Source organism: Argentina anserina, chromosome 1, assembly GCF_933775445.1.
Source record: "Argentina anserina chromosome 1, drPotAnse1.1, whole genome shotgun sequence".
Classification (NCBI taxonomy): domain Eukaryota; kingdom Viridiplantae; phylum Streptophyta; class Magnoliopsida; order Rosales; family Rosaceae; genus Argentina; species Argentina anserina.
Genome location: NC_065872.1, coordinates 8,053,771 through 8,168,494, shown reverse-complemented (window position 1 = coordinate 8,168,494; position 114,724 = coordinate 8,053,771). Strand labels below are relative to the sequence as shown.

General features: G+C 37.6%; 9 protein-coding genes across 13 annotated transcripts; 4 read left to right on the top strand and 5 right to left on the bottom strand.

Annotated features, from left to right (window-relative positions):
* Window positions 1–24,479: 24,479 nt before the first annotated feature.
* On the top strand, window positions 24,480–25,697 carry LOC126801059 (uncharacterized). The gene is made up of 3 exons (XM_050528516.1): window positions 24,480–24,965; window positions 25,063–25,248; window positions 25,416–25,697. Exons 1-3 carry the CDS (start codon window positions 24,480–24,482, stop codon window positions 25,695–25,697), a joined length of 954 nt encoding a protein of 317 aa, XP_050384473.1.
* Window positions 25,698–47,103: 21,406 nt separating this feature from the next.
* LOC126787763 (mitogen-activated protein kinase kinase kinase 20-like) lies at window positions 47,104–48,777 on the bottom strand. 2 transcript variants are annotated; one of them, XR_007671272.1, is made up of 2 exons: window positions 47,522–48,777; window positions 47,104–47,412 (listed from the first exon to the last, which is right to left on the bottom strand). XR_007671272.1 is itself a non-coding variant. In XM_050513666.1 (1 exon), the coding sequence occupies exon 1, from the start codon at window positions 48,720–48,722 to the stop codon at window positions 47,670–47,672; it is 1,053 nt and encodes a 350-aa protein (XP_050369623.1). In that variant the 5' UTR covers window positions 48,723–48,777; the 3' UTR covers window positions 47,447–47,669. The 2 variants fall into 2 exon arrangements, 1 of the variants encoding a protein (XP_050369623.1); XM_050513666.1 differs by lacking the exon at window positions 47,104–47,412 and having other exon boundaries at window positions 47,447–48,777.
* Window positions 48,778–55,945: 7,168 nt separating this feature from the next.
* On the bottom strand, window positions 55,946–56,706 carry LOC126791484 (protein RALF-like 34). Its single transcript, XM_050517945.1, has one exon. The coding sequence runs from the start codon at window positions 56,598–56,600 to the stop codon at window positions 56,199–56,201; it is 402 nt and encodes a 133-aa protein (XP_050373902.1). The 5' UTR covers window positions 56,601–56,706; the 3' UTR covers window positions 55,946–56,198.
* A 4,886-nt stretch (window positions 56,707–61,592) lies between these two features.
* Window positions 61,593–62,318, top strand: LOC126801048 (transcription factor HEC2). Its single transcript, XM_050528505.1, has one exon. It carries the CDS (start codon window positions 61,593–61,595, stop codon window positions 62,316–62,318), a length of 726 nt encoding a protein of 241 aa, XP_050384462.1.
* Window positions 62,319–81,608: 19,290 nt separating this feature from the next.
* Window positions 81,609–83,547, bottom strand: LOC126801039 (triacylglycerol lipase OBL1; the record flags this gene model as incomplete). The annotated part of the gene is given in 4 exon segments (XM_050528494.1): window positions 81,609–81,995; window positions 82,101–82,406; window positions 82,409–82,748; window positions 83,372–83,547. Coding segments are annotated over 4 exon segments (1,209 nt in total), but the record flags the coding sequence as incomplete, so codon positions are not given.
* Window positions 83,548–92,160: 8,613 nt separating this feature from the next.
* On the top strand, window positions 92,161–95,951 carry LOC126785544 (uncharacterized). 3 transcript variants are annotated; one of them, XM_050511246.1, is made up of 14 exons: window positions 92,161–92,242; window positions 92,402–92,519; window positions 92,623–92,712; window positions 92,948–93,013; window positions 93,096–93,161; window positions 93,267–93,352; window positions 93,446–93,491; window positions 93,727–93,781; window positions 94,066–94,142; window positions 94,263–94,416; window positions 94,528–94,655; window positions 94,730–94,834; window positions 95,129–95,269; window positions 95,595–95,951. In XM_050511246.1, the coding sequence occupies exons 2-14, from the start codon at window positions 92,502–92,504 to the stop codon at window positions 95,667–95,669; spliced, it is 1,107 nt and encodes a 368-aa protein (XP_050367203.1). In that variant the 5' UTR covers window positions 92,161–92,242; window positions 92,402–92,501; the 3' UTR covers window positions 95,670–95,951. The 3 variants fall into 3 exon arrangements, with proteins under 3 accessions (XP_050367203.1, XP_050367204.1, XP_050367202.1); XM_050511247.1 differs by having other exon boundaries at window positions 92,169–92,254; XM_050511245.1 differs by having other exon boundaries at window positions 92,175–92,519.
* A 290-nt stretch (window positions 95,952–96,241) lies between these two features.
* Window positions 96,242–97,917, bottom strand: LOC126797417 (uncharacterized). Its single transcript, XM_050524054.1, has 4 exons — window positions 97,364–97,917; window positions 96,845–97,217; window positions 96,661–96,742; window positions 96,242–96,484 (listed from the first exon to the last, which is right to left on the bottom strand). The coding sequence occupies exons 1-4, from the start codon at window positions 97,788–97,790 to the stop codon at window positions 96,278–96,280; spliced, it is 1,089 nt and encodes a 362-aa protein (XP_050380011.1). The 5' UTR covers window positions 97,791–97,917; the 3' UTR covers window positions 96,242–96,277.
* A 2,704-nt stretch (window positions 97,918–100,621) lies between these two features.
* LOC126790244 (zeaxanthin epoxidase, chloroplastic) lies at window positions 100,622–105,872 on the top strand. Of its 2 annotated transcripts, none has more exons than XM_050516526.1 (16): window positions 100,622–101,350; window positions 101,684–101,846; window positions 102,022–102,096; window positions 102,306–102,406; window positions 102,507–102,622; window positions 103,022–103,233; window positions 103,461–103,552; window positions 103,826–103,940; window positions 104,062–104,165; window positions 104,432–104,477; window positions 104,597–104,661; window positions 104,764–104,850; window positions 105,037–105,079; window positions 105,205–105,293; window positions 105,412–105,499; window positions 105,580–105,872. In XM_050516526.1, exons 1-16 carry the CDS (start codon window positions 100,845–100,847, stop codon window positions 105,652–105,654), a joined length of 1,977 nt encoding a protein of 658 aa, XP_050372483.1. In that variant the 5' UTR covers window positions 100,622–100,844; the 3' UTR covers window positions 105,655–105,872. The 2 variants fall into 2 exon arrangements, with proteins under 2 accessions (XP_050372483.1, XP_050372405.1); XM_050516448.1 differs by having other exon boundaries at window positions 100,625–101,350; window positions 105,031–105,079; window positions 105,580–105,870.
* A 4,551-nt stretch (window positions 105,873–110,423) lies between these two features.
* LOC126794046 (uncharacterized) lies at window positions 110,424–111,842 on the bottom strand. Its single transcript, XM_050520693.1, has one exon. The coding sequence runs from the start codon at window positions 111,796–111,798 to the stop codon at window positions 110,581–110,583; it is 1,218 nt and encodes a 405-aa protein (XP_050376650.1). The 5' UTR covers window positions 111,799–111,842; the 3' UTR covers window positions 110,424–110,580.
* Between the last annotated feature and the right edge of the window lie 2,882 nt (window positions 111,843–114,724).

Below are 114,724 nucleotides of genomic sequence, written 5' to 3'. Positions count from 1 at the left end.
TTCTAATAAAGATCAGACTTTAATTACATATTTTCTTCCTCTTTTAATTCTGATTTATTTTCCATGAATTTTCTCATTTATCTTCTCATTTTATCTCATGGTAATTCAATTGCATTAATCCCTCCATATTATCCTCTCCTTCTTTTCAATTTAATAGTCTCCACCTTTATCAACCTTCTTCCTCCTTTCTTTCTCACTTCATTTTTGTCATGTTGTGCTTATCTCCTCCTCTTTTTTATCTTGAATTATCTTTTTATTAATTTTGTTGAAAAGAAAAGAATAGATAAACATTTGTGATAAGAAAATAAAAGAATAAAGTTAAGATAATCAACAAAATAAACTTGTCATAATCTAGAAAAATGTTGTCTTAAAAAGACACATATGTAAATAGATAAACATTTAGATTATGAAAGTTTCCATTTCACAACAATGAACTTGTTAGAATTAGTAAGTTACTAGAACATGAAAGTTTAATTAGGAAAGTTACATAATAAGAGTTTTAGTTCAAGTATAACATTTCCTAATTAGTACGTTTCCTAGTAAAAAATGACTCTTAATGCAAATAAGATTCTCAACTTATCACAAATGTTACAGAAAGTCGAATAATGAAGACTCATAATCCAACTAGATTTCCTAGCTCAACAAGAAATCCTACTATAAACAGGACTCTCGATAATTTCTACTTTTTAAGCATGTTTTAACACTAAAATGCAACCAACGCTACTATAAACTCCTAACTCGACTCAATACTATAATAATAAGGGCTAAGTAAAGTATAAATGAAGGTAAACACATGTTAAAAACGTCGCACAAAGTGCTCCTATCATAAACTTTAAATCACATGTTTAGATATGAACTTAATGAAAAACCATATCATACATAGATCGGGTTCTAAAAGATTTGTATCATCCACTTTCAGATGGTCTAAACAAGTTGCTTAAGTTGTCTATTATTATTCTATCAGCCAATTCATCTGGTATGTGCAACACATTTACTAATCAATTCTTAAACGAATTGTTTACGTATTATATACCTCTTGGCTTTGTCATAAGAAACTACAATAGAAAATTTCAACGCATGATGAACTCTAACAGAAAAATTCTAATCAAATACTTAGATTGGTTCTAGAAGATTAGATTAGTAGATCGCATCCCTGTGAATGGTCTAAGGCATTGTTTGAACGACAAAATATGTTCAAGTGTATCAAATATAGCCGTCCATTAATCTTCATCAATATTCGATTTGTGTTCAATTTTCCTTGTAGACTTCTGACTAGTTACGCTGCACATTTAATATTTAGGCTGCAGTCGGCAGGCTAGGGCATATCGAAATTGCTATGTGGTGGAATTGTTACAATCGATATCATCTTTTTTTATTTGGTCTGAAGATAACATTCATTAAGCCGAAAAAGAATGGCAGCAACTTACAACAAGGAATTGTCATTAAAAATGTAACGACCCTAAAATTTCGAGCCTAAAAACTCAAAATTCCAAAGTCGCTATACACTAAACAATTTCAATGAAATCGAAATCATTTAGAATGCCACAGCGGATCATCTCTAAGTTTAAAATATAATTCAGACAAGCCGATTATTACAAACCCAATGATAATTCAACATGTAACAAATGGAATTGTATAATCCTCACAACAATCTCACAAATAAATTCACTCAAATTCCCACACACAAATCCACGCAAGAACCTCACCACAAACTGGATAAGATCGACTTCGAGTCTTCGGAGTCGTCACTCAATCACCACTACTCAGCACCTGCAGAAGTATCCCCTACACCATTGAATTGGTGCACCGGGATTGTAAACACAAACCCGGTAAGCTTTACAGCTCGTATGAGTAAAATGTTAATATAACTCATGTATCAACATATACAAAAATCCACGTCACCACAACATAAATGTAATCACGAGAAATCGAGCACCCCATCTGGTTACTCTAACACATTCACAATATGGTTACTAATGAGCGTTGGTACACATCTGTTACCCCTCACTTAGTATACCGCTGATGTTGGGTAACCACCCGCCACCCAACATCCAAAAACAACTGAGTACTCATGAGCAGATAACCACCCGTTACCTCTCATGTGGTACTATGGCAGACAGACTAGAGCTCTAACTGTATCGTAACTTTCGTCCGGCCAAAGGCTAGGTTCCGACTTGCCAAACATGTACAATAATCTCACATCATATTGTACCAAACATCACGTCCGAAGACAAATCACATATTTCAACAATCTCCGTGTTAAAATCATGTACAATAATCACACATCATATTGTACGTTTCAAAATCATGCTCGATATAATTCACAATAAAAATCATAACAGTATATTATATAGCAAACTATATATATTCGTACTTATTTACCATTTATACAATATATATATATAGTCCACTATATCCTATACATGTCATATTTCACAAACACATGCTCAATACACAATTTCTCGTCATTGAAATGACCATTTCTAATGAATTAATAACAGTACGTAACATAATGAACTATATATATATATATACTTATTACCATTTATACAGTATATATGTAGTCCACTATATTGTATACATGTTTGTAATTCATTATTAAATACTCTTGCAAAATATTGAATCACCGCGAGGGTAGATTCGTAATTATGTGAGATTTTACTCACCTTATTGACTTCAGCGTAATTCCACAATTTCCGAAGATAATTCCTTTCCTCGATTTAACGATCACCTTGAAAAGATGAGAAAAGAATTTAGAATCGTTTCCTAAACCTTTAAATGCTGAAACAGTAATAATCGGTTACTGCTCAGCAATTTTCGGTTTTACGAAGTTACTGTTCAGTGTTACTGTTCATTGTTACTGTACAAATACACAATTAATACGTATTTCTGTACGTATAAATATTATATACGTATTTCTGTACGTATAACTATTATATACGTATTTCTGTACGTATAAATATTATATACGTATTTATGTACGTATAAAAATTATATACGTATTTCTGTATGTATACGTACTGTTTAAATGTAAATACAATTTCAGTAAATAAAATTCACCAAATTACCCTTTTACAAATTACTTTTTACATTTACTGAAAGTAATTTATATTTACATTTATCGTAGGTAAAATTTAATTACATTTACCGTAAGTAAATAAAATTTACATTTACATTTAAGTAAATTACCAAAATACCCTTTTCGGAAACACTGTTCACGCCGCCGCACGTGGTGGCGCGTGTGGTATACGCGCCACCCGCCGGCAGGCCGCGCGTGGGGCACACGCGCCGAGCCCAGGGACGGCGCGTTGCATGCCACCGCCGCCCCATTTCTCTCCCTTTTTCCCCCCTCTTCTCCGCCACGGCCTCACGCCGCGCCTAGCCCCCTCCACACGCCCACACGCGCCGCCTAAGGCGGCGGCATCTTTCCCCCAAAACCTCATCCTCCAATCTCCCTCTATACGAATCAAACAACCACAAAAATCTCAACAAGGCATCACAACAATCATCCTAGGCTAACCCCACCTCAATCAAGCTCTTGGATCGTCGCCGGAGAGCTCGCGAAGGCTTCGGTGGAAATCGCAGAACCTTGACGTCGTTGGTGGAGCTCCGACCTCTGGGTCGGCTAAGGAGGGCCCGCGGTGCTCTCTGGGTCAGCGGTGCACGACACCCCATGCTGGAGGCGGAGGTCGCAGGTGGGAAGGAAGATCGGGGAGGGAGAGAGAGAACCGAGAGAGAGAGAGGGAAAGAGGGAGGCGGAGAGAGTGAGGGTTTCCAAATGTGGAAAACCCTAATCACAAAACACTCTATTTATACTCGTTCCCAAATCGGAAACTAACTTCTGACATTAATAACTTCTACATACATCGTCCGATTAGGACGCGTCACATATTCACGAACTCGTATCGACGAGCTCTACAACTTTCGTGAAGGAAGTTTTCGCAACCGAGCGACGGAATAAAAGTCGATAATATCGTTCGGAAACGTAACGTTTTTCTTATTAAACGTTCCGAAAACGTTTCCGTTTTTCGTTTCAAAGTATCGCAAACAACCAATTTCATTTTAATTGAATTTCATAACTTTATAGAATTCAATTCAATTCAATTCAAATATTGTTTTAAAAAAAATCTAGGGTTATTACAATCTACCCCCCTTAAAGGAATTTCGCCCCGAAATTCAAGCTCAATCAACAAATAACTGTGGATATCTTGTCATCATGTCTGACTCTAGCTCCCAAGATGCGTCACCCTCATCATGGTGACTCCACAGCACCTTGACTAGCTCAACTTCTCTCCTCCGAAGCTTCTTTGTGGATCTATCCAGGATACGAACCGGCTCGACCACAAATGTGGCATTTCCTTTCACTTCAATGGTACTATGATCGATCACATGAGACTCATCTGGTACATACTTCCTCAGCATGGAAATGTGGAAGACGTTGTGTACGCCCGACATGCTAGTAGGCAAGGCTAGTCGATAAGCTAGTTCGCCCACCTTCTCAAGTATCTCAAAGGGGCCAACGTACCTCGGAGCCAACTTTCCCTTCTTGCCAAATCTCACTACACCCCTCATAGGCGAAACTTTCAAGAACACATGGTCACCGATCTCAAACTCCACATGTCTCCTCTTCAGGTCTGCATAGCTCTTCTGTCTACTCTGAGCGGTCCGGATTCTATCCCGGATAATCGAGATCTTTTCCGTGGTTTCCTTAACCACCTCTGGACCCATCAGTGCCTCATCACCAACCTCGGCCCAACAGATCGGAGATCGACATGGTCTGCCATAAAGTGCCTCATAAGGTGCCATGCCGATGCTAGAATGGTAACTGTTGTTGTAGGCAAACTCAATCAATCTCAAATGATCTTCCCAGCTACCCTTGAAATCCAGTACACACGCTCTCAACATGTCTTCCATCACCTGATTCACCCTCTCCGTCTGTCCATCCGTCTGAGGGTGAAAAGCTGTACTCATATCTAAGGTAGTACCCATCGCCTTCTGCAAACCACCCCAGAACTTCAAAGTGAAACGCACATCTCTATCAGAAACAATAGAAATTGGAGCACCATGAAGTCTCACTACCTCATCCACATATAGCTTCCCAAGCACGTCCACTGAGTACTTCATCGACACTGGGAGAAAATGAGCCGACTTCGTCAACCGATCGACAATCACCCATATGGCATCGTGACCCTTCTTCGATCTAGGCAATCCGGTCACAAAATCCATAGATATATGCTCCCACTTCCAAAGAGGAATAGTCAGTGGTTTCAACATGCCAGCTGGTCGTTGATGTTCTGCTTTAACTTGCTGACACGTAAGGCACTTCGATACGAACTCTGCCACATCTTTCTTCATACCGTTCCACCAGAATTGCCTGCATAGGTCCTTGTATATCTTGGTGTTCCCTGGATGAATGGTATAACGTGATCGATGTGCCGTACGAAGGACCTCCTCCCGAAGATCATCACAATCTGGAACACACAATCTTGCCCCAAACCTCAACCCTCCATCGGGTCCCACTCTCCACTCGGAAGGGCACTCATCAAGCGTATCCACTACTAGATCTGCCAACTTAGCTTGTGTGAATTTATCTCGTGCCTGCCCCTGTATGATCCTCGTGATCAATGTGGGTTGTATCGTGACACTACCAAGGAAGACCCTTGGTTCTCCTCCTGATGGTACCAAGTCAAACTCTGATGCAGTTTCGAGCATGAACCATTCCTGGACCATAAGTGAAGCCACCACGCCTCTCGGTTTCCTGCTCAAGGCATCGGCCACCACATTTGCCTTCCCCGGGTGGTACTCTAATGTGAAGTCATAGTCCTTGAGGAGTTCCATCCATCTCCTCTGCCTCATATTCAGCTCCTTCTGAGAGAACAAGTACTTCAAACTCTTATGATCTGAAAAGAGTTGAAACTTCTCTCCATATAAGTAATGTCTCCAAATCTTCAGGGCAAACACAACTGCCGTAAGCTCTAGGTCGTGTGTCGGGTAATTCTTCTCATGAATCTTCAACTGTCTCGAGCCATAAGCAACTACTCCTCCATGCTGCATCAACACACAACCCAATCCTTGGAGCGAAGCATCACTGTAAATGACATAGCCACCACCACTTGATGGAATCGTCAACACTGGGGCTGTGGTCAATCTGGTCTTTAGTTTGCTGAATGCTTCCTCACATGCATCCGTCCACACGAACGGAGTATCTTTATTGGTCAACTTGGTTAATGAAGATGCGTTACTAGAGAACCCTTCGATAAACCTCCTGTAGTAACCTGCCAAACCGAGGAAACTACGAATCTCTGTAGGGTTCTTTGGACGACTCCAATTCTTTACTGCCTCTACTTTTGACGGGTCCACTAGTACTCCATCTTTTGAGACAACATGACCAAGGAATTTGACCTCTTCTTTCCAGAATTCACACTTCTCTAGCTTGGCATACAGTCTCGCCTCCTTCAAGGTCTGCAACACTGTCCTCAGATGCATCACATGTTCTTCTTGTGTCTTGGAGTATATCAGAATGTCATCCACAAACACCACGACAAACTCATCCAAGTAAGGGCTAAATACTTGGTTCATCAAGCTCATAAAGACAGCTGGTGCATTTGTTAGACCAAATGGCATGACAACAAACTCATAATGTCCATACCTGGTCCTGAAAGCCGTCTTCGATATATCTTCATCCTTCACTCTGAGCTGATGATAACCGGATCTCAAATCAATCTTAGAGAACACCGTACCACCTTTGAGCTGATCGAACAAGTCATCAATCCTAGGTAAGGGGTACCTATTCTTGATGGTCACCTTGTTCAGTTCTCTGTAGTCTACACATAACCGTATAGAACCATCTTTCTTCTTCACGAATAACACAGGTGCTCCCCAAGGTGAAACACTAGGTCTAATGAACCCTTGGTCTAATAGCTCATCGATCTGCACCTTCAGCTCCTTAAGTTCATTCTGTCCCATTCTATAAGGCGCCTTTGACACAGGTGCTGAACCAGGTACTACATCAATGCAGAAATCTACCACTCTTCGAGGTGGTAGCCCCGGTATCTCTTGGAACACTTTACCAAACTCAGATACTACCACAATGTCTGCGATAGTTACTTTCTGTTCCACCGACTCCACGTGTGCTAAAACTCCTGATCTCATGGCGTTATCCGACTTGAGCCAACGATAACGAAACACTGGCTCCCCAGGTCTATGAAATGACACCACCATGTCAAAACAATCAATCACAGCATGTTGTGGCCTCAACCAATCAATACCCAAGATCACATCATAAGTGTGATCCGGAATCACAATCAACGAAGCAGAGAACTCTCTACTTCCAATCAAGATTGGACAAGCTTTGCAGATTGTCTCTAACTCAAGTGACACTCCGAGGGGCGAAGTGACACATAAAGCGTTCCCAAGAGATGTAGGAATCAATCCTAGCATCTCCACTACCGAACTAGCAATAAATGAATGTGATGCTCCCGTATCGAACAGTACTCTAGCAAGGTAGTCATAAAGTAATAATGTACCTTCCACCCCTGTGTCCCGCTGACCCACTGCGAACACTCTAGCTTGGCCCGCTGGTAGCTGTCTTTGCGGCCGTTCCTGTCTACCCGGAAGTGGTCGGGTACAATCTCGAGCTATGTGTCCCACCTACCCGCACCGGTGGCAGCCTGCTCTCTTCGGTTTCGGACATGCTGAGGCGTAATGTCCCATCTCATTGCAGCCATAACACCTCACTGCTGCTAATGGTCTGACTGGTGCTTCCCTGATAGCTAGGGGTGGTGCCCTTGTCGGGGCCTGATAGTGGGGTCTTGGCCTCTTCCATGACCTATCCTTCGGCTCTGAGTGCTCGCTGCCTGTATAGACTGCCTTGCCTTTTCCCTTTGCATCTCTGTTCCCCACATCACCTGCTTGAGTCTTCTCTGCTTGCTCCAAGCTCATAGCACTCTCAAATATCTGCTCCCTTGAAGTCAGGCAAAGGACTGATATCATGGTCTTGTATTCTTGCTTCAGCCCACGTAGATACTTCTGAGCCAAAGAGGTCGCACTCATAGGCCTGACATACCGGTACAGCTGCGAAAATCGAGCATCATACTCTCTAACGGTCATGTCTCCCTGTACCAGTGCCAGAAACTCAAGCTCCATGTTCTCCTGTACGGAGACTGGAAAGTACTTCTCTCGGAAAAGGGCAGTGAAACCCTCCCATGTGAATGTAGTCACATCAACTGTCTGTCTCATGCTCTTCCACCAGTCTAGAACATCATCTCTTAAAAAGAAAGTAGCTATCTTTCTCTTCTCAATCGATGTGCACTCTATCATCTCAAAATATGTCTCCATGCCCTCGATCCAATGGTCAGCTACCATATGATCTAGTCCACCATGAAAAGTAGGCGCTGACAGTGCACTGATATCCTTGATCAGCTTCAACACTCGTCCATCATCTCTAACCGCAGCAGCAGGCTCAACCTGCTCTTCCTGTGGAGCAGCCTCCTCATAAAGGTTCTCCACGTTGCGGACTCGACCTGTGGTCCTACCTCGACCTCGGCCTACCTGCTCTTCCTGTGGAGCAGCCTCCTCATAAAGGTTCTCCACATTGCGGACTCAGCCTGTGGTCCTACCTCGACCTCGGCCTCTCGCCCATCCTCGGCCCTTATCAGAGTTCATCACCTTCAAAAACGATACACTCAGTCAATACTCAAGAAATCTCGAACTCAGCCAAAACAGATCCAAAGATATTAACATGACATTCTAACATCAGATGAATCATCGAAGTATCATCACAATACTCCCTAGAGGACCAAACCGTGAGGTATGGCTCCTAAAACACTCTCGCGTACCCGACGACATATCAATAACGAGGAGCATGTGATGGGTGCCCGCCTGCAGTCGGATCATCGCTCCCGGATGATATTGATAATCGCCAAATACGCACTTAGGCTCTGATACCAACTGTAACGACCCCAAAATTTCGAGCCTAAAAACTCAAAATTCCAAAGTCGCTATACACTAAACAATTTCAATGAAATCGAAATCATTTAGAATGCCACAGCGGATCATCTCTAAGTTTAAAATATAATTCAGACAAGCCGATTATTACAAACCCAATGATAATTCAACATGTAACAAATGAAATTGTATAATCCTCACAACAATCTCACAAATAAATTCACTCAAATTCCCACACACAAATCCACGCAAGAACCTCACCACAAACTGGATAAGATCGACTTCGAGTCTTCGGAGTCGTCACTCAATCACCACTACTCAGCACCTGCAGAAGTATCCCCTACACCATTGAATTGGTGCACCGGGATTGTAAACACAAACCCGGTAAGCTTTACAGCTCGTATGAGTAAAATGTTAATATAACTCATGTATCAACATATACAAAAATCCACGTCACCACAACATAAATGTAATCACGAGAAATCGAGCACCCCATCTGGTTACTCTAACACATTTACAATATGGTTACTAATGAGCGTTGGTACACATCTGTTACCCCTCACTTAGTATACCGCTGATGTTGGGTAACCACCCGCCACCCAACATCCAAAAAAAACTGAGTACTCATGAGCAGATAACCACCCGTTACCTCTCATGTGGTACTATGGCAGACAGACTAGAGCTCTAACTGAATAGTAACTTTCGCCCGGTCAAAGGCTAGGTTCCGACTTGCCAAACATGTACAATAATCTCACATCATATTGTACCAAACATCACGTCCAAAGACAAATCACATATTTCAACAATCTCCGTGTTAAAATCATGTACAATAATCACACATCATATTGTACGTTTCAAAATCATGCTCGATATAATTCACAATAAAAATCATAACAGTATATTATATAGCAAACTATATATATTCGTACTTATTTACCATTTATACAATATATATATATATATAGTCCACTATATCCTATACATGTCATATTTCACAAACACATGCTCAATACACAATTTCTCGTCATTGAAATGACCATTTCTAATGAATTAATAACAGTACGTAACATAATGAACTATATATATATATATACTTATTACCATTTATACAGTATATATGTAGTCCACTATATTGTATACATGTTTGTAATTCATTATTAAATACTCTTGCAAAATATTGAATCACCGCGAGGGTAGATTCGTAATTATGTGAGATTTTACTCACCTTATTGACTTCAGCGTAATTCCACAATTTCCGAAGATAATTCCTTTCCTCGATTTAACGATCACCTTGAAAAGATGAGAAAAGAATTTAGAATCGTTTCGTAAACCTTTAAATGCTGAAACAGTAATAATCGGTTACTGTTCAGCAATTTTCGGTTTTACGAAGTTACTGTTCAGTGTTACTGTTCATTGTTACTGTACAAATACACAATTAATACGTATTTCTGTACGTATAAATATTATATACGTATTTCTGTACGTATAAATATTATATACGTATTTCTGTACGTATAAATATTATATACGTATTTCTGTACGTATAAAAATTATATACGTATTTCTGTACGTATACGTACTGTTTAAATGTAAATACAATTTCAGTAAATAAAATTCACCAAATTACCCTTTTACAAATTACTTTTTACATTTACTGAAAGTAATTTATATTTACATTTATCGTAGGTAAAATTTAATTACATTTACCGTAAGTAAATAAAATTTACATTTACATTTAAGTAAATTACCAAAATACCCTTCTCGGAAACACTGTTCACGCCGCCACACGTGGTGGCGCGTGGGGTACACGCGTCACCCGCCGGCAGGCCGCGCGTGGGGCACACGCGCCGAACCCAGGGACGGCGCGTTGCATGCCACCGCCACCCCATTTCTCTCCCTTTTTCCCCCCTCTTCTCCGCCACGGCCTCACGCCGCGCCTAGCCCCCTCCACACGCCCACACGCACCGCCTAAGGCGGCGGCATCTTCCCCCCAAAACCTCATCCTCCAATCTCCCTCTATACGAATCAAACAACCACAAAAATCTCAACAAGGCATCACAACAATCATCCTAGGCTAACCCTCACCTCAATCAAGCTCTTGGATCGTCGGATCGTCGCCGGAGATCTCGCGAAGGCTTCGGTGGAAATCGCAGAACCTTGACGTCGTTGGTGGAGCTCCGACGCTGCGTGCGTGAGTGCGTCGACCTCTGGGTCGGCTAAGGAGGGCCGCGCGGTGCTCTCTGGGTCGGCGGTGCACGACACGCCATGCTGGAGGCGGAGGTCGCAGGTGGGAAGGAAGATCGGGGAGGGAGAGAGAGAACCGAGAGAGAGAGAGGGAAAGAGGGAGGCGGAGAGAGTGAGGGTTTCCAAATGTGGAAAACCCTAATCACAAAACACTCTATTTATACTCGTTCCCAAATCGGAAACTAACTTCCGACGTTAATAACTTCTACATACATCGTCCGATTAGGACGCGTCACATATTCACGAACTCGTATCGACGAGCTCTACAACTTTCGTGAAGGAAGTTTTCACAACCGAGCGACGGAATAAAAGTCGATAATATCGTTCGGAAACGTAACGTTTTTCTTATTAAACATTCCGAAAACGTTTCCGTTTTTCGTTTCAAAGTATCGCAAACAACCAATTTCATTTTAATTGAATTTCATAACTTTATAGAATTCAATTCAATTCAAATATTGTTTGAAAAAAAAATCTAGGGTTATTACAAAAAAAATAAAAATAAAACTTACAACAGGGAAATAAAGCAAACAGGGAACAAGAAGCAGCAGACTACACACAAAGAACTACAGAAGAAGAATCAAAAGAGAAAATCCTAGCCAGGAGGACACGGACGGCCATCGTTCCTCAAAATGTCAACAATGGAGGAAGAGGGTCTGCCGGTCCAATCAAAAGAGCACTTCCTCATTGTTGCTCTAAATCAATATCATCATTCATTCATTCTATTGAAATTGGATACTAGGGTTTCTCATTAGGCAATGCTTGGTACATGATGCTTCAGGACATTGCCATGCTGATCCTCATAAATCCGTAGTCGGTTGCAACAATAGTCGCCTATCGTCCCCGTACCAAATTCTATAATCTCTGCAGTAACAAATGGATTGTCCTTCTCCATAGTTAATTTGTCAAGCTGCACAGGTTTTCCAACTAATTCAGGTCATATTTGCTTGTATTGTTCTCCTGGAAAATCAACATTAATTTAACAATATTATGAGACCTTTTGGAGAGAGCGCCAACCTAGACTGGGGCAAGGCTTTCGCAATCCATTATCACAAGGAGGGTAAGGATCAATCTAATCAGCGCAGTGGCGGACCTGTTTGAAAGACCACTTAGCCTCAAGCCCAGAATATTTTAGGCTGTAAAAACCCTAGTGTGTGTGTGTAAAAAAAATTCTTTTTAGAACTGGAATGAGGCTGAAGGTTTGCTTATTTGACTTTTCTCCATGCGAAAATCGTTCTTCTCTCTAATCTCTAGTTCTCACTTCTCAATCTTTGTCTAGCTGAATTTATCTCCTAGTGTCTTTTATTACACTAATATCTTGTTCTAATTAATTTGAAATTATTTGGTATGCTCCAATTAGAGTTACAAGGTTTTCTCTTCATCTATGTTTGAAGTACAAATTGAAGTGATAATTTATTGTTCCCGCTTAGATTTTTTTATTGTTGCTAATGTTTTCCTTTGTTGTTTGTCTTGCCCCTTCATTGAGAGGTCAGAGATCTATTATATCTTTATTGCTCTTGTAATTTTCTTGTTTCTACTGGTTGGATTTGATATATCTCTATATTTTCCACTGGGGTTCCAAACCTCAACAACAACAAAAAATTGTGTTCTAAAACTAGCCTAAACAACATTTCAATCTTGGATCCACATACAGTTTTTATTGTTAGTTATGGAAATCGAACAACCACATATTGATAAAACAACAATTTCTGTAACTACCACTTTAGTGTGGACTAGGCAGCGTGTACATGTGGTGCCGCAGATTTCTTGTTCTTCCTGCATTGTATACATATAAAACACATCATAGAACTGCATTGACATTTTGGAAATAGTTGTACGTAAGAACATGGATCCTGTTATGTAATAGCGTCAAAATTGTAATGGTATCCCGATTGTGTTTAAAGTTAAACTTAGTTTCACTGCATACTGCATATGTAGAGAAACAAAAGGCATAATTTCTACTTCAAGGAAAAGAAAAATGATAGAATCAATGATATAACCTTTCAGCACCTTCTTTTCAAATCAATACAATCCAAGTCGGTGTGATTGAACTAAAATCCTTTACTGTATTGGTCCTTGGCTTTAAGTCGATCGACTGTATCAATTGGTCTGGGAATTCAATGCATTTATGAGGATCAGCTAGAAGACTTCCCTTTAGAAGAATATACCAATTACAATGATCTTCCTTGCACAATTGCACCCGCACCCAAATTCGTAGTTCCAGTATCTCGTAACAAATCTATATTGTATATGTCTTTTAAAGGGAATCGTTGGACTGGGAGTGTAAAATTGAAATGGTCACATTTTGGGCCGTTTATATTCAATCGGTCTTTTTTTTTTTCTATTTTCAGATTACTTACTTCGTCTAATTAAAATACTTAAATTACCTATTTTTCAATAATATTTTGTTCACTCAACAAAAGTTTTCAATTTTAAGTTGCTTAATTTGTTCACCTTACATTCTCTTCTTACATTACACAATTTTTTTCAATTTTAAACTTACTTTGTTCAGATTAATTTTGACAAATCTCTATTTAGAAAATGCTTGCAATTACTACTACATGTAACTAGATTTTGTAAATCTAAAATTGGGTCATGTATTATAGTTTTCTCCTTTGTACGTATATCAATGATATAATTTAATTTAAGTTAAAAATCACGGCTAAGAAAACAAATTTGATCACATTGTAGTCCAAAATCCAAAAAAAAAAACAGGTTCTTCAATTAGTTTCAATCTTTTCATTAGTTTCAATTTTCACACGTGCACTTATTTGTTTTTTAGGATGTACGTTAAACATACATAGTCGTTCCTCTCTTACTATGTTTTAAATGTCTCTCAAGATTGTGTTTTCATAAAGATCTTTTAAATTGTTTTTGTAACTTTAATGATAATCTAGCAGGAAACGCATGATGTTTGGCATGGATGTTTTCAGTCCAACGATCGCAACTGGACAACCAACCCTTCTAATTCTACTCCAAAACACTATTTCTCATGACATTAATTAAAAGAGAAAGGATATAATTGTTCCATGGTGATTGAGAAACACCACTTATCACTGCAATGCTTTTGGATCAATGATTACCTTGTGTGAGGAAACCCAATTTTTGATTGTAGACGGAGCATCAACGACCTTGCACATGTAACATTTAATTGAATCAAAGAGAAATCAGATAAGAATCTAACCAAAAGAAGAGAGAACATGTTTATGTATCTAACATTTCATCAATCCCTTCTCCCTCTGTAATATAATTTCTTTCAAATTCATGAAGAGGTAACTAAACGAAGACTTAGAGGAAAAGTTGTATTAAACCCTCATCAAAATGCGAAAACTTGATCGATGTACTTTTGCTTAAGGATATAAACTTTGCCTTACCAATAAGCAGATTATGCAGGGTTTATAAGAGTTTTTTTTCTTGCAAATCTTCAACATTCTACCACCACCTTGGATCATTATGGTCGAATATTATCTTGTAATGTTGCGTAAGATGGATCATGGATGCCTGAAATATTGAAGAACACAAAAACATTAATCCAACCTTTCTTCGAATCCAGAAGTAAAAACCCAATCAAATAGTGGTACAGGAAAACGGGTGTAAAGAGACTAAACAAGAGAAAGGGAGTATTCACATAAACCTATCCTCCTCCAATTAGTTACATCGTGTGAAGTATCAGCGTCAATTGAAAACTTAAAATCGCACTGCGGGCGTGACTTTTCCCCTAACATCCCATATGCTCTGTACAAAGAAGAAAGTATGAGTAAGAATCGAAATTGAAGAACATACTCAGATTGAATCCGCGGTTTACGATTTATTCCAATGTTAACCCGATCATCTCCCACCTCCAGTCTTGTGCTCGACAGTTGTTGATCAGTATCAATGGGAAGAAACTGCACACAACTTTTTTTTCTTCATGCTCACGGTTATTTTACTTCATTCAAATTCCATAACCAATTCATTTTTCTTTTATTTTTTCTTGGTGTTTTACCGTAATGTCCATGGAACATGATTTCTCCCGTTAGAACAATTTAATCAAAGAAGGGCAATTATGGAAATAAGGGTTTAATAGTTTTATCTTTAATATCTAATACTATAAAACGAGCACTTAAAATCTCTCACAAATAGACAAAAGAAAAATTATGTAAAAATATAAATGTTTCACCAATGTGTTTTACTAAAATATTATTTATAGGAAACACAATTACATAAAATGATTGTCTTTTAATAATACACTTCAAATAAAATTCTACAAACACGTATAATTAAAACATGTGTATCGCACGGGTACGAGATTAGTATGAGGAATTGTCTTAATTAATAGAGATATATATTAATAATACATGTGTGTTGTATGAAATAAACAAAAAAAATTATAAATTTAAATAACTTATTATCTATTACAATAATTTTACATTAGGATATTATAATATTTTAATAAAATAATAGATTTTAAGATAAACAAAATAGATTGTGGGTGACAATAACAGCACTCTTCAAATATTCAACCCAAAAACAAAATAAGAGAGAGAACCTAGGCTAGGGCACCCAGATGCTTCGTTCTCACAAGGAGGGCACGCGTTGAGACAATTTTTTATCCTTTTAAGGAATTATGGTGATTGGTGAAAATGAACGAGGAAAGTGATGGTATATATACAGTGTTTGGTTTTGGCATGATTATACCGAATTTAATGAAAAAATACGTTGATTTCCGTTGTGGCATTTATGTTATGAAATAATTTTGGAAATTAATAGGGGATTGAATTCCAATGTTTTACTTTGAGAAATAATTTGTCATGGCATTTACTTTTCAATTATGCCAAAATTATATAGAAATCTCTGTAAAATATTTACTTAGACTTACCAATATAGACTTACCTTTCTCGGTCTTTTGACTAAGAAGTGTAATATAGACCATCGAATTTGTTTCCTTCATTACTCTTAATTAGAAGGTTGAATCGTAGTTGGATTGCTTTTAGGTTCTATTTTTGCTTTTATTTAATTTTATTTCCTATTTTTTATTTGTATATATAAGAATTCACTGCAAATTGATTGTGATAATTGCATAGTATCTTCAGTGTAGAGAATACATCTTCACATACAGTGTGAATAGTCTAGATTAGATGATATTATGTAAATACACAGTTGTTACTAAATATACAATCCTTTTCAATAGGAATATACTTTCTTTTTTGAAGTGGGATAAATATTTTACATGACTAAAGTTGTGTCGTACACACCCCACTCTAAGCATACAAGATTTTCCCTGATAATTGGAAAGACGCATTCGTTATATCTATTTCTCTGAATCTAATGTGGTCAACCATTTACTAGAATCAGACCTTAAATGTTGCATAGTTAAGCTGCGGCTAGAAGAAACGAAGGTGCAATAAAAAAAAATGTACATTCCTGCTTTATATATAGAACGAGGGATACAAATTTGTCGTCCACTCTTAATATACTCACTTTGTGCTCATCTCCTATCTTGATGCCACATGCTCCTATTTACTAACTATGGCTAACTTTTTTATATCTTACCTTTGCAATTTTCTATTTTTTTTTTCAGATTAAACAATTAACTCAATAAAAAATATCAAATCATAGTATATATGATTCCTTTAAGTTTCGTTATGTAATTTTTTTTGATTACATGGTCTAAATTCTAATTGTGTATGTTGGATTCGATAATATTTTAGTTGCATATATTGATATATATATATATATAATTAATTCTTACATATGAATAATCATTGTCATCTATTGTTTATTGTTTAAGCTTCATGGTATCTCGTCAATATGCAACTTTTGGTTTGGAAACAACATTCATCTCAATCTTCAAAAGAATTATTCAATCGGAAATAAAAAATTTCCAAGGAAAATTTAAAAACAACTGACCATAGTTAGTGAATAGATAAAAAAATGGACATGTGTTATCAAAATAGGAGATAGGCACAATGTGGATATACCAATAGTGGACGACAAAATTATTTTCTAGAACGAGCGTGCGCCTCATGTGCCACCATATTAATTACCACTTCTCCCATGACATCTCACTCCATCTTACCAGTTTGTTTCGTATATATTGTAGAAACAAAACTTATGTAACCTCAAAACATCACTAGCCTCACACTTCATTTGATTTAGGACCAGTCGATGTTCTTGAGCAGTTGGGTCGTAATATGTTCCACGACAAATTATGTCGGGTTATGATTGCTTAGACAGTTGGTAATTACTGAAATAAGATTGACATCCTTTTGAGCAGTTTATGAATGAGGAAATATGTTTGATAGGAAGTGTTTGTTGGTACCAAAATTGCGTGTAAGTTAATGAGGAGTTGGAAGATGATTTTCACTTAGAAGACACGACGTGGGTTTTTTTAAAAAAAAATTAAGTTCAATCCTCAGTTAATTTATCAGAGACTTGTAAGGAGTTTGCTTTATTTAGAATAGCTTACCATTGACAATTCGTCAACTAAATCGAGCTACTGCAATGAACTTTTATTTAAAAAAAAATGTCACACATATTATAGATATGTTGCGAATTTTATTTGATATAGTCACAACAAATCAGAAGCTTCTTTTTTGTTGTCGAATAACATATCAGAAAGTAGACAACATTATTCTAATATTTGAAAGATCACGAGATTCCTCCTTAACCTACTATTGGCACATCGCGAACATTGCCATGGTCATCCACCCTGATCCATACACGGTTGCAGCAAACATCAAGGATTCTTCCTTCGTCTGGTGTTATGATTATGGCGGTAACAAGAGGGTTGTCTTTCTCAATTTTTTCTTTGGCTACTTGCCCAGATTTTCCAAGTAGGTCAGGCCATGATAACCTGTAACCTGTGAAAAAAGAAAGAAAAATTATAACTTGTAAGGAGAGAGAGAGAGAGAGAGAGAGAGAGAGAGAGAGAGAGAGAGAGAGAGAGAGAGAGAGATATATATATATATATATATATATATATATATAGAGAGAGAGAGATAGAGAGATAGAACCTAGGTTAGGGCATTCATCTGAGCTCTGACAAGGAGGGTAAGGAACTTTGATAAATTTGAAGTTGTCCATGGTTATGTTGAAAATGGCAACCAAGAGGTTGTGTATATATATGTCTTTGATCATGCCAAAATTATAAAGAAATCTCTGAAAATTTAAAATTGAAATTTGTTTCCTTCATAGTCAAGATGATACTTTGATTGTAGTTGGATTACATACCTATATCTATAAGGTTTCTATTTTTGCCTTGATATACTTAGACGTACCAATATAGACCATCAAATTTTGGCCTTTACTATTAGGTTCTATTTTTTAATTTTTTTTCTTTCCCAACCATTTACATGATTTAAAAGAACTAAATGCAAATTGATTGTGATAAAGTGATAATGACATGATATCTTCGGGTGGGTGCACGGTGTGCGTCTTCACATACAGTATTAATGATCTAGATCATATGACATACAATATATAATATAAATACAAGGAAGTTCATTAATATAAATGAAATTGGCGTCCTTTTGAGTAGTTTATGAATGAGGATGTGCTCCTATATGTTTGATAAGAAGTGTTTGTTAGTACCATATTGCGTGTAAGCAGTGGTGAATTCTTTAGAGGCCAGAGGAGGCTACGGCCTCCACGAATTTTCAAAAATTGCTTTTAATTATTGTGTAATTTTGTGGGATTATAGCCAAATTGCTACAATTATGTTATAGTCGTTATAATTATGACATAATTGTGAATAGTTATAGTAAAATTGTCTTTCATATATGATATAATCGTGCACCAATCAACATTTAATTCAAATTTGGTATATATTGACTCCATAGAAAATTTTAGTCTATCTGGATATTCGTTTTAAGATCCGCCATTGAAGCTAATGAGGAGTTAGAAGATGAATTTCTAGAAGACACATATGGCATGTTTACTAACGTGGAATGAAATTGAGAATAAAGTAATTAATTACATTATAAAAGAATTTTGTAGTTTACTAATACATATGATAATTGGAATGCCTCACCTCCTCATCGAGAATTGATTCTCACTAAACCCCCTAACTTGATAACTAAAAGGGGAGGTGAGTATCAAAATCAATTCAGGTATCAATTTTTGTTACCTAAACTACCATAATTTAATTAAAAATATTTTTAAATTATACAACCCAAATTGAGAATATATATATATATATAGTATTGTTAAACTCACAAATAAACAACCACATCTATTTTACGGGAATACTTAAAGTCAGTTATTCTCTTTCTCTAATAATATTCTCTAATTTTTTATATTTCATTTACATAATTTATGATCGATAAGTGAAATTTAGTTGGAATTTGATTTGTCTTATTGAGTGTTAAAGGAAAACAAAATTGGTGTAGTGACATTTGTATGTCGTTTTGATGGTAAAAATTGATATAGCACAGTAGCACTATTGATAAATAGATGAAATAAGTGACTTCATAGGTATATAGGGATATTTCCGTAATTAAATTAATTTTAATTATGATTCTGATAGTAAGTAAACAACATCAATCGTAATTAGTATTGTTTATGTTTTAATTTCACGTTGTAAGTAAACATTTTAATAGAATTGAAATCTCCATATCTAAATCCATTGTATCTCAAATTTCTAATGAATTTCATTTCTGATGAGTTTCATTACAAATTAGTAAACGTGTCAAGTGTTGTTTTTTTAGTTCGATGCTCAGCTAACTTATCAAAGACTTGGAAGGAGTATGCTTTATTTAGAATAGCTTATCATTGGCAGTTCGTCAACTAATCGATCTATTGCAATGAACCTCTTTTTTTTTAAATAAAAATATGTCACACGTATTACGGATCTGTTGAGAATTTTATTTTAGTAACAACAAATCATAAGGTAGACAACATTATTCTTTCAAAGATTAGATCATGAGTCCTTAACCTACTATTGGCACTTCACGAACATTGCCATGGTCATCCACCCTGATCCATACACAGTTGCAGCAATGATCAAGGGTTATTCCTTTGTCTGGTGTTAGGATAATGGCGGTAACAAGGGGCTTGTCTTTCTCAATTTTCTCTTTGGCTACTTGTTTAGATTTTCTAAGTAAAGAAATTACTCTAAGGAGGGGGGAAGAGAGAGAGAGGATAGCCACGTGGTCCTCCCCACTAATTAAATAACGACACATGTATACTCTAAACACATCACACATCACACACCAAACATAGATCCGCCGTTTAACAAAGTGATGAGTTGTGCCGTGCCGTTAGCAAGCGAACCAGAACATATGAAGAATGAAGGATTGAGGTAAACCAGTTGTTACTTATTAGAGATCTGATTGATCTTTCCTTCTTCTCAATCAAATAGCAAACTCCATGTGTGATAAGATAATAACCAATAGGTTTAGTTCGGGTAGATTTTCAAGGAGATGATTGATATTGATAATCTGGGTATGATTAATTTACATGGGATTAAGGGCTCAGGGATGTTAGGTTGATTACTATTCTCATCGCATAAATATCTTTCAGCTTTGATGATTTTCTGAGAGAATCGAAGAAGTTTAAGACAATTAGAGACCGAATAAAAAAGCTCCAGATCTTGAATGAATGCTAAGATGAGTTAAAAGGCTGGAAGAAAGGTATATAAACTTCTAGTGTTTTCCTGTTCACAAAAAGTATATATAGAATTCAAGAAGTGATTTAGATCTGGGATTCTGGGTTTGTTCATGATCGACTTTTGTGCTTTTGACGGTAGAATGTAGAAATAAAACGGTGGGTTTCTGATGTATTTAGATTGTACACATGTCATTATGTAATTGGTGCGGAGTACCATTGGGCTATGTCTAGTGGTCTTCCGGAGTACTGAAAATTTTCTTCATATATCTAGGCTGTGACAAGGAGGGTAAGGAAACTTGATCATTTTGAAGTTGTCTATGGTTATGGTGAAAATGAGCAACCAAGGGGATCAGACCCAAAAAAAAAAAACCAAGGGGTTGTATATATATGTCTTTCATCATGCCAAAATTATAAAGAAATCTATGAAAATTAAAATATTGAAATTTGTTTCCTTCATAGTCAAGATGACACTTTAATTGGAGTTGGATTACATACATGCATATAGCTATTAATACGTTTCTATTTTTCTTTCCCAATGAACGATTAAAAAGTCGGCTTTTTCTTTGTATAAAGGCATGATTCCTACTAAGACTAGGATAGATCAACACCTGGGAGATATAAATCAATCAATATAATCATCTCCATAAACTTAATAGAACCATGATCAATGTGTATCAGGCATCCAAGAGGACCAAGAGATTTAGATCTCTTATCCAAAGTAATGGGGAACAGATTCTATTCACCACGGTGTGCAACCACCATTAAATACTTTACTCATATCAAGATAATCTCAGCCTTTAATTATGGAGACAAATATCATTAGTCATCAGATTCTTTTATTTCTACCAGCCTTTAACGGTCAACAAATTGTTTACTAAAAAAACCTAACATGTAAAAATAGATGCCGACAATTATTTGTGTCGAACATATCAGTGGAATAAACCCAGTCGGAATATACGAGGTGTGGTGATGGCTCTGCCAACCCAACTTCATGGTGGCTTTGTTGGGATTGTTTTAGGGTTCAATTATTTTGATCTCATCAATTCATTCACTGATGCCTTGATTCTCTTGTTTGGTTTTATTTCCTACATCGAGCCCGCTCAACCACTGTCTCCATCTCCCCTCTTATCTCCTAAGGCGATAGTAATTCCAATCAAATAGAAATCTACACTGTGGTCATGGAGACGATAGATACATGAGAGTAGAGCATGATCTACCTCCACTTCACAAGACCCAGGCCGAATTAAACCCCAGCCAAGCAAAACGCTTCACCACATAAAACCCATAGGGTCATGGATAAGCACCGAAGTTGGGTTGGCAAGCATGGAAAGATGGAGGCGCGACCCGGGTGCGGTGATCTACAATTACATATTGTCGGAATTGGGCGGCGGTGCTAGGTTTGCATTTCTGTTCCGGGTTCGGGTTAGGGGCTGTTCGGGTTTGGATTTCGGATTTGTGAATAGACGAAGACAAACAAAGGATTTTTAAGGAGGTCACGTGTTGAGGCACATGCTATTGGTGCCCGCACACCGCTGAAGCACCGAATACACTCTCAAAGTAATGTTTATGGAAGGCACAAACGTAATGTTTCAAATATGTGAACAAATCTACTTGAAGTAGTTAGGTTTCCAGATTCCAAATTTTTAGAAGATCAGTGATATGGGCCTCAAATATTTAGACCCCAAATGTCTTAATCTTATGTGTCATGTCTTATCATTTGGACACATCATATTTCTAAGCAAAATTATATCATATCATAATCTAGTAAAAAACAATCATATCCTTCATCAATTTAGTTTAGTGATAAGTTCTTACCTATTTAATCTATAAAAAAATTAAGATTTCACTTTGAACTTTCTAAAACAATTATTATAGAAATACCTTATTTTTTTTTCGAGATATATGGTAGTTACCATATTTTCATGCGATTTGTTTCTAATTTTGACGAGACTAATATATTTTTTGAAAAATATTTTTTCTTTTACTTTTATGACTAGATTTAATCATATAAAAAAACTATATTACCACCATATGAAAATAAATACTCTTATCGAATTTCTTTATGAAGAGAATATATATATATATATATATATATGAGTTTCTATTCATATCTCATAAAATATTACTTAGACTTCTTATTTTTTTAAAGTTGGTGTTGACTTTATCAACATATACGAAATTAACAATATAGATAAGTATAAAAATAAACATTAAAACAAATAATTAATACAATACATCTGATTTCTCAATTTTTTTTCTTACAATAATAATTTCAAACGAAAGAATATCTAGCTAAACTATGATATTATCGTTTTCAATAATTCACATATTTTATCTCACTTTGTAGACGTTTATTTTCTAAATTTTTAGTTTTTTATTCTTCTAGATTATTATGATATGTCTGTTTGTTGTTATGAATCGTATATAAATTTATTATATTGATTCTATTCAAGTTTCAGTGACTCAATATATTATAATAAGTTTGAATGAAATGTTAAAGTAAAAAACCAGACTTTTATTGATTTTATTGGACTATGGGCATTTTGGGAAAACTGGGGAGGTCTAAATATCATTTTAATTATATGTCAAAGTAAATCGAAAATCTAATTACTAGGGAGGTCTAAATACCAATTTTGGAAGTATGAATAGAAGATCCCTATATATATATATATAAACTATTTTTGAACGAGTTACATATGTGTTTATGTATATATATGTATATGTACATATGAATTCACATTTTTAAAATCATTTTGGTGATTAAATTTTGGAATGATTATAAAAAATGAATAAAATAAATGTGTTTTATACAATAGAACGAAAACATTATTTTTATATAAAAAAGAATAATTTATGGTCATTAAATTCGTGAAAGGTATGATTGTTATTTATTCAAAAATGACATAACATGATGTATATAAAAAAGTGACAGGTCTATGTGACAAGATATGCCACATACATTTAAAAAACAAAATACGCCACATAAGATTGAAGTCTTTAAGACCTAAATTTTTAATGAAAATTATAGTGTATTGTTATACATTCCACATCTGACGGTTAATATTTTTTTGTGAGTATGGTAAAAAAAATTCGTTGTCAACCGTTATATGTGTGATGTATAATATACATTAATGTATAATAAATTATCCAAATTTTTTAAGCCAACAATTTTTTATTTTTTATTACAATTACAGCGTCCAATTCGTACAAAGTAAATTTCACTATCAGTCTAGTGTCATTTTCAATTTTATGCAGGGCCAGAAAAAAATAGAAATAAGAACATATTAAGGAAAGTAAAACAGACAGGATCGTTTGGTTCGATTATCATTATTCGTTTTTGGTAAACCTTGATCAGGATTTGAATATTATGGCTCTCAGATTCATATCAATAAAAACTCGTCTGCAATTAATTCTCTCTGCACCATCGACCCATCATGGTAGACAAAGTTCATTGAAAAATCATTTAGTTATTATTTAAAACTAGAAAATTAGCAAATGGCAGAGAGCTCTCTGTTGAGTCTCCCTCCCTATTAATCTTACCTCCAGAATAAAGAACTCCAAACCTCAACGTGCACTACCTTACAGCTTACGTTGATTCAACGATTCTTATAACTCGTCAGTTTCATGAACTCCCTTCCCCTTCTCATCTCTCAACTCTCCCCAAAAGGAATTAATTGAAGCACTCTGGCCTCATATCATCAACGATGTCGGTGCTGGCCAAGACTGACTCGGAGGTCAGCAGCCTCAGTCACTCCTCCCCCGGGCGCTCGCCACGCAGAAGCAGCGAGCGTGGCGCAGTTTACTACGTGCAGAGCCCCTCCCGGGACTCCCATGATGGCGAGAAGACCACCAACTCCTTCCACTCCAGCCCGATGGGATCGCCGCCGCACTCCCACTCCAACTCATCCCTCGGCCCCCACTCGCGCGAGTCCGCCTCCACCCGGTTCTCCGGCTCGCGGAGCAGCAAGCAACACAACAGTGGACCCCAAAGCAAGGGGTGGAGGCCGTGGAAGGATCAGTTCGACTCTATTGAAGAAGAGGGCCTTCTCGATGATGACAACGAAAACGATGGTCTCTCCCGCCGGTGTTACTTTCTCGCTTTCATCTTCGGCTTCTTTGCACTTTTTACTGTGTTCTCCTTGATACTATGGGGTGCGAGTAGGGCACAGAAGCCTGTTATCACTATGAAGGTAACTCATTGTATACCATAATCTTCGCGAGAAAATGTTACTTGTTTGGCTAGATTTGATGATAGTATTGTGGCTATTATCGTATCTTTGGTTGCAGAGCATTAGATTTGATCAATTTCTGGTTCAAGCCGGGGAGGATTTCTCAGGAGTGGCTACCAACATGGTGTCCATGAATTCCACCGTAAAGTTCACATTCCGCAACACTGCTACATTTTTCGGCGTCCATGTCAAATCAACTTCTCTTGATCTCTCATTTTTCGAGCTCACCGTAGCCAGCGGAATGGTATGGAAATGTTCATAATAAGCATTAGTTTAAATGTTCACGTTTTACGTTGCCAGACGCCCAGACTACTTCAAAATTGCGGTACACTGTACACCATCATATGATTTACAATTTTATACAATGCTCGTACGAACTATATTGAGAGCTTTGGTTATCGGGTTTTGCAGACAAATTTTTTTTACCAATCGAGAAAGAGTCAGAGGCCGATTACAGTTAATTTGATAGGGAACAAAATTCCACTTTACGGTGGGGGAGCAACTCTGGGAAGCTTGAACGGTGCACCTATTCAACCACTGACATTGGCACTGAAGTTCGAGGTGAGATCGAGGGCTAATGTTTTGGGAAGATTGGTGAGGCCTAAGTTCAACAGGAGAGTCGAGTGCACTGTAGTTATGGATCCTAAGAAGATGAACATGGCCGTTGCCTTGAAGAACAAGTGCACTTACTAGTGAAACTGAGATGGATTTGTTTAGTCATTGCCTGGTAAAACGAAGTTGTATACTTACTGGTTGTTTATGTCAGTTTTGATTAAATATTGGAATAGTTTTTGGAGTTACCAGCGGAGCCTCAGGATTTGACTGCGGGGATCCGGATCCTGTTGGCTGAGTCAGCAAGATTCCGCAGCAAAGAATTGCGGCCATTAGGCAGCAATTAGCAAAACCAATTTTTAGTAATATCAAGGATTGAATTTCTCATAACTGTTAGTTTTTTTTTTGAAAAATGAATCATAGGGCTGTAAGTATGCTTATACCTGTTTTTAGCCCGTTCTTAAAGTTAAATGAGCCGATTTTAAGTTCAATATTAAGCCCGACCTTGAACAATAAGTATTCGACTCGTTCAACTCGTTTAACTTGTGAGTTTGGTCTAACTCATTAATAAATTCGGTTCGTTTATTAATTAAGCTGAATTTATTAACTTTTATAGTAGATATAAAGTATAATTTTTATATAAGAAATAATATTAATTAGAAAGAATTAAAATGTTTTTTTTCTAAAATAATTAGTTAAAAACTTTAAGTTTAATAATGAGTTTTATTTGTTATTTTTGTTCTGGGAGAATTACTAGTATACCCTTGTGTAGCTTAAGGGTTGTAAGTAGGCTCTAATTCAGCTCATTTGGCTTATTCGACTCGTTTAGCTCGCGAGCTAGCTCGGGCTTTTGAAAAGCTCGGCTCGTTAATAAACAAATTTTAACTTATTAACTTTTATAGTATATATATAGTATAATTTATATATAAAAATAATATATATATATATATATATAAATAATATTAAAATATAATATTAATTCGAAAGAACTGATTCTTTCTAGAATAATTAGTTAAAGATTTTAAATTCAATAACAAGTTTGATTTGTTATTTTTAGTCAATTACAAATAAAGAGGATTTTGTGTGATACTATGACATTAGATTTTAAATTTATCTTTTTAATATCTAAATTCTAAAATTGTAATTTCATATAATTCAAGGCCGCTCAATTCGAGTTCGGCCTCATCAAAAAAAATGAGCCGGCCCAAGCTCAGCTTGAGCTTTTTCAAGCCGAGCCGGGCTTGAACATGCACAAAAATCAAATTTTGGCTCGCCTCGAACTCGATCGAATGAAAACAAGCCAAACATGAACAACCTAATATTCGGTTCGACTCGGCTCATTTACACCCCTACTTGGGTGTGTCTTAGCCTTATTAGGTTTCCTATTAGAGATAGATTTGCATGTCTGTAATAGATTAGGACTCTGAAACCTACGAAATTGTGGTTATGTAATGCCTATATATAGGCTCTATTATCAATCAATAAAAGGTTACGTTTTGTATCATTACGTTGTTATTATTTTCGTTTCGTTCCTCTTCCAACACGTTATCATGCATTTTGTTCTTAAGTGTCTGAGCGACGAGGCCACCACCATTAAAATAAAGCCCTAGCCCTAAAATCGTTTTTCTTTGTTTCTTAGCGACGAGGCAACCTCTTTATTTCTTTGTTTTAAAGAAATTAGTTTCCGACAAATTATTGTCGGAAAAGAAAAATAACAGACAATGGATCTGTTATGGGCACCCAGAGATCTGATCTGGGCACCCCTCCTCTTCTCCGACCGCAGAGGTCGATTCCCCTACGCTGCCCCGCCGTCATTAGAGAGACCACCGATCAAGATCGACCAGCGCCATTATTCTGCGTGCCTCAACACTCAGACGTTGTTCCGACCTAGGTCTTCTTCTTTGACGTTCGTCTTGCGAGCTCCGCCATCGATGCCACCCAACGTCGCCACTGCTGAGCTTTGCCACTCCGACGATATTTGCATATTCAATAAAATTTCTCGTATTCCTTGTTTATAAGATTAACTCGTGAAAATTTTATCAGCCTTAAACCTAGCATGAATAATCAATGTTTGCAACTCACGTGGTTTTTAAATTAGCCACTTTTGGGTTACATGGGACCCCAATAACACTACATTGTGAATCTGGACCTTAAAATTTGGAAAACGGACCTCGGAACGTCTAAAATTGATGTCGTTTTTTGCCGTACCCGGTTATTGTTCCGGCGTTTTGACTGTCTTCCGGCCATTTTCTGGCGTTTTCGATGCCAACATCCGGTTCCTGCCAGCGTCTCTTGTGGGACCTGCAGCTTCGGCTTCCATACAAGCCACCTCCGGCCGATGCCGGCTGTTTTTTGGCAATCAGCGCTGCCAGTTTCCGGTGAGTTCTTCGTCGTTTCTCGTCATTTTTCCGGCATATTTCCCACAGTTTTTGCTGCCACGATTTCCTAGTCCATATTTCACCTGGTATTGAGTTATTTTAACATGGTTTTTCGGTCAATTTTCCGGTTTTGTCCAAGTCGTTTTATAGCTCAAACGATTTTATTATTATTAGTAACCACTAGCACCAATTGGATGGTTTTTACCACCCTCATTGTTTGGTATTCAACTACTACAATACCATATTTTTCCAACTCATAAGTTGAAGAATGTAGCTCTATTTCCATGTGATATATTCGATAGGATTGTACTCTTTGTTTTCAATCCTCTTTCTGACAATGTCCTACAGGGTATTGCTTGGAATTGTTCGTCGTGTCCTTCGACAGTAGCTTTGTTAGCCTGCAGACATAGTTTTTCTTGCATACAGTAGTAGCTTTATGTAACTCAAGATTCTTTGAATCATGAGTTCAGTTTTGTTGTCTTATTGGTTTTGGCATGATTATTTTTAGTCATTTTGCTAATCTAACTTAGAATTAGAATTAAACAATCCCTGACAACAACGCCAAAATTTGATAGGCGCAAAAGCACCTACAAAGATACCATATTATCAAATCAATTATATCAATGTACTAAATAACAAATATGGATTATTACCCGCAGACGATTGGTGAAACTAAGATTTAAAAACACAAGTAGACGCGTAAACCAGAAATCTGGCAGACTCGACCTAGGATTGGAAACCTAATTAATTCACTTATCTAGACTCAACCAAAAATTACGAAATTAAAGACACTCTATCTCGACACAGTGTCGGACTACCAAACAAATGTTGAGGGTATTCGAAATTGGTTTGATTGGTGAACAAAAATAAATAAGACAGAACTACTGCTAAAAAGAATATTGAAAAGTATATATGGATGTAAATATGAGAAAACAATAGTTATGAACTTCTCTCTACCACTAGATATGCTTCAATCACCTCAAAACAATGTCAATAATTATATATGAATGCACTCACAGTTAAGTCAATGTCGTTAGGTCATTAACCGTATTACGTTAGCTTACTTGTCATGTTAAGCGAAATGTCGGTATCGACTTAACTATATTCTCAATTAATTGATCTATGAATATCGGTATCTAAACCAAAATAATTAAAATCGTGAAGTTCTAAGAACGTTTGAGTAACAACAAAGAATCTAAGGTCAATGTCGGTAGCCTTATATTACTAAGGAATCACTTCATACAAGTACTTGCAAAGAACTTGTTATCTCTCACATAACTTGATTCTCGATTTCTTCTAAGTATAGATGATGAAGAGCTATAGATTCATACATGTAAGTGCTATTGGGACAATATTGCTTTCATTATGATGTGATTAACTATGCGCCTATGCATCGTTATTGGACTTGCATTGCTCTTTTGACATGGGTTTAGTTCTACACTTCGTGTACCAATATAAATCCTATCCACACCAACGCCGCCAGTAGCTCCAGCAACATTAACGTACGCCTTGGTGTAGCAGCCAACACTGGCAGTGTAGAGGATGCATATGGTTCTGTCTTGGAACAAAATCAGTCCTTCGTTGGTCCATTCCCCCATTCCTTCGTGAAAAACACATTGAACGTGACAAATCAGAATCTGTCCAGTTTTGTAGGTCAACTTCAACAAAACCTATATGACAGTTCACTCAATGAAATATGTTTCATTTGGTACCATTGAAAAGGTCTATGTTCCAGGGACACCAACTATTTGTTCATATCGCTCGTATTAAGTGAGTTATGATCGTTTTAGAAAAATATGACAGTTATGTCCGAGAATTTGCAAGTCAGTAAATTTCGACAGAGCACTGTGAACTGCTTCGGTCGAATTAGGTTGTGAACTTTATATCATTCGAAAGCCACGGGTGTCTACTTTCCAGAACATTTACGGTTCACGAATACCTATTATGATGAAAACGTTATGGCCGTTTAAGTGGGTGAAGGTCATTCTACCCAAGAATCTGATTTTCATTGTAAATTCTTGTTTTGAGTTGTTATGCAATCTTATTTCCTAAGATCTAAGTTTGGCTAAGTATAGCATGTATGATCTAAGGATATGTGGCAAGATTAATGATTAAGCATTAGCCCAAAACTACTTTTGAGAAAAACATGTAATGAACGTTGTATACGTTGTTTTTTGTACTCCATGATTATGACACTAATCAGAAAGAGTTGTTTTGTAGTCTTCAGGGGGAGTCTACCTCATATGATGCTATCAAATGTAGACGGTGTGTTGTGCTCTTTTTCCCTTCGATTAAGCTTTTGTTTTTCACCTAAGAGGTTTTTATTTTACTTGACAAGGTTTTTACCGAAACAACGATGTGTGCACCATTTAACCTCAGCATGCGACACAAGGGGGAGTGTTATGTAATCTTGTTTTGAGTTGTTTTGGCCGTTTAAGTGGGTGAATGTCATTCTACCCGAGAATCTGATTTTCATTATAAACTTTTGTTTTGAGTTGTTTTGGCCGTTTAAGTGGGTGAATGTCATTCTACCCGAGAATCTGATTTTCATTATAAACTCTTGTTTTGAGTTGTTATGCAATCTTGTTTCCTAATATCTAAGTTTGGCTAAGTATACATGTATGATTTAAGGATATGTGACAAGATTAATGATTAATCATTAGCCTAAGACTACTTTTGAGAAAAACATGTAATAAACGTTGTATACGTTGTTCTTTGTATTACATGATTATGACACTAATAAGAAGGAGTTGTTTCGTAGACTTTAGGGGGAGTCTACCTCACATGATGCTATCAAATGTAGATGGTGCATTGTGCTCTTTTCCCTTTCAATCAACCTTTTGTTTTTCACCCAAGAGGCTTTTATTTTGCTTGACAAGGTTTTTACCGAGGCAACGATGTGTGCACCATTTAACCTCGGTATGCGACACAATATGGAGTGTTATAGGAGAATTATTATTCTACCATTGTGTGTGTCTTAGCCTTATTAGATTTCTTGTTAGATTCACATCTCTATAATAGATTAAGACTCTAAATCCTACGGGATTGTGGTTATGATGTCTATATAGACCCCATTATCAATCAATAAAAGGTTACTTTCTGTTCCATTACGTTGTTATTATTCTCGTTTCGTTCATCCTCTAACAATTTTTAGTTTATTACAAATAAAAAAGATTTTGTGTGATGCTATGACATCATATTTTGATTTTTTTAATTTCTTAATTTTAAAATTTTAATTTCATATAATTAAAGCCGACTCGATCAAATTTGAGTTAGCATAATCAAAAAAGCCAACCCGAGTCCGGCTCGAGCTTCTTCAAGTCGAGCCGAGCTTGAACATGAAAGACAAAAATCAAATTTTAGCCAAACTTAAGCTCGATCAAATAAAAACAAATCGAATATGAACAACCTAGTATTTGGCTCGGTTCATTTACACCTCTAACCACTTCATTTAGGGACAAAGCCCAACAAGTCCGACAACATCTGGAATCCCGCAATACAAGGAAATAGGATAATAATCAAGCAACTAGTCTCAACAAGAGCCTAGCAATAGCTGACTATCCTACAAAATAAACTAAAAACTAAGAACATGAGCCCAAAAGACCCAAAGAATACAGAAAAACCCTAGCAAAAGTACTACAGCCACATAAGCTGCTGTCATCCATGAGAGGTTGTCGGCCATGGAGCATAAATTGCATTGCACAGGCTTACATTGATGTTCATGTTCTGATCGAATCTCGAAACCCCCATCATATGATACCCAATATCCAAATTCTCTCTACCATAGACATATAAAACAAGAGAAAACTCTAACTATCGAGATATAACCAAGAGCTAGAATGCAGACCACGAACACGAACAACACCGACGAAAGAATGGAGGGTGAAGCACCCAACCGCACAGAACACCTAGACTCCCTATGGTAAGTGACGTGCACTTTAGACTTGCAGCCATACAATTCCTCCTGAGTGATATGGGTAGAGGCAGATGAGATGAATTGAACTTAGGTAAGCACAAATTTGGAAGGATATGAGATTGATTGACAAAATGAAAAAAAAAAAGGACAATTGAGGAACGAGGTCCTCCCAATCTGGACATAAGCCAACAAATAACCACATACTGTACACAAGAGATCACTGAAGGATCACAACAGAGGGTACAAGATATCAGACCAGGCTAAAAAGCTTGAAGAAAAGACAGGGTAAAGTGGTGCCTCGCCCCCAACCCTCAATCCCTAAATCAAGATCCGGAGGGATCTTATCTGGGTAGGAGAGGAGGGGGATAGGGAGAGGGAGGTGGGATTTAGATTTAGTTTTTTTCTCTCTAAACAATCAGATATAATATATTATTGTGATTCATACAAGTTCAGATCATATATTTATAGGAGACCTATCTAATATGAACACTTCACACAAAAGTCAATTACTATAACTACATAAATACAATATGTCCATAAGTTAAGAAGTTGTTGAGCTAACAATTACATAAGTCAAGAAGTTGTTGAGCTAACACTCCCCCTCAAGTTGGCGCATACACATCAATCATGCCCAACTTGTCAAGCAAGTCATAAAAGGTCTTTTCCGAAACACTTTTAGTTAATATATCTGCCAGCTGGTTTTCTGTAGGAACAAAAAGAAATCTGATAATATTGGCACCAAACTTTTCTTTTATGAAGTGACGATCAACCTCAACATGTTTAGTGCGATCATGTTGTACCAGATTTTGTGAAATATCAATTAATGTCGAGTTGTCACAATACAATTTCATAGTAGTTTTTGGTTTGACACATAAATCACATTTCTCAGCCACATTAACTCACACAGACCATGAGTCATACCTCTATACTCAGCTTCCGCACTAAACAGTGCCACCACCTTTTGTTTTTTGCTTTTACATGTACCTAGATTACCTCCCACAAAGGTAAAGTAACATGATGTCGATCTTCTATCTGTGATACTTCCAGCCCAATCTGTATATGTGAAGCCACAAACTTCAAAAATATTGTTATGTTTAGAAAACATCACTATTATTCATGCAGCTGATTTCAAGTACCTTAAAATTCTCACAACAACATTCATGTGATGCCCACTCGGATTATGAATGAACTAGCTTGCCACATTTACTGCATATGCAACATCTGGTCTGGTATGAGTCAAGTATATCAAGCGCCTAACTAATCGCTAATAATGAGCTCGATCAGTAAGAACTTGATCTGGATATTCTACTAAACGATGATTTTGCTCAATAGGCATGTCAACAGGTGTACATTCCAACATACTTGTCTATGCCAGTAGATCAAGGATGTACTTCCTCTGGCACATATAGATACCCTCACTCCCGGCTACCTCAATGCCCAATAAGTACTTGAGTGTACCTAGATCATTCATATCAAACTCTATGGCTAGCTGCTTTTGTAATCTATCTATCTCAACAGTATCATTACTAGTAACTATTATATCATCAACATATATAATTAAGGCTGTTACCTTCCCTTGTTGGTGTTTGAGAAACAATGTGTGGTCTGAATTACTCTGTTTCTAGCCAATCTTCTTTATGAATTGTGAAAACCTTCCAAACCAAGTACGAAGTGATTGTTTAAGACCATACAAAGATTTTCTCAATCTGTATATGAAATTACCTGGAGAACCAGCTACATCTCATGGCGGAAGATCCAAATACACTTCCTCTGTAAGTTTTCCATGAAGAAATGCATTCTTGACATCAAATTGTCTAAGTGGCCAATTTAAGTTAGCAGTAACAGAAAGCAATACCCGGATATTGTTCATCTTTGCAACATGTGTAAATATCTCATCATAGTCTATGCCATATGTCTGGGTGAATTCCTTCGCTACTAGGCGTGATTTATACCGACTTACTGACCAATCTGAATTATGCTTCACTTTAAATACCCAACGACATCTCACAACGTTCTTTCCATGTGGTGGAGATACAACCTCCTAAGTATTGTTCTTATGTAATACTTCCATCTCTTCTTCCATTTTTTCCTCTATTTTGGGTCTCCCAATGCATCATGCACTTTGTTAGGTACTGATATAACGGATATTTGATTTACAAATGATTCATATAACTTAGACAATCTTTTGGTGGACACAAAATTAGCCACATGATACTTACATTTGGCCTGAAGGGTAGGTTCATACTTTTTTACTGGTTGACCTCGAGTAGACCTATTTGGTAGAGTATATTGTCTACTATTAGCCTCACTAGTATTAACTCCAATAGAGTGACTAACCTCGTATGAGTGATCTTCTGTACTAGGAAAACATGGGTCAGGGATATAAGTAACAGCAGGGGAGGTAGGAGGGGCAGTTGCATTGTCAGCTTCTGGTACCTAAATCTTTGAAGCAACTGTACCAGAATCATCTGGTGGTGTCTTCAGAGCTGATGCATCAGTGATCTCAAATGAACCTATCTTAGCCTCTTCACGATACAGCTCTTAAAAAATGAATGCTCCTCTTGAAACACAGTATCATAAGAGATAAAATAGCTCATGTCCTCAAAGAAAGTAGCATCCATAATGACATAGTATTTCCTGGTACGTGGATGATAGCACCTATACCCTTTCTGATGTTCTCCATAGCCAACAAACACACAAAGTATTGCCTAGACATCCAACTTTGACCTCTGACTTTTTGGAATATGGACAAAGGCAACACAACCAAAAACACGAGCATAGAGATTATGAAATGGGGGTAAGGAGATATGAGATCCAAGCACCGCATACGAAAATTTTCCATGGAGGACACTAGATGGAAGACAATTAATGAGGTGGGCAGAGGTTATGACAGCATCACCCCAAATATATTTAGGCATGTGGGCACTAAAGAGAAGACAACGAGCCATTTCAAGTAAATGATGAATTTTCCTTTCGAATACCCCGTTCTTCTTAGGTGTGTAAGGACATGTTGTTTGATGAACAATAGCATGTATTTGAAAGAATTCTTGAAAGACACGGTTCACATATTCCCCTCTCCCATTGTCAGAACGAATAACTTTAATTTTGGCATGATACTGTGTTTGGACATTGGTATAGAAGGTGTGAAAAGCCGGAAAAACCTCATCCTTGGTTTTAAGAAGAACAATCCATGAAAGACGTGTGCAATCATCAATAAATGACACATAATACCTCATACCCGACATAGTAGGTTCTTTCGAATGTGCCCAAACATCAGAATGAATTAATTCAAAAGGAACAACGCTTTTACTATAAATACTAGGGGAATAAGTAGCTCGATGACTCTTGCTCAAAACACATGTTTCATAACGTAAAGTTGACTCATCCACACCAATAAACAAGTAGGCATGGATTTTTTGTTAATACTAAAAGATTGATGCCATAAGCGACGGTGTCATAACCAAACTTCACTTAGCTTATTAAAAGTGGAGATTAACGCGGTCCGGGACTGTGCTCCTGGTTTCTTCTCTGCGTATGTCTGATCCAGATGGAACAACCTGCCCCTCAGATATCCCCGACCAATTAACTCCCCGGTGAGAAGATCCTGAACTATCACATACATGAGAAAAAAGGTCACAGAGCATTTAGCTTCAGTATTCAGTTGTGGGACAAATATCAAATGATTAGATAAAACAGGTACATATAGCACATTATGAAGTTATATTGTGGGAGTAATACGAACTGAATTTTTTCCTAACACAGGGAATGCCTCACCATTAGCATTAGAAACATATGGTACTGGTGAAGAGGATAATCCATGTATCAGTACCAACAAAGCTAGAAATATTTAAAGTCATACCAATCTTACCACAACCAGTTATTGATGTTGTGGGTGTTGCTCCTCCGCCTTTATGATGATCATGTTCGACCATACCATATATATCTGGTTCTTGGACCAACTGAATGGATGCATTTGCCTTATGACGATAATTAGGCATTTTAGGCCTAAGATGCGGATACAAATTCCAACAAGTCTCACGGGCATGGCCAATATCATTGCAATAAGAGTAAGGAGGACGAGGATGATTCTTAAAGCCTGGTGGTGGTCCTTGCTTATGAAGTGGAACTAAATTTGATTGCTGAAGGAGTGGTGCTAGAGATCTTGCCTGAACAGTAAGGCTAGAAACTTCAACTTGTGTCTGATTAAGGTTTTCCTGCTGAGACTCATCCTTACGGATATATGTGAAAGTTATGGTTAGGCTAGGGGTTTTGTCATTCTGAGCAGCTCTCTTTTAGCACTGTTATGCTTTACATCAAGACCTCTAAAAAAATAGTGAACTCGTTCAAGCTCTTTTTCCATTTGGTACCAAACAATATCCTCCTCATTTTTAATCTTGCAAGGACGTTTCATATCAATCTCAGCCCAAATATTCTTCAGCTTGGTGAAATATTGTGCCACTGGTTGCCCAATCTGTTGTATTGCTGAAGCGGTGCACATTAACTCATGAACCTGTATGAAATAAGATTCATTAATATAGAGGTCTTCCAAAGTCTTCCATATTTCCTGCGCAGTGTCACATGCCTCTCCAAAGTCAACAATATCATCATTCATAGCTTTGAATAATACAACATTACAAGACCATCATCATCTTCTCATTTAGTGTAGGCATCAACATCATCTTCACCAGGGGCTTTCGTTACCCCAGTTACATGCCCCATCTTGTGCTTCTGAGATGACCTGTCATAATTCTTTTCCATTTACGGAAATTGGTTCCATTGAGTTTGGCCCCACCAAAAGAACTAGTTTCAGAATTCTTGACAGATACTTCAAACTTATGAACATCATTGGCCTGAAACCTTTCTTCTGTTCCAGAACCCATTGTAAAAAAAAAATCAACAGATCAGTAGTGATGCAGCAGAAAATAACAATAGCAACCTGCTTCAGGTGAACTTGCACTATCGGTGTACTTGCACTGACAGGGAGAAAACATGTGAATCTGCACTAGCGGTGTAAATGCACTAAAAACTGGTTGAACATTGAAATCGGGTCGGAATATTGGAATCGGGTCGTTGAAGGTTGCATCCAGGTCAAATTTATCTTCCAAGTGGACGACAGCGTATGCACAACGGTGCCTTCTCGACAGCCTAGAAGCTTTTGAGAAAGGAGCCGAACGATCCAGAGGCTTCGACTACGAGCCTCAACGACATCCCGAGACACAGATGTCGGACGACCTGCTCGTAGAACATTGCCGAACTTCACACAGCAATACCGAGACCTTTAACACCGTCTGACAAAACACAAACGCCAGACATATACAACACTGATTTGAGACAAGAAAATTCTAACAATGAGGTTTTACTTGAAGAAAAAAAAAAGGAAATAGCAAAACCTTTTGGATCTGCTCTGATACCAAATCAAATATAATAGATAATTGTGATTCATACAAGTTCATATCATACATTTATAGAATTATAGGAGACATATCTAATATGAACACTTAACACAAAGTTCAATCACTACAACTACATAAATACAATATGTCCATAAGTCAAAAAGTTGTTGAGTTAACATTTACACTAACTTCATAAGTCAAGAAGTTGTTGAACTAATTTCATAAGTTAAGAAGTTATTGAGCTAACAATTACATAAGTCAAGAAGTTGTTGAACTAACATAAACCTCTCGTTTTTTCTCAAACTCCTAAAAGGTGTATTCCTTTCCACTTTCAGAGAAGAACTTGATGTTTCATAACTGTTAGTTTATATACAAAATAGAGCAGAAAGCTAGCTAGGTTACAAGTGGAGAGTGCTGAAGGTGAACGGCTGTAATAATGTGGAAAGGTAGTTCGAAAAGCTGAAGTTTTCACATGATAACTATGAATTACGAATTCACGATTCCCTCCTGAGTCCTGTTCTGATCTTTAATCTATTTACTTCTCTCTGAGAAGGAGAAAAGTTATCTTAACTAAAACACTCTACATATCCCTCAAGTACTGCATCAGCTGTATCAAGGTTACTTGAACCATGAATTAACAATAAATAAAGTAAAGAAACGCAGCTGATGCAACATTATCAATAAGTGTATGCTCTTTGATCTATTCAACCGGTGGTTATTTTGCTGAAGGTGGTAAATATTGAGCGTCACTGAGCACTTCGATGAGGTGTAGTAAATCTAAATCTGAGAGATACTTAGGTTTAGCTCTAGAAGACTAAAATGAACCATACAGCTGCTACATGATGAAGTTGTACACGGCACCCTTCTCTGATTGAATGATATGACATGTCAACAGTAATTTCTCACTGAGCTTTAATTGGGCCGAGTCCTGCACTTCTTGAAGACGGATATGAAGTTCTGCAAGGTTATGACGACTGATGCAACTTGTTAGGAGAATTAAAGTTTTGTTGTGCTGAGCTTAAGAACTTCTAAATTGAGTAATCAACTCGACTTGGTTGCACCCTCATATCAGAGGTCCTTCATCCTTGATCAGCCTTTAAGTATGAAGAAGTCGGTGGACGCAGCAGCGAAGGGAAAAAGGTACAAGGGAAAGCTAGATCCTAAAAAGATTAAAACAAAAGTGGCTGAGGGATAATCTAGTAGCTGAGGCCGGCCTGTGGTCTGTGGAGGTCAAATTGAAGAACCAAAAAGCAGAACTATGGATGTGCTAGGCAACAGAAATTTATCAAATGTTTCTACGACAGAAATTTATCAAATGTGATAAGAGGATTTTTTGTTTCTATGGTCAATAAGAAATGGAGAAATTACTTATTGGTACTAGATCACATTTAAATTAATTAAAAACTCACTTTTCATATTTCTTATACAAATTAGGACATAAGCCCAAACAATAAGTATAATAAAACTGATTAATTAATTAATGTAAAAATATCAAAAATACTCTTATTTTCGTGAAAATTATCAAATGTCACTATTAGATCTAACAAATTTCTTTCTCCTTATTTTTTTAGTTTTTTTTCCGGCAAATTTAAGTTTTACAGCAAAACCACCGGCAATTTGGAGGTGAGCCAATATATAAAGTTGTTCCTTATGTCATGGGTTTTCATTTAAGTATCATATTGCATATGTTTTGAGAAATTTTGAAAATTCGAATTTTACTCACCAAAAACCACAATAACAGTTAGTTTCTCAGTCGACAATAGCAGCTAGATTTATAGTTGACAGTAGCATATACATTCCAAGTCGACAGTAGAAGTTAGATTTATAGTTGACAGTAGCAGTTAGATTTATAGTCGACAGTAGCATGTACCTTCCAAGTCGACAGTAGCAGTTGTCTTCTAAGTCGACAGTAGCAGCTGATTTTTAACTCAACAGTAGCAGTTAGTTTTATAGTCGATAATAGCAGTTAGTTTTTATAATCGACAATAGCAGATAACATCTTCATTGATGGTAGCAAACACTATAGGTCAAAGAGAGGTCAAAAAGTAAAATATTTTATGACATATGTAACTTGTCATCATTTTATCTTTATTTGTAAATTTTGGTCTTTATTTGCTATATCAAATTAAGTAATGAGTTATTTGTAAACTAAATTATTATCTGGTATTTTTGAGTAATTTATTAATAATAAATTCATTTAAACTTTAAAGATCGAGGTGTATAGCTAGGTGGTCAAAGATAAAATAAAATGGGAGACTCGGCCAATTTATTACTCCTAAATAAAATGGAAGAAAACGACCAGTGGATGTGAGTGTTCTGATGGATCCAGTGGGTTCCTAGAGAGATGACATGAATTTTATTGTGGAACTCATAATGTTGCTTTGCAATTCAAGCATTTCAGTATTTTTGGGATATATCAATATATGTGAATTATATTGAAATGAAATCAAGAAGTCATACATATTTGATATGTTTATTTCATGTTTGATGGCCACACATTTAAATTATGGGACAATCATATGTTAAGGGCTAAAGGTAAGTAGGTACGAATGTGATGATCACTGTCACATTATGAATGATGACAATGACTTGAAGTATATTTAGTAGTACTAGAACAGAAATTCAGAACATGGAGATATCGTAGCAAATGAAAGATTGAAGCTTGAATTGATTGTATGGTAACTATCAATATTATTTTGTTTGTATAAATTTGTTCTATAGTAATAAGAATTAACAATTAGATATTGGGAGAAATTAATTTGTATAATTATAAATAAAATCAACAAGAGACTCTTTTTTATGTTGATATTGAGGGCTGTGGAAGTTGTTTTAAGTATTTAGAACCTTACTTTCGTGGGTGAGGTTGGGTTTAGTGCTAATCTCATCGGGTTGGATGCAAGTACCATTTGCTCTTCTGAATTTTCTTGCGACTCGACATTGCTAGTAATCAAAGTTGTTAGGCAATGTAGCCATGTCCCAGTAATCGGTGTAGATGTGAAGAAGGACTCGAAAACAACGGCTTGGGCTCGCAAATCAACTTGCTTATTGTTCCATAGGTGGAAGGCTTGGAATGGTTCTTCATCATCACCACTCCCAATCCAATATTCATAATTACGGCTTTGGCTGTAATTTATCGGTGCTTAATTAGAAGGCATAGTCTCCTAAGACGCTTGAAAGTCCCTTCAATGTGAGCAAAATGAGTTTAACACTAGGAAATACTTCGCTCATTATTCCAACTTGATCATGAATATAGGATGTGTTATACAAGAAAATAAAATGTAGCTCATATTCTTAAAGTTATATACACCAACTAATTATGCTCATCTTATTTTGATCAACTTATATATTGATGGAGTAGTATACAATGTGTCTTCCAATAGCTTTCCCAGAAACACATGGGTGAAAGGCTCACATTAATTATAATGTGCGTGATCCATCATCAATAAATATAAAAACCGACACAATATATCGTACTTGCATCAACCTTCCGCACAAGTCACAACTGCTGGATATCAACCTTCCCCTACTTTTGCAACAGGTGCTCTTAAGAATTTTCATCTTCACCCTTGTATTGAGTCGGGACAAAAAAGAAAATGCAACTCATATTCTCAAAGTTATATACACCAACTAATTATGCTCATCTTATATTGATTAACTTATATATTGATGGAGTAATAGACAATGTGTCTTCCAATAACTTCATGATTAGCAGAATCATAAAGACCTGTAGCTTCAAAGACTGACTACTTCATAAACAAGCATTCCGGATAAAATACTAATCCAGTAATCCTAATTTCCTAACCACCGCCTGCAACAACTCACAAGTTTAAGTAGCTAGATCAAAAATTGGATATGGTACTAAAAATACTAGAGGGAATCGTTCATGGTTACCTATCGATCCTTTCTCTAACTCTGCAGAAAGACAAATGGATGCTCATAGCAATTATACTTGCATATAAAATTGGTTTGAGCACCATATACTTAACAACAACAAAAATATAGATTTAGTCATTTAGATATTCGTTTGTGTCGAAATATCTTACTTAAAAGTTTTTCTCTTTTTGAATAACTTGAATTTAACTACAATCAGTGATTCAGTGTCAATGGAGGTTCCACATATGGAGGCTATATGGTGGTTGTAAAAAAATCCTTAGTTATGTAAAAATGCACAAGTTCTTCTATGTATGTACTTCTATTCAATAAACAGTAGATAATACACTGCTCATCAGTAACTTTTGTTCCGCTAACAAACTGTTATGGATTATATAATCATTATCTGCTTGGACTGCTTTGAAGTAACAATTAGTCTACTTGATCGACCTGGTCAATAATATTTCAAAGTTCTCAACAAAATCTCTAACTAATTTGATTAGAAAAATTAAGAGCATTATGGGCATGGTATTATATAGCACATGAGAATGCCATTTAAAACGATTAGAGAATAAGATTAGCCTTCAAAAACAATCTTTTTCAATGATCCACCAATCATGCTTTAGATTGCTATTGATCCTTGAGTCATTGTTTAATATGCTTCTAATACAGAAACAATGATGAAAGGATTGATTTCCATATTGGGAAAAATCCCTTGGCATCCCAACTAACCTCTTATTTCGACAAGATCAAAATGCAATATGTAATCTCTTGTTTACACTTTAATTAGTCATATTTTATATCGTATCAAGTATCAAATACTCGCAATCACATCTAATATCCTTCAAACTTCAAATGTTATATAAAAAATGAACATTATGATCTTAAAGCGTTTTTTTTAATAATCGGAGATGTCACATTTCATTAATGAATAAAAAAATACTATATTACCAGTATGACCCACCGCGAGATCTCTATCTATGTCAGAAGTGAGTCATGAAAGACAAACTTAAGCCAAAACCTAATTTTACCTAAAACAATACAACCTTAGGGAAAAAGTCCAAAACACAAGAATAAGTAACCAAATAACGTTGTCAAGGTATACCCCGAAGCTACGTCAAAACATACCTCAACTTATTCTTAAAAAGAAAAACTGGACTTAATAACTCAGACCCACATGCCAAGAGTAAAAAGGCCCAAGTCAGATCTCAGACCCAAGCCCAAAAACCCGAATCTGGTTTCAAACCTAGTACCCCTCACCATCTTCGGCGGGCATGATTGCTCCCACTGAAGCACCTCCATCACTGTGGCTTCACACCACCAAGATAGCATGATTGCCTAAAGCGCTTAAGGAAATTGCCTCCTGCTCAATCAAAGCACCATTGAATCATTGCTCCACCGATATAAGTCGTTGTTCTAGCTCCAAAGAACAACGCTGGTGCAAAACCTTACGCAGCCGCAAGATTGGACCAAACCAGTCTAAGCCATTAGGCCAGAAGCTTCAATTTCCTGATCTTCCCCAAATGTTCTACGATTTATAAATATCGGATATATCGGCGATATATCGCTAATATTTAGAAAACGATAGGATATGTTACATATCGGGGATATATATCGGTCAGCCGATATTTTGGGTCAACGAACGATATATCGGTGGTCAAATCGATATTGACCAATATTTCAGTGGGTTTAAATTTTTTATTTTTAAGTAAAACGTTGTCGTTTGGATTTAGGTTGAAAATAGAAGGCGAAAAATGGAAAGACCATTGTGCGCAGTCCACATCTATTCGACAAAGAAGAGAACTACAGTTCCTTCAAATTCTCGATCGAACCTTGTTTGAGAACTAAAGAACACGACCGACGCTGGCGACATCTATGGAGCTGGAGGTCTGAAAACCTCGATCGACCTGAGAAGAAGGCAACTGGTTTCTGTGGATCAAGAGGAGGAGGCGACTGGTTTTTGTGGATCAAGAGAAGGAGGCTATTGATTTTTGTGGATCAAGAGGAGGAGGCCTGAAGCGATAGGCGATTATAGTGTAAATTCTGAACTTTGAATAGGTAAATACTCTTTTGTGCTTCTGGGTTTTGCAATGGATTGTTAGATGGTTGATGTTATTGAAATAATATGCTTAGTTATTATTTGAGTGCAGTTTTGATTCAGGTTTAGGCATTTAGTTATAGTTTCTGTTGTAAATGATTTTCATTCAGGTATAATTGCTTCTTAGGGACTGTCGTACTGATAACCTGAGAACTGTGCCTTTGAAAGTTTAGTTTCTCAGTAGATGTTGCCATATTACCATGTTTTAGCTAATTTCAATCGTTCATACATCAAAAGAGTAGGAAAGTATGATTTGTATGATTCGTATAGTTTCACTGGTATGGACAAATTTTGGAATGGCCAATATGATTCATGATGCAGTAATTGAAAACACTCTAGCTCTAGAGATTGAACTCATTGAAGAAACTTGGTAGTTAATAACATTATGAATAAACCTGAAATATATTACAGCAATAGAGTTAGTGAAATGTAGGAAAGTTCATGTACTGAGCTTCAATAAGTGAAAGGCACTATCACCTCCTCTGAAAGTTAAGTTTTTCAGTAGCAAATGCAAACACAAATACTAGGGTATATACAAGAAGAACAATTGAGATGGATTTACAATGAATTATATATTGATTGTGTTTTTGTGTTTAGGACATTGGTTATGCACTTATGCTTACTGAGTTAAAGTATAATATACATAATGTATTACATTTACAGGTTTAAAATTGTGATGGCTCATAGTGTTGGTACAAATTCGTCAAGAGCTTCTAATACAACAGGTTGTACTCCAATGACAAATACCACAACACAAGAAGGTACTGAAACGTTATGGAGACCTGCTTCAACTGATATTGGTTGAGAGTATAGATTTTATGAGGATCATACAAAAATGAGTGTGATTACTTTCACGTTGTGCCACAAGAGAGTTAGTGTTTATGGAATAACTCGATTGAATGAGCACATAGTCTGTATAAAGGGTAATGTTGCCCCATGCAAGAAAACAAATGATGAAGATAAAGCCAAGTGTAGAAAAGCACTCTTGGAATGGAAAGAAAAGAAGAATGCTTTGAGTGTTCATGATTTGGGAGTAAGAAAAGAAGTTCACTTGACAAACCAAGAAGAAGATGGAGATGATGATGATGGTGGTGGTGGTGGGGATGATGATGATGATGGTGATGGTGAGGGTGAAGTTCGAATCATGGGAGCAAAAAAAAGACTTTAGAGGGCCTATGGATAGGCAAGGTTCTAAAAAACGCTAGGCGTTAATCAGGCGGACAGCTAAAAACCAGTGCCCAGAGGATTAATCGGGGATTAATCGGCCCAAGCTTGAGGCGGCCAAGGGTCTTCGGGCGCCTAGGCGCCGCCTAGGCGGTCCTAGGCGGGGATTTTTAGAACATTGCCGATAGGTATGCTTCATCTATTCATCCTTCTACCGATGCAGGCAAAGGAAAGAAGCAACAAGTTATCGATGATGCATTTGCTAAGGAAAAAAAACAAGATGTGCATGATATTTGGCAAGATTGGTGTATGAGAATGGAATTCATTTCCATGCTCTTGATAATGATAGTTTTCGAATATTTGTGGGAGCGGATGGACAATATAGTCCGGGTTATAAGCCTCCAAGCCAATATGAATTAAGGGAGCCGTTGTTGAAAAATGAAGTTGAGAGGACAAAAAAGACACTTAAGAGTCAAGAACATAAGTGGGCTAAGAGTGATTGCTCAATCATGACGGATGCTTGGAGTGTTGGGAAAAGAAGATGTATCATGAATTTATGTGTCAATTTCAAAGAGGGCAAAACTTTCCTTTCTTCAAATGAAGCTTCTAATGACTCACATACCGGTGAATACATTTTTACTTATATTGAAGAATGTATTTAAGAAGCTGGGGCACAAAATGTTGTTCAAGTGGTCACGGATAATGCTTCTAACAACATGGCGGCTGCAAAGATGTTGAAACAAACAAGGCTCAACATCTTTTGGACTTCATGTGCCACTCATACCATTAATCTCATGCTTCAAGGAATAGGCACCCTACGTAAGTTCCAAGTGGTAATTGTGAAAGCCAAAGCCTTCACCGTCTTTATTTATTCACATCACAAGACTTTGGCCATGATGAGGAATTGTACAAAGAAGAAAGACATAGTGAGGCCGGGAGTTACTAGGTTTGCTACTTCTTTCCTAACTTTGCAAAGTTTGAATAACAAGAAGCATTTGTTGAGACTCATGTTTGCTAGTAAAGAATGGGAAGATAGTAAGTATTCTGATACTTTAAAGGGGAAAGTGGCATTTGCTACCATAATGAGTATGACATTTTGGAATGGCGTTTCACTTCGCTTAAAAGTATTTGAACCTTTAGTGAAGGTTATTCGCCTTGTTGATGGAGATAAAAAGTCATCGATGAGTTTCTTATATGGAGAGCTATAACAAGCAAGGAATGTGATCAAAGAGGTATACAACAATCAAGAGGTCAACTATGCTCCTATCTTGGAAATTATGGACACTAAAGCTCATGATCGGCTTGATGGTCCATTGCATTTGACGACTTACTTCTTGAATCATGATTACTTCTTCAAGAATGAAAGCATATGTTTGAAGGGGGCCTTCATGCATAGTTGTATTCAATGTGTAGAGCGTTTCTACCTCATTGATGAAGAATTCCAAGGCCAAGTCATGAATGAGGAGTTACCTAAGTATAGAAATAAAGAAGGTGTGTTTGGAAGATCATTGGCCAAATCGGGATGCGCCAAAAAACACTTTAATTCGGGTATGTAACTTGTTTAAGTTATATTATTTATACTCATACTTGATAAATTGTCTTTCTATTAGAGCTATTATAATTTCTATTAGAACAATATTATGTATGTCCTTAGCTATTTTAATTTTGTTGTAGTTGCATGGTGGTACACTTATGGAAATGATGTACCAATATTGCAAAGAATGGCAATAAGGATTCTCTCATTAACTACAAGCTCATCCGGATGTGAGAGGAATTTGAGCATATTTCAATCAATACACACAAAGAAAAAGAATATACTAGATTGCTCAAAAATGAACAAGTTAGTATATGTTCAATTCAATGTCAAATCCTTAACAAAAACCGAAGAAATGACAAAGGAAATGAGGTACTACTTGCCAAAGAAGCTAAACAAGCACAAGAATGGCTTGTAGAGTGTAATGTTATTGATGATATGGAAATGCATCAAGAAGCCTCGGAAATGGATATTGAATTACCATCCTTGAGTGGTGTCCGAGAGGTAAGAGAGCTTCATGAGGATGATTTTGTCTCTGATGATGAGGATGAAGATATTGGAGGTAATGAGTTTGAGTTTGAGTCTGATGGTGAGAGAGTTTATGATAAATGTCCACCTCATTCAATCATTTAGACACTTATTTTCATTAGTTGGTATCATTTGTGTATTCCTATGGACATTTTGAACCAATTGTTTTTCTTTTGTCAATGTTATTTGATACATTTTTAATGTGTAAGATTTCTTTTATTAAGTTTATTTAGTACTTTTTGAAGTATATATTTTTAAATATAATATTTTTGATTAAATAATAATAAATCAGATAAATCCAATATAATCCAATATATTTTCGATATATTCCCGATATATCGTTTATCCACTCGACCGATACGATTTCGATAAACGATATTTAAACCATTGAGTAAAACCTCACCCACTGTCTCGTCGCCACGTCGAAGCGCCTTTTTGGCAAGCGGTAAGGAAAACCGCACCGCCCTATTGCAAAACCTAGAAACCTAGGTTTTGTTTTCCACTTTTCCGCTCCCGAAAACCCGGAGCTCACAGGTTCAGTATGTTAGTTAATCTAAATTACAGTATACCTTAAAGCGTGTTAATTACGTAAATTCAAACTTACATCTCATGTTTTGCAATTATAAATAAAAAATAGTAAAGCCAACTATAGACTATTACGAGTGATAGAAGTTTTGTTTTGTAATGTAAAATGAATACATCAGTCCAATCTAGCTCCACCTCAGATAGGATTCATAGGATTCTCTCTGATTAATGCAAAGGATCAAACTACTCATGAGTTGAGAACAAGCTAAGATCGACTCGATATTGCAAAACAACCTGGGTCTTCCCCTAAGTGGGTCAATATGTCATCACAATCAGTTAGGCCTTTAGAACTACATCACCATATTCATGCACTTAAACAGATAAGAGTTGAAGCCATCCTTGAACTTTCCAAGTCAAGAGAAGAAGAAGAATTCCTTCACTAAACCTAACCTACACATACACATATCCATTAATATCTGCAAACTTTTCTGGAAAATAATCTGAATTGACTAATATTATCTCAATGTATCAAAATTTTATGTACAGTATTGTCACCCACCATGGAACCAATCAGAACCACTAGATCATCCAAAGTAAGACCAGACTGTTAAAATCATCTGTTTTTGTCCTACCCTAATATTTACAAGTTGAAGCTTCCTCTGTTCTAACTCTGCTTCTACTCTGCCCCAGAATTACTCCCAATAGAATCACCTGACAGTCACCCAACTCCCGGAAACTGACCATTCCTGTGTCTCATCCGCCACCAGACGCCGCAACCTATCGGCCGCCGGATTTGAACTCGTTTCCGATGAATCAAAGCCAGAACCAAAATCACTTGCCTCCAACTCAGAAAATTCCGGTGAAATATCTGAACTGATCATCGAAACCCAATCAGGGAAATCAAAAGGCCCTCTTGGAGATGAGAACAAGTCGTCCTCAACATCCTCCAATGGAACAGTGTCATCCGAAATAACAAAGGGATGTTCCAAAAGCATCTCCGCCGTCCATCTCTTTCTCTGATCCTTCAAGAAACACTTACCAAGAAAATCTCTACCTTCTTCACTCAATTCCTCTGGAATTCCCGGCGACTCATCTCCTCCTATTCTCATCAAAAGGTTGCACATATTCGAGCCCGGAGAATGATCCCAGACCGGTTTCCCTGTCACCATCTCAGCCACTAAACACCCAAAAGCCCAAATATCCACTGGGGACTCAAACTCTTGCTCGTTCACTGATTCTGGCGACATGTAAAGAGGAGTTCCCCGGACTTCGACTCTGTTACCGGTCGTCCCCGCCTTCTTGGCAAGTCCGAAATCCGCAATCTTCGCCGCGCCATTCTCAAAAACAAGAACATTCGCAAGCTTTACGTCGCAGTGAACAAACCCGTTTGAATGAACACACCGAAGCCCTTTAAGAACTTCTCTTGCGTATCGTCTAGCATCCATCTCCGGCAACCGGCCGCCGTTTTTCTTGAGCTGATCGGCCAAGCAGCCACCGCTGGCGTACTCCAAAAACAAGTTGTAGAACGCGGTACCGTTTTCGAACGTGTGATCGTCTCCGAAGCAGCGGATGATTTGCGGGCAAGAGCCAATTTGGTTGAGGACTTGCTTCTCATTCTTGAGCAGAGCGGAGAAGGAGGCTTCAGAGGACTTGACGGCCATCAATGGTGGGGTTTTAAGAGAATACTGGTTTTTGGGTTTTGCTGAGTTGACGGTGGCAAAACTTCCACGGCCGAGTTGCTCACCTCGAATCCACTCCATGGTTGGTATGAGATTGATTTTTCCGAGTTTGTTTTGGAAGAGGAAAACATAAGCAGAGAATGAGTTTGAGCAGCCAACCGAGACAAGAAGCCCTATTTATAGACCAAGTAGGAAAGAAATTTCCTAAATAAAAAAAAAGAAAAATAAATTTGGTAACTGGTCTGAGATGATTGGCATCTTTAAGGCACGTGATAGGCGAGGATATTTTGCGAAATTCGGACTGCTTTCCTGATTTAGCCGTCACTCAAAACGTGGTTCATAATGTTGATCTTGAAAGATTTTTGCTTATTTGAGAGTATAGAGGGGATGTGCCCTAATTCAGATTCAATGATTTTTGCTGGTTTGGTAATTAAACACTGTCTGTATCCGCAACCATTGAAAACCTGAAATTTGGTGGAATATATCAGTTATTAAAGCATTGATACATCTAATGGATCAAATTACTTAAATTACCGGTTATTAAAGCATTACCACGGGATCCATTCGTATTTGATCGAATTTAGTCCTAACTTTTCAATCTCTTAAGACATTAAACCGATTAAGTTGTCCTCTTTAAAAAACCGACTAAATTATCATGATCCCTACATATTTTTCCGTTATAAAACTGTACATACGATACTTTAAAATTTTGTATCTTATGATTTTATTACTTGATAACATAATATATAAATAGACACGAGATTTATCATGGAACACATGTGAAACATACATCTCTGGCCTCACAGAATTGCTTTCCATCTCTTAATTTCTCATTTTTGTTTGTTGAAGAAGGTAAGGGGCGGGTACCTTGTATGTTACTTCAAGAAAAAGAAATGCATTGAACTCTTGTGGCCTAACGTTACATTACATTAACTAATTTGTGAGGCAGTTTTCTTCATTCACTTTCATATGGGTATGGAAATACGAGAGCCTTTCAGTCTATTTTCCTCATGAAAGAAACAAAATAGAATGTAATCAAAGACATGCATGGGTGCATTTCACAACATGTACTATTTGGCACTAAAAACATTTGGGTAGTAAAGATTTATTAATAAGCTTATATATATACAAGGGGCCAGAAAACTGAGAAACACATGTGACATGTGTGAACCAACTCACATAATATGGGCACATGTTATTCGAATTTTTTTTCATCATAAAAATGAAAACCGACACAATTTGTATGCATCGATCTACCAACTTCCTCAAAACTGTTAGATCAAACCTTCTTCTTTACACTTGTGCTTAAAGAAATGTCATATGTCACACTTAATTAAGTAGGTGTAGATTGACTAAGATATGGAAATCTATATATAATTAGGTGTGTTTTGACATGCGCTTTAGGAGAAAACAAAAGGGCTGCTTCAAATGGGTACAGCCTACTAATAAATAGTAACCAACGCCTTGCGTAAAATACTAATCCTAACCACCGCAACTATATAGGAATCAAACAAATGTATAAGGTTAGATAATAGCTTAGTTCCTAATGCTGAAAACATTATTGGTTCCCAGAAAGAATATACTTTATCCCAATTGCTATCCGCCAAATATGTTTGTTAAATCATAACCATCATCACAATCGGCTCTTAAAAGTAAACATATTTGGAGAGAAATCACCTCTGTGAATAGATTCATCTTTTTACTATATTAATGTACAAATATATCGCGACATTAAATGTGTTGACGTATAGCTCATTGTGGATAAGTCACCTCATATATGTAATTTGGTATCTCTCAATTAAAATGTGCCTACTATTCATTTGATTGTGCGGTATTCTTCTCTTGCTTAGAGTTTCCGGATCACGAACAGTGATTTCATTATTACGCTTTTCAATATTTGCCAAAAAAAAAACTCATATGTAACTATTTGTTATGTTTAATAAATGTAAATATGCTACCATACTTCTTGATTTATCTAAAAGAAAAATGCAATGATATTACAGGTTGTCATAAGGAACCATTACTTGAGTAACAAGATATATTCAAGTTATGAAACCCATACCCTAGGGTTGTAATGAATTTTCTATTCTCTGGGACATTATCAGACCCAAAAAAAAAAATCTTTAGGACAGTCAAAACTTCCGCTCTTTTTAATACAGCCTGAGAATAGCCTCCGCAACTTGCACTTCCCATAATTGTGGTCAGTAGTAACCAGGCATGTTGAAACTTCCAACGCCGGCCGGAAAAGAATAATAACTAAAGAAGATTATTATACAAACTCCCATGATATAAAGAATAAGAATAGACCGCCGGGATATGCATGCAAGTTGGCCACCCAAAGTGGTAAAGCCAATCGTGAGAAAAACCACCCAAACCAAAGCAAAGGCGAAACCATGGGCAGCCGCAGCTAGCCAAGTTGCGCGCGCACTTCATGCAAATCTGAAGAGACGAGAAACAGAAGGGGGAGGCGAGGGTCCCGTTTATAGTTATAAATCTGCAACAGAGAGACTTTAACATGCTTGCTGGCTCCCCAAGTGGGCACGTTTTGTGGGATAAACAATATTATCGTTTCTGGCTTTGGTCTGGTGTGGTCTGTTGAGCACCGCAAGTTAACGCTTTAGAAGTTTGGAACCAACCGTAACTGATAACTCTTGGGTTTTGATGCTGGAAAGGGAAGTGTGGAATGCTTGAAAGGTTTCCCTTAAAATAGGAGTAGTGTTTAGGACGACATATCACCTTTATACTGATTTTCTCAAGCGTTGGTATTAATTAGAAGATATGGTATTAAAGGTCCTTCGACATAGTACCTTTATACTCTTTGGTCTCACCAAAAAAGAGGATCTATTAGGATATGGAACTGTTCGACCATGAGTTACTTGATCGATGAATTGGTGGAATAAACGAATTACTTTGATTTGTTAAGCTACTTACGTAATTCTTACGCATAACTTTATCTTGATCGTTACATTAAAAGGATGATACTAGTTGTCTTAATTCATGATTAGAAATGGTTTATTGTGAAACTAACATTTTTAGTCTGTTACTAGAAGTTCTCAACTACATGAAATACAAGTATTAGATCCAATAAAGCTTATAAGAATGACACACAAATTATTTTCCATTTTCGCTATGTACTAAATATCTAAAAATCCCAATTGAGGTCCAAAATAACTTTGGTAGAAGATGTAAATTGAGTCGTGTTGCAACGAGCGTGGTCATATGTTCCCAACACCAAAGTGGACTCACCTGCCCGGTCCTTCCCCGCAAAATAACAAAACAGTTGAACAAGAGCTACGCTAGCCTTGAAGTTTGAAGAGCAGTTAGCCAACTTGGACATGCATCAGAGTCGGGCACGCTCTGCAACCTTAACCTGAAGGTTCACGCATCCATATCACTTCGATAGTTCGATTCACTTCACCAGTCTCTGCAGGACGGCGTCTGCGGGACCCAAATTTTTTGGATATTTTGCTTTTCAAATGTTGCTTTTCAAAAAAATTTCAAGCCGAGCAGAACATGCTGCAATTATGCCGCATGTCACGCAGATGGATTAAACATGGCATATACTGGGAAAGAGGGAGAATAAAAGCTTGGGTGAAACATGATGCCCCAAATCCTGATGGCTTTGCCTGATTGATACTATCATTGTTGTTCGTCACGTATTCTATTTCTACCTATCGTTTTCGTTTATTTCTTCTTTTTTATGTACCCAAGTGTTGGGACTTGTTTATCATCAAAAGTGGGATGCTTCTACTCGAAAAGTTTGCAATTACTAGTCAAGGCAATTTGCCCTCTTTTTTGGGTCGTCATCGAAAACAAAGCATTCTGTCACCAATCACCAATGCGCACAACTCCCGCTTGCCTAAATCTTTCATGTATATCAAGAGTCAAGACGGCATTATGTTCTTTTTATGCCAAACTGAACGCTCCCTAGCCCAAGTCTTTCATCTATCGCAAGAGTCAAAACGGACATTATATATGGTCTATACTTGGTTCTTTCATTTCACCATTTGAACCTAAATCTCAAACTACATAACTAACGGCGTAAACCCTCGTACAAATTGGGCTAGAATTTTGAAGTTGGCATAATGTTAACTTTTATATGTTCTATACTTAGTTCTTTCATTTCATAAATAAAATGTTTTTTTTATTTAAATCAATCACGACATGGCATAATGTTAAATGTTTGTTGCAATTTTGTCAAAATAATTTGACACGAGAATTTCATGATTAACTGATGGTTATTATCATTCATAAGTCACCTTCCATAATCAGCTTTAAAATTATAGTGAAATAACCATTCTACAAATCATGAAACTGGACTTAGTTTGTCGATCAAATCCCTCTATAATTTTTTATCAAAGTCCATTTGACCAAGGATATGTATTTGAATTCCTTTCGCATGTACGTACGTTGGCTTATAACATCGTTGACATAGGGGATAAAGTAAGATCGATAACCTTTCTATTCGTTTGTCTATGATTTTGACAATTCCATGCTTCCATTAGGCCTATAGTTTACTACCAAGTCTCCACTCAATATCGATAAGCTTCTAAGCATGCACTAATAGTGTACGAAGAGCAAACTTGTTCAACTAATAGTCTCCTAATTAACATGTGCCCGTAGATTAGGACTATGAGGTCAGCCTAGACGTACCCCCAGAAATGACCACGAAGAGTCGTGACATTCCAAAGTATACATTCACATTTGCATGTTATCTAAATATCAGAGTCGCCGTCTAGAAAAGAAATGTCAAATTCAGGAATTTGCCAAATTCCGTCGGGAAGCATAGTATTTATTTTTTTTGGTAATAGGGAAGCATAGTGGAAATGAAGGGATTTGTCGATTCATGCTGAAATCCAAATCCCACGTGAGATTTAGATCCGCAGAACCTTCAAAGCTTTCTCATCGTGTTGCTGATACTTGACGCTGAAGGTCCCTCATCGGTCAGTTCACACCCGAATATGAATTTAAGGTCCATATTAATACATTACATTATAAATGAAAACTATATTGTTTAATTTAGCCACCGCAGAAACACCAATATATATGGTGCACCAAGCCACCAACTAAGGCCAGGGTTCGAGTGCGAGTCAATCTGTCCATATATGTGGTACTTTGTATATATGGAGTAGGCTCCACGGGGTCGGAGCAAGCCATGGAGGTAACGAGCTCATTAGCTTCGTTGAGGATCTCCGATTTTAAGTGACCGGTTGTTCAGGTCAAGAGCCAGGCTTGCTTAATATGACCCTTGGCCTAAAGAAAGATCGATCATAATCGGGAATTTTGTTGCTTGGCTTTGTTTGAGTGCGTGGTGTGAGATTTATGTGTTTGGTTATGGTTCTATTATTGTAGGTTGGGCTTTGGATGTTTGTCTAGAGTGCAAACTTACAAGTTACAACTGGGAAAGTTGATGATAGCCAGGAATAGAGTCACTAATGCGATGAGACAATCCCATAAAATATCTCAATCATAGCGATAGGTATGATATGAAGTACCGAAAGGTACGTAGATCATTTTGGAGCGGACATTTTCGCACACCAACGTTGCAAATGGACTAGCTAGTTGTGGTGTAGGTGGTTGATTTTTACGTAAAAATTATCACAATCGGTTTAATCAGTCGAGTGCTACAATTCTAATTCATGTTCTGCGGTCCAGTCTTCTGCTCCCGAAATGGGTCTGATAGATTTAGAGCCATATATCCTAAAACATCATACAATAGAAAGGAAGGTTTGGCTGTATAGAGTTGAAGACAAACTTTGACAAGTGAAGAAACATTACATCTACGGGGTTGTTTCAATTGGACGTTACATCAAGACAATTAATATAGCTTGCACATATGAATCCATGATAGTACATAAAGAGTCTTACATGCTTTCATTTTCCCTTGATCAAAAGATCATCAAATCATGTAATATTGCATGCAATTCAGAGAAAAATAAGAACTATCGTGGAATGCAAGCTTGAAGGAACAACCCACCGATAGAACTCCGAACCGCTTGCATAGATAGAACTCCAAACAGAAAATAGATAGGCCCAATCCAGGAACAACCCATGTATTAATGGATTTGGTGGCTTGGGTGTTTAGATCTGTGTCATCAACCAGACCCAATGTGTTCATGTCAGCAGGGCCAACCCCAACCCGTTGTTTCTCTTCCATTAATTGAAGGAAAAACATAAAAGTAAACCTCTCGGCACTTGCTCACTAAACTGATCCAAATGAAACGCTGGAGACAACATAAAAGGTAGGCAGTCAATTACCAGACAGCTAACGCAGATGAGTGTACATGAACGTACTTGCAAAGTGTATCGGCCACAAAATTAGAATTATACCTGAACCTCTGGCCGAGACTTGATCATTTTCTTTGTAACGAAATCAAGCATTACCAGTTGAAGGAAATGAAACAGAAGAACAATACCAGTTGAAGACTTAAAGAATATGATATGTTAGGGACTGGTAGAAGAACAATATGATATGTTCATTTTTTCACTCTATATGGATCATGATTTGTTAGGGACTGGTAGATTGACATACTTTTATTGGGCAGAATGGTGTGTATTTTCGTTTCTCCTAAATTTCAAGCCGGGCTGACTCATGGCTGTATCTGGGCCTAATAGACATAGTCACATAAAACCTCTATATTTCTGATCAGCACCACCACTGCCAAGACAAAATCAATCAACAAATTACAACACCCCAGTTTAAACCACTCACATCACTTCTTCAATTGATGCGCTGGTGGCCATGGATTGTAAAGTTACTGTCTATTATACATATTCTAATTCCTTGAATTTTGTTTAGGGGCTACATACAGCAGCATATACATAACCTGTATATACTACGGTTACATAGCATCATTATACTAGAAAATCTTCATGGGAGGCTTCCACCAATTAAAGTATAGAGGCCTTTATAATTCCCTAATCAAGTAATCTGTAATGAAGAATCGAAGATCCAACAATAGCAAACTATAAAGGCTTGATGCAGTTCAATAAAGCTCAGTTAGCTCACAGACCCAACAGTACTGCAATGGCAGGCACGAGTAGGTTGATATAATGATTATAGCCATCAGCAACAATTGGACCATTTCCTCATCTACAATCAAATTTTGAGTTACATAATTTAATGGAGTAGGTGAGGGTGGTTGGTAGTTAATCTCAGTGTCAATATGATTACCTGAAGATCTAACTAAAGAATCAAACTCGGCAATGATCAGATAGATCGATTACCAGATTCTACGTACGTACAATATCTAATTAAATTGAGAATCTAGCAAGAACTATATATGAGGTTCTTGACTTCTTGCTAATACCAATTACAATCTATATATAATCATAATCCAACTAATTCCATGTAGCATATTACAAAGCATGAGTAGCAAGATCTGCATAACACAGCATCACAATCTTAGTCCTGAAGCATCAAGTAGATGCCCAGGAGTAGCAGCAACCTATAACCCAAAAGCTTGAACTACTAACACTCAACCCAACAAACCCAGCTGAAGAACACAAGAGAAATACTACCAAATGGACCTGCGCGCCTTTCCTCCAAAGAACACTTCACCTTCTGCAGCGAGTGATCCTAGAGCAGCCTCTGGTGTAAGGATGAACTGGGCCTCTAGCTTTGAAGCAATTGTTGGTGTAGTAAGACCTCCCGGACCGAGGCGGGCATGGGATCCTATTCGCCGAGAGAGCACCGTAAGAAATGTAGTACCTCATTCTCCTCCAGAACAGAGATCTACGCCCGTAGCCATTCTCCACATCCATCTCGTCCTCATCGTCCTCGCTGTCCTCCTCATTGAACTGTTGATACATTGCCATTGCCGTGGCAAGGTCCATATTGTCGGTTACTAGCTTCACGCTCGCCTCGTCGAGCTGGGCCGTGGCGGAACGGCCGTCAGGGCCGAGAACGAGGAAGGCGAGGAAGAAGCAAAGGAGATAGTGTAGAGTTAGGGAAGCCATTAGAAGTTGAGGAGGGGAGGAAGAGAGGGGCAATGAGACTAGGGTAAGTTGGGGTTTGGGGTTTTGAAGTGAGCCCTGAAAATTCAAGGCGGACAAAGGGGGCCGAGGGTCACATGCGAGTGGAAGAAGGAAGGTGAGGGCCAGCTGTGAGCTTCATCAATGTAACAGTGAGGGGGTGTTTGAGGGTGGTTTGGTGTGGGAGGGTGTAGGCGAAGAGAGGTGGATGTGCGGGTGAGATCTTACTGATTGGGATTTGAGTGTAGTCTTTGGAGAGTGGCTTGTTTTGGTTGGTGGGAGTAGCTTTGGGTGCGTGAGGGGCGGGGGAGGTGAGTGTGACCAAGAGTCGGGAATATAGTACAAGTACAATATACGTCAATATTGTTGGTTGGTGCTAGATTACGCGGCTTGTCGTCATCTCAAGAGATGAGTTAGTGTGTCGTTTAAAGTAAGAACTCTGATATGATTATTATTATTTTTTCTAAATAATCTTTGATATTTAAATGAGTATGTAACGATCATTGATAATGTTCTTTTGATTACTGTACCTTGTTTGCTCAATCTTTCAATTATCTCTCTTACTGTCCATAGGTTGGTTGTATTTGTGGGAGATTAAAGTGCCGGACTGCCAGTGTAATTAGCACGGAAAATTAATCTATATAAAACGTACGTGAGATCATATATAAAACATAGACATCAAGCGATTGAATGCTCATCTTAAGTAACAGTTTGTACTAGTTGTGGAGTCAGTTAGTGTTAAGAAAGCCTTGCATGTGTTAATTGTTAGCACGTCAACCTCATCCTCATCCTTGGCGCACTTGAATGCGTAGGCGTGTGTAGACAGTGCATAACAAGAAATGAACCTCCCGAACTTCACTGAAAGTGACCGGACCTTTATTTCAAAATTTGATTGGATCAAGAGTCATATCGATTGGGAAGTGGGCTTTCACAGGTCAGCCCTGTCTCATCAAGAAGGTTTGTTTTTACAGTTCACCATTGGTTAATGTAATCCTGCTGAAAACCATTGTGGATGATACAAGGATCTACGCTGTGCCGGTACATGATGTTGTAAAATGGATTAATTGATCCGACCTTATAGTACGTACTAGTACTGACATTAGAGTTAAGTCAGTTAACTAAGATCTACAGACTGACATTAGAGTTAACAAAGATCTACAGGTGCAAAAGAGGCTTGTAGTTAGCATTATGTGGTTTTACTTGCATTTCAAGATTATCACTGTCATTAATCTAAAGCAGCCGAAAATGTGGTCGGACATCATCCGCCCGTAATATACCAATGGTTGTTATATGGATGTCCCCCCACCCCAAAAAAAAATCTATCTAAATCATTTCATTCTGAATTCTGATTATAATTCTCTGTAATACTGTAATTTACCAACTCCTGTCTTCAATATATTCAAATCCAAAAAACAGAGAAATCTTGTTTTCTACAGGTAATTTCTCCAATGTGCCAATAATCTAGTAGGTTTGCCTTTTGGATTCCTCTTTGCTTTTGTTTTTGCATGATGTATAAACGTTTTAGGCTGACATTGACGTATACGTTTTATTTATATCTCTGTTAACTGTTTCATGCTTATCTGCACCATGACTTATCAATATGGAGACAGGTTCTGGAGCCAGTATGCTATAGACTCCAATTCAATTCCACATTAGCATGGTTTCAACTAAAAGAAGTGGTCTATTCTGTCAGTGTTTTTATTATCACCGAAGCTTTTCCACTCTACCCAACACTAGCAGAGATCAACGGCACAATGTAGTAGTACTCACTCGCAACTTATCATGCAACACAAGTTTAACCTCATAGTTCGATGGAAAAAAACTCCGTCTATGATCTTGTTCATAAGTTTCACTCCATTATTCTCCAGTGAAATGCAATTTGACTAAAAGGGTCTTCATTCTTTTAGGTTTGGTTACTATATCGAATGAAATGCTGACTTTGAGGACGGTCGATGAAATGCCTCAAGAAGACTTGCAAGTTCACGTTAATTTCATGTTAGTATACATAATATGCCACTATTCGAACTTCCTCTTCCTTTCAAACAGATGAAGGAAAGGGTCCGTAATGTTTGGAACCTACAAGTTAAGGCGAATCGAGATCGAGAGAAGGTAGCTAATCAACTAGCTAGGTAGCTATCAATCCCAAGCAATGTGAAAAATTAATGACTTCGATGACATTTCCACTGCCAACCATGTAAGCTCCAATGTAGTATTGACTCTGCTGCCACATTCACCAAAATATACAACCCCAAAAAGATACTCTGCGATCCATTTCGTACTTGGCAAACTCCATACAGTTGAATTTCGAGGGCTCTCGCTTAGATTCCTGCCAGTCCCACTGCGCGCCCTAGTGTCAACAAATACGGTCTCCAATCTCTTCGATCTGTTGCTTTCAGTTTGTTCATCAGTAGGCATGACAAGGGTTACCCTTTAGCTATAATGTTAATATGAGAAGTAAAAGCCAGACAATCTGAAAGGCTTCCAGTTCTACAGTACCTACTGCCCTCTGCATTTTAGGTGCAAGTAGATTTAAACTTGCTGGTGAATTTCATATTAGACAGATCGAAGAGTGATAGCAAATACAGAATCGGGACCACTCTCTGCGCAATCTTATTATCTTGCTTTCGTAGAAGTTGATAACTTGATATGATATGATATTGTTAACAATTCATTTCTGTTTCTCATCTGTCCAGAAGTTTATAAACTTATGTATCATTATTGATCATTCTCATTCAAGCAAGGGAAAAATATTAATATCTGTTACAAGTCAAGGTCAAAATTGTCCCAAAATGCCTAAGGTTTTACAAATTGTAAAAACTATTGAACGGTTTCCTGTTTTTTTTTCTTTGAAATGGTGAACGGTTTCCTGTTTATGAACACCAGAATTCCCAGAAAGAGCCTGGTTTATTTACCTCATCTCAGTTGTTACCTAGAATTACTCCTCTTTTTGTCACCAACCTTTCTTCTGTGTCAGATTAAGTTTGGTCGATCTTAATGAGTTACCATGTTCATATAAACTGAAAAGGGATTGCTCAGAGAAAAGTTTTGTTTCTATTTGTTAACAAGGAAGACATTAATGTATAGCCAGTGGCCAAATTTAGAGAAAGTGAAGGGGAAGGAGAAGCTGTACTTGTTTGGGGTCAGTGATCAGCACATCACCGTCATCTCCTAATCCTCCTAGGAAGGTGTGCCAATGGAGCAGTGAAAGATCACCGAACAGCTACAGTGACCACCAGGATAGCACAACCCCAAGGTAGAATAATATTTAGCAGTAGGTCCAGCTCACTTCACATCTTAGTGACGCCACTGTCAGCGACATGTGTTCCACCGGAATATTTCCTCTTATCCCACCGGAGACTTGTGCCGGTGACAGTCCACTGAATTTGTCGGTTAACAAATACTGGACGTGTTTGGATGGTAGGAATGTAGGATAGCAACACTAGGCATTGGTGAATTTAAGAGGAAGAGGTGATGATGATGATGATAATGTGTTAAGACAAATTTGCTTTGAAAAGACTGAACAATGTTGATTAGACATAACGACTAATAACAATCTCGATCAGTCAAAACAAAACAAGTTATCGTGTGAATTTATATGTCTTATTAGGTCTTATTAGGACGGATCCATGAATTAGATTACGGAGGACTTGAATTTATTAATTAAATAAATAAAAATAATATTATATTGATTATGTATAAAAATATATTTACATAATGAGTCTTATTCCTGAAATATAATACAAAAGTATAAATTAATTAAAATTGACTCGACGGTTCGATAAATTCTCAAAATCCTCAATCACCACCGCATTGTCAATATAATCTACGTACTCATTCTCAATATGAAAAATCATGCAATTAACAAAAAAACTCATCTTCCATCTAAATTAGATTTATCTAATTGTAGATTACTAGATTTCTCCCAAATTTTAACTCTAAATGAGTAAAATTTGAATTGATTCAATTGAAATACTTACATAGGGAATTGAGAGTTCACATGGACTTGATTGTCATTCTTTTTAGAGCTCACAATGAATTGAGAGAATTAAGTTGGAAAGAGTGTGAAGTGTCGAACAACTATTTTTTTTCTCCAATAATTTAAGAGTTTCTCCAAAAAATTAGGAGGGACTTGAGTCCTCCCAAGCTATAACCTAGATCCGCCCTTGCGTCTTATATTCTAAATATATCTTATTTTAAAAAATGCAACATTAATTTTAACAGTTAGAATGCTGTAAATATTTCTTTCATCTCTGCCAAATTAAACACTCTTGTTCAAGCTGTCTACAATCTTAAACAGCTACACTTCTGGAGAGGAGTTTATGTTATTTTCTCTGACACATTTCATGTGACTGTGGGGGAACCCAAGCTCATGGATATTTTTGTTTTCCAGAAAGTAAAAATTTTCAGGAAATTAAAGCAAAGACCTTTCAGTCAAAGAGGGGATCATACAGTTCATGCATCTTTATTCAATTAGTGGAAAACTCATATAAAAGTTGAAACAATATACCCCCTTAACCAAACATAACAAACTCTATGAACATCAGTGACCATTGGTTCACCAAAGCTATCTCATCCAATGGTTGATCTTCAATTCATTGAGATAGCCCTACATAATGGGCGGTTTCTATCACATACATTAATGCATTCATCAATGAAATTGAGAGAGTTTTCTATAGATTTATCAGGGATACATAAAAATAATGGGGCCTCAATATGGCTCTATATAAAGTCCTGATTCCACTTACAAGAGAAGCCTTGCTGGGTTAATCATACTTTCACTCAGTATTATATTCACTTTGTTTCAACTTTTCTTCACATCTCTCTCTCCTTATCCCTGTACCGCAAGTCTCTGCATATACATCTCCTTCTCAACCAACCCTAGTCTCTCAGCTCATCTCAGCTCCCCCATACCTCTGTTTCTCCCACTTCCTATTTCTCCCTGTCTCTCTTTCAATCCAAGAGCCTCAGTAGCCAGCCATGGATATTGACATGCTTAAATCATCAGCTGGTCATGATCTCCATCACTCTCATCACCACATGGACATGATGACAATGATGATGCAGCAGAGTCCTGAGTTCTACCATAACACTCCTCCTCCTACATTTTCTGAGATAGATTTCGCTTGGGGATCATCAATCAGCCCCAATAACGTTGGAACCATAGTGCCACAACCCATGTTTCATAGCCCAACTTCACCTTCACAGTCACAGCCAACATTCCCATCCTCCTCGGCCTCATTCCTTAGCGGTTCTAATCCAATCCAATCCAGTCCTGTCAAACATGCCGCGGCTGCTTCTGGTGCACTGTCAATCCCCGGAACTAGTTCGTACGAAAAGAGAAACTCAGTGGCTGCAATGAGGGACATGATCTTTAGGATTGCCGCAATGCAGCCGATAAAGATAGACCCCGAAGCAGTGAAGCCACCTAAGAGGAGGAACGTGAAGATTTCGAAAGATCCACAAAGCGTGGCAGCGAGGCACAGGAGGGAGAGGATCAGCGAGAGGATTAGGATCCTGCAGAGACTTGTTCCAGGTGGGACTAAGATGGACACGGCTTCAATGTTAGACGAGGCTATACATTATGTGAAGTTCTTGAAGAAGCAAGTACAGACGTTGGAAAGAGCTGGAGCCGATAGACCAGTTGGTGTTGGTTTCATGGGGCCTCAATTGGGGAATGTAAATTACTCGGTTGGGTCTATGTAGATGCTAGATGATGTTGTTGGTTTTCGATATTGTGTCATTGATGTGTATGTTAATTTCAGCCATATGATCGAGGGCGTGTAGAGAACCTGATTGTACTCGTTACTTGTTGATTCCTAATGTTAATCTTTCGAATGATTGTAATGTATGCATGCTTTCATAGATTGCATTGGCAGAGTGTATATATATCCATGCAAATTAACACTATTCAGATTTCAATTTCAAAACATAATTAATATTTGCCAAACAAAAAAAACGACAGATGGAGACAATAACAAAGAAGTGAATCCTGGAAAAAAAATCTGGTTCGACGTCGTAGAAAGTAGACAATTTGTATTAACTACAGAAGAGTGAGGTGATTAAGTGGTAAAGTGTAAAAAGAACAATTTTTTCAGAAGATCGGGAGTATTAGGGCGTGTGATGTAGTGTGGAAAGTGTTCTAATTGCGAAGACGACCAACGGAAGATGTGTTGAAGGATTGAAAGTGACGCGACAAAATACCACTTCCACATGAATAAACACTTATTGAGTTATTGTGTTAAAACTTTTTTTATTTTTACTTTTAATGAAACCACTTGGTTTTTATAAAAATGAAATCAAGTTTAGAATAGTCATTACATACCATTTCGCTATCATTTACACATAGACAATAAGTTATAAGGGACATTCACGACTGTACATAGCATATGTCTACTCATTCTACATGAAGCTCAACTTATTCAAACATGTTTATTCTACAACTAATCTAATATGACACTAGGCAAGAATACCTAACTAACAACTAAACATTATAGAATAGACAAAATCAAACATCTATGTCATGACATTGTCCTTAACAGGGTCATCAGCAGCAAAAACAAGGTACCCATCCAAACTTGGACCTCGAAGAGCCCAACCATTAACCCACCAAAGCCAAGTCCAGATCTGGGCCCAAAAGCCTATAACCAAACTCGGGCTAGAGAGGCCCATCACCAAACCATCCCGGTTGCGGCTTTCACCACTAGCACCGACAACCCCCTCACCAAACTTGGTGGTTGACCGATCATTCTCTGCATTGTCATCGGTGGTTGGGACCCAAGAGGGTCACAATCATCGTCTCGGCCACCTAAGGTTGCACCGTCATCCAGATCCCACATATCCGTCTCGGCAGTTCCTCCATCATCGAGTTTCACCTCTGTCCAATGAAGCCCCCCCCCCCCATCATCAACCACACCTCGAACACCAACGCCACCTCTAGAAGACGTCGACGTCGACGCCGACAACAAAACAACACTCACAGCCACATCAGTCTAGGGCCACCGCCACTGGAGCCCAGAAGTCACCTTGGTTTGAATCCCGACGCTGCTTCTGAAGCACTTCATCGTGGTTCCGCCAACACATGGTCTGGAGAAATTGAATCTCACCGCCGCCGGCACGAAACCTAGTTTTCGCCTTCTCACCTCACTCCGCAAAAGAGAAATCTTGGCCCTCCGTTTATAATGGGTGGCTGGGATTTACTCATGAGACAATATGAGGAGTGGTTTATGAGGAGAGGATGCCAGTCCATTGATTGTGGATTGTCTTAAAACTCTTTAGTTTGTGACAAAGATGGTTAAGTTGAAGATAATACTAGTGCAATATCTATTTACTAGTAAAACACATTAGTCACACTTGTCCAGTGTTTATCACGATATCAGAGTAGGATATTAGATTCTATCATGCTATCACTTAGGCTCATAACACATGTCTCTACCTTCGCTTGTCATATTGATCCACATTCTATACTTATATCTTATTTGTTAATCATTTCTTAATGAGAGTTTCACAAATCAAACTTGAAAAGACGTTTTAAAGAGAAAATATCATTTTGGACATAACGAAACCTTAAAGAGCTTAACTCAAAGAAAAGTGATCAACTATTCACTAATCCCACGGGTCTTGACTAGGTCGGTCGAGACTGTTGACCTTCATGGTCCTAAAGCTTTTGAACCTCTGGCAATTGAGTTTGGCAGTTTAGCTGCTGGGTTGGGGAGCCTAGGATTGAATGGGTCGGAGACTGCTGGTTTGTTAGCTGGTATACGAAACCTATTTTGCAGTTGAGGAGTTTCAACAATGATGAGAAGGATGTGTTTGAGGTGGTCTCTCATTCATAGAAAAAGTTCAAGACCCCTGTTGGAAATTTTTTGGGGTTGGATGGACCTGTCATAAGTTCGAAGAAGAAATAGGCCATTAGGAAGCAAGGAAAGGCTCCCTGAAATAAGAACTGAAGATCTATTTGTATCACATACTCGATCAGTTGTTGTTACTGTTGTTGGATCGCTAGCCCTAATGCCAAGGGGGCAAGGGTAATGGCAAGATGTATGGCGAATCTTGATTTTATATATCAATGTCTAAATAACTATCACATATCCCTCCGTTACTGTTTAGTAGCAGACAAGAACTCTTAATCAGAAGCTCAAAACTAGTGCAAGACCTATTCTAATTCTCTTAAAGTAAGCTAAGATAGAAAATAAATGTAAACATATTCTACGACTTATACAAGCATGACAATTGACTAGAAAGAACAACTAAATTATTGTTCTTTTCGCCAACGCCGCCAAGTCTCGGTGGCCGGCCTTCCCACACCATCACTTGTCCTCGATCTAACAACCATGTGTCCACACACCTTCATCATCGATGGACTTAAAGACCAGATCAGAGCCACCACTGCGAGCCCCTCTAACCAAATAAGAAGATGTTAGAACGGGCGGATTTGATCCCATTTAAAGAATAATGATGTACGTGTCTTCTCACCATAAATAAATCCATGAAACTATCTAGTTATAAAAAGAAGAAAAAAAAAGAGATTAAGTTTTAGGTTTTAGGTTATGATTAAATGAGTGTTCATTATCTGATTACTTATGAATATACCACCCCATCGTCCCCTGGGCTCCCACAATACCAAGCCAAGATAGCATCGGTTCTCTATCTTCTCGTGCTATCATTTCACTGCCATTGATTCGATCAAACCATACGCATGGGATTCCAATCATAATAACAACATAAAAACAAGGGTGCCAATGAACAAAATCAAGAACAGTATCCAATCATTCGGGGGCACCGACCCCTTATAAGAGTCTCAATTTAATCTCCATCCGCCAACAGAAAAGAATAGTAGGAAAACTAACAACAAAGAAAAAAAATTGAACAGAATTCAATCTACCTCTTACACAGTTACACTAGAGGCGGGTGGTAGGTTGCCTCCCAAGGCAGGGTTGAGTAATGGCTGTGTTCTTGTCTCAAGGATCATGCCTCACTAAAATCCATTCATCTTATCTTGTTAGCTATCCCAATTCAATTATGCAAAGCAAAGCATACAACAAAAGAAGAAGAAATTTTGAGAGGAAAAGAGAGAAAACGTACATTGGTCAAAGCGCATCTATCTCAAATAAAAAACATCCATGTGAGATAGCTTACTAGCTTTCCAACATCTAAAAGAAGCTTTCATTATTAGAAAAAATAGAAAGGAGCAAGGTACCAAGGTCCCTTTTCATAGTTCCATGAAATGTATCGACTTCCAACCCCCGCAACAAATGCATTGTATCCCTTCGTCTGACACATTCTTCTATTATTATTCTATCATTTTCCATAGTCCCATCTACTCCTCTTTCCATCCTCATTCTTAGCATGAAATCCATCATTAAACTCATTCATTAGTTATGGAAAATACGTTGTAGGCTAACACTTTGAACAAACTGTTCATTATGTGATTTTAGATGCCAAACGGCCCAAACTATCTAATCATGCAAAGATATACACGGATCCGGTTGCGGATCTCTCGCTTCTTAATACAGATATTTTATTTTCATTATTCGCCTAACTAAAGTTAGTAATACTCGATAAAACGCCTAAAATTCTCAAGAAAAAGCCTAAAAATAGTATATAATGTGTATTGATTTATCCGTAAAGAAAAATACATAGATTCGGTAGGCCGAAAACAACATTAATCGTAAATATTTTTAGAAGGATTCAAAATTTCAAATGGTAATCAACTAGTTGACCAAGTTATAGTATGGATATAAGCCTGCAAGTCTGCAACACGTCCATGAACCACATGCACCTCCTCGGTCATTTGAAACAGATCAAAACTTGAAGTGCACTGAAGAGACTATAAATGAAGATAAGGTGGTGTATGATCGATCGTGTGAGCATTTAACAAGGGAATTGTTATATGAGAGTCACCATATTAAAAGAATAAAATCTACACGACAGTAATACTAAATGGTATATGCTACAAAATATATGAATGCAGACAATACAATGGTTGGATAGATGGGATTTTGGCAGGAATACGTAGCCAATTTAAAAGAGGAGAGGGAGCAGGTGGAGCACGCGTATCCCATATTTTGGTACCAAAATTCTAAGTTTCTTCTTCTTCTTCGATCTCTTTTAAGTTGGAAGATGACAATTCATAGGCATGTCTCTTCTGCAAGGTGGGATGTACTAGTTGATCGATGATAGATCTCATGTATCTTATACAGATTGATCAAAGTAAAATCAATCATCTAGAACTTTGAATGCAAGATCCATTAATTCTCATTCCAAGCTAGAACTCAATCAACATCCTTTCCGATTAATTTGCAGATCCCATTGTGAATTTAGGCACAAATACATAGTTTTTTTTTTCTTCATTTTGATCCTGCAATGCTCGGATGCCGATCTGTTTGTCGGAGAAATGTCTCCTTCTATTTGTAAGAACTAAGATCCAGTGAGATAGACAATCAAAATGGTGGAATGTACTACCATTTATTTCAGTCATTTTTCTTTAATTTCTTTGAAATTACTTTGTATATCTTATGTAATGTCTTTTCTTAGTTCCTACACCTCACAAGAAAAATAATAACTTTCTGTTTGATAGGACAAACAACTAAAACGCTACAACAAGCATGCTAGTTGTGGTCGAACTTACAACCTAATGTAAAATACGGTTTAGGGTATTATTATATAAAGTTACTAACTAAACCCCAAGTAAAATATTGGAATATATTTACTTTGATGATGTTATCCTAAGTAAAATTGTATCATGAAAAATTTATCAAGTTTTGGTTGTATGAATGTTGCAAAAGCTCTTGTACAACTAATAATAAAAACATCAGAAATAACGAATATAAGATCCCATCAGAGCATCATTGGGCCTGTTCGGAACGCCAACGTTGCCTCGGATCCGGCCTCTCTCTAAAATAGGGTCTGATTTCGATCCCCTTGAATAATGTGGTCTCATTGCTTGAAGGTACAAAGTATTCCGTTGCGAGACATTTTCAGCTACTACTCATCTCCTTAATCTTCATAATAGAATTCACCCAGTTCAATCTCCAACCAGCCATCCGCTCCCCCCCCCTTGGTCATCATGGATTTCTCGGATGGTGATGCATGCATACCGAAAATGCGATGCCTAAAATCTCTCTTTCTCAATGTCCAAAACCACGAGTTGCTCAGCTCATTGGCTGCTGCTCCTCACTATTGTTGGACTTAACTGCAGGTAATTAATGTAACTAAACTTAACTATTTTCCCATTTCTTCGAGTCCTATTTCTTGGTAGGAGTTAGTATATAACTATATATACAACCCTTCAAAACGATTCACAGGCTTTGGCCATCCATAACTATGCTTGCTCAATTAACTTGAAGACAAGGTTAGATTCATATCTGGATGATGGGTAGAAAAATTCATGAAGCAATTTAATTTACCAGTGATTTGGACTTTGGAGCCACAAAAATCCGGGAACCTCACACCGTACCTCTTCAAAGTTATACATTTAGATCATCATGAACAAAATAACGTACGTAAGTGATCTTTAATTTGTAGCAGCAATCATGTTATCATGAGGAACAAGTATTTATAATTAATAAACAGATCGGGAAAACATATATAATTATAAGCAACGATTCTAGAACATTACTTTCTTCCCCACGGACGTACTTCTAGCAAGTTTATAAAACAACGTACGTAGGCATGATTGCGTGCATCATGCATGTGTAATTAATTCATACTAAAACATTCAGTTAGCCGGCCAGTAGCCCAAAAAAAACTTGGGATGAACTATTCAAATATTATTTACAGACCTGGAGTCGGGCAGAGAAATCTACCTTCAAAAATGAGGAGCTCCAGACTCAAGTATCTGAACTCTGAAGGGCCCTTGCAGATATCATAGAGCAATTTTCTGGTCCACTTGTGCAGGAAAAGTTCTTCATGATGTCAATGACAAATTGAGAATCATATATATTGATACAACTCACCTCAAATATTATCTTAATATCTATAGTAAGTCGTGCATGGACCACGATTCAATTAGTTATATCAAAAAGTTCGGCATAATCTCTATTGAAAGTAGTCAACCACACCGGTACAAAAACGACAATTCTACAATCTCCATACCAACTTAACTCACAGAGCCTCCGTGCTCTCCACAATTTCCCAAATTCCACAATCTCAAATCATTGCATATATAAATATTAAATACATAATTTGACCCCTAGAGCTCGTAGCTCTTTTTAAACCGCAACCGCTCAACCCACTAAGAAGATGTGGTCAATAACAATCTTACAACACACTACATGATCGCACAAGATAAATTAAACAACATTTTATCAAAATTGAATCGCGTGAATTTATATTTAAACAAAGTCCACTCAGAAAACAAATATGAGACCACACAACACTCAATGAGTTAGCATTCCTCTCCCTTTGTAAATCTCTATTTTGAGTCCACTAGTATATCTCATCTTTTCTAGTGACTCGGTAACATCAATATCGCTGCCGGTTCATCCTCTCTCTTTCGGTCTTCCACGCTATACTGGTTCATCCACTCTCTTCTGATTCCATACTCTCATTGCATTGTCGGTTCACCCTCTCTCTTCCGGTTCTGTAATATGCCGGTTAATCATCTCTCTTCCGGTTCTGCATCTAAAGAGACCACTAGTTCATCCTCTCTCTCCTAGTGTCTTAACATCCTGCCGGTTCATCCCCTCTCTTCCGGTTCCATATACTCACCTCAAAGTATCTGATACAAGCCCCATCACATAACCCCAAGTCTCACTCGTAAACAATATACAACCACCCTTCCGGATATAATATCAAACCATCACAAAGTATCATCTCAAATGAAATTAGCCAAGGGCTAAGGTGCATATACCTCGTTGATTCCAATAGAATAGTCGAGTTGATAGAAGTGCCTATACCTCGATGATTCCCATGAAATAGCTGAGTTGATATGAGTGCCAATACCTCGTTGATTCCCATGAAATAACCAAGTTGATAGGGATTTGTCAAGAGGAATAAGGTGAATTAAAATAATATAAAATACGTAAACTTCAACCTAGAATCTCATCACGTACTCATACGATCAGCATATTCATAAACAACTAACTAAATGTTCAACCACACAGATCCACACAAAACCAAACACACCATCCCTCTAATCTAAAATGATGGTGGTTGCACCCAAACCTTGGTCAAACTACCTACTTATCATTTTGAAAGGGATCAAGCCACTCGTAGTTTAACTATCCATCAAGCCAATCACTCTAACCAACTGAAATCACGGAATCTACAAACCGCCAACGATCAAGAATAAATACCGATATCACAAGCCCTCACATTTACAACAAGCCTACAACACTCACCTTAACAACGCAAGCCTCATAGCCATTCTGGTACGTATATCACAACCGCAACATCACAAATGACACACATAACCAATATCATAACAATCATCCATCAAGCACACAATACCATATCCATTATCAATTAAGACAATCACATTCTTACACATGACTATCAATCAATGATTCCGGAAAATAAAGCCGCATGCGTATATATTTAAAAGCAAGGTCCACTCACAATATAATGATAGTAGCGTCTAACGTGAGAATCCTCGTCAAGTAGAGTACTGATACATCGTCCTACACCGGAGACCAACTCGATAGGGAAGTGGCCAGAAAACGTGGAGGAACTTCGGAACAGTGCACATATTTCAAATTTGTGATCTAGCCCGATTCGTTGCCCAAATTTGATCGTAACATGCCTAAAATGAAGGATCACATCAATTAGTAGCAACCCCGAGCTCTGGAGTCGCCAGAAATAGGTCGCATAACGGCGTTGACTTCTACTGGATCTTGCGGTCATTGTTGCGCCGTGTACGGCGATCAGCGTGGCGTGAGACCGGTACGGATCGACTAGAAATAACGAGACGGTTCGAATGAGACTAGTGGCGCGTCGATTGGTGGACAGACAACGGAGATCGGCACCAGAGATATTTAGGTGGGGGGGGGGGAGTGAACAGTGGCGCAAAAATCTGATTTTCGAAGTTTTTGATTTTCTTCAATTTAACCCATATTTATACTATTTTCCAAAATTGCCTCAGCTTATTTTATTTGTAACTTTTTCATATAAACTCCTATTTGAGCGGGTCACGTGTCTACGAACTCATATCGACGAGCTATACAACTTTCGTGAATGAAGTTTTATCGAGAAACTTATGCATCGAAAAGTCAACTTTTAGAGTCATTATACTTAGTATGACTCTCGATCCGAGTAAAAAGATAAAAATAAAATCGTAAGGAATTGTAAAAGATTTGGGGCGTATCATATATACAGGGCCATTCGATCCATTTTTTAGTCTTTGAAATGAATAGTTCATCAACCAACTTTTCAACTACATTTTCACATCTTCACCGTTCAACTTTTAGTGTCTAATGTGTAGATCACCCTTGTAAAATTTAAGTCAAAATGGTGATCGTTAAGATATTAAACTTGGGAAAAGCAATGGACGCGTCTAATCTGTCAAACATGAACCGTTTATATTTATAAAGTTAAATTTTCAGTTTTGAATGTTTTAAACACCTCTAACTTTGCTAAAATTTTACAGAAGTAATCTACACATTAAACCATAAAAGTTAAATGGTGGAGATGTTGAAATGTAATCGAAAAGTTGGTCAAGTGATCGATATCCATCCAAACGACGTACATGCATGCATTTTATTTATTTTCATTTGAACAAGGCTGAATAATACTAGTAAGAAGAAAAGATCGAAAGCCATGCAGGTGTGGTCAGCTTAATTACTATATCTTTCCGGTGCTAATTGGATTGTCACATAGACGAAGGTAAAGTTCGTTCTTGGAGTTGATCTTAGAGACGGGAGAGGAATATACTAGACGATTATTGACAGCAGCATATTAGTTTCCAAAGAAAAAATAGACTCTAACGTCATCGCCAAAATAATCGTTCAATTTGCCCTAATCATGTCGGTCGGTTTCTGATTTTTCATTCCATTGATTGCCATGTATTTATGAAATGAAAATGTTCCGTGGCAATCAGCCTGAAAATGTGAAAAGCAACAAAAAAAAAATGATAACCTGGTAACTAATAGCTAATACCGGGGAACGACGTTCAAGATGTGAAAAACTAACTATATGTTAAGTTGGTTGATTTAGTATTATTCAATGAATTATAAAAATAGTTAAAGACACCTACCTCTATTCGAATTAGCCATTGGATTCGGTTCAATAATGACTTTGTAATGTGTAAAAGAAAGTAAGAAAAAAATTGATCATCATCGATCACAAATGTATGTGACTTGGAAAAAAACACAAATTGCATCCTTAACTGGGCTATGTTTGATCATAGACTTACTTATTTACAAGATCCACATTGATATAAAATAATTAAGGGACAATATACAATAATTTGTATGACTTAATGTGCATGTCCCATACGTACCGTCTTTACTTTCAATTATTTTCACGTGAATTACATGCGAATTGATTAATATCAACTCCTATAGCTCCAAGACTATACCAATATATGCTAAAATAGTTTATACCAATTATAATTATTGGTGTGGGAGCATAAAGCATGCGCTCCTCTTCTTTAATTATTCTCTCTTGTGTAACACATGCATCTTTTCCTGGAACATCACGGAAGACAAGTCCGGGCCATTCTAAGCTTGCATGTGTGGCTGTGGCTCTCTGAGTCTCTGATCTGATATGATTTGCGATACTTTGCCTTGGTGAAAAATGATATTTCCGGGATGTGATTGGCCAGTTTCGAAGAGTGAGTCCTCGCGTGTTCTAAAGTTACGGGGAACATTCAAGAAAGGTTTACAAGCAAAAACAGGGTGAACTTTTTACATGCAACTCATTTAGTGATTGATACAATAATAATATATTATACGATCTGATCTCTCAGAAGACATGTTTGAGACAATGTAAATAAAACATGTTACATTTGAAGGCGACTGAAGTCAACTAATGAAATAACATGCGTGAAGTAATAAACTAGGGATTAGCTAGTATCATGAAGCATCTATGTCGGAGCAAGTATTTCAATTAGGTCTTCCGCAGTTTGTTAAATTGTATGACTTTAATTTCTTGTTTCTTTCCCAAGTTTTGATTTAGTTACCTTCCTTAATTTATCTTTCATCTTTTTCCTACTTAATAAATCTTGAGTGTTAGAAAAGTTGTTCCTTTGCTACACGCCTACTCCATTACATAGAAAAAAGAAGAAGAAGATGTGTGTGCCTAGTGGGCGTCATAATATAACGTTAAATTTGGCGTCGCAATCTCATGTGGTATGTCACGTCATACTGTTACATTAACAATTTAAATTATATAAAAATATTATTTTAAATGAAAAGACAATCATATCCTTGTTAATCTAATGGTTCTAAATTATTATAAAAATATATTTTTTGTTCTTATTATCATTTCTTCTTTTTCATCACAATAATGCTTCTAAAATACAATTTAAAAATTAAAATTTACGAAAATATGCTTAAAATATGTGTGTGCACTGGAAATATATATATATATATACTCAAAATATATTTATTTTTAAATTTCAGACGATGTAAGGTAACTACAACATTTATATTTAGATGAAATTTTTTGATGAGATTCTTTTGGTTTTTTTTTTTCATCTGAAATGGAATATATTTTTTTGTTATGGTAAGGGATATGTAAGGTAACAAATGTTATTTTTTCTAGAGTATACATATCTTAATTAATACCATATTTAATACAATTATGTCGATGATAATCTTTCTAGTGACAAATATGTCAAGATTCATGACTTTCTTATTTAATCAATTTACATTTACGATCAATTAATTGTTATAATTAATTAATACAATTACCATATAGACACGTCACACACACACGCATATATATATATATTATATCGTCCGCGCGCACACATACACACACACACACATATATATATCTATATATTTCAAGTATACTTTGTATATATCGTATTTTTTTATTATATTTTGAAAGCATTTTGAAAAAAAATAAATAATATAAAAAAACTACAATTTTTTATAATAATCTAGAAACGTTAGATTAACAAGGATATGATTGTCTTTTCATTCAAAAATGACATTTTGTGATTATTGTAATTACTGACATGACAATGTGAGGTTACCTACCACGTGAATTTGCGGCGCCGGATCTGGTGTCATATTATGGCGCTAAAAAATTTTCCAACCTCTAAAATGAGAACTTCTGCATGTGTATATATCAGAAGTAAATTTGCCGACCACCTTTTTTGACCACCCTCATGCTCACTCATTTAGATGAAAGCCACGTCTTTTTTATTTACTATAGTTATACCATAGTTAACTCTTAAATTTTTTAAATTAATTATTAATTTATTTTTATCATGTGTTATTAATTTATATAGATAATCATTGTTATATCATAGTTAATCTAGGACACATGGTTTTCATCTAAGTGAGTCGGGATAAGGGTGGTAAAAAAAAAGAAGGTAGTCGGTAAATTTACTTCATATATATATCTATATTATTATAAAAAAGTATGACATCGCAAATATGAACTTGGCGCGTCAGAAGAAAATCTATGCGAAGACCTTCCTTTTGATCTCATATAGCCACCATAGTTTATCAAATTATGCTAGACCTATCTGCAAGTTATATATCATTAATCTCTAAACTCTAATTATATTCTTCACCGACCAGACCAAGTCGCCATCGAGCTTTACTTGAAAGCACACAGCTAGCTGGATCAACTAGAGGTGGGCACGGGACGGGATGGGATGAGACGGGGCTCATCCCACACCACGTCCCACTCTTTTGAATCGGGATGGGATCGGGACCGGACGAGGGTTTTTAAGAATGCATCCCACTCGGGATTAATCCCGGTTGGGACGGGATGGGATGAGACAAATCCCACCTTCCTATGAAGTTAGATAAAACCTATATTTTTACTTTTTCATTAACAAAGTAGCATTCAATAATGAAATTTTAACAAAAAAATGCATATTATGTTTAAAATATTATAATTTACCATTACTATTTGAGTTGATATAATTTTGGAGTTATTAAGAATATAAATTAGTTTCATATTGATACAAATATATAATAATTTTTAAGTTTTCATTAAAGGTGGGACGAGACGGGACGAAGCGGGATATAAATTATTCGTCCCACTATTATGAAACGGGACGGGATCGGGATGGGATTGACGTTTTTACACCTCCGTCCCGTCCCTATGAAATTCGAGACGGGATCGGGATTTCCGTTTTTTATGTCCACCTTTAGGATCAACCAATTTACCAAACAGTGCTGAGAAGCAATCCGAGATTCTTTCTTCTCTTTCTGATAAGCAATGGCATCACCGGCATGTAACAATAGCTCCTCCTGCAAATACATGCTCCTGGAACGCAATGATGTGGGTTTGTTTGATCTGATTCACATCTTGTTCTCCAATAACTTAGAGCAAAGAAAGTTCGTTGATTCCTCCGAAGACAAAGAAGATGACTTTCAGCGCAGATGGCTCATATTTATGTCAATAGCGATTCAAAAGCTGCTGCAGTTTGTGTCAAAGCCAATGGCAATTATTGGCTGGGCAATCGAAATGTTCTTGAAGTTTTGTTGATCAATGGTTGCAGCTTGCATGGACTGCTCCTAAATCTTTTGCGAGGTAGTTAATTACTTAATTTTGAGAGCTTGCAACTGTTGGGGATTCACACAGCGGATTAATAAACAATATACGATATCGAGAATACAATTATAATAGAGAAAAATAAACACACTCAAAGACACAAGATTTAACGTGGTTCCCTCACTCTTTGAGGTACACCCACGGCGTAATCCGATCTTTCTTTACTATCAAAAATAGTGTGAACAAAATATAAGATGTTTCACTTAAAGTTTAGAGTTTTTTTCACCAACAGTCCCTCAACTCTGGTGTACCTACCAATGTGATACCTCAACTCTTAATCGTACCAATGTGATACCCAGACTCTAGTATTGCTATCATTGAAGTACTTCCGTTAGTTTTTTTAAACTTTTCCGTTATCTTGGTGACGTGGCAGGTACGTGAGGCCCACAAAGAGGGTTAAAAGACAAAATTAACCTCATCTGAGATGAGCAATGTTTTTCCCGCCCTTTACCTTGAGAAAGACACCCAACAATTCCAATTTTGGCGCCAATTTTCTCTCTCTACTCCTTAATTTGTGTCTCTTATCTAAACTAAAGAACTACCGCCAACCAGTCGACCACAATCTGATAAAACCCTAGATCAATCTCATTTTCTATTTTTACCCTAGCACTTGTTAAACTAACAGAATAAATATATAAATTTATATGGAACATCTCATTTCCACAATCTCATAAGAATATAAAAACACATAACTTAACGAAATTCAAATACATGTTTAAGTACCATTAGTTGCCACCTTTTATGTTGATCTGCCATGATTTTTGCTTGTAAGAACTAATGGTACATGTAGTTGAATTTCGTTAAGTTATGTGTTTCTATATTCTTATGAGATTGTGGAAATGAGATGTTCCATATAAATTTATATATTTATTCTGTTAGTTTAACAAGTGCTAGGGTAAAAATAGAAAATGAGATTGATCTAGGTTTTATCATATTGTGGTTGACTGGTTGGCGGTAGTTCTTTAGTTTAGATATTAGACACAAATTAAGGAGTATGGAGTGAAAATTGGCGCCAAAATTGGAATTGTTGGGTGTCTTTCTCAAGGTAAAGGGCGGGAAAAACATTGCTCCTCTCAGATGAGGTTAATTTTGTCTTTTAACCCTCTTTGTGGGCCTCACGTACCTGCCACGTCACCAAGATAACGGAAAAGTTGAAAAAAACTGACGGAAGTACTTCAATGATAGCAATACTAGAGTCTGGGTATCACATTGGTACGATTAAGAGTTGAGGTATCACATTGGTAGGTACACCAGAGTTGAGGGACTGTTGGTGAAAAAAACTCTAAAGTTTATACCTAAACCCAAAACCCTTGAACCTATGTACACCTCTCTCAACTCTAACTCTCAATTCCGGATAAAGACAATTCTCTCACACAACACTTAATGAAAAATGAAATTCCTTCTAAACAAGAGAGTACACAAAACTCGGATGCTACTCCACTATCTTTCAATGCCAACTTTCATGGCTATTTATAACAAACTCTTGCCATGCTAATATAAAGAACACATTCATAAAGGAAAACCAAGTCATATTTTTCTTTCTTTCTCATTCAATGTTCTACACTAAAATAGTATCAAACTATTCCTAATAGTTTTCATTCTCCATGCATTCCCACAATAACATTGCATTCCCACAAACCATATATATTTCAAATATGGCTGCACCACCCTAGAAAAACATCACAATAAATGAGCTATTGCACATGTATTTACCTTATGTTTCAAATATGGCTACACCACCCTAGCTATTTCTAGTTCTACATCACAATAAATGAGCTATTGCACATGCATTTACCTTGTGTTTATTGCAGTTAATTTCTTCAATTCAAACATTACTGCACTTATAATAAAATGACATTAATTTGAGCCACATCTCAACATCCACCTTGGCGAAAACTTAATGACATCCTCCCGAAATTTCAGTCACTGCATCTAAAATTAGATGCTCATTCCTACGCCCTGGGATACCCATAAACTTTAACAAGAAAGAATTTTGATCGAGTTTGAACTCTCTTCAAACTTGACCCCTGGAACCAAATTCTTCAAACCAAACATGCCTTGCGCAGCCACAAGCCTGTCATCACTAAAAACTTTGTCAAACTGTAAAGACTTACCGATGTCTTTCTCGGAACATGGTTTGACAACACCACTAGCAACATTCTCCAACCACCTACTAACCACCAGTTGATCAACAAAAGTCATCTCCTCACCATAATTGAGGATAGAGCGCTCTTGATTTTCCTTAGCATCACCAACATGACCAACAGCTCACCTCGAACTCACCTTCATGACACTGAAATGAGCCGTTACATCCGTTGACCATAAACGTCATTAACTCATTCCTTTATTTGCTTTAACAAAGGCACACTAATGGTGTTTTTCCTTCAACAATAAATGATTTTTAGCCAATATATGTTCATGAGTAGGAATTATATTTTCGGGTACTTTTTTTCTATTATCTTATTGTATAGTGCCTCCATTGATTGATCGACAGGGGCGCCCTTGTGCCAGGTTAGTTCAATTATCTTCCCTACATATTTTGAAATTTATCATTGAGCATGGAAAAAGGACTATGTAAAGATATTTCTTACTGTGGCCAGACTCATCTCTCACGCATTTGACTCGTATTGGGTCAGATCATAACCCTTTACTTTTCAGCACAAAGCCTACTATTCGGCAGGGGAAACCCACTTTCCGTTTTGAGTCCACTTGGGTTGAGGAGATGGATGCTGAGCTCATTGTTAAAGATTGTTGGACTGATAATCCGGCCCTTTCAAACATGACAAATTGGTATCTAATCTGAAGAAGTGTAAATCATGTTTCTCTAGTTGGAGCAAAAAGAAATATCCCAAGTGTGACAGGGAACTCATTACAAAATGCTTATTGGAATTGGATGAGATCCAAACTTGCAATCATATCACTAGCTCTAACCGACAACTGGAGCTTGAGTCATCTATTAATACTCTATAGATTATGGAGGAGAAGTATTGGCAACAAAGATCTAGAATTCTATGGTTGCAATCTGGTGACTCCAACTCTATATTTTTTCATCTTTCTACTATTCAGAGACGTCATAGAAATAAGATTCTGAAGATTCAAAATGATCTGGGTATTTGGATCAGTGGTCCAGGACTTTTCTATCATAAGTACTGGAATATTGTACAGAATATGGTTTGGCAGACATCTCATGATTTCATCATTGGCAATGCTTGCTTGAAGGAGTTAAATAGAACACATATTGTTCTCATCCCCAAGGTTCCCTCCCCGGATACAACTGGTCATTTTCGACCAATTAGTCTATGTCATAACTCCTACAAGATCTTATCCAAGGTGTTGACTAATCGCTTGAAGTTGATTATCCCCTCTCTCATCTCTAATAACCAGAATGCCTTTGTGCCTAGCCGACTTATTCAAGATAACATCCTACTTGCACATGAGGCTTATCATTATCTAAAGCTAAAAAAGGGAAGGTGATAACCACGAGTTCGGTCTTAAACTCGATATGAGCAAGGCCTACGACATGATTGAGTGGGATTTTTTGGAGGCTACACTTTTTCATTTTGGCTTTGATGTTCGATAGATTATATTGCTTATGTCTTGTGTAAGGACTGTCTCTTTTTCCACTGTATTGAATGGCAAGCCTGGATCTTTGTTTAAGCCTACAAGGGGATTGAGGCAGGGGGGATCCTCTCTCCCCTTACCTTTTCCTATTAGTAAGTGAAGTCCTCTCTTGTAAAATCTCAAAAGCGGTTAGTGAGAAATCTCTGTTGGGAGTTAACTTATGTAGAGAGTGTCCTATCCTATCTCATTTGTTCTTTGCAGATGGTGCTCTTTTTTTCATGAAGGGTACTCTTGTGAATTGCAGAAGTCTAGCACAAATTCTCAATGAATATTGTACAGCCTTTGGAAAATTGATTAATAGGGAGAAGTCTAGCATTTATTTTTTCCTAAACACCCCAAGACATATGGCCTTCCTAATGGGTGAACTTCTTAGCTTTAATGAAGTTTACAATCCGGGAATTTATTTGGGAATGCCTTCCTTATGGGGTAGAACAAAACGTGTGGCTCTTTCTTTTATTAAAGAGAGAATACACAAGAAAATAGATGGCTGGAAGCAAAAAAATCTTACTTTCGCTAGGAAAGAGATACTTATCAAATCAGTGGCATATGCCGTTCCTTCATTCCCCATGAGTTGCTTCAAACTTCCAGTAGGGACCTGTAATGAGATTAATTCCATCATTAGCAATTTTTGGTGGGGGGAGAGTGCTACCGGAAACAAGATACATTGGAAAAATTGGGAATTTATGTGTCTTCCTAAAGGTAATGGTGGAATGGGTTTTAGAGACATGGGACAAGTTAATCTTGCTCTTATTGTTAAACAATGTTGGCGGATCATACAAGAGCCAGATTCTATGTGGGTTTGTATTTTGAAGGGCCGTTATTTTCCTGAGTGCTCTTTCTTGGAGGCTAAGAAGGGCTACAGAGCTTCATGGGGTTGGTCCAGCCTTTTGGAAGCAAGGAATGTGTTTATGAAGGAAGGGTTTTGGCAAGTCAACAATGGCAATTCAATTAACATTTGGAAGGATCCATGGCTCCCTCCTCCCAATATATCCATGATCAGTACTATTGTCCTTATTCCTGATCGCTCCCCTACATCTGTTAGCTCACTGATTGATTGGAATACTAGATCATGGGATCTAAGGCAAATTGAGAATTTTGTCTACCCACTTGATCTTGCTCGTATCTCATCTATTCATATTGGTGTCCAAGGAGGTGATGATAGGTTTCTTTGGTCAAAAAACAAGAATGGTCACTTCTCAGTTGCTTCTGCCTACCATTGGCTTCATGAACTTAACTCTACTTATTCACTGACCCGTACTAGCACTTCTCATGTTATTGACAATAAGATATGGAAAGCAGTATGGAAAATTAATACCTTGCCTAAGATTCGCATGTTCATTTGGAGAATTCTTGTGGGAGCTGCCCCATAAATGCAACGCCTACACTCCAGAAGGATTTATCTAGCCCTGTGTGTCCTTTGTGTGGTATTACTGACAAATCCCTTGAACATATCCTTCTACTGTGCCCATGGGTGGACGAAGTATGGTTTGCATCTCCGCTGGGTTTCATCATTGACAAGCAAAGAGTAACTACTTTTGATCAGTGGTTATTCGACATCATACAATCTAACAACATGAAGGATATTCCTTACCTTCTCACCATGATCAGCTCTTTGTGTTTGATGATTTGGAAGGACCGTTGTCTCTTTGTGTACCAAAAGAAAACACCTGACCCACCCCATTTTCACAATGAGATCTGCTATCTCGTTGATTAGTGAGTTTACTACTGCTTCTCTGTACTATGGGAAGAGATTGAGCATCCCTCCCATTTGGACACCTCCATGTCCTGGAAGTTATAAAATCAATGTCGATGTGTCATGGTTCTAGAGAGGACTGGGATCGGTGTTATTATCTGTGATTCAACTTATGCTGTTGTTAGGGGGATTAGCTTTCGAGATGTTAGCGGATCAATCACGGAAGCTGAAGCAATGGCGATTCTTGCCAGTGTGGACCTAGCCGAATCTCTTCATCTTCATAATTTTTTGGTGGAATCTAATTCGAGTGAGGTGGTTGACGAATTGATTCATAATCGGCAGAAAGTGGATTGGCGGACTCATCTGGCCATACTACAGATCAGATCAAAGTACTCTAATAATGGTAATATTAAATGGGAATGGATTCCCAGAGAATCTAATCGGGTTGCTCATCTAGCAGCTGCGATTGGGGATGGATGTGTGGATCCTTTGCGATGGGCTTCACAGCCACCACCGTCCCTGGTTATGGTTCTACGAAGTGACGGCCTCCCCTGCCCTCCAGTTGATGTAATTTGATTATGGCGATCTGGTCAGAATCTGTTTTTTTTTTTGCTACATGTAGCAAAGTTGTGCCTATCCTGGATGTAGCTTAGTTGTTCTGCTCGTGCTAGTGTTTTTCTTTCTGGGCTTTTCTCGGGCTGGTCCCCTTAATGAAGTATTCATTACCAAAAAAAAAATCTTACTGTGCTGAATATTTGGTCTACCTAAACTTAGACAGATTATAGAACTTTTTTTAGTTCGCTCAAAACAAGAAAAATGAAGAAGATTGCTTTGGCTTGCTAGCTAGTTCTTGGTATAACCATGCGATGCATACCAGACGGCATCCAAAGGAAAATAAGACCAGCCACGCACTTACATCGACCAGTTGCCTCTAAATTTGTTGAGGATCAAGTTAGAAAGGATCGAACACAATAAAGAATAATAGAATTTAAATTCCACTCTCAGAGCTTGAAGAGGACACTAATTACCCAGATAATAAAGAGGCTACAAATTACAATAATCAATCTAATCCTGCTCACAATGGTAGGTAAAAATGATTTCCTTTTGCATGGTTTTACAGTTGCTTGGGCTGAATTAGGTGAGTTGAACTCCTCTGAGGGTCCCAATCTGGTTAAGTTGACATAGTATTGGGGACAATGCGCTATTGCCCCAGGCATTAGCAAACCACTTAACCTAAATAATATGAAGAAGTACCCTTCAACGTAGTCAGGTCCATGCTTATTTGGAAGTGTGAAGCTTCTTGTTAGCTCATAGAACGCATTCACATCATAGGTATTTGCATCCACAGGGAGAAGTACGTAGTTCTTGTTTGGTTCTTCTGGGAGAATCTGTATCATTAAGAACATAATATTTAATTAGATGAAGCATTCTCAGAAAGACCTTTTAATTTCACTTGTAAGTGATTGATAAGAGAAGAGAAGCTGCATGCAGACCTGTGCTTCATAGTTTCTGATATAGTAGAAACAGGTCCCAAAGTGCTTGAACATGAGGGCTTTGTCATCCAATGGTAATCTAGGCACCATATCATAACTATAAACAAACCTAAAGTACCTAACATTGTGCTTTTCCAATACTTCATTTTTCAAGTATTGCCCAAATTCATCGTCTCCAACCCTAGGCTGCCCAAATGTATACACTCCTTCCAATTTCTCCAACAACTCGTTTTCCTCGTGCAATGCCAAAATTGTTGGGAAAAGAATCGCTAACGCTCCACCTAAACTGTGACCCGTTAAGATATATATTTCGCCTCATCATTTTCACTTAGAAGCTTTTTCAGCATGTCCCTAATAGCATAGTAAGCTAAGGGGTGCTTATCATCTTGCTTTATGTTCTTTGGCCAACCGACATTCTTCTGTAACTCTAGAGCATTCATGAAGCCACCATGGATCTTTCCATTAACGACACCTTCAAGCTCGTACCAGGAAATATCGAAGTCAGAGCACCACGCATCTGCATCAAAGGGTTCGGTTCCTCTAAAGGCAACAACAATGGTGTCATGGCCAGCACTTGATCTGTCCCGATATATATATATACACACACACGAAGATTATACGTTGCAGACGTCCGCACGCCAGACGTCTACACCGTGCGAACGTTTCGATGCCGGCGATGGTAGGCTCCAACGGCGGGGCGAAGCATGACATCCACACTCCCCATCTCTGGGCGGTCCCGTTTGTGTCAGCCGGAGCTCCATCGATTACCCACTGCAGCCGGAATCGCAAAATCGCTAGAATCTGCCCAGAAAACTTGAATTTTACAGATTCCGGCCGCCGTGGGTCGCCGATGGAGCTCCGACTGACACAAACGGGACCGCCCGGAGATGGGGTGTGTGTCTATCGTGGTCCTTGGAGGTGGGTGTGTGTCTATCGTGGTCCACCCCACCGTTGCGGCCTGCCGTTGCCGGAAACACTAAATCCCTATGGTGCGGACGTCCGCACCGGAAACGGACTATATATATATATATATTTTTTTTTTCAGGTGCAGAGGTCAGTACCTTAACTTAAGATACGAATTTTCTTTTTTTGCCCACTTTCCAATCGAGTTTTCACATCTCCACCGTCCAATCCTTAGGTAATAACGTATAGATCATCTCTACAAATTTTTAGCCAGTTATCGTTAATTCACTCAAAACTGTGTTTTTCTATTATACATATGAACGGATCAAGTTCGGAAGATTTAATCCGTTCAATACCTTCCAGTGTTTTGGACTATCGTTTTGATGCAGGCATGGTTCTCGTAAGATAATTTAGAGGTCATCATACTGAGTGCTGCATTGTATTTGCAATCTGCAGGTTTGATTCTACTATCTAGCTTGACTCGCTTATCCAAATGCCCAATAAACGACAAAAATGTTCCTGAGGTGTTATCTGGTAGAATAATATTGTATGCGTGACATTATCCTAGTTATTAATTATAATTAGTCTAATACTGCAAATACATACAGATATTATGTATTTTTCCCTAACAAAATAACAAGATCGATCGAAGAAGATATTATGTATTATAAATCTGCATCATGGCTCACACATTAATTCTATAAAGTTTATTTCAACAGTACGTTGATCATGATCGAAACGTAACAACAAACTGTTACAATATTCGCGGGTTGCACTATTATTTGACAATAGTCTATTAATTTAGAGTCTAATTATAAGTAAATTAGCCAATAAAAAGAATAGCGAAGAAAACGAGATATATATAGAAATAGAAAGAGAGAGCAATTGAAAGAGAAGATCAGAAGAGAAGAGAATGAGACTCAGTGGTAGTCGAGTAAATAAGTGAAAAAAAAAAATATAAGCCGAGCCGACCCGAGACACTGGAGCCGGAACTATTCATAATCTGATGAATAGTGCACTCCCAACTAACTTTTCCGTACATGGTTAATCTATTATACATCTCACATCTAAGGGCTGACAACAGATATTATTTTTTTGACCCCACTCACAAAACAATGTCGACTATTGGATATGGGATGTATAGCATATATCAATGTATACTAGAATTTTCCGTACAAATTCGACAAAAGGAACAATACAGTTAGTTCATCATAACCACTACACTAATTTTAGTGGCTTCCAACAGCTGCATTCGTCTATTAGTACGTATTATTTTCTGTTAGAGAAACAGTGATATATTGCATATATAATTTAATAAACTGAATTATAAATAATTATAAAGCAGAAACTAAACATGTAACTCTAATAACGAAGAATATGAAAAGAAATTCAACCAAAATACCGAACGATTGGTGATGGAAGAACTAGTCGAGACGTGTGTGATACCACACTGTCCTTAAGATGTTTACGCCTCCTCTACCGGTGCAAGGATGTTTGGCGCTTGTCTCCCAAGATACAACGACTAAACAATTATAGGAAGTTGCACTACTAACTAGAATCCTCAACAAACTCGAAATGTACCTCTTTCTATCACCAGAGAGCAGCTAAGAACTATTGAGAGTGGGAGAGCAGATTGTGTTTTCGATGGATGATTTTACAAAGAAATGATGGTGGCTATTTATACAGTGAGTTTACAATGAGAAGAAATGATGGTGGCTATTAATTCGGTGTTGCATTCGTGTCCGCAGGTCGCACGGACATACACGAGTTTCCCTTGTGACCTGAGATTTGCACTCTCTCTGCGGGTATAAGGGGGCTTACACACTTTACAATCCATATACAATGGATTCTATATAAAGTCTTTTCAACACTTCTCTTTTCCAATGTGGGACAAACATCTTTTCCTCATTCTAAGTAGCCATCTTTGAGTGACAATTTCTTATTTACCCACAAACCAAATTACACAAACAAACATATGATCTTATAGCCCTCATTATGGAGAACTCAAATCTATGTTCATCTTTGATTAATTATAAGTTTAATTTAATTTAATTAATCAATTAAAATTTGGTTTTAAATTGTTTATTAACCATTTTTCCAACATTTTCTTCAGCTTGAGACCACAACAATTTGCTTACGTGGACATATACCAAATAATTTGAAATTAAAAAGAACAGAACATTTCGTTATTTCCAGATAAAAACATACCAATTTCTAGATACCACTTTTTCTCATCGGTCTATCTCTCAAGGAGGAGCGCCACCGCTGGACGATCCATTCAACTTATTTAATTACCTCTGTTTCTCGTAAGTATTTAGTTGGTAATTACATGCCAGTTCACTTGGTGCTAGTTGATATCAAGTTAAATGCTTTAATATTACGATAATCAAATACCGGGCAGCAGTCCCTAATTATGGGAGTGGTGAATTGGTGATCAGAAAGTATAAATGATAATCTATATGTATTTAACAATCATAAGAAGTTGTTGTTGAGATGTGGCTCAAATTAATGTCATTTTATTACAAGTGCAGTAATGTTTGAATAGAATAAATTGGCTGCAATAAACACAAGGTAAATGCATGTGCAATAGTTCATTTATTGTGATGTAGAGCCATAAATAGCTAGGGTGGTGCAGCCATATTAGAAATATGTATGAGAACAAGTCCACAATCATACAATGTTATTGTGGGAATGCATGGAGAATGAAAACTATTAGGAATAGTTTGATACTATTTTAGTGTACATTGAATGGGAAAGTATGACTTTGATTTTACTTTATGAATGTGTTTTCTATGTTAGCATGACAAGAGTTGACTATAAATAGCTATGAAAGTTGGCATTGAAAGACGGTGGAGTAGCATTCGAGTTTTGTGTACTCTCTTGTTTTTAGAAAGAATTTCATTTTCCATTGAGTGTTGTGTGAGAGAGTTGTCTTTATCGGGAATTAAGAGTGAGAGTTGAGAGAGGTGTACAAGGGTTAAAGGGTTTCAGGTTTAGGTATAAATTTACAGTGAAACACCTTGTCTTTTGTTCACACTATTCTTGATAGTAAAGAAAGATCGGGTCACGCCCCGTGGACGTACCTCAAGAAATGAGGGAACCATATTAAATCTTGTGTCTTTGAGTGTGTTTTTTTCCCCTATTATAGTTGTATTCTCGATATCGTATCTTGTTTATCAATCCGCTGCATGAATCCCCAACAATTGGTATCAGAGCCTCGGTTTCAGCCTAGGCATCTGTTATGGCTTCAGGGTATCAAGATATGATGTCGAGAAATTTGATGGGAAAAATAATTTTAGCATGTGGCAAGTTAAGGTGAAAGACATTCTAGTCAAGATCGTCTTTCAGAAGCATTAGAAGGAAACCTCAGGGAATGAAGGATAGTGAGTGGATAAGCTTTGATCAACAAGCTTGTTCCACAATCCGGTTGTGCTTGTTGAAAGAAATCAAGCATAATGTCATGACGGAGAAGTCAGCCAAGAAGATATGAGAAAAGCTTCTCAAGCTTTACCTAGAAAAGTTGCTCACAAATTGGATCGATCTTAAGAAGGAGTTTTACATGTTTATCATGGATGAGAGTACAACTTTGCAAGACCATCTCAATGAATTTAACAGAATGCTCACGGAACTGTTAAATTTAGAGGTGAATATGAGTGAAGAAGATAAAGTCTCAGTTCTTCTAGTTCTAGCATCACTTCCCGTGAAGTATGATCACTTGGTGACAACAATGTTATACAGGAAGCAGAGTATAGTTCTCGACGAAGTTACATCAACACTTCTCTCTAATGAGAATATGAGAAAAGTTGTAGATGGTATTTACGAGGACTCTAAAGTGTTTTCAGTTAGGGGAATGAGAGGAAATCGAGATCAAGGTTGGAAGAGCTCTAAATTTTACTCAGGAAATCACAAAGACAATGAGTGCTACTATTGTCATGAAAAAGGGCATATCGCGGTGCACTACCCAAAGTTGAAGAAGAAGAAAGATGAAGATTCTCATCAAAGAGTTTCAGCAACCTTCAGTTCACAATATGATGATTGTGTTATCATGGAACCCTTTCTTTATGGTATGTTGTCAAATGATGTTTGGGTCATTGATTATGGTTGTTCCTTTCATGTGTGTTCCAATAGGGATCTTTTCACCTCTTACAAAAAGGTAAAGAGGGGTACTATTTATACGGCGGAAAGAAAGGCTTTCAAGGGGGAAGGAATTGGAGCAGTCAAGATCAAGACACATGATGGGCTGGTGAGAATTCTTGAAGATGTTAAATATGTTACTAACTTAAGGTGGAATCTTATATCAGTTGGTGCACTCGACTCCAAAGGGTTACAAGATTGTAACAGAAGGTGGAGTTTTGAAGGTCGTGATGGATTCTCTTGTGGTGTTGCATGGAAATAAAGTAAATAATATATACCTTTTGTAAGGGAGTACAGTAATAGGTGGAGTTGATATGTGGAATGAAAATTCACATGTGGGTCTTGAAATGAAGTTGAGCAAGTATGGCTTGCAAATTAGTGAGAAGAATGTCGATCTTATTTCCCAAAAATATTGTGAGGGAGCTACACAATCGATGGGAAAGAAATTTGCTTTTAGATGGCAACCGAAATTGCAGCAGTCCTTACAGAGAGGCAAACCCATACGGACATGTATGACGTTCGCTCGTGGGAATGTAGTCTTAATTACCATTGTAATTACCATTTATTTCTATTGTAATCTTGACCCCTATATAAAGGGGATTATTAATGAGATGAGTAGACCATTTCATTTTTCTCTACAACACGTTATCAACACATTGCTTTGACCTTTGAGTTTTCCCTACAACACGTTATTTTTAATATGACATGAATAACTGAATGCAAAAAAATGCATCATGCGATCCCCACGGTAGTAGTACTGAAAACTAATTGTACTATATCCGTGGATATAAATAATAATATTAATAATGATCGCTAATATATAATCCTTCGGGATTCAAAATATACATGCATTATGAGATGGAGATATCGTTTTACGATTCTATCAAATTACTCTAAAGAATTTGGGTTTATATTCCATTTTCATGTCTTACCTATATACTTCATTGACACTTTATGTAACAAGGGTCAACAAGAGACAATCGAACCCTCATACGTTTTAAATATTTATGTCAACGACTTCCATATGAAAAGAATAAGTGAGATTGTGATTGATATCCTTTGCATTATCTCTAATGATTGCGGATGTAACCACGTATTACAAAAGTTTATATGTCTATTTAGAAAGTATAAATGAAATTGCTGAATTGAATCCCACAACATTAAAAGAAAATGAATTTTGGGGATCTTGACATATTTTGGCTTTGACATATATGTGTATATGTATATTTAAAGAATTATATACATAATCTCATATTTTGGATAAATAGAAGTAAAAACAAACGAAACAAAGAACTGTAAAAATCCTAGAAATATAATTTTATGGAGAAATTGAAGAAATTATTGCATCCCCATATTGCATAGCCTCCTGAGGCTGAATTGTAAAATGTTTGATGCACACGTATATGCACTAACACCATATTATGCTTCTTGTGATTAGGTATGTAAAGCTAATCATTCAAAGCTTATCGATCTTTTAAAGAAATTTGGATTGAGATCATCTTATGCAAAGGACATATATTGTCACTGTGTTCAAGGATTGAATCAAACGAAAGTTATGTGGATTAATTCAACCAACTTGCGGACACTTTAAACAATTTATGGTGTTGGTTGATGTGTCAACACGCTGGTCACGTGTCATCACACCATACACTATTAAAACTAATGTTACTTATGCTAGTTACAAACCCACCTGGTCTCACGGAAAATGACTAAAGTACTAGTCTTGATATTGATAAATGGTAATGCGCACCAATCTTTCCATTTAGGGTAATTTAATTTTTGCATAAACAACTTATTACTCACTAGTTCTTGGCTATCACCTTAATCATTGTCAAATGAATTACAATTGATAACATCGAATGATCGAAATACTTGAGCTCGCCAGGATTGACACGGATCTAGAATCCTTGAGCTAAACTAGATTAACCTACGTGCCAAATTGTGACGCCACATCGCATAATGGTGAAGCCAACTAATGTGAATAAATGTTCTTACTGGAGACGAGCATCCAAATTGTGCGCTATATTACAACTTTGACAAGCGATCTCTTTTTCCGCTAGATATGTAGAATATCACTTTGATAATACCGTTTTCCCGTCGTTAGGGGGAGATAAAAACAAAGAATGTTCAAAGTGAAACAACAGGGATTGTCGTGGTTTGTCCCCACTGTGTCTCATCTTGATCCCTACTATTGCAAAGTGATGAGATCAGAGATATTAGTTGCAAATAAGCTTACAAGGTTCAATGTCCTAAGGAGAAGACATGACGCCACCCAAAAGGAACTGAGCATTGTGTTGCCACCATAAATGGTGGCATCTTGACACCATAAAGTGGCATAAATGGTGTCATAGGCCGTGGCTCTCCAAGGAAGAGGGGGAGACCACCTTATGTTCGATATGTACTCGATTAAAGGAGGAAAGCGAGTTTGGCACAATTGAATCCATTGATCCATAATCTCAAATCCGCCTCATGAGAATTCCTGGATTTTGGTTATCACTGGGGGACGCCTCAAATGTTAGAACAAATCTTTACAAATATAGAGATCTCTACAAATACAAACCACATGGGGATGTAGGATATTGAGTCTTGATATCGAACCATACTTCGTTGAGAAACAACAACGTAGTAATTTTGGCTCAATGGAAAGAAGCGATCTAGCATGAATTAAAGTTCACAAACAAAGAGATAGGTATTTGGGCAGGTGAAGCCGACACCGCAAGTGTAAACTCTATCATATATCTTTGATATGATGCCTATGAGAATTAAGAGTATAGACTCACCTTATGGCGCAAAGTCTCTCACTAAACGCACTGGAATCGACTACGAGAAAATATTCTTTTGTAATGGATCACAAAGAGATATTCTCGTAATGGATGTCATTGCACTCCACTACCTTATCAGTTTGGTAGTTTCCGAAAAACTGACAAATGCATCTTATGGTAAAATAAAGTATCTCTATGGGGATCAAAATTAATAGATATACATGAAAGTCATAGAACATACTTTATCTACCCAAGAAATGGTTCTAGATCACGTAGTGTTACAAAAGGAATTGAAATGTTCACGAAGTAAAATACTTGGTTATGAATAGGGATCATATGTGTTATGTCATTGCGTATTCAATATGGATTTGCAGAGTCTTTTGATGAACTAAAAAGATGTCGCCATTACAAATCCTAAGTCGAGAATGAAAAAGATCATTGGGAAGACACAATCTCAAAATAGATCTTGAGGACTATAATATTGATGATTAAACCATCAATCGGCTTTTAAGCACTCTAAAAGTTAAAAGTGAGGCTTCCATAACTCTCATGATCAGTCGAAGTCTTTAAAGATAGACCCGTTTTTGTCTAATTGAAATATGACAAATAAGTGTTGGGAAATGAGATTCCTTATACAAGTTGAAAAACGCATTATTGCACTTAACACAATATACTTGACTCGACCTCTCATTCGTTGTATACCTTAGCGCCCACTTAACAACAATATCTAAAGGCTTAGGTTTGTAGTCCCTATAAATAAAAGAGAAAACGATATGATGAGAATGAATATTATCCACGTCGTTACATTTTTTGCATACAAAAATACGTACTAAATAAAACACATAATTAAATATGCAAAAATTATCAAAGCTCCCATGATTAATGTAAAGATCATGGGGAGGTGCAGTCATCAGGGGGAGTCTAGTACATATATGCTAATCTTAAATGTAATAGGTGCGTTGTGCTCTTTTCCCATTCGACCAATGTTTTATTTTCTCCCATTGGGTTTTGTTACTTGGCAAAGTTTTTAATGAGGCAACACCTTATGTACCATTATATCTTTAAACTCGGCAAAAGAGGGAGTGTTGAAGGAAAAACACCATTAGTGTGCTTTCGTTAAAGCAAATAAAAAAGTGAGTTAATGACGTTTATGGTCAACGGATGTAACGGATCAATCACCATTATGTAGTCTTAATTGCCATTGTAATTACCATTTATTTCTATTGTAATCTTAACCCCTATATAAAAGGGATTATCAATGAGATAGAGGTGGCAAATGGGACTAAAAGCCCGAGCCCGGCACGTTAAAAATTGGCCCAACACGTTAAAAATTTGTCCGGCACGGTCCGAATCCGTTAGAAGCCCAGCCCGCCTGAGCCCGTTATTGTAATGGGTCGGGCCGGGCCGAAATATTTTGGCTAATGGGCCCGGCACAGCCCGAGCCCGTTTTTAGCCAGGCACGACCCGAGCACGATTAATTCTTGGGCTGGCCCGTTAAACACATAATTTTATATTATTTATATCAATATTTAAACAATTATCATTATTAAACTTGAATATTATACTTTTTAAATTAAAATATATTGATTATTTCATTATTTTAACTACAATATTTCACAAATATTATCAAAATACTGAATAAAACGTCATTATTTTGAGATACGTAACGTTTTAAAAATAAGATAATGAAATGTGTTGTAGTATTTTATTTATTTTACTACTCTAAATAGTTATATAAAACAAATATTCAAAGTACATAATATATTTTTTAATTGTGTCATATAATACTAATGGGCCGGGCCGGCCCGCTTCTTGGCCCGACACGGGCCCGGGGCCGGCCTGACATGAGCTTGGACCGTGGCCGGGCTTAATATTTAAACAAATGGTCCGGCCCGAGCATGGCACGAGCACGATTTTGACCCGTTTAAAATAGACCGGGCTGGCCCGACCCGGCCCGTTTGCCACATTTATAATAAAATGAGTAAATCATTCCATTTTTCCCTACAACATTTATAACAGTTTTTAAAGATTAATAATTTAGAATGAAATTTACACAGATTCGCACGTACACCTTGATCTATCTTTTATTGTGCAAATTTCACGTCCTTAAAGGCTTAAACAAATGACACTACGATTTTGTGAAAATAGTTTCTACTATTTGGGAGTAAAATTACAATGTGGTGGTCCTTCCCGCACCAGATTTCTTTCTCTAAATCCAGAGGGACACGGGGTTTAAAACCCATCAAAGCTCCGGCCCAACTGAACGTCCGAGCGAGAGAGAGAGAGAGAGAGAGAGATCAAATTAGGGTTTTCGAAATCCCCAGAGAAATTGGTTCCCTCAAGGTTAGTGAGCGGGTAAATTTTCCCCTTTCTTGTTTGATTTTAACCTCAATTTTAACTGAGACGATTGGAAAGGAATGAAACTGAGCATGTTTGATCTGGTAACCATCATGATGATGATGATGATTGTGTGTGAGAAAGAGGTGTGCTTATTATGTGCAGGGAGCGAGTGTGTGAGATTTGAGAGAGGTAGGGAGTGTTTAGAGCAGCCAAAGCTTTCTCCTTTTTTTCAATTCTAGGGTTTCTCTCTCTGCACCACATCATGGACCGGAAGCTCGTGGTTAGTCCTTTCTCTTTGCATTATTCGTAAGGGTTTGCGATTTTGTAATGTAATTGAGGGTGTTTGGTTATTGATTAACTTTTCGTTTGTGATTGTGTTTCAGGTTTTGGGCATTCCATGGGACATTGATACAGAAGGGTTGAGAGAGTATATGTGCAAATATGGGGAATTGGAGGACTGTATTGTGATGAAGGTTTGCGCATTCTCTCCATTATGTATCAAGATTGTTACTTTTTGTATCTTGCTTTGTTAAATTTCGTTTCATTAGAGGCAATGTAGTAGATAGTTGTGCGGGCATTGTGTTGAAATTTGTAGTTTTGAAATAAGATAATTCCATAAGTTGTGGTTTGTTTTTAGTTTGATGTTATTTTGGCGCTATTGAGAGCTTATGAGAGGCTTCTCATGAATTTTGTTTCCATGACTTTTAGGAGCGGTCAAGTGGCCGGTCTCGTGGATTTGGATATGTAACGTTTGCGTCAGCTGAAGATGCCAAGGTCAGTTGGATTCGTAGTTCTGGTTTTGATCCACATTCAGTGTATCAAAATGTCTAATTTCTGACTCTTTTTTTGGGTACAGAGTGTGGCATCAAGTGAACATTTTCTTGGTAATAGAATGCTGGAAGTTAAAGTGGCTACCCCAAAGGTTCTCAAAATATATTTTATCTTGGTTATTTGTGACTGCCATTTATGTTTCATTTTATTTTCAGTAGCTTAAAAAATAAAATCTGTGCTTATACTTTGTTTTCAGGAAGAGATGAGAACACCTGCAAGAAAAGTTACCAGGATATTTGTTGCAAGGATCCCACAATCTGTTACAGAAGCAAACTTTCGGAGGTAGTTAATGTCATATGTTGATTTGTTCTTACTTAGATGATTTCTTGACACTTTCTGGAATTAAACTGATTTTTCCTGGAATTTCATTTGCAGTCATTTTGGGAAATATGGAGAGATAACAGATCTATACATGCCAAAGGTCCTCTAATTATCACTTTGTGCAATAACATTTGATAATTAATTTTGATTAATTAATTGTAGTACTTATTTACGATATATGCATTGAAGTCTTATAAGTATGTGTGTCGGTAGTCTATATCTGTTCACTTGCATATACCACAAAGCTACACTTGTACTCTAGAATCATTTATGTTTTCAAGTATTATTGATTTGGACTTGTTGTCCAATGATTTGATCTGTATCTTTTGTTTCAGGATCAAGGCTCAAAAATGCATCGAGGAATTGGGTTTATAACCTTTGAAAATGCAGGTCAGATACATTACACCTTTTCTGTTTCATATGCACCTGAAATTTTGCATAACAGAGGCTATTTGCATTTTCCACTTAACATAACCTGCCTCCCCTCCCTTTAGTGTTTATATGGATATAGCAATCTTTATCGGTCTTCATCATTGTGAATTTATTGAATTGGTTTAATAAGGAGAGAACATCTGAGGGCCGATTGTATTTTTTATTTATTTTGTGGTTCCTTGTGTATACATATTGTGATTAGAAAGAAACTCTGAAGGAGATCATCAATCTTCCCATTGCAGACTCTGTGGAAAATTTGATGGCTGATACTCATGAGTTGGGAGGTTCCAATGTAGTTGTTGATCGAGCAACACCCAAGGCAAGTTACAGTATAGCCGATCTTTACTCTTATTTATTTATTTTTTCCATATATCATAGAACAGCTTCCTATCATGTCTTTGAATCAAGAGCCAAGATTTATAAAGTTTTTTGTTCTCAGGAGGATGACTTCAAACCAGTGGGCAGAATGCCTCCACAGCAGGGTGGAGGATATGGTGCATATAATGCATATATCTCAGCAGCTACTAGATATGCAGCCCTTGGTGCTCCGACCTTGTATGATCATCCACCTCATCCAGGGCCTGTATATGGAAGTAAGTACTATTACAAGTTTCAAGCTTTATGGAATTTATATAAGTTGTGCCATAATGTTTCTATTACAATGTTTTTGCAGTACTGTTTTCATTGTATTTTTTCTTAACTAGGAGGGGAGTCTGCTCGAGGGTTGAGCAAAAAGATTTTTGTTGGCAGGCTTCCTCAGGAGGCAAATGCTGACGATCTCCGCCAGTATTTTGGTAGATTTGGCCGTATATTGGATGTCTATGTTCCCAAAGTACGCCAAATACTTATCTCTATTCATGAAAATTTGGAATGTAAGATGATTTATCGACTTATCATTCATTGTAGGATCCCAAAAGAACTGGCCATAGAGGATTTGGTTTTGTAACCTTTGGGGAAGATGGTGTAGCAGATCGTGTATCACGAAGATCTCATGAGATCTGTGGTCAGCAGGTATAGATAGAAGATGACTACTAATGTACTTCTTAATCATGGTTTATATGCTCCTTCACATCAAACATGGTCTTTCTTTATGTGTCGGAGTTTAGCAGCAATTCAAACTGCAGACATCTGTTTTCGTCTTCTCCTGAAACATCTACAAGCACTTACCTTAAAACATACCTACATGTTTTGAAGCTTATATTTACCTTCTTCTTTTTTTATTTTGTTATATCAAATTTGAAGTTGCTTTGGAAATGCGTGAGCACTTTTTTTAACTCTTCAGCATTTCTTTCTTTTGTTCTGCAGGTTGCAATAGACACTGCCACACCTCTTGATGAAGCTGGTACAAGTGGAAACTTTACGGTGAACAATGTAGAACCCTATGGTGGATATGGTGGACCTATGCGCCCCTATGGCAGGATGTATGGCAGTCTTGATTTTGATGATGTGAGTATATCTTATTTGTAGAATTTCACCTGATGGGTTTCTTAATTTGGAAGTTCTGTCTCCTTGCTTATAAGAGTTCTAACGATTAAGGGTTTTCACAGAGAGGTTAATTGTAGATGTATTTTATAGTATGAATGCTCTATTATTTGTGAGTTCAGAAATATAGACCACAAAAAGATTTCACAAAAAAAGAGCAAGGCGCGCGTGATTTTTACATTTAGCTCAGCATTATGATTTTGGTTGAACTGTTTAAGCAAAAGGATGGAACTTATTTGTTATTCAGATCAGATGTTAACGTATTACATTGTGCAATCTTAATCTGCAGTGGGGTTATAGGATGGGCGGTGGCGGTGGTGGTGGGAGACCATCAAGAGCAGATTGGAGGTACAGGCCATACTAGAAATGTCTCGTGTATTTTAAAGAAAGTGCCAAGCTGAGTTGTTAATTGAATTGTATAAGATTTAAGGATTCTATCCTTTGGTTACTTACATAATACTTGATTCATCTTCTGAACTTTATTTTTAAGCAGTATTAACCAGTAGAAACATAGGTAGGTAGCTGGGAGTGGAAAAGTACTGGTTGAGGACCATCTTTTGTGTAGAAATCACTGTTACCAAGTTTGTATGGTAATGCCAGTTTCATTGACCAGCTCAGTTTTTGTTTGTTAAATTCCCGACCTTAAAGGAATGGAATACATTGTATGAAAACAAGTCCCAACTTTCATATGTACCTGAAGTATAAAAGAATTTAAACATTATGAGCAGCATGTTCAAATCATATTCATTCTGCGCATTGCTTGATGGAAGAGAATGCAGCAGGTTATCCACGAGTATAGCAACATGAAGAGAATTTAATCGTACCATTTACATGATAGTATTACATAATGCTGACTGCCGGATAAGGTCAAAAGCCACAAATTTGTACATATAAAAGATTCATAGAATTCATTTTAGACAATTCCAATGGGTTAGCTGGTGCAATGAATAAATTAGCAGGCAAGAGTACTGGTTAAAAGGCATTGCAGGTGAAGAACTTCTGCAGCGAACCCATTCGGATACGCTTGCTAAAGGAACGAGCCTTGCGAGGAGTTTCAGGGACTTGATGGCCATCTGTAACTGCCATTGAGCTTCTCATCTTGTTGGCTTTAACTTGTGCCCTGCTCAGCTTCTTCATGATCTTATCCATCGTTGACGATTTCTTCTTTTCCAGTTTCATCTGCAACACCAACTCATTGTTAATCTTTTAGTATGCCCATACAAAAGCAAACCTCAACTGTTTTTCATCCTTTGTATAGTTATCCTAGCAGTGAAGGAATAAAGAAACGGGCAGCGTGCTTAAGGGAGATAAACGTATACGAATTGTTTGATTATGGATTGCTCAGATAACAGAACCTCTAGTTTTCGCAGTGCTGCTTCAGCTTTTGCTCTCTGCAAGTTCTCCCACGCATTGATCTTGGCCTCCTCTCTTTGCAACCTGCATACAACAAAGAAGTTTCGAACATAATCATCTCTCATGCTTAAATACATTATCAACCATCCAAGCCATATGAACCAAAGTACACTCTAAAACTTATACCTTGAAGTATTCATAGCTGCCTCTGCAATTGTAGAAGACGGAGTTTGGTCCTGAAATGCAATGGTGCCAAAATCATTGACATCCGGGGGACTTTTCTTGGTGCTTTCGGAGACACCTCCTTTAGTCCCTTCAACAACCATAACGCGATTGTCTACCTGCACTTCTCTGACCTCTAATCTAGCAAAATGTTCACGTTGCTGCTCCACTATAGGAACCAGAGTGGGAGAAGATGGTGCAAACGATGACCTTCTCCTTGTTGGTGATGACTGTAGGCAACCCTTGGTGTTTTGGCTTATTTGGGTTCCCATATCTCTTTGTGAAACAGCACGAGCAACCATTTGCTCCTCACTACTGCTATCATCAAACTTCTCATCTGCACATTAAGTCAATCCAAATATAAAACTTTGCTTTCTGATAATCTCTAAAACCCTACTTGAAACTTCATGATGTTTTGACCTTAAACCTTACATTTTTGGGGAGAAACTTTGTACTAAAAGAGCAGGGCAGGAGGAAACTCACTCTGAAATTCTTGCATTCCAAGCAGGCTCGCTGATCTTCCCATTCCTCCATAGCTAAGACACACACTATCAGCTGCCAAAACTCCAGTTGAGAATGGAGAACCTGCAGTAACAAAGTTCCTTAGGCTTCCACCTTCAAATCCTGTATTCGTAGGTGAGTTATGCGAGTAGTACAAAGCTCCGGGCGGCACAATCGGACCACTCTTGGACTTGGGCCTCCTCTTCTGGCCATGAGAATTCAAATCCTTGCTTCTTTCATCACCAAGTCCCAGATTCGGGCTGCAAATCCACCTCTCTGCATCTTCCCATTTAGACCCCAAAGTCCTCCCTCCAACATTATTACTCAACGTCCTCACTCGTTCCGAGTTCCAACCCTTCTGCCCTGGAAGTGTCCCCAAATCCAGGGAAGCACCAGAGCCTTTCTTCATGGTTTTGCAGAGAAACCCTTTAGTTCACATTGAGCAAGGAACACTACTTATGAAGACCAAGGTCTAGTTCACTGTGCTGAACTGCTGATATATACGAGTCTGCTTTCACACAGCTGTAGTTTTTGGACTTTCGGATCTGTTTTGGCGGGGTGGCCATCCCATTTTTTGTACTCAAATCCGATTGAGTTGGACCACCCAATTTATCAGTGTGAGATTTCTCCCAGCTGCCAAACTTGTGTCTCAAATCAAAGACAGAGACACTGGGGATGTAGACAAGTTGTGCTATGTTCTTTACTTCCCTTGTCTTACAAGTATGTCATTTTTCATTGAAGATCAGAAGTCTAAACAATGAAGCTCTATGCAAAACCATTTTTATGCAGCAGTTTTTCTTTGGTCAAATGGTGAAAATTTGATGGAAGGGGGCAAAACTAAATTATAACGAAGATAATAATTTAAGGGGTGCTTGTCCATGATGAGGCAGGTACACGAGTTGCTGGTAGAAGAGGAGACCAAGCTTATGGGCTGATGAGCTGGCTCTGTGGCCTATTTTGTCATGCTTGAAAGTTTACAAATGAAAATTAATCATGCAGATATATCATTACCAAGGAAAATTGTACTAGAAATGTAGCACAATTACAATTGTCTTCGGTTGTCAAGAACACTTGAATTATTGAAGGCGAGATGAATTGGCTTCGAGTGTTTGCTTTCCCATGCTGAATTGCTCATGGTGTTGGCATTCGGCATCGTGAATCCTTGGATGGATGTTAATCTGAGCCAAGCTATGGAGAGCCAAGCTTCATGTGATTTTCGAGAGACTGAAACGGTGGATGACGAGCAATGAGAGTGCTGAAGTGGCTGGATTTTTACTAAAAACTGCGGCTAAGGGTCCAATATAATCAAGAGGCTCTTGGAGAGATTCGAGAGCAGACCATTTTGTGTAGGTTTTCACAAAAACAAGCCTAATCCACAACAACCCTGTTTTTTGTTTGATAGGTCACACGTATGACAGTAAGTGCATATGAGCATTTCACAATCTAATTTAACCACATGTATCTCTGGAGATAGAGTCTTAATTAGATAATTATCACTTTCAGTATAAAACATATGGTGTCAAAGAAAGATCAATATGAAGCATATGCTTATGTGTCAAAGAAGATCAATATAAAGCATAAGCTTAAGTGCTCACTAGACCTTGGCCGCGTACTTTCTAATGATTTTGAAATCAGAATATATAGTTTGTAAACTGAAATGTTAAAGAAATGTGTAACAGCTCACGATCATTGAGACTTTATTATAAAAACACGACACAAAATAAATATACAATGCACCAAACATACCGGATCACAGTTCATCCTAACATATTTAGCTCTCGTGATGTCATTATAACGTCATCTGAATACCGCTTGATGCAGCGGAATTAGATATGGATCCAATCTAGAGACATTCCATGATTCCAAGTGCCTTTTTCTTCTACTAAAAAAGGTCACTCTATGTAGTAGACGTCGGCAAAATCATCCTTTACTATCTTCCTAACATTTTCTCCTCTAAATGACGCCAAATTTTTAGGTCGTCGAATTCTCATGAAGCACAATAGAAATGCCCCGGGAACGAGCAACGTAACCCTGGGGTGGACTGAGATGTATACCTGCCACGTGGTTTGGTGGTAGTGAGGTGACTAGTCTGGCACATGCCACGTGTGGTTCCATAATGAGTCATCCACCCTCACTCTTTGCCCACCATCAAAACGAGAATGTCGTTTTGTTCTGAATTCATAGTTACACCCAGAAATTTTGTATCTACACACCCTCCTCCACCGCACCGGCCTCCGCATTCAATCACACAGATTGTCCCTTAAGCAAATATCTTAACAACTCAAATGGTCAATTATTCAATATTATAAGCGCAACACTTCGAGTGAACTGTTACACATTTGGCGTGAAGCAAATTTTCTTACTCTTTCAATTACATGATAGAGAATGATCTTACTATAATCGAAGGATGACAGAATTACTCTCTATCTTCCCTCTCTGTTTTTTTTTTAATTTTGATTTTCATATCTTAAGTCCGTATTATTCGGGTATAAGTTTGTTTTTGTTTCAATATTATAAATAATTCATATTTTCTACTATGATCCCAAATCCCAATTAGTAGATTGATGTCTCGGAGATTCTTGTGATCTTTGTGCGTGACAATGCATATGAAAGAACATGATTAGAGTCAATTTTATGGGATTAAATTTTGCTTTCTAGTATAATATTAAATAACATTATCACTAACAAAAAAAATTAGGATAGTCAAAAATACTTAAACAACTAGAATTACAGTCATATATATTGCTCTCTCCATTGTGTCACCGTTATTTAAAAATAAATAGAATTTTTATTAATTAGATACTTATTTGTAGATATTTTTGATAATATTTTAGGTATTTATAATCAGAAATTCAAATTTCAGGTCTCATTTATATTCAATAATTTTATTAATTAATGATCAAAGTACCGCACAAACCTTCTATTAAAAAAACAATTAGAATTAGACTTTTATGTTTTTATTTATTTTTTAATACATATAAAGAGGTTTAAAGGATTTCACACGTACCATTTGAAATGATTCGAAGCAGGACCTAATAGCCACGAGGATTAGAGAGATAGAAGAAGACGCTTGTTCTTCTAGTCGCGCCTATTTTAATCTACAGCGACAATCACTTTCGGCGGAAGATGCAGAAAACAAATAGTAAGGGAGTTGGAACATGAATCAATCTGCACCACTATAAAGATATTTCCATTGCCTACTTATAAATATTAATGGCTTGCCCAGGAGGTGCCACATGGCCCGAGAATCTCCATGATTGGTGGACAATTCAAAGTTTCAAAGAGGGGTGTGGTTTCTCATCCTCTTATATGACACCACCTCAATTTTCCCTCTTGTGTTTGGTCTGTTAACTTCTCTTCCTTCCCAGAAAGGAAACAAGGCCCAAACCTTTCTCTTTGAATCCTTTCTATTTTCATTTTGTATTCTTTCACATCCTCTGTTTCTAAAGACAGGGCACTTTCCATGGCTTCTGCTCTGTCCTACAACTCGATGAACCACTCTGCTAATGTTTTCTCAAGGACCAATCTTCCGATTCCGGTCACCAGAGACTTCCCGGTTGAGTTTTCGCCTTATATTCAATGTAACTACAGTCTCAGAAGCAGAGCAAGAACAGGGCAGAAGAAGAACATGACTGTGGTTAGAGCCGCGGTGGCGACCAGCGAGAACAACCCGGTTGCATGCAGCGGTTCTGATCAGAAAAAGCTTCGGGTTTTGGTTGCTGGGGGAGGAATTGGAGGGTTGGTGTTTGCTCTGGCGGCAAAGAAGAAAGGATTTGATGTTGTGGTGTTTGAGAGGGATTTGAGTGCTGTGAGAGGTGAGGGACAGTACAGAGGTCCTATTCAGATACAGAGTAATGCATTGGCTGCTTTGGAAGCTATTGATATGGATGTTGCCGAGGAGGTTATGAGAGTTGGATGTATCACTGGTGATAGGATCAATGGCTTGGTTGATGGAGTTTCTGGCACTTGGTAAGTTCCTTTAGTCTTCTTTTTCACGATTTTACTGCATATCAAATTTAGATCCTTTTCAGCATGGTGATGCTAATAATAGAGGCTGGTGCAATGGGAGAACGGTATTTGAAGTTGGTATGTTAAGAGTTCATGCGATTTCGCTTTGGTTGAAATACTGAGTGTAATGATATAGTATTTTGATTTGCGAAGAGTTGAAGATTTGATCTTTGATCACAGAAGTTTATATGTAGGCATGTAGCAACATAATTTGAACGTTATTGATATAAAATGTCTTTGTGGAGCGATTTTTGTATACAGCTAGGAACATGTAATGACTGAGTTGGTTATCAGGTATGTCAAGTTTGACACATTCACTCCTGCAGCGGAACGGGGGCTTCCTGTTACCAGGGTCATAAGCCGAATGTTATTACAGCAAATCCTTGCTGCTGCTGTTGGTGATGAGATTATTTTTAATGGAAGTAACGTGGTTGATTTTCAGGACCTTGGAAACAAGGTAATTATGTGGCAGTAGAATTTAGTGTTGTTGCTTTTTTCTGTTAGTTGCTTCATTTTTGTTCTTTCTTTTCATGTTGTGGAGGAATATGTAGAATTAGACCTGGTTTCATAATGGTTTCAACTGTTTGGTTTTATCTGATCTGTATATTTGTCTATGTCTATTTTTTCTCAAGGTTAATGTTGTGCTGGAAAATGGAGAGTCTTATGAAGGTGATCTTCTGGTTGGAGCTGATGGTATCTGGTCGAAGGTAACAAAAAAAGTTTACTCAGTTAAATGTGAACATTAGAGTTCTCAATATATGCCATTACTGAAGTCCCTATCCAGTATCTGTATTTTAAAAGTGCACATTTATGAATGTTTCGCACTTGTTGACCATGTTTTGTTAGGAAGTCTGTACAGTTTCTTTAGTCTTTACAAATTGCTAGATGAACTCACTTATATCTTCCTTGTGATTAGGTAAGGAAGAACTTATTTGGACTAGATGAAGCTGTTTACTCGGGTTATACTTGTTATACTGGTATTACAGATTTTGTGCCTGCTGACATTAGTTCTGTAGGGTATGTTTTATTCCTTATTCTTCAACATGACCTCCATACTATATTCAATATGTCAGGTTGTAACATACATGAAAAATTAAATTAAACATTCTTTCTGTAGGTATCGAGTGTTTCTGGGGCACAAACAATACTTTGTTTCTTCAGACGTAGGTGCTGGAAAAATGCAGTGGTATGCATTTCACAATGAACCAGCTGGTGGTACTGATGTTCCAAATGGTACTTAATCTAAAGATACCCTCAGATCTTCTGGTAGATATATGCAATTAAGCACGTAAACTCACATTAGCAAATAATGTTGAAATTGTAAATGGGTATGAAACTACCGGAATGAAAATGTGCTAGGATATCAAGTGAAGTTCTTTCTACTTGATGGCTGGTGGGGAGTGATGTATATTTGTCAGCCACTTTTCTTCCTTTCTCTGATTAGGATCAAAATCATAATATGCACAATTTCATACTAGAAGTTAATTGTGATAGTATTAGATGTGCTATGTATAAGATGATGCATTATCTGGGTCATACTGGACAGATATTGCTGGCACATCTTATTCCAGCTCTGTTTTTGTGATATGGAAAGAAATATGTAATTGATTTGTGATTATCCCTTTTTGGAAGGTAAAAAGGAAAGGTTGCTCAAAATATTTGGTGGCTGGTGTGATAATGTGGTAGATTTGCTACTTGCCACAGAGGAAGATGCAATTCTACGACGCGACATATATGATAGGACCCCAACTTTTACCTGGGGAAAGGGGAATGTGACCTTGCTTGGAGATTCTGTCCATGCTATGCAGCCTAATTTGGGTCAAGGGGGATGCATGGCCATTGAGGTATGCTTTACTGTATATCTAATTTTAATAAACCAATGTGCTTCTCCAAACCAAATTATTTGTATTTTCTTTTGTTACCTTATCGTCTGCAGACTTCTTTTTTCTCCTTTTTGCAAGGATTTTAGTCTGGACTGGAGATATGTTGTTTTTTTTTAATGATCGACTGGTTAATAATTACTGCAATACAAGAGTTTCTCCTGACCCTATTCTATATTACATCACTGCAGGATGGTTATCAACTTGCGTTGGAGCTTGAAAAAGCTTTGAAGAAAAGCAGTGAACTGGGAACTCCTCCTGACATTGCTGCTTCTTTAAGACGGTAAATCCCTGATTACTTGCTGTGTTTTCTGGTAGGAACTTGAGCTTAGGGGATAAATCATATTGATTCTATGCAAATGCAATCATAATAAATGTGAAAGCAGGCTATGTGTAGGATATATACAGACAATGTGTGTTACAGCATGTAATTTTTCATATATGAAAGACAAATGAGAACAAAGACTTGTTTGTTTGGAAGACTATCTTAGTTGAGTTGAGGAAGTTCTGACTACTGTTTCATTTTTTATTTCTTGAATTTCTACTTTTCCATCAGCTATGAGACCTCTAGAAAATTGCGGGTTGCCATTATTCACGGAATGGCTAGAATGGCTGCAATAATGGCTTCTACTTACAAGGCTTATTTGGGTGTAGGACTTGGTCCATTGTCGGTAGGAACCTTTATTAATTGCAAGGGAAATTAATAAGCCAAATGTGGAATAGAATTTTAATAATGGAATGTAAGTGTCTTTAATTCTTTATATACTCATACTGACTGGAAAAACCTTGCAGTTTTTGACAAAGTTTCGGATACCACATCCAGGAAGAGTTGGTGGGAGGGTCTTTATTGACAAGGCAATGCCCTTGATGCTGAGTTGGGTCTTAGGTGGTAACAGGTGAGATATTGCCTTTGCTTGCTAGTAAAACATATGCTTCTGCTAAACGATTCATGTCATTTTGTGTACTTTTGCACTGATAGGGATAATATACTTGTTTAATTGCTCATATATAATGAAAAAATAGTGGTAGATATCTGCATTATGGGACGCCTTGATATATATTGCAGTTGAGGAAAACATTGACAAGTTACTCCATGAATTGCTATGCCACAGTTTATTCAGTTTCTTCCGGGGCTAATTGCCTTGTTGGATTTTGTTTGCAGCTCAAAACTTGAAGGAAGACCACCAAGTTGCAGGCTCTCTGACAAAGTATGTTGCTCAGTGACTAATGAGTTATTTGTCACCAATTGGCTTAATTATTACAGTTTTGTAATTGGCCTATTGCATACTATGATTTAGCTGCTGATATTTGGATAATTCATGTGAAGGCTGATGATCAATTAAGAAGTTGGTTTGAAGACGATGATGCACTGGAGCGTGCCATTGATGGAGAGTAAGTGTTTGAGTCTTGAAGCATGTCATCCCTTCAATAAATCGGTTCTGGCCAATGTAATGTTCCCTGATTATGGTGTGGACAATCACTTTGTTCTTGTAGGTGGTATCTTATACCCTGTGGACATGAAAATGGCGGTTCGCAGCTTATTCGTTTAACCAGAGATGAGAAAACCTCCTACATAATTGGGTATGCCAATATGTCTGTCATCCTACTACTCCATTAAAATCACATGTCTGCTCTATTATATAGTTTCTTGGAACTCGACCAATAATCAAACTCTGTATTCTTGAAGATATAAATGATATTAACTAGTTTATCTGTTGTGGGGATCTCTTTTTGTGTGACATTCTCATAATCTCATTGCAGGAACAGCTCAAATGGGGATTCTTCAAGAATATCAGTTCCTTTACCACAGGTAATCTGGCCAGTCTTGATCATTCGACGTTTATTTCCTGAGATAAAGATAAAGTGTCTTGTTCTATGGTGGTCTACTGGCCTAGCTAGTACCTATCTTTATCATCTTCGTTTTTTTTAACTCAGGTCTCTGAAAATCATGCTTGCATCACCTACAAGGATGGTGGCTTTTACCTTTCTGATTTGCAAAGCAAACATGGTACCTGGCTCGCAGAGTAAGTAGGATTTTTTTTTTCCGCCTTACATTGAAGCAAAGTGCTGTTCCTTAGTACAGATTCTTATCACTTACATTAAGATTTTGTTCGGTATACTTAAATTACATGTAATGTGCAGTAATGAGGAGAAGCGGTACAAGGTACCACCAAATTTTGCAGTTCGTTTCCACCCCTCAGATGTTATTGAGATTGGTCCTGGCCAGAAGGTACTCCACAATCCTTTCTCTACATGTACAATTTCCTTGGTTTGTTGGGATGAGTTTCTTAACATCCAAGTAATGTGCAGGTTGCATTTAGGGTAAAAGTTATGCAGACTGCTCCACCGAGTCCTCAAAAGGATGGAATTCTTCAGACAGCATAACATCAATTCTATGAATTCGGTAACTTTGCTAAATGCAGAACATGACAAATTAAACAAACAACAGACGCTTCCTACCAAGACAAAGAAAATTTAACATTGTAGAACATTTTATACGTCAAAGTGAGTATATCAATTTTGACTAGTTACATCAACTGTACATATCTATTTCAGTGTTGGAGATTACAACATTATGGGATGATCTGGAATTCTGGATATAGTTTAAATATTTTTGTGGTTGCCTGTATAGTTTCACTGCATAGTTTCTTGTTGAAACTGTCCCTTATGATACAAAACATGAGGCTATAAACTTCAACCAGAAGCTCCATACTAATCCGTATACTAGCTTCTCCTGAAAGGAAGCCCGGTTATGTTCTGTTCTCCTTCCCTCTCGTGTTCTGGCCCATGCATAAAGAACCTGAAACAGAAAAGAAAGGAAAATGGGGTAACCAAAATAGCCTGTAGTGGATGAACTAAAAACTGGCCATCCACTTCCTGTTTAGGTTTGAAATGAGTGAGTGTGAACTGTGTGATACTCTGATGTGGTTCAGTTTAACCGAAAGCTTCGGCATAGAAGGTGTTCCTTTTACATAGGGTATAATTAGTGTACCGCAAAAATTTGCACTGAAGGGTTTTCATACCATTCTTCACTAGAAACTCAAATAGTTATAGAGAACTGTCTTTCCTTTTTTATACCGGAACATAGTTCTGCTAATTTCAGACTCAAGGTCCTCCGATCACTCAAGTGAATTGAGATAAAAGGATAGTACTTGTTTGTCATCCAAGTGATTTCCTATTGTCCTAGTTGGTTCTGTGCAGTTGCCACTGAGACCTATGAAGACTTAATCAACACGCATTTGAACAAATCTATGTATCCGAAACAACAATCAAACAAGTCCTTGTGTCAAAGACAAAAAAAACTAGATAAACAACTTGTATCAGAAGCAGCAAACAGTCAAATAATTTATCTGTTTTAATTGCTAATGAGAACCGAGATCAATGACAAACTAGGGCTTTCAATCCCTTTACAGATCACACGCACGCGACCTAATCCCAGGACCTTTTCTCCATTTTCAACCAAGCCTACATCGAAGAGTCCGGTATTTAGATTGCTACTTCCCATCGACCTAAGCACAACACCGATCGACCAAGAGACCAAGCACACATGGAGGCATTTGAAAATGTGACTTCTCATCGAGCTGCGACCCTACACTGCCAAATAATGCATCGAGCGAAATTGCTCAAAGAGAGACTAGACTCCAAGAACTGATCCTCTTCATGTCAACATGGATTTAGCTAAGTTAGCTTGATGTGCATGTGGTAGCCATCTCTCTCTCCCCCGAGTCTCGTTGACAAGTCCTTATTGTCAAATCAAAAAGAGCTACTGAGCCTCGATATCTCACTGTTCATGGCAATGGTCGAAATCATTCGTGTCCATGGCATTGGTCGATCTATATCAAATTAATGCCAAACCAGGTGGTGCTGTCTCCCTTTGAATGACAATAGCCAAACACAGCTCCAACAGTAGAGGCCACCGCAACCCCCCTCTCTACGAGACATGAGAGACATGCAGGCATGTAACAGATCGCAAACTCATTTATCGATTCATGGGCTGCTAGATCACGACTAATGTGCATGACTTCCCCGGAACAGAAAGTACGAAGGGGCGTGACACCAAAACCCCGTTAAGAATCGCCGAAATCAAACACCATACAATCATTCTTATCAAACTAATTGAGATGACAAACATTCTTCAACATCAAAAACGTCACTCATCCAATCCGTTGCAACGAATTAATTAGCTAAACTGGTTAACCCTACATGCGACATGCATTTGTGATCAATCTGAGTCATATATACGTAGATTTTCTTCGATGTTTCTTGAAATTTGTTTAGCTATCAATCTTATAGCATATCCTACCTGGATTCTCTCATTATCTTGATGTGGGATATAAATCATATGATATTGGGACTATTAGACATGGCATAGTTCCATGCCATGTTACGCATAGACGGCATAGTTTATCAGTACGTGTAGTTACATTATATTATCACCGTATAAGTCTACATTTATGTTGATGCATCATGCACCGGAAGAATCCGAGTTTATCTTAGTTACATATAAACATGGGAGATCTGTGGTGGTGTGAGGGGAAGGTTCTTAGATGATGAAGTTGCAGAAAGAGATGGAGGAATGGGAATGACACAAGGGATGAAGGGCATGTGAAGAGGGTGAATGAGGCGGTGGAGGAAGCACGTGATTGGAGCAACGGTCGGTTCAGGTGGTGGACTGGTGGTGGCAAACTGGCAGTGACCGTTGCGACATTAATTGAGTGTGGCCATGCATCTACGTCCTTTCACCATTTCGTCACGACGGCGGCAGCGGCAGCAGGTGAGCATCATATGCTGCCATATGCATCCTTGGCTTATTTATTCTTGGGATTTATTAACACTGTAGTATATTACTTTCTTGGATGGTTCTCTTCTCTTTTACCATCTAGAATTGCATTCTTCTCCTTTTGTTTTGTGATTTTTAGGAGAAGACTTTATTTGGTTGATGAATGCCTCATGGTTCATACATATTCACGGGTGTGGTAATGTATCTCTGATCATAGAATGGTATGAACTTGTCAATATTATCGAGAATTATCGGAATAGTGTGGTAATTAAAAAAAATTTAGAAAATCACTTGGTTTATAAAAATGAATGTTAAATGTCATAATAATTATTACATATTCTTCCACTATCATTCCAAGTAGACGAGGTTTATGAGCATACTCATAATGATATATAGCATAAGACTACTTATTTTACGTAATCATGTTCATCAATAACAAGAAATAAAGCAAAAACGTAAAATTAAAATAATATATGTGTACTCGAGGTGACTCGCAAGCACACAATAGTGGTGGACAAGAGTGTGGTTACTACATGTGTTTTGACTAAAATAAAAAATATTGAGTACGTATATATTTCATTCTCTATTTGGTTGGTATATAATAACTCTAGCTTTAAATACATATTTGCACCTCTTATTTGCGTATTGAATCAATTTTCAAAACAACGATAAAGATTAATCAGTGCTTGAAACCCAACCATAAAACGTCTAGGAATATCAACTGTTCATAATTTTACTCGACCCCATTTTATTTTGATAATTACCTAACTTTGCAGAACCTATAAATGTACAAGTAACTGAGGACATTTTACCTTGCATATAATCTTATGGTGGGTCTATTGGACTCAAACATAGATCGAGACCTGAGCTTCTTCACTACAGTGTCGTCGATCGTTGCATATTTCATATTGTCAGGCCCTGCATCAGAAACTATTGACTACTCAATTAACTTTGAAAGCTACCGATTCCCTCTGTTAAGCTTAACCACATTACCACAAGAGGGAAGCGTATAAGAAACCAAGAAAGCTTTCTGCTTCGCATTCAAGTGCTTTTGGTCCCCAAGCAGTTGTTTTTAGGAGAAATTATTGAACTGCAATCCTAACTTTTTTTCCCGAAGTAACATCCAAATTAGTGGATCCATCTGCCTTCACTAATTGTTCAAAAATTTGAACATCTTTTTCTATGGTCCAAACAGTCCTTGAGTCCGTACCCCTCACAACGCTCCACCACATGTGTGTTCCCCAACTGAACACAAAATCAACATAATGACAAACTAAATCATATTATGTGAGGAAAAAGGAAACCAACACATGAAACAAACCAGGTTCAAAACAAAAACTAGAATCCAATTTACCCACGGTTGTCACTCCCTACCTCCAATACCCAAATTATTGACTAGTGTGAAAGCTCCACTTATTTCCCACAAAATTATTAAGATTCCGAACATAGTCGTTATTATCATTCGAAAATAATAATCAATAAAACATTTAAACGGTTCAGAATGATCAATGGTTCTATAAATAAAATTTTGTGCTTAAATTAAGTATATAGTAAAATCCTTGTTATGGTATCAAAATTATCACATAAATATACTTTTTACTATATTCATCCCTTTGCAAAAATACTTCTGTGGTGGCAATGTAGCATGTGATTAACCAGAGTGTACTTCATACCAACTCCTTCCTAGTCTTGATGGGTTCCCATTTGCCCTACATAGTTAATTTCCTTTTATTTTCCATTACACATAATTAATTTCCTTTTATTTTCCATTACACATAATTAATTTCCATAATTACTATTGAAAGTAAATAACTCTGTAGTGGACCAAACTGAAAAAAGGTGACAAAAATATCATAAGGAAATCCAAATCCAGAAAAACCAGATTTTCTGACCCAAAGCTTTGGCACAAGCACACGCCTCGTTGTTATGTCTCTCAAAAGCTTAACCGCGAGAAGGGTTTTCCCTCTGTCACAGCCAAGGAATTAAGTACTTCTCTCAAAAGCACCAAAAAATTTAATTTGTTTCACACACCCCAAATCACCAGGAAAACTCGCTTTCAGCAAACGCCATTTTCTGTTCAGCACCTCGGACGGCGTCGTTTCATTCACCGCCCTTTGCCGCCTGGATCGTTGAATCACATCATCCTGTCCCACGCGAGCGCCTGGATCGTGATTGGATCTCACCTTCCCCATAACGTTGTCGTTTCATACCACGATCCCATTTTAGAAACCTTAATTAATGGGCTTAATCAGTGTTTCTTGTACGACTAAAAACCACGCTGGATCCACGTAATTAAGCCAACATAATTACAAACCCAATATAGAATTTAAAAAATATTTAATTATATATATATATATAATTTCATCTGTAAAAATTTGAACTTGTTTTTACTTGTACGCTTTGTTTTTCACAGTACACAGACGCGTCTACCCACTATAAATATTTCTTTTCACGACCCGAAACCCGAAACCCGAGGTCCGGATGGGATTTCTCTCTTTTTTATAAAACAAAAAACAAAAAACAATTTAATTTTACCGGGAAACCGACTCGGCCAATTTCCCGATTCTCTCCACGAGCTCCGGGGACAGCTTCTTCGCCGGTTTCTTCTCCTTCTCCGCGCGAAAATTGAATCCCAATGCGTCCGATACTTCCTCGGAGCTCCACCCGGCCATTCGGAGCGAGTCCGAGAACCGATCCGCTTTGAGCAGAAGAGCATCCAGCACAGCTTGATTGTCCAACATCACCATCTCCCCTTCGAAAAACCCGGACGCGGAAACCGAGACGATATCGGATATATCGGACTCGGACCACCCGCCCTGTTTCAAAGCGGATCCTATCTGATCAATGTACTCGTCGACCCATTTCGGCGACTCCGACCTCGGCAGGTCGAAGAGTCTGTCCGGCGACGAGCATGAGGAGGAAGACGAGTTTCTTCGGCGACGGTCCACAGCGGCGTCGCTCCAGAACTCGACCCATCTCGGGGTTCTGGAGGCTCCGGACCCGAGACCAGGGTCGAGGCTGCGGCGCGAGAAGTTCGCGGATGACCCGGCGGATTTCTCGCTGACTGATCGTTGCTTTGTTAGGATGTACGGGTCGGAGTCGGATTTACGGAAAACCGACTCACGCTCGAAGAAGTCGGAGAGATCCAACCCGCAGCAGAAGATCCGATTCTCGTCGACGAAGAAGACTGGGTTTCCGGCGAGGCAAGGGTTGCAAGGAATGTAGCAATGGTTGAAGATAGGGATCAAAAGAGGCGCTCTTTTCAGGGCGGTGCGGGCGACCCGGAGGGCCTTTTCCGGGTCGGAAGGTCTCGGACCCCAGGACTTGGACCAGAGGGTATTCCGGGCAATTTGGAAGGAAATCGCGGCGATCGGGAGGTCGAGGGAGGCCTTGAGGTGGAGGCGAGCGCCAGCAGAGCGCCAGTCGGGGAAGCCGGGGCCGACGGGGAGGCCGGCGGAGAGGACGGCTTTGAGGTCAGGCGGGAATGCGAAGCCGAACTCGGCCTCGGCGCGGGCGAACTCGGGTTCGGATAGACCCGGCTGGACTTGGATGCCGGAGGTTTTGAGATGAGTGATGAGATTTTCGGCGAGGGAGGAGTACGAGAGGAGGCCGTTGCGTACGGGGAGGGAGGGTTTGGTGGTGGTGGAGGAGGGGGTAGAGGGGGCGGCGGCAGCGCGAGCGGAGAGGCGGCGGAGGCCGGCGACGTGGGCCGGGTTGAGGCCGGTCATTCTCCGATCGACGTCGACCATATTGTGTGTTAGGGGAGTGTGAAGTGGGAAATAGAGAGAGAGAGAGAGAGAGAGAGAGAGAGAGGGAGGGGGTGGTGGCTTTTGTTTGGTGAGAGAGAATCGGAGTGTGATACTTATAGCCGCGCTCTTGAGTGGGGCCTACTCAGATTTTGGTCCTTGTTTCTTTTTTATTTGTTTTAATTGAGTTTTTATCAGGGCTTTGCCTAATGAACCAGTAAATCACTGGTCAAGGTGGTGATTACTGATTAGGGTTGGGTGATTAGGACTAACTATACGGGATAATTATAATTAATCTTTTGATATACAAATGAAAATTATGAAACAGACTCATAAGACGTTCTATAGTATTATGCACCTGAATCGATTGGATAAGTAAAATGAATTGTCAATCACAAAATTTATAGTTGCATAGCTTGTATCAGTGCACCTGGACAAACCTCTCACCCTGTAGATGATCTCAGAACGTATGACCTTGTATGATCTGACATATAACATTGTGAAATAAGGTGAATTATATATGTTAACTAAAATTTCAGTCCAGTGTCTTCTTCTTCTTCTTTTTTTGGTCAAGTTTTTAGAGTCTTCTTGATGAACGGTTAAAAGCTAAAAAAAAGCATGCTAATCATCTTGTGTTTGGAGATTGACACCTTTGTTAACGGGATTTTGATGCCTCAACCATTTCTTTAATTGTCCTAATTATTAGTCAAGCTTTAGTGCTATTACTGTCTGAACAATAAAACAAATTGTAGGAACAACCATCTATTCTTTCTCGATCAGAAGATATCATTCTACCGTCTTTTTGGAGCAAAGCTTTGTTTGATTCAGCTTGGTAAACATTCCTTATCCCAGTTAAACGAAAAGGAAAAACTTGATCCTTGAATGCTTATGAAAATGATCAAAATGATATCAAATATATATGGCCCAGAAAGAAATAATGAAGCATTTCGTATGCCAGCGGAGATAAAGGGGAAGCAAGTTATGATCATAACCATCTGGGAGTAGACGTTAATTGCTTTTTAAGCATTAAGTATGGTTAAACAAAGCAATATTTTGATGCAGAAATAAGACTTGGCTAATCATTTGTCATCAGAATAATAAGACCAGCAAGGAAATGTTCCTCAAGGTGAAGGCAAGGTTTTTCTTCTTGCATGGCTTGTGCTAATCCATGTCCTTCCGAGTACCCCAAATCAAGTGTTTCATCCTAGTATTCTTCATCTTTAATCATTGTTTCTTAGGCTGGAGCAGCATTCATAGATGATCGATTTGTCCTTGTCCACGTAATAGGGGCTGTTTTGGGTTCAGATCGGATAATGTTTAAATTGTCTCAATACATATTAATTAAGAAGTTTCAATTTCGTCTCAAAATAAATGAAAAATTAGTTATATTCATAGTTGTTACTTGTTAGATGTAGGGTGTGATTAGAGAATGTTTTCTTCCAAGTTCTAACACTTTCATAATAGTTATAAAGGTGTCATAGTTCTGAAAATGTGACGTAGGATGTGTATTCGCAATTTGGATGCTGATTTAGTATTTTCCTATTTAATCAAATAAAATTTAGATGAGATCATTGAGATGTGAGTACTCCATTTTACTATCAAACTCTATACGATATAAAAGTAATGATAGAACTAACTATATATTGTAAATCTACACATTTCACACAACGTGACAGTATAATAGTAGGAAAAATCATAGTTTTGGTTCTCAAAACTCAAATGAGTGAAAGAAGACAAGATTTAATTCGCACTTAATCACTAAGCGTGTAGTAATCTTGGTTACAAAAGTCTCAATGAAATGGAATCAAAATGTGCGTCTTGTCCAAAAAAACAGAATCTCTCGAATTGCTGCACACAAAGTCAATCTAAATAGACACAAAAAAATTTGAAGTCAGAAACGAGGGCTACCTTACCTAGCTAACTCTGCACTCCGCTCCCTTGTTCATGTGCAATTTGCAGGAGAAGGCAGGCGACAGCCGGCATTTCAATTTCGAAGAAGGACTGGGTTTTCTAAACAACATTAAATCCATTATGTGTTTCTGACCAACGAGGATAAAACTATTATTGGATTTTACATGGTGGCACTGGAATCCATGTTAAAACCTCTCGAGGTTTTTTTAACTCTTAGCTGTTTATTTTTGTCTTTCCACATCTTGTTTCGATTTCTCCCACATCATTAACAAAAATGTAAACCATATGTTACAAGCCCCCTGATAATGAAGGAGGTTTGTGTATCTAATCCGGAAAAAAAATGTATGTGCATGTTGAGAGATATGTGATGCAACCACATTGTGTTACAAAAAGCAATAATTTGATTTTGTGTTCACTAAAACTAAAATTATGAGCAAGTTATGAAAGTCGTTAGGTCAAATCGACAGACACTTCAAATTATATACATTTTTTATTTCACCGATTAACCGAGTAGTACTAATCAAATTAACCGAGCAACTTATTGTTGATGATGTATCGTAAGAATGTACGTGAATGCGTTCGTGACAAGACTATAAGCATTCGATTCTTGTTTTTTTCTTTGAGCTTGGATTCTTTTATATACACTGCTTGTCTGAAACTTTGAATCTCAAGCACATCTCTCATTGTCTTTTTTTTTTTTTGGTCAAGACTCTCATTGTCTTTGCTTCTTAAATTTCAAACCCTCGGTTAGACAATATTGCATGAAATATTTATGATCGATATAAACGGCTATATATATTCATGTAAAAAAAAACGGCTATATATATATTTGCAAGTGGTGCACGTGAGGGAAACAATGATATTCCCCAAACAATTTCTTAAATCGATCTCTATTGATAATCTGAACGGCTACTTTCTCAGGAGGGAGGCTACGATTGCTTGGGTTGATTAGTTTAATCAAGGATCCGTAGTTTAATTTAGTCGACATGAAAATCGATCATAACATGTGAGATGAGAT

Coding starts and splice junctions, on each gene's coding strand:
- LOC126801059 (XM_050528516.1), top strand. CDS start 24,480: ATGTCGGTGCTGGCCAAGACTGACTCGGAGGTCAGCAGCCTCAGTCAC. Junction 24,966..25,062: donor AGCCTGTTATCACTATGAAG/GTAACTCATTGT, acceptor CTTTGGTTGCAG/AGCATTAGATTTGATCAATT. Junction 25,249..25,415: donor TCACCGTAGCCAGCGGAATG/GTATGGAAATGT, acceptor CGGGTTTTGCAG/ACAAATTTTTTTTACCAATC.
- LOC126787763 (XM_050513666.1), bottom strand. CDS start 48,722: ATGGAGTGGATTCGAGGTGAGCAACTCGGCCGTGGAAGTTTTGCCACC.
- LOC126791484 (XM_050517945.1), bottom strand. CDS start 56,600: ATGGCTTCCCTAACTCTACACTATCTCCTTTGCTTCTTCCTCGCCTTC.
- LOC126801048 (XM_050528505.1), top strand. CDS start 61,593: ATGGATATTGACATGCTTAAATCATCAGCTGGTCATGATCTCCATCAC.
- LOC126785544 (XM_050511246.1), top strand. Junction 93,353..93,445: donor ACAGAAGCAAACTTTCGGAG/GTAGTTAATGTC, acceptor TTTCATTTGCAG/TCATTTTGGGAAATATGGAG. Junction 94,143..94,262: donor TTGATCGAGCAACACCCAAG/GCAAGTTACAGT, acceptor TTTTGTTCTCAG/GAGGATGACTTCAAACCAGT.
- LOC126797417 (XM_050524054.1), bottom strand. CDS start 97,790: ATGAAGAAAGGCTCTGGTGCTTCCCTGGATTTGGGGACACTTCCAGGG. Junction 97,218..97,363: donor TGGAATGCAAGAATTTCAGA/GTGAGTTTCCTC, acceptor CTTAATGTGCAG/ATGAGAAGTTTGATGATAGC. Junction 96,485..96,660: donor CAGCACTGCGAAAACTAGAG/GTTCTGTTATCT, acceptor TTGGTGTTGCAG/ATGAAACTGGAAAAGAAGAA.
- LOC126790244 (XM_050516448.1), top strand. CDS start 100,845: ATGGCTTCTGCTCTGTCCTACAACTCGATGAACCACTCTGCTAATGTT. Junction 103,941..104,061: donor TAGGACTTGGTCCATTGTCG/GTAGGAACCTTT, acceptor AAAACCTTGCAG/TTTTTGACAAAGTTTCGGAT. Junction 104,662..104,763: donor GAGCGTGCCATTGATGGAGA/GTAAGTGTTTGA, acceptor TTGTTCTTGTAG/GTGGTATCTTATACCCTGTG.
- LOC126794046 (XM_050520693.1), bottom strand. CDS start 111,798: ATGGTCGACGTCGATCGGAGAATGACCGGCCTCAACCCGGCCCACGTC.